This window comes from Hippocampus guttulatus, chromosome 3 (genome assembly GCF_054856545.1).
Source record: "Hippocampus guttulatus isolate MCC_2025c chromosome 3, RoL_Hgut_1.0, whole genome shotgun sequence".
Lineage (NCBI taxonomy): Eukaryota > Metazoa > Chordata > Actinopteri > Syngnathiformes > Syngnathidae > Hippocampus > Hippocampus guttulatus.
In genome coordinates this window covers 25767048-25882301 of record NC_141263.1, presented here as the reverse complement: position 1 = coordinate 25882301, position 115254 = coordinate 25767048, and the positions used below count along the sequence as shown (strand labels likewise).

At 44.6% G+C, this 115254-nt stretch overlaps 5 protein-coding genes across 8 annotated transcripts; 2 read left to right on the top strand and 3 right to left on the bottom strand.

Annotated features, from left to right (window-relative positions):
• Positions 1-16776: 16776 nt before the first annotated feature.
• Positions 16777-61165, top strand: mpped2a (metallophosphoesterase domain containing 2a). 2 transcript variants are annotated; one of them, XM_086107692.1, is made up of 7 exons: positions 16777-17200; positions 19076-19349; positions 33229-33410; positions 36024-36249; positions 57819-57934; positions 59268-59381; positions 59646-61165. In XM_086107692.1, the coding sequence occupies exons 2-7, from the start codon at positions 19237-19239 to the stop codon at positions 59762-59764; spliced, it is 870 nt and encodes a 289-aa protein (XP_085963818.1). In that variant the 5' UTR covers positions 16777-17200; positions 19076-19236; the 3' UTR covers positions 59765-61165. The 2 variants fall into 2 exon arrangements, with proteins under 2 accessions (XP_085963818.1, XP_085963817.1); XM_086107691.1 differs by having other exon boundaries at positions 16777-17342.
• Positions 61166-85992: 24827 nt separating this feature from the next.
• zdhhc13 (zDHHC palmitoyltransferase 13) lies at positions 85993-92948 on the top strand. Of its 2 annotated transcripts, none has more exons than XM_086107689.1 (17): positions 85993-86056; positions 86994-87217; positions 87883-88005; positions 88185-88262; positions 88391-88535; positions 88632-88696; positions 88811-88973; positions 89226-89351; positions 89436-89569; positions 89883-89985; positions 90637-90759; positions 90845-90907; positions 90999-91092; positions 91219-91302; positions 92005-92162; positions 92239-92336; positions 92430-92948. In XM_086107689.1, the coding sequence occupies exons 1-17, from the start codon at positions 86033-86035 to the stop codon at positions 92566-92568; spliced, it is 1944 nt and encodes a 647-aa protein (XP_085963815.1). In that variant the 5' UTR covers positions 85993-86032; the 3' UTR covers positions 92569-92948. The 2 variants fall into 2 exon arrangements, with proteins under 2 accessions (XP_085963815.1, XP_085963814.1); XM_086107688.1 differs by having other exon boundaries at positions 89880-89985.
• A 209-nt stretch (positions 92949-93157) lies between these two features.
• On the bottom strand, positions 93158-97726 carry csrp3 (cysteine and glycine-rich protein 3 (cardiac LIM protein)). Its single transcript, XM_086106614.1, has 6 exons — positions 97670-97726; positions 96391-96502; positions 93965-94139; positions 93741-93870; positions 93426-93519; positions 93158-93352 (listed from the first exon to the last, which is right to left on the bottom strand). The coding sequence occupies exons 2-6, from the start codon at positions 96500-96502 to the stop codon at positions 93285-93287; spliced, it is 579 nt and encodes a 192-aa protein (XP_085962740.1). The 5' UTR covers positions 97670-97726; the 3' UTR covers positions 93158-93284.
• A 1698-nt stretch (positions 97727-99424) lies between these two features.
• e2f8 (E2F transcription factor 8) lies at positions 99425-104750 on the bottom strand. Of its 2 annotated transcripts, none has more exons than XM_086106751.1 (13): positions 104564-104750; positions 103733-103979; positions 103485-103638; positions 103065-103379; positions 102814-102975; positions 102583-102720; positions 101977-102186; positions 101809-101881; positions 101236-101737; positions 100641-100907; positions 100449-100563; positions 99719-100038; positions 99425-99616 (listed from the first exon to the last, which is right to left on the bottom strand). In XM_086106751.1, exons 2-13 carry the CDS (start codon positions 103901-103903, stop codon positions 99443-99445), a joined length of 2601 nt encoding a protein of 866 aa, XP_085962877.1. In that variant the 5' UTR covers positions 103904-103979; positions 104564-104750; the 3' UTR covers positions 99425-99442. The 2 variants fall into 2 exon arrangements, with proteins under 2 accessions (XP_085962877.1, XP_085962878.1); XM_086106752.1 differs by having other exon boundaries at positions 101236-101734.
• A 1003-nt stretch (positions 104751-105753) lies between these two features.
• Positions 105754-108057, bottom strand: LOC147207979 (ileal sodium/bile acid cotransporter-like). The gene is made up of 6 exons (XM_086107252.1): positions 107660-108057; positions 107311-107429; positions 107017-107105; positions 106771-106946; positions 106405-106562; positions 105754-105851 (listed from the first exon to the last, which is right to left on the bottom strand). Exons 1-6 carry the CDS (start codon positions 108055-108057, stop codon positions 105754-105756), a joined length of 1038 nt encoding a protein of 345 aa, XP_085963378.1.
• Between the last annotated feature and the right edge of the window lie 7197 nt (positions 108058-115254).

Genomic DNA, 115254 nt, shown 5'->3' with positions numbered 1-115254 from the left:
AGCCAGTAGTTTGTCGTACAGCATTTTAGATGACTTTATTTCATTTTAGATTCACTGTAGATTGGACGAGAGATTAGCTCGCAGCCTCGCAGCTCTGAGGTTTGGGGTTCAAATCTCAACTCAGGCGTTCTTGTAATGTACGGCATTTGCATGTTCTTTCCCGTGCGCGCCCGGCACCACATTCCGAGAACATGTATGTTACATTGTTTACCGGCAGCGAGTCCACGGTTGCATGTGACCCAAATGAGAACGAGGAGTGTTGAAAACGGATGAATGGATGACAGTTTCTTATTTAGCTTCTGTTGAGTACATTTGGCTGTTTGCACTGTTCAGCCACTAAAACTTCATCTTGGTATTGCACTGGTCTTGCTGCCATTTAATGAAAGCACAAAATTAATTATTAAGATACTGTACTGCATCATCAAACGAATGTGCAATGATTGCTCATTCTCGCTGGTACCATTTGGGGGGTAAAAAGCAAGCAGCACAAAAATGAATCAATGAGCACAATTAAAAACAATATCTCAGTATGTTGACTGACGGGAGAAAACACATTTACACACCATTTCATATTTATTAGCTACATGCAGCACCCGTCAACCACAGTGGACATTATGAGGCACAGCAGCATTCCTCAATTGACTACGAAGCTCTCCGTCGTCTTCATTACCCGTCGTTACCTTCCAAATGATTAAAAAAAAAAAATATTGAGTCAGTCTGGTAAGATGATATACTGTAAACTCAGTGGTCTATTTAATCTCCCAAAGCAGAGACCTAAATGATTTGGAGCGCTGCTGTCCAGCGTGACCCCCAACTCCGCTGACTGGGCTGCCGGCGGCTCAGCAGCCGCAACCAGGGAAGGCTGCACAGCACCACAATGACAATTTGTCTCTGCGACTTGGATTATGTTTGTGCTTTGCCTCTTCTTAGCTCGCGTAACAGTCTCACGATATATCTTTATCTTCCCTTCCCGGCCATGGGATGCCACAACAGGCAACTAAAGAGTCTCACGGGTAAGAATGAGAATGTCCTAATGGCGCCCTCCTGGATTTTGAGCGAGCGGCCTCTGTGCATGGTCGTATAGGTTAAAAATAAAATAGTTTAGACTGCACTTTTTTTTTTCATAAAAATGCTGCCTACGTGATTCATAGGTCAATAGGAGCCCTCAAAGTCTTGAGCCAAAGTCTTGGTCCAAGACTGAACCTTTTGTTTTCTGAAATAAGTAAAACGGGTTTATTTTAAGTGAGATGCTCATTTCTTTGCGAGAAGAACTTTTCACCAAAATGTCACTTTCTCCTTGGCATGCAGTTCAGTGTTTCGAAGGACTTCTATGCTCCTACAACAATAACAATGAAGAGCCCGCACATCATTTAAAAATGTCTGCTGCTTCCCCACAACAGTGTCCACGGCAGGACAATCACATCCAAATGTCACCACATATACATTAACTAATCACTTTTTGTGTTTGCCCGAGGTCAAAGGTCGCAGTCTAGTGAAGTCCACTTCAAACAGTTGATTCTTCACAAATACAGTGACGCATCTTGGTGATGTCATCTGACCTACTGCCGGCCTTTTGACCTGCTCTGTGTTTTAGTGCTTTAATGAGCCGTTGACCTCAACTCCTCCCACATCACCCTTTACACCCATTTTGACCCCCCTGACCCTCTGTAGTGAGGTCATGAGCCTGTTGAAATCCGGTAACTGCTTTTCTGTTTTAATTGTATGTCTATGATTCGCTCACATCATTGACGGGACAAACTAATAAAGTGGACGCAGACTACATTGAGGGAACATCACTCTTGCTTTATTTATTGCCTCTCGTTTAGAACAAACGATCGTACGGGGGAATGGAGCAGCAAACACAAATTTCATGCTTAAATATTGCAACAACTTCTCTTCACAGCCCGTGCAATTAAACATATTGAACTAACTCAAAGATCACTTGTCAATCGTCGATTGCATTAACCAAATTAGGGAATGGGGGGTGGGGGGGGTGAGGTTGAAAACAGCTGGAAAGTTATTTAAAGAGACAAGGCGTTGAAATGCGGGTATTGATACTTAATTTTAAAAAAAATCATTGGAGTTTCTTTGAAGATTGGTCCAGTAAATTAGGGCCACTAAAATTAGGCTAATTGTAAAAGCAAGGAAGCACGTTTTGAAAAAAGCTATAGATATATACAGTATGTATATAGTTAGTTAGTTAGTTAGTTAGTTAATTAGTGAGTTAAACACAATGGTTGACCATATCTGCTCAAGAGTGAAAAGGATAGAGTGAAGAGAATAACTAGATGTCGTTTCTAAAAAGCAATTCATACAACGTCGTGCAGGTCTTTGTCACAGAGCGGTGGGTCGTAAGGTTTCACCGTTGAAAAAAACAGAAGCCCTGACAGATGTGCACTGCACACTCACCTCCTTTCCCTCTGTCACTCTTTTTTGTCTCAAATGAAGCACGTCCAGTACAGCTGTCCTGGGAATGCAGGCTTCAGTTACAACAGCTCCACAATAAAAAGAAATAAATACATAAATGGTGGATGCTTTGTAATTTATGTTGTAGTTTACAATGGTTTTGAACTGTAACTGCAATTTATATTAGTCCATATGAGGAGACAAATAATACATCCACAAATATTACGTTACAGAATGTGATATTGTGCAATTATACCACTGAAAACTACCAAGACAAGAATAAACATTGCTTCAATTATTTTCTTTGGATACAAATCAAATTTGGCCATGTATTAGCTTTGTAGATGTATAATAAAACAAATAATAATAAAACAAATAATGAAGTAAACATTTACTTTCTGTCAAAAGATTGTGCAGGTGTTTTAAATCGTGTTTTATGAGCCTTAATGCGCAAGCAAATCCAAGAACTATTCTTATAAACATTTTTTTGAAGAAGAAAAGAAAGGAAAAAGGAAACAAAAGAAAAAGAAGCAACCGCTAAAGTAGAAGGGACGTCGGGCTGTCTGCTAGGAAATGCTGACACATTTACTGGACAATTGCAGTCTGGTAGAATTACTCGAATACAGTCTGGAACATTCAGAAAAGATGATGTTCTTAAATTAGACCGTGGATCATGGAAAAAAATGTGTGTTTGATTGTTCAAAACATTTTCTGATTGGAGCACAACAAACCAAGACGTGATACACCGCAAGGGCCGAGTGGGAAAACGTTTACAGGAAATTGGTGACACATGGTAACAAAAACATTTCAAAGACACGGACAGGAGTCTCCCGTGAAGAGTGCAGTCTTAATGTTCTGGTTAATGTCTTCATTCATAATCATGAACTGGAGATGCAGTTGGCAACGCCTGCTTTGAAGAATCCATCCACTTTACATTCCAGTTATCACACAATCCATATGTGCAGTTTGCTAATTCTGACTTTTTAATTTAAAAAAAAAAAAAAAAAAAAAAAAAGAGGAAAAAAAAGCTGAAATTTGGATAGGCAAAATATTTGATAACAGCGGACACCCTCATTTGTAATGTTTACGTTCCAAAAAACTACAGCAAAGTGTGAAAAGCTACAAAAAGCAGACCTCCCGCCTTTAAAAATGTGCCTCGCCGGACTGTGGCGCTCCGTTACGTGACTGTGTGGCGTCTTATGTTGCTTCCCACATATCGCACATGCAGCAAAGCAAAACACTGGCAGCTCCTCAGAAGAACAAAGTTTGACAATTGAGGGGTCAAACCGATTGCCGTTAATGTTCATCCAATTAAAGAAACTGAGGTGAAATCGGGTGCACGATTACCCATGGAATGATCAACGACGGCAAGTTTTGCACAACGTACTGTACATGCAGCAACAAACTTTTCAGAAACTCTTCCCACCCCTCTAAGAAAATAATTTAGGGAGCGCTCGTTAACATTCAGCAAATGTGCCCATGTGAACGGAAGCCTTCATAGAGCGTCAAAGTTTGGGAACCACGGAGCGTGTGGGGGTGCGCGTGTGTTCTGGGGCAGGGAGCTTGCTGAGCAACACCGTCAGGGTCACCTCTGCAGTGTCTGGTGAACACCCGCACACAATACGCCACCTTGAGGTAACAATGGAGCTATTGTTGACCCGGACAATGCTGTCTGAAGGGCAGGGTTAAGGGGGGAGGTTTGAAGGAGTGGGGTGGGGGGGGGGGTGGCATGGCTTCAGCACCTAGTAACATTGCATGGATGTGAGGTGGTGGTGGGGGGTGGGGGGGGGGGGGGGGTTGCATGGTCACAGTCCGTCGGTTCCCAATGGTATCTGTAACCACAGAGAAACATGGGCAGAACCACTGACCGGAGGGGGCATTTATCATGTAGTCCAAGAACCTGCAGGTGTCCTTGGGGGTGTGCTTCCTGCATTTAAAAAAAAAAAAAAAAGACTTCTCGAATCTCTTTTTAACTCTGCAATGCAATCATGTGTGGCTGTCCAACCTCACATTTTCTGAGAGTAATTTTCTTCTCTTTGTGGCTGACCAGAGTCCTGCTTCAAATGTGCATAGAATCAGTACTGGAATGGAGCGCAGCCAAGAAAAATGCAACAAAATCATAGCAATAGACTGTTGGGAATACAGATATTAGAATTGAGGTTGCGAAAGTTGTGCTTCTGACGGTATTGAAGACAGAAGACAAGGCCTCTTTGCTGGCCCCAACAGTTCATCCCTGTCATTGACGTTGGTTGTGATGTCACTCAGTGTTTTGTAGATGTCGCTCCGTATGAAGGGGGCTGTACGTGGGAGGAAAAAAAGATGACCATTTCCGAGTTCTTTAAAATTGTATTTGCACGATTCAGCATTGATCATGTAGTGCTACCCTGGCCCGACTTTGGTGCAGACTGTGGTTTTTCTACCCTGCTTCATAGTTTTATTTTATTTTTTTTGTGTGTTTTACACCTGCCGGTATTAGTCACAAACTAAAAGCCCTGACAATGAACTTAAAGCAACTGTTCTTAAGTCATGGATTGATTTTTCACCCTCATGTGCATTGTGAGGACGCGCTGTGTATCCTTGGTGTTAGGGGAGCACTGGAGGGGGTGTTGGAGGTAGAACGAGCTCAAGTATGTTCCTGCTTTTATCCTGAGATAAAGAACTTCCACTTGTACACATGTACAGTATCTCAGCATTCACATACAAATGCACACAATGCCCCCCCCCCCCCCCTGACTGAACACAAGCCTGAGTGCTTAAAAGCTTGGTCTGAACATGAACCCAAGGCCAAACAACAAGTGCTGCTTTCCTCAGTGGAGTTCCTGTTCTCATTTTTGTTATCAGATAAATTCTCACATTCCAGATTTCTGCATTACTTTATCTGTTGGGGGCGGCAAGGTAAAATGTATGCGAATATGAAGATTACTATAGATGTCAGGATCTCTCTGTCACTTTCTCTCTCCCTCTCTCCCTTCGTCTTGTCAGCGGTCTTGTAAAAAAAAAAAAACGCCCTTTGTTGTGCACTGCAGTATAAATCATTTACAGGCTTTGCATAAATTTGTGTAATCTCCTTCTTGGGGGCTGGGCTGCCTATCTGATTCAGTGGACACCAGGGAGAAAGAGTTGCCTTTGTATGCCAAACATACATTGATGTTACGTGCGGGTGAGTGGAAACCCGGATGCAATTTGTATCACGTGAAATTGGCCCTCTCAGACCATACATGAAATATAGCTTTACGTGGAAGAAGTTTCACAATGTTTGAGCTACCATGTTTCAATACTCATCACACATGATGGCGCTCGGAGGCCGCTTTGCACCTCAATGCCAACTTCATCCCTGTTTTTAGGTCAAATTGGCTCAAATTCACAAAAGATTTGAGAACTCGAAATGTCACCAAAGAATTCACTATTGAAGGTTTTATTGCCAAATTATTTATTTTCATTCAAAGTATTTCCACACGACGATAGTCATTTTTTTTCTCACAGCGGTCGTGTTTTTAGGTTATTTTATTTTGAAATTTGTATCGAATTGTCATTTTCTGTTTAGCGCGGTTCACATAAAAGTTACTTGACCTCACAAGTACAGCCAGAGTTTGTTACGGAGCCATACCAATCGATCATAATAAAACTGTCAGACCCTCCGAAAAGATAAAAAGTGTGTTTTGTGTCACAATTTCATGTGTATGAGTAATCGTGTTTGTAAATATTTATTGAAGAACGTGAACTATGTTTGCTAAGCTTATCTATATCTGTGAATGCAAACACTTCTTATTTCTACCCACAATCTTGCTGCTGTAGACTGTAAATTTCCCCAGTGTGGAACAAATAAAGGCTATCTTATCTTATCTTATCTTAATTAGATGTGTGTGTGTGTGTGTGTGTGTGTGTGTGTGTGCGCGCGTGTGTGTGTGTTTCAGCTCTTACGGTGATCAGGCCACAGTTATGGATATATGTTGCTAACAAATAAACGACAAAATCATCAGTAAAGTGTCGTCCTTGTTGGCGGGAGCATGCTACACAACTGTTTGCTCCAGGTTGTGCTCCTCCTGTGGCCCAAAAAAAAGTCAGCTAGGATCGACTCTTTCTCGCCCATGACCGATTGAGGACAAGCGACGTTTGGAGCATCGCTTCTCCTGCCGTGATTCTCTGTGATACGCAGACACACACTTCCACAGAGCTGTGACGATGCTTCGGTAAGACAGTAAATCATTGGGAGGCGGAGTGCCCAGCTCATGTGACGTGACAGATAATAAAACATGCAGAGGCAGGCGGACTTTCCTCTCCGAGTACCTCCACCAGCTCTCTCCTGCTTCGTCTGAAAATATTCTGACAGTGATTATTCTTTAAGATCACTGTCTCCGTGGAGCTAACAACTTCATAAGATTTGCGGAATGGGGATACAAGAACACATGCAAACAAAGCAGAAGAGGGTGTGGTACTTGAAGAAAGCCGTTTTTCGCTTGGTGATATGTCTGTATGTGCCACGTACACGGCCGTGCACACTTATGATAAAATCATTGGTGTTGAACTGCTGACTATTAACCAATGCTGTCTTTTTGCAGTCCCCCCCCCCCCCCCCTCTACTCTACTCGGGGCATTGGTCCAGCAAGAGAGGCAATGGGGTGAGATGTACAAGAAACAGAACCAGCGCCTCATCCAACATTTTAAAAAGTTGAAATTTAATCTACTACAGACACGTGATTAAGTTAAGTGTGACGTTTCAATTGTGTGTGTGGGGCGGGGGGGGCGCAGGGGGTGCAACATATGTCTACTTTAAACAGTTTTTCTATTGGGACTCTTGTGTTGCTATGCAGACCACAATCTTTCCACTTTGGCAGAGGTCTAGCTCCACTGAGAGCCTTTCGAGCAGATTTTCAGAAAGTTTTGACACTATCCATCCATCCCTGATCCAAACCGCTCTATCCTGACGAGGGCTGCACGTGTGCTGAAGCCTATCCCAGCTGTCATCATTCAAACTCTATTCAGGGATGCCGGAACCCGGAATCGAACCTATGACCTCTGCACTGTAAAGCGGGCATGCTAATCGCTCGACCACTGTGCCGCCCTCATTGAGACGAATGTTACTCACTGTTCTTGCTCAAGGAAATGCTGCAGTAAGGTGACGGTAAACCACAGATTGCAGCGGTTGCCAGGATTTGACCGTTTTTACGTCGAATTGAAGCTGTGATTTTTTTTTTTTTTACTGCTGAAAGAGTGATTGCCAAAAATATGGCACGCTAAGCTTTGTGAGGGCCGGACTTGAACAACTTTTCCTTTATGCACCACAAAACGCAATCAGCACTTAAAATAAATTGAGCTGTTGTCAACGCGGCTGTCCACTAATGTTTGGCTTTGGGGTTTCCTGCATGAACCAAGAATTTGCACAACTGTGTATTTTGGGGACATCTTCACGGTGGTCAGGAATTTAAACAAGCTGTTTCTGATAACAATACACCAAAAAGTCACGAAAGGAAGTTTGCTGAATGTTTTGAGCTCAGAGGCCCACTTGTCCCTTCGCATGCAAATCTTGATGTGGCGTCGTCTGGTTTGAAGAAAATAAATCATGATAATGGTGTCATCAGACGATTTCTATCATCTGAAAATTCAGTAATGTGTTCGTTTCTCGCTTGTGTTGACACCGGCGCTACGTTTCAACAAGCGCCACCCTGATAAAAGTCCCAGTGAGGCAAAGGAATGGAAGATGTGACCGTTTCATTTTTCATGGGAATGTTTTCCGTGCCAAACGCTAACTTTGATTACTGCGTACGCAGGATCACCATGAATATTTAATGCCGGAGAAACACTTTACGTTCCAAAAACGGGCATTCAGACCCTTCCTCTCTGCGTTTATTATTTCTCTTCTGTCTCTACTTGCGGTCAAGTTGATGAGAACGAAACGATCGCATGATTTAATTTGGAACAAACAATAGTCATTGGAAAAGAAAAGTGATGTGCATTGCCTCATTTCTTCACGGTGACAATTCTTCCTTTCACTGAAAATTGCCCTGCTCTCTTCCGTACAAGGGAGGAAATAGTGTCGGGGAAATTGGAAGATATTAAAAAGGACTCGCACTGCCGCAGTGAAATGGGTTTGAAGGGAGTTTCGAGGCAAAACAACAGCCGCAGCGTGAGATCGTGTTGCCTGGGTTTTCAATCAGAATCACTTCCTCCCTCACCTGTTCAGGAGCCCCCCCCACCGTAACACACGCCCGAGAGACACACAATGTCAGATCACGCAGTCGATTCCGCTTCTACTTCATACACACACACTTGCAAATCACTTGCCGGGATCGTTTTGCACGTCCTCTGTGGGAAAGCCCATCAACTTTCACAGCAGGGAACGGAATAACGTAACGCATCCTAGATTGTGGTTCTACTGGCGATCACACACACACACACACACACACACACACACACACACACACACACACACACACACACACACACACACGCACACACGTATTTACTGTGAGAGGTAGTGGGTGATCATCAGCCAACATGGTGGCAAACACATACGTGCCACAGAAACATGTGAGGTGGTGTGGCAAAGCAGTTCTTAATGCATTGTTAAGATAAGATAAGATATCCTTTATTTGTCCCGTAATGGGGAAATTACAATCAGAATTCAGAAAGGAAAAACGCTGGGTAGGGAGAGGGAAAAAAAAAAAACACGCTCGAACTATCCTCTTCCGAGGATAATTTAAGTCCAGGATAAAAAAGACCCTAGCACATGAATAAGCATTAGACAGTTACAACAAGTCACAAGACATAACATGTATAAGGGGGGGATGAATGGGAAAGGGGGGGGAGGGGGGGTAGGGTAGGGTAACCGTGACCCGGCCAAAATGACCAGCTGCATTGTTGTCTCGCATTCTGATCGGTCGAGAGTATTATCCAGGCCATGTTGGCTACTGCAGTTTGAATGGCATTTTTTCGAACAGCAGTCATTAGGACACAGCAAATCATAGTACCGTATTTACCGCACTAAAAAGTCGCACCTAAAAGCCTTCCATTTTCTTCAAAGCTCACAGCGCGCCTTCAAATGCGATGCCTCTTGTGTATGGTCATTACGGTAATATTTCAACCCCAAAATGGCTCCTTGCTTACAACGCAGAGTTCAAACTTGAGTCGATCGGTTACGCGGTTAAATAGAGCAGTGGCAAGAGAGTTCACCGTCAATGCGGCATAGACAGCTCCGATGAAGGCTGAGGCGACAGCCGAAACTGTCAGCTCAGTAAGAGTTTTCTCTTCACTAAAAAGAAAAAAAAGAAACCTTAAATCAAATTCAACCATAAGCAGACAAGACGAACGTTGTAACGGTAAACAATGTACCGTATTTTCACGACTATAAGGCGCCATTAAAAGTCTTAAATTTTCTCCATAATGGACAGGACGCCTTATAATGCGGAGCGTCTAGTGTATGCGCCGAGTTCCAAAGTCTGACTGAAAGCACTTCTGGCTGACACGCTGTTTATCTGGAGAAAAGGCGACAGGCATGCGGAAGTCCGCCAATGAGTGAAGGGTGGGCGTGTAAGAGGACGCTAAAGGCACGCCCATAGCATGCCGTATGTTTAAGATGGCGTATGTTTTACCATGCCTGGCTGCGCCCAATAATACAGTGCGTTTTGTGTATGTGTCATATACAGAAATAGCACCCCTTACTGAGATTGCGCCCAACAATACGGTGCGCCGAATGGTCGTGAAAATACGGTACATGTTTGAATTAAGTCAATCCATTTTTTTTTCATTGTCTACCGTTACAGTACGAGGATTGCCAAGAGAAAACCCAAAGATTAACAAGGGAACATGTGAACATCCACAGAGAAAGCTCTGTTGAGCTCTCCTGTGAGGTCGAGTCATACTGGTGAACGATCATATGCAGCCTCCAAAATGCAGTAAAATCACTTGACACTATTTTGCTCTTTGCTTTTCCTTGGGTGAGGTAAAACAATTCTGTTTCTGTTCAATCCCGCCTCGGAAGCCTGAGACTTCTCCGCTTGCTTTCCACTGAGCGTCTCCCTCCTCTCACAGCTCCTGTCGAGTTCATTTGTTTTGATCCCGTGTCTGTGCCCTCTTTCTGTCACTCTCTTTCCTGAGTGTGTTTCAGTGATTGCGAGTTCACTCCTTGCCGCTCTGCCAGCTGACCCGCTGACATGCTTTTGTGCCATTGCTTGAACTTGTCTGTTGCTCCGTAGCCGCCGTCCGACATAACACGAGCGCCAAGGCACAAGCCGAGTCACGACAACTAAATACCGACTCGACTTAAATGCAGCGATCGACTTTTGCGGAAATGTTCACTTTGTCTTCCAGAGTGGCTGCAACGCACGCTGATGCTTATGCTGTTGAAGTATGCATGCGCTCCAAAACAATTCTACAAATTTATCATATCATGTAAGTAGAGCACATAAAACAGAATACGTAACAACTTGCACATTAGGAATCATCCAATCCATGTTTGTGCTATTTTTTTTTTTTGTAAATTGATATATAGAAATACGAATCGAGCCAATGCGGGTTTTATATTTATACCTGGCACATTGGGTAGAGGTTTTGACCCAGCACATTGGGTCAAGATTTGATCCAACAAGTGGTAAAAAAATACTCATACTGATCTGTTAAATCTACCCCCCCCCCCGCACCCCAAATAAAACTGTTTTCCAGGAGATGTAGCTGGAGTTAAAAATGATAATATCATTTGCAAGATTTTCGAAAGAAAAAACAACAACACGTTGCCATCTCATGGTACCCCACAGCAATTTGTTTGGCGCCATTTTTACACCAAATGCCTTTCCGGACACGAACTTCTTACAATGTTACAATAAATTGACTTTGCTTCAGCTTTTCACCCTGCTCAAAACCCTTGGAGAAATAACCAAGTCTGCTCAAAATCCACAGCGACCAACCAGTGGGTTAGAAAAATAACCCAGCATTTGTGTGTGTGTGTGTGTGTGTGTGTGTGTGTGTGCACGTGACAGTGAATTAATTACCATCCTAGGTGGCGAGGTCGCCACCAGTCGCGAGGAAGACTCACTGCAATTCCAGTGTTGTCCTCCTGTGAACTTCAGCGAATCAATGGGTGTGATTTAATACACAGTTCACTCCGTATGGAAACCAGCGGGTCTCGGTGTTCTTCTAATTTATACGCTATTGATCGTTTTGCGCAGATGCACAGAGAGAGAGAGGAGAGCAAGGCCAACCAGATTGTTTGTAATGTTTGGGGCAAAAATCTCCATCTCGAGGGTAATTATAAGGTGGATATACTGTTATCTTGATACACTGCTCCAGTTAAGAGGGCTGGAAAGCATGAAGAGGGGCGGCGGGGGGGCGGAGGAAAGCGTATCGGAGAGGGACTTGTCTCTTGTGAGCCTTGGTCTAGCCTTTGGCATAGAAAGTGAGCCTGCATATTAGTTTGTCTATCACAACACAGCAGGAGAATGGAAGGAGAAGTAATACTCTTGGCTATCAGTGGGCTCTCTCACTCTTCCCTTTTCTTCTCTCAAATGCTCTCTTTTCTTCTCTCCTCGGGCTCCACGAGACAAGAGCACTTTGTGTTGCTAATAAAACTTCTAAGCATTGATATTTTTTCCCCCCTCACTTTCCCATGACACGGAGTATATTGACCATTGAATTTTCAGCTCTTTTTTTGTTTTGTTTTAACCCACTCCTGATGCCAGCAGCAGTTTGGTCTTTAGAGTGCAACAAAAGCCGCGGGGCAAATATTTTAGCCGGTGTGCTTTGCAATGAAATAAACAGTATCTAGCTCCGCATACGCTCGGTGGCAATCGAGCCGGCTCCCATAAATCTGAATGGCATTAACATTTAAAAACCCAAACTCCTGCCCGTCTGTGAACGGCGCTCTCAGACAGACAGCCCGCCGTTCTATTTGTCGACATGGCAGACAGGGGGAAGACGTCAGCTACACAGACAGGCATAAATCTGTGAGGGTTGGTGCTGTTAAATGCCATTGCCGGTGGGTTAAGTGAATATCACCCTCTGCCTGCGAAAAATGCTCACCCTTCTATTCCCCTGCAACCTATTATATGTTGTGTTTCATTTCACCTTATTTGGATGGAAAGTCATTTTACTTTCTTTTATAAGAAGGTCATAAAATAGAGTGGATTTTTTTTTTTCCAACACTCGCCACATTTACATTTTGTATTGTATGAATGTGATCAAAGCGACACAGGACTGAATAAAACATTCACGGCCAAAGCCATTTCTTATGTGACATTTGGTCACCCTATCTATCATCATTTTTCTATAAGCAGCAGGGGAAGAGGGCAGGGGGGGCTCAAATGTTTAAATTTGGCCTCGCTTCATAAAATTTAAAACCCGTTTTCACATGAACACGCGCTGGCGAGTTGATGGAAATGCTTTTTTTTTTTTTGTGCATGTGCAGATAAGAGAAAAGTCAAATGGAAATGACTGGCGGGTCCGCTGTGGCAGCGTCGAGTGTGCAGACGGGCCTGGGAAATTGAAGCTTGTCAGTAAAATTACAAAAACGCAGCTCCGCTTGAACTGGCAGACATGTAAATGTGGCAGATGAGTCCATTATGGATTGTCCTGGGCAGCCTCTTTTCATCAAAGATCGCATCAGCGTATTACAAAAAAAAAAAAACAGTATGGCCTTGGCACTGACAAATTAATTCTTTCTTTTCTTTTTTTTTGTCCTTGCAGATGTGAATCTCTGTTGAACTCCGTGATGTCGAGCAATTCAATCGAACTGCCCCCACCCCAGAAGAAAACAGTTCAATTTGACACTTAATTGTGATTTTTGTATCATACACAACAGTCATTATTGTGACTAAGTGGTCTTCGGGGGGGGGGGGGGGGGGGGGTCAACTCAATAATACACCTGACAAGTTACAACCTCAAAAATACGCCACATTCGAAACATGATTTTATCACAGAAAAACAGCGACAGTGTGGACAAACTAAGAACTGGCCGAGCTTCATTCAAAAAAGATTCGGCGATCCGACAAACAAAATGAGGGCAGATCTCTGAGAATCGATATATAATTGAACGAATTGATAATTAACCATTTATACCCCCCAGAGCAGCCTTGCTGTTTCTACCCCAATCCTCGTGGCAGCGTTCTGTTGGCCCATTTCATGTTGTGTGAAGGACTCCCACAGGTGCTCATTAGTATTGTTTACTTGCGAACCCAATGGAGCCATGTTCTCTTCTAATCATAGATCTGATAACACCTTCTATGCTTTGGCACAATTTTCCGCACATACAGTGTCTGTGATCTCATGAAGAAATCTTCCACGTCCGCATTCGCACCGAGGGGAACGCGCAAGTCTCTCGGTGCCCAGTTGCGGTTGACAAATAAACGGTGCTTGCTAGCAACTTGCTGCCCCGCTGATTTGACTCTAATTAAATAGTGCGACACACTTTCAACACTCGGTTCAGTGTGATCGGCGCTTGCAAAAGAGATTAGAATATTGAAAAACAGCATCAAAGCTCTCATAGAGCACCGAGATATCTCACTGAGCTCATAGAACCAGTCCACAACTTGTCCACCGATTCGCCAAAAAGAAAAATGTCAAATAAAGCCTTGAGCTAACAGGTTCCGGAGGATTCCACGCAATGCCTCCAAATAATTTCTCCACTACTGCATCTTTATATCTTAAAATCCATAAGACTGCTATTAAGTCCAAAATCGGACGAACTTGTCCTCACCATCTCGCTCATAGTAAGCTGTGAAATGCGATATCGATTGTCGTACGATCGCTTGTCACACTTGTATGAAGGCAACATTGTGATCTTGGCTCGCCAGCATCCATGTGACTCCCACACACACAGTAATAGACGTTCTACTGTTATATATATTGTCGTCTCAACACACCATCGCTCCTTGTCTGACAGTGTGTTTTCTAATGTGTGAAGTCGGCTAATTTGACATTTTAGCATTTTGGCTCTAAACGTATAAAGTCTGATGGCAATACATGACTGAAAGTTCATTTAGCTATCGGTGTCTTCATTGACCATGAAGCCAAAAGAGATCGCCGTTGCTGCTGAGCCCAAATGTGTTTAAGCAACTAAAATAATTGGATACGGCACAAGATTAGATGCGATAAAAATCAATAGCCTGCTTAATAAGCCATGTCATAAAGTTTTACAACCTTGAGGAGGCCGATCACATTTAAACACCCCTTGTCACGACTCAAACAGAACCATACAGGGGCAAGAGTATTGGCCATTTTCCCTATTCAAGAAAAACAAAATTGTTGTGATGCATGAAAAGAATTCAAAACATTTCTGAAAAAGACCCCAGCGCAGACTACAGACAGAACACGCACACCAAAAACAACAAATATTCAAGCCATTTTTGTCCTCAAGCCAGCGCTCCCTTTCACGGCTGATTTGCATGATCTCTATCTCTATTGGCAGCTATGCGGAGTGGTAATGTGGTCTGAGACCAAAGTGCCCCAGGTTTGATTTCCCTGACTGGCATAGTGATATGAGCTGGGGGAGGGAATGTCCCTTCTCCTCCTGGATATCCACAATGTCACCGCTGAGTTGCCCTTGAGCAAGGCTTAACTTTTTTCTGGGGCACTGAAAAGCTTCTCGGTGTGTCACCAATAATGTGTGGCTTCTCACTACCGATATGGGTTAAATGCAAAGATGCTAGCATTGTGACGTTTATGGGGGCCCCCAATGTTGGTGCTGCGCCCCTGCTAATAGGAATGTAGTAATTGGTTAAACTGGCGGCCCGGTAGTCCAGTGGTTAGCACGTCGGCTTCACAGTGCAGTGGTACCGGGTTCAATTCCAGCTCCGGCCTCCCTGTGTGGAGTTTGCATGTTCTCCCCGGGCCTGCGTGGGTTTTCTCCGGGTGCTCCGGTTTCCTCCCACATTCCAAAAACATGCATGGCAGGCTGATTGGACGCTCTAAATTGTCCCTAGGTGTGAGTGTGGGCGTGAATGGTTGTTCGTCTCTGTGTGCCCTGCGATTGGCTGGCAACTGATTCAGGGTGTCCCCCGCCTACTGCCCGAAGACGGCTGGGATAGGCTCCAGCACCCCCCGCGACCCTAGTGAGGATCAAGCGGTTCTGAAAATGGATGGATGGATGATTGGTTAAACTAGGCTGCGATTGGCTGCCAACCTGCAATCCAGGGCGCACACCGATATTCGCCCGATGCAGCCAGGATAGGTACCAGGATAGCGTCTCGTGTGTCACTTTACAAAAATCCAGATCTTAGAAAATGGCAAAGGTAAAAAGATCAAACCGGTTTTGCTCAAAAGGTGAAACGTTCAAGTGTTCTTCTGCGGTGGTCTTGTCATGCCAATTGTTACATCACAATCAGTGTTTTTACTTTTTGCATAAAATGTGGTTTGTACTCATTTGAAACGTTATTTAGTGATGCTGCCGTTCACTGGAAAGGAGAAGTCATTTTGCGTCTTAGAGTTTAGAGTAAGAAAGAGTCGTGGACACATGTTTAGTGCAGCTTTCGGATAGAATTTACATCGAGTTTAGAGTAAGAAAGAGTCGTGGAAACATGTTTAGCGCAGCTTTCGGATAGAATTTTCAAATCATTTGGCAAGAAATGGAAACAGGGTGCTCGCATACTGAGCATTTGTCAAACATTTAATAAACCGTTAAATTCTTGGATTTCTCTGTTCAACTTTTTGCTTCAAAAACTCAACATCAATAGCTTTTAGGAAATATAGTGGGCGGTTATTTCTTCAACAGTTATTGATGTCACATAGAATGATGGTGGTGGTACCCAAAAAGCAGGCAGGAGAGAGGAGCAGGGTGTATTTGAAGAAGTGTATTGATAAAACACAGAGAAAACAAAATCCAAAAACAATCATAGTCCAAAGTAGCAAACAAAAATAGCAACTGAAGCCAAAACAGAACCGTGACCAAAACACGACCGAAACAAAAATGACAGCAACAAAGGAACAGCAAACAAACTAACATGACAGTAGCAAACAGCAACAATGACCCGACAATGAGTGGTCGGGCTGGGAGTCCTTTTAAAGCACTGATTACCTAATGACCAACAGGTGTGCAGCTGCAGGGGGAGCCCTACAGTGCCACCTGTTGGTCCCAAATCGAATCACGACAATTGAAATGTTTACATATTTTTTGTAGCGCTGAGGAAAAATCAAGTCCTTTCCAGCAATTAAGTTACCCATCCCAATATTAGATATACAGTATTTTGATCTGTTCCAAATGTCGCACATGGCACAGCTGAGGGCCGTTTGGCGTTTTTGTTTCGTGTTGTATAAAATCGCATTCTGTATTCTCTAATTGACTGTCTTCTTTTTCAGCGGGGGTTATCATTTCCGACTGCAAGTGAATGCAGCACGAAGGGAGCGCGGGACTCGCTCTCCCTCCTCCACGCTCTCCCTCCCTCCCGCGCAACTGCGCGCGTGTGCCCGCCGGTGAGGGCGCGCGCACGGGAGGTGGCTGGGGGTTGTGCTCGCTTCTGCTCTCTGACCCCAGTGGCAACTCGGATTCACTACACTCTGCACCGTCGGTGGGAGGCTGCTCTCTGCGCGACTCCCTCTCCCCTCCCGCTTGTCTGTCAGCGTCTCCCGTCCGCCTCCCCCTCGCTCTCTTGTCTGGTTTCTTTGCACAGAAGCCAGCCGAGGTCCCACCGGGTCGAAGGTTCTGCCCTACCTGCACCAGACCTCTGCCAGCCCGGACCGCCGCCGTGCTCGACAGCGCCTGCGCTCCTCTGCTGCCGCATGGACCCTTGTCTCTCCGCTGCGTAGAGGGCGACCCCGACCCGACGCTCTTCCTCCGGCTTGGCACAAAAAAAAAAAAACCCGCACGAATACGGTACAGGAGCCTTTCCGCTCGCCTTTGAAAGCAACGAAAGAAGGAGGAAGGGCAGAAAGGGGAGCGGAACGACACGATTTGCTGTTAGCGTTCCCAAGCCGTCGTTTTGAGGCGGCTTGTCATTTCCGCGGAGGAACAAGAGGTTAGCGTGGGGCTGCCTTGACACTGACCACCTTTGGGGGCTCTTTACCGGGGTGATTTCCAACCGGAAAGTTGGAGCCTATGCGGTTTGCCGTGCACACTACACGGACACTAAACGTGTGCGCACCGGCGTCACAGACAAGCGGTCTGACGGAGGAGCTGCGAGGCAAGACAAAAAAATCGGATTTTGGAAAAAAAGGGATTGTCGGAGGAGGTTTAGCACGCTAGGCTAGAGGGCTAGTCGCTGCTACCGTAGCCATCGAATGAATGTGGAGAGAGTTTGAGCAGCGAGGCGCGCACACAGGCACGTGCATCGATACACACGGTCAAGCACAATTACTTGGCTCGCCTTTGCAAAAAAATAAAATAAACAAAGAAGTGGAATAGTTATTTCTATGTGATAAAGAATGAAAAATAAGACGCGTAATTATCTTAATTGAAACGTTTCAAAGTCCAGCAAGGCTTGATGAAGTCTGCATTTGTTCTTGCCATAATGTCATTTAAGACGTCTGATTTAAAATAGCTTAAATTCCATTTTCACAGGCTATTCTCGCAAATTTATGATATACTCATGCGTCGATATGCCTGATGTTTTTATTGCAATTCCATTTTTATTTCAACGATAATTTGGACATTTTATTGGTTTTTGAAATGAAATGGCCGGTGGGAAAAATAAAACAAAAAATGTGTGGCTTTTGCTGTATTTACCCGAACTGAGTTGGCCTATATGCATAAGTCACAGTAACTTAAATTCATAACACACATCCTTGGCTGACCCTGAATTAATGGCGTACATTAATGTTTATTGTGGACTTGCGACCAGTTTTTTTGTTGTTGAAATTGGCATGCAGTTTGCCTTAGCAGATTCACTAACTGCACGCAACCATGAAATCAACCCTGGAGCTGTTGATTTCCCTCCAAAAAGATGACAGACTGTAAATTGAGGGCAATTCTCTTTTTATACTTTCCCAACCCTTCTAATACTGATGTGTATGCATCAGGGGCTGTGGTATAAAACACGTGTCAAAGCCCGAAGCGGGCACTTTACGACCAGTCAGGGAGGTCAGACAGGAGGGAGGCTCAGGGTCCAAGCAGACACAACTGTCGCAGTGAGTGAGTGCCGAAGATGCACGGACACGCTTCTTTTAGCTGCTTTTCTTCATGCACGTTAATAATTGATTTGGGATTCTTTAAAAGCAGTTACAGTTATGCAAGAAGATTTGAGAGGACCCCACATGTGATTCAATGCAACGGGATAATTTTAGAAGCAAGGGAAAACAAAAGTTTTATTTTTGTGTATCTCGTGCAAAATCAGCTGCTCCGTGTGGTTGTTTCTTGATTTCGTTTTTTTATTTTATTTTTTCTTCATGAAAAGGTTTCGCGTCCGCTCGACCAGGTGCAGTTGCTTCACGTTTCTTTCAGGTCAACAGGCGGAATCCTGAATATGAGACATCCTTATATCACCATCCTTTACTTCAAAAGCAGCCCAGTTACTGGCTGTCTGAATTTTTAAAAAAAGTGTTTTTATTGTTTTTGTTTAGTTTGAAAGTGTGTTAGTTTCACGTGCATTCGGACTGTCTTTTAATGTACTGTAACACGTGCATGAACAGAGATCTGTGAGTGAAAGAAATAATGTGCTCGTTTGGGTTTTTAGCTTCAGTTTAACAATGTATTTGTATTATTGTTTTCTCGGCCTGTGACATGTCGCTAAAGTCTCTTCTTTCTTTCGCGCAGCCGGCAGAGTGCTGGGTGGGCGTGTCGGGCGTTTGCTGTCGTCGCCGCTGCTGCGGGTGACTTCCTGGGCTTTCTCTGAGCCGCTCCAAAGGATGTCCGCTGCACGCATCGCTGCTGAATCCCGGTGAACGAACGGCGTCTCATGTCCACACGTCGGAAGGATGGCTCATGGCAAAGTGACCATCACGGTGGATGAGTACAGCTCCAACCCGACACAGGCCTTCACGCATTACAACATCAATCAGAGCCGCTTCCAACCGCCGCACGTCCACATGTAAGTGCAAGCGTGACACGCGCACACGTTCCTGCGGTCTGACACACCTGTCAGGAGCTTGAAGACAAATGAGTCGTGTTTACGTTAGCCCATGTTTGGAAAATAAATGCAAACACTGAAAGGCACGCGAGCTTTGATAGAAATAAAATGCATTTGGAAAATGTCTATTTTATAGAATAACTGCGGTCTGCTGCAATCATTTTAGTGACTGCTTCCAGTTTTAAAAGTTTGTCTAAATTAAAATGCGAAGAGAAGCAGGAGGCCACAGTTGAGCAAAATGTTGGGCTGGTTAAATCTTGATTCCGTTTTTTTTTTTAAATTTTCTAATTTTTCCTGTTTTCACCCAAAATATATTTATTTTCATCAAATTAAGTTGCAATTGATGTTCAATAGTATATTGCTTGCAGATTATTCATTTATTTAATTATTTAATTGTATTTTATTTTTACCAAGGTGTTTGACATTGAGTTGAAATTAAAACGAATGCATCGCAAAGCACGTAAGACATTCGAGGGTGGTAATCGCAGCATGATCACCCTGTTCAGATTTTAGCATTAAAAAGAGGCCCCTTCTGCTTCGCCTTGGCAGTGTTCGACAAACTGCTCCCACCGTATTGTTTTTGGAATTCCTGTGAGCTGCGAGAAAGGCTGGCGGCGCAGCGAGCGTTGGTCTCGCCGATGTGGGAAAAGGAGACAAGGTCACCTCGCAGTTTATGTTATGTCAGTTCATTTTAATGGCTGGCACAGGCGGCCATAAATCAGGCCAAATACCTCAATTTGAATTAAGGATAACCGCGCCGGACAGCGCGGGACACGTTCTGGTGGGGACGTCTGAGCTGGCTCACACAATTTATCTCCCTGGAGATTTCACTTTCAGACCTGCGTGATTCAAACGGACAGGTTTTGTCGCAGTTTTCTTTATGGTGTCGTGGCGTGTTTCATCTCAGCCTTTTAAATGGCGGCGTTGCACCGATCGAGCGCGCGTTTGACTCGATGCATCGAAAAGCGCTACGGTGCAGAGGAAAGACCTGAATGAAAGCAAAAGTGTGGAGAGCGTTTCCTTTGCGGATGGGAGGAAACGCAATTGATTCGTCGTGTCCAGCGTCCGTCTTTAATTACGTCGGCGCGCCTCAATGTTTTTGGAAATGCGTCTCAAACGCGAGTGGCGTTTCGATTACATTACATGTTTATTGCCGTTTCCCTGCTTTATTTTGTGAAGGCGAAACGTACCGTTGGAAAGGGGATGTGATGAGGCGAGGGGGCCTCTCTCTCTGTAGATATGTGTTTGGATAAATGCATTAGGCTGTTTCCTGGCTTCCACAGAGCCAGCAGTGTTTTACGCAGTCATTCTCAAACTCAGACTGGGAAACTCAGCATCACGTGCGCGCACACACACACACACACATGCGAAGTTAGAGCCCAGCACCCCCCCCCCAGCATAATTAAATGCTTATAGAATACACACTCTGCCCTGTAAACGTAAAGACTTGTTTATATTTCACAGATAACGCTCGGACTTGCACGAGGCTTCTCTCTCGGTGCATCCAAAGTATTTGTGGATAAAGTTGTGGCCAAAGGAGAAAAAGGAGGGAGAACAAAAACTCAAGCGAGTCGGTTGCTTCTCTTTTGAAATCCAATCTCCTCTTATGCCCCCCCCCCCCACTCCCTTACCTAGAGGGATTATTTAGATTTTGTGATGGAGTACAGCAGTGCCTTTTGTCCAATGCAGAAGGTATCGCTCTATGAGCTACATACGAGAACTTGAACGTCGCAGCGGCAATAACGCTTTGTAATGTGACCCCGAAGTCCATGGTCATGCCTGGCATCGTGGGACGTCTGCTTGTGTCTGGAAGTGAGCGACAGACTGAGTCCAGGTCTGGTTTATTTTTCTGTGCGGACCCGCTGTGTGTGTTGTGTGTGTGTGTGTGTGTGTGTGTGTGTCTGTGTGTGTGTGTGTCTGTGTGTGTGTGCGCGCGCGTGTGTGTTTTTTCGTCTTGCTTCAGCCCCCCTCGCCATCGTCTCGTGAAATGAAATGCTCAACAACTTGGAACATATGCTTCGAGTTGGGACACTAATGGCTTCCAATCCAATTTGAGTAGAATGTGGGCCAGACTGCAAGCCCAAAATATAAACAGACACAAAAGAGGGGGAGGGGGGGGGGGGTAAAGGACTTGATGTGTCACAATAAAATAGCAAAGAAAGACATCAAGTCTGATTGTCTTCCGCCCCCCACATCTTTAGAATTAATATTGAATAAAGTTAAGTCTTGTCAATTGTTGATCAGGTTAGCATGTTAGCCGTGAATCAACAAGATGACGGCCAATTGACAAAGCTTGACCTCAACTTATGGTGGTTGCGACATCTGGTGAGACCCAGTACACAGCCCGTCATTACAATCCTTTCATTTAAGAAGATATTGTGTCTAGATTCTTTTTTTAAACGGCGTCAACATGCTTTCCACAAAATACCCCACCCCAATATTTAAGCTTTCGGCAATGTCGCTGTTTTGTGGGGGGCTGTCCCGTCTGGTGAAAACGAGTCACAGCTCCTCTTGGATCGCTGCGCCCGGGTTTTTCGTTACCATGGTGACCGAGGCTAATGCTAGGAGTTTGAACGAGGCTAGCGGCTTCTGCTCCAGAAGCAAAGTGTCAAGTCAATCAAAGCCGTCAATCTTAACTTTTGGACTTTTCCATAATATTTTAGAACGTGTAATCCGCGCGAGGTTCGACTTAGTTGTTCAATTTCCCACGCGGCGGTTGGAGACCCAACTCTTTATTTGCCAGCAATGAAACTGCCACGTTTCCTTAATGCGTCTCCTACAACTACCCTTGTAAAACCAGAATTTCGCGCACGGCTTTTATCTTCGATCGTGCGGCTGGATCTAATTTTGTGACCACTTTACATGAAGGTCTCCCAGGTACCACAATGGCCGGCCGGGCATGTTCTTGACCCAGTTAAACAGTTCATTTTCGGATTTGCCTGGGAGAACGACGTACCCTGTGATTGTTCCACCGGTGGACGATCTCACTCTCGCCTCGCTCGCTTTGTGATTATCGACAGACCTTGGTACGGAAAAAGACAAAAGAAAAAAATCTAAAGGCAAAAAGTGGCAACGCGGCAATTATTTGTGCTCTTGGAGACAAAGTAACAGACACGGCAGAAATCTTGGAGGCAGCGATGCATCCCGCTGATTGATTCAATCAGCCAATCTGTGCCTCACTCGTATCGGAACAATCCCAACACGAGTTTATCAGCCCTGGTCAGCTTGTTAAAATATCGGCACGTCAACCGACATCCTAACACGCATTCTATACCACCATGCAGGGCCAGATTCCTTCCTAACTCTTGTATCATCCAGGCAATGCGCCGGTAGGACAGACTTGATCCACTTTAACATTTCTTTGTTTCTAATGCTGGAACGCGACTTTGTCGTTTATTTATTTATTCCCCCCCCCCACCCCCGCCCAATCTACGAACGTATAAGAGCGCACCTACAGGTATACGCAGGGGCGTCTTCACATTCCACACGTTTACAATGAATGGATCATGTTAACTTGAGTCCGTGCACATTTACAATGAACCTAAAAGGGCTGAAAAGAGCTGAGTTTTCGCTTGAGCGGTTGCCCGAATCATTTTTCTAATGGAAATATTCCCCTCGTGTGCATGACCGCCTCTGATAAGAAATGTACACTGTATTAAAAGTGTCATTGTTAATACCGCAGCACTCCGGTGCCTCCCTTTCCTGTAAATAGCTTTGAACCAATTTAATTTGGTCTTTTTCATTCCGAGCGTAAGGCGCTTGCGATAATATGTTGGAACGATAGCTCTTGAGCAAACTCTTGCTTGTGAAAAAAGTTCTTTTCACTCTTGGGGTTATCTTTACATCTCATCTTTCTTTTGCCCGCGGGTGAAGAGAAATGGAAATGATGTCATCTTATATTTCGTGCTATGCTTTTGATGCTTCTCCCCCCCCCCCCCCCTCTTCGCCTCCCCAGTGAGAGCCAAATGGTTGCATCACTTAGTGCACCTTATTTCAGAAAGGGAAAAAAAAATGCAGTATCATCTTTATATTTCCGTGCAGACATCATCATGGCACTTTGAGGATTTTGTCACGCGAGCGTCTCTTGACACGAAATGGCAACGTAAAAACGAACTTGTGCTATACAGTAAAATGAGAATTCACCGCTCAGTAAGTTTGTCAAAAAAATTGATCAACTCTTGCTGAGAAGGCGCTATTAATTAATAAGATGGATTACTTTCTGCTCAGCCGCTGTTCGGCGCGAATACGTTTGAAAACGCAACTCCTCCATTTTCAACAACTTCCTTCAGATGATGAGATGGTAGTCCCACGTCCGACGTGACTTTGTGCTCAACGCAGCCAACGGCAATCAAAGTGTCAGATGTCATCAAGGCTTTCTTGACTTTGCGTGAGCACGGAAGTGAGGACGTGAGCCCTCGCTGCAAGGGATACGTTTGATAAGCTCGTGGGCTCAGGGACCCATTCGATTGGACAAACTCGCAAACAATTGTGCCAAAAGTTTTAAAAAAAAAAGCTTCAGTTGATTCAGCAAGGATCGAACATAATATCGCAAAATCCCACACGGGCTTTTATATTTTCACATGGAAATATGAATTCGCTCCATTTTGTCATTGCATTAACTTGAAGGCTGAAGAAATAGCATTAAAAAAAATAAAGCTAAAATGGTGCGCTAGCTCTCTCAGAACAAGGCACAGCTGCACCGCAAGAAACTTTAAACCACGGGTGTCAAACTCGTTTTTGTAGAGGGCCACATTGTCGTTACGGTTTCCCTTAGCGGGCCATTGTGACTGAATTTTGTGAAACCGTATAAATGTTTGATCCACACCTTACATATACAGTGCACAACAAATTGGGGGATAACTAGTTTTGAAATCAGAAGTCAAGAATAACGTTTTAGTCAAGCCATTGTTGACGTTAATGTCATAAGTGCGTAATGACTAATGCATGCAATATCTCTATCTTATGATAGATTACATTTGAAATTTAGGTTCAGACTTGAGCAAGCAAGTAAGTGGAGAGGCTTTGATTAAGTGCCCCCCCCCCACCCCCACCCCCACACACATACACTTTACACCCGACCTGCTTTTGGTAGCGCAACGAAATGGTTGTGGAATTGGAGATGATGGTGTTGGTGGTGGGTGTGGATAAGTGACAGTTGACATTGTACAGGTCTGCGTTTTCCGAAAACGGAAAAACATTCAGAGAGTTCCGTTGGAGCCTGGCGTGACTGGGCACCATTTTCCGATCGAGTCACCTCTTGCTCGAAAGCGGCCCAAGGCAGCAACTTCTCCACATGGCATTTGCCCATCGTGGCTTTTACGTGTTTTGACGCGTGTTGATAATCTGTTCTTGTTTATTAGTAAGACATTTTTAGCGTTATGTCATGCACGGAAAGCACCATGCAACACGCAGTGTGACGAGTATTTGAAACCTGCCCCGTATTTTACCTTCATGAAAGAAACATACTTGAGTCAAAGCTTTCAATCAAACACGTCGGTTGACAAAGCGTTGTGACAACAACAATATGCCGCGGTGTTCTTAGATGTGTTTTAATCCTTAACAGTTTGCATGATTTTTATGTGCAGGTTAATTTCGGAGGAACGGTGCACAAGTAGGTTCTATTGTTATTTGCACCAATGAAAAATTAAACGTGACGTGAGAAATAGAGCTTTTTTTTTTTCTTTTTCACAAAATTGCTTAATTCTTCAATGTTTGGACAACAAATCAATTCCAAGCCTGTGACTCGTCCTCATAGTACGCCGACGTAGAGTACTAACAATTATTACAGTGAAGCACACCCATGTAAAATAAGACAAAACAAATATTGGTCTTATCTCGGGATGGGTACCGAGCCGTGGTCGTAGGTACCAAATTGAACCTGAGGTTAAATCATTAAAGACCGGCATATCAATAAACTCCACCCTGATCGGTTCACTTCGTTCATTAGTTTTGATTTATTCCGGCTGGACAAACATTATTTTGCACCTTTTTACCTCTCCGATCACATTTCGGACGAGCAGTCAAATTAAGATCATCGTCCAAGAACCATTGGAGGCACCTCGCCACGTAACCCAAAAAAACGTCCGCCGTGCCACGTAACCCGATAGTGTTACTTCCACCCGTGGACTGGCTTCGCTCTGTCGCTACATTCACGTTGCATCCGAGTTTTTAAACTTGTCTCAGCTCAACACAACAACATTCTCATTGTGTCTCATTTTACAGGCGCGGCTAATCAATTTACACTCAGTGCAGTTGTTAATGTCAAAGTTTGGTTGTTCTTGGTGTGATTGGTCATGCCTGGAGAGGGACGGAGGAATGACGAGACATCGTGTCTTTCCTTTTTCTTGCCAAAGCAGCCACAAGACTTTCCAGTGGGTGACAAAAACAAGTAGCTCACCCGCTAATTATTATAATTATAATTTTATTTTATTTTATTTTTGCATTTAGCACACCGCCGCTGACCGCGTCGTCGGTGCTCCGAGTGATTGACAATCACGGCGGAGAATGCAAATCGGTCAAAGTGCGGTTACATTTCTCAAAGTTTGATAGTGACCATGCACGTTGCCGCATGTGCAATCAAATATTTCAATGTATCTGACAACGCTTGCCGCACACGAGCAGCCGGAGGACACTCGCATTACAGAACTGCCGTGCTGGTTGCTCCATACTACTGATTTCTTTTGCACTTAAGAATAGTTTATGTCATGTTTAACGTTATGATAGTGATTAGTTGAAAACGGTTCTTTTGGGGGAAATCATTGTTTTTATTTAGTTGCGGCGGCCCGGTAGTCCAGTGGTTAGCACGTTGGCTTCACAGTGCAGAGGTACCGGGTTCGATTCCAGCTCCGGCCTCCCTGTGTGGAGTTTGCATGTTCTCCCCGGGCCTGCGTGGGTTTTCTCCGGGTGCTCCGGTTTCCTCCCACATTCCAAAAACATGCATAGCAGGTTGATTGGACGCTCTAAATTGTCCCTGGGTGTGATTGTGGGCTTGGATGGTTGTTCGTCTCTGTGTGCCCTGCGATTGGCTGGCAACTGATTCAGGGTGTCCCCGCCTACTGCCCGAAGACGGCTGGGATAGGCTCCAGCACCCCCCGCGACCCTAGTGAGGATCAAGCGGTTCGGAAAATGGATGGATGGATGGATATTTAGTTGCAAGTGAGGTTAATTTGTTCAAACCAAATAAAGCAGTGTCAATTATTTTTATTTATTTATTTATTTGGGTTTGTATTTTTCCCCAAACAAAAAATGTAACCATAAAAATATTGTTCAAGTACCGCATCGATATGCTCCGCCTACCTTGTCGTCACATGCTGGCATTTAATTAGCTTGGATGGGAGGTCCTACTTTGTCATAATGTCACTGTTATGCCTCACTTTTTGCATCACACGAAGGCTTGTGTCAAACTTGACCTAATTTTTTTTAACTTACTTTGTATTGAATTATTTGTTCTAGGTAAGATTGTACGGCTTTGTTGTTCGATATGTCGCCGGTTTCTTGGTGCTCAGCTGTGGCAATCAGGTCATGCTTGTCTTCACAACATTTCTCCCATCAGCCCCGCGGCCACGCAGACTGTCAGCAGCACAATTAAGGCCTGTGCCATAATGAAAGGAGCATTAGCAGAAGCAATTCATTCCCCAACGTCGTGCCGGAAGGTTTTCCCAGTGCCGATTTTCCAACGCGGGGCACTTTGTGCGCTACACTTGCCCGTAATGGCAGGAATAACGGGAGGCAAGAGGACCGGCTGAACAAATGAAGAATAGGATGGGCGCCTCAAGGCAGAGTGGCATCATGCTCTCCTTAAATCATCAGAATATTTTGACAATTTGCTTGTGTGTGTATCGTGCCATTTTTGTCATCATGCCGCACCGACGTGATGCTCCTTTCCTTTCCTTTCGGCTTTTCTTGTTTTGCTTGTTCTTGTTTGCCACCTTTGCAGGCCTGAGGATTTCAGAAATGAACAGAAAGCGTTTTTCGGTTCCGTTAGATTACCCAATGGGAAACCACTGTAACTAACCACTTAATAAAAAAACAAAACGAAAGGAGAATAGAAAGAAAAACACTCACACAACACACCACAAACACACATACATTCACAATGAAATCGCGTTGATAACACAGGAGTGATTCGATCGCGTACAGTCAACTAGTGCGCGGTGATTTTTTATGGGAAACAATTTTTCGCTACCGTACAAATGATTCCACGGAAACGACACGCTAGCGGAAACGACACGCTAGCGGAAACGATCGTTACCGCGAAATCCTCAGGCCTGCTTTGCCGCTTTCTGTTCCCTTGAGGACACCCCCCCCCCCCTCCAGCCCCCCTCCCTCTCCAATCCGTTGTTCCTGTGTTCATTTTGTTCCTCTGAAGTTTATTGAATTAGCCCAGACAGCTGAAACGCAGAAGATAAGAGAGGCGCGCTCCGCGCGTCTCTCTGAGAAATGGTATTGCACCGTGGATGAGTGAGCGGCGTGTTTGGGGCCGGTCTGTTGGAGGCGGGGGGGGGGGAACTGATGCAGAGGTTGGAGATGGGGAAATATTGGGATTTGGTGTTTCCACTGATTAAGTGGGAAGGTGTGAAATCAGTGAAAGACGAATATACATATGTACAGTGCACTCCCCCAAGCTCCATGCATACTCGCGGGATTCAACTATTTGCAGATTTTTTTGTGTGTGTGTGTGTGTGTGTGTGTGTGTGTGTGTGTGTGTGTGTGTGTGTGTGTGTGTGTGTGTGTGTGTGTGTGTGTGTTTATTTATTTATTTGCGGTTGGGGTGGGGTACAAAAAAATATAGCAATTTTTTTTCAAGGCATTTCAATGGCTGTCAGTTCTAAATGGATTTTCGCTGTTCGTGGGCTGGCCTCATCCACCGCATATCTTAAATGTATGGAATTTTGAGTGCTTTTGTGGACCGAGGCATTTTTCCCCGGTTGTAATTTCTTGACCGATTTTATACCTCGACGTCAAGATGCGTACCCTGAGCAGAAATCCCGCTTCTCTTTTTCATTCTCTTCCTCCTCATTGTCCTCCTCCAATTTTTTCGTAATCGCTTGTCCACCTACACCATTTCACGCGGAAGCGTACACAATCTTACCATTGCCCAAAACTTAAAAAATGTAATCGTGCGAGTCTCTTCGTAATGCACATTTTGATACAGTATCTTCTTCAAACCATTTTGCTGCCAACCCACGCGGGATACAAATTTCCCTTCACAATATATGCCGTAAACATAATCCGGTTAATCGTGACATCACCAAACGTGCATTCATTTAAGTTGCGGCACCAAGAGGGGAGGGGAGTACCGGTGGTCAAAGCGGACAATCGTGTTGCTCCATGCTTTGTTTCCGTGGTGGCGCTGTGACTCAGTCAGTCTCGATCCTGTTCATCATGTATGAAAGGGGTCAGCTTTGCTTGATGAGCAGTCTATTTTCACAACCCCCGTTGACCCCAAGAGGTTTTAAGGGTCTGGTTGGCTTATCGATGAGAAATCATTGGCAGGATTGACTCCATTAACATGGGCGGACCGTGCGTGTGAAGATCAGAGGTGCGAGAGGCAACTCTCAAAGCAGTGGAGGGACGGCAGCTGGATTGCGAGATGGAAAGGTGGATCGGATGGTGATTTTCAGGTGCTTCTTTTTGAGACAAGTTGACCTTGAGCAGTAAGTGGACAGTCGTTTTCCCCGTGAACTAGCAATAATTATGTCGACTAAAACCAGACACCAATTTGACTGATGAGAAAGTGCACGTAAATGCGCAGCCTCTGACATGACCATTTCACCTGTATTCGGTTTCGTGAATAGGAATGACACCTTCAATCTCTCTCTCTCTCACTATCGGACTAAAGGGGTAACCTGGAAGTTCTCGATGAAGCATACACGCACAATTTGCATTCAGTGAGCGAGCGGCCACTGTCTAGTCAGAGCCGCCCGAAGACTCTGAAGACTTATCCGCAAAACCGTGCGCATGGCAAAGCGGCGCAATCAATCATCGTGCTTATGCGGCTTCTTGTATTGAGCTCGGCGACTCCGAGAGTGACAGAGACCGGTGACCTCCTTATCTGCTGCCAGTTTAATGTCACATTTTAAGGAGCCGGCGCCTGCTGAACTTTCACCTTGTTTGCTTGTGTATTTTTCGAAAGGCCAGGAAGCCAAGTGTGCTCAGTCAAATTAAATATCCTCCTCCAGACAGCGGAGCGCTCGACTCCCGACCTCCTTTTCCTTGGCTTTCTGTCTGTATTACTTACTGGCTGATATATGGAAGCGAAACAATGGTCTCTTCAATTCACTTCTTTTCAATTTTCGAGGATTTTGTTTGAAATATTTGCGGTGCAGTTTTAAATTGTGCGCCTGTCCTGCTTTTAAATGTTGACCACGTCACAAAAGGACCTGTTCTTACTCATTGATGAAAGTGATATTTAACGGCAGGCTTTGAACATTTCTCACTTGCAAAATTTTAGCGGAGCATCCAATTATTTTTTATTTGTATAAATATCTGGAGTTGGAGTTGAAATGCTCATGTTGGCTTTTAATTGCTGCCACATCCTGATCAGATTTGGGAAATTTACCTGCAGGCCTGCCTACAAAACCTGACACTGTACACAGAGTTTTGACTTTAGAGTTGTTATAAACAAATATTTTGTGCACCTATTCGTTTTCATTTTAAATTGGTTGTAAATGTAACAAACGAGTGAAGTTTTGAGTGTCTATCAGCAATATTTTTTTTATTGGAAAAATTTTACTCCAAGTGAGCACCCGGAATTCTCGTTGCTGAAGGCTCACTGGGGTTTCTTCATTGTGTAGGCAATTGTGGAGCCGCAAACCTTTTGGGATTTTTGCCGGCTCCAATGTCATGCCGGATTTGAGGGTGTACGAATGCCCTCCTCCAAAGCATTTGCATTTATTTCTCCTCTTCCCTTCTCTTTCCCTTCTGCGGGCTTTTCTTTGGTGTCATGCTGAGGTACACGCAAGTTAACGCAAACCTTCATGCTGTCATACTTCCTTCCGTCTGTCGTGGGAGAATAGTCTCTTCCCTTCTGTTGCACAGCGGCAAGACTTGATTTTGTCTGTCTCGGGTTTATCTGGACCAGACCTTTGTGCTGCACCGTTCTGAAGTTGAACTAAACGTGGATAATCAACCTCTGGATTGGATGAGATGGCTCCCATTGTGAAACTGTGAAGCAACCGCAACACGATTCTGGAGCTTTCTCGGTTCAGACCCGATCTAAATGATAGGGGCTGTTTTGGTATTTACTTACATCTCGCGAGAGGTTGTTTGTCAAAGGGATGGGGAAATAGAAGGTGGCCTCTTTTTTTTTTTTTCTTGCAGGTTGTTTTTTTCTGTGCACATAAATGGAGGCATACGGTATGTGTGCGTTTCCTCATCCCCATGCTTCTTCTCCGCGCCGAGCACCGTTGAATCCTGTGAAACTGCCTGACGTTGAAGCACCACAGAGTAGCGAATCTAATCAGCGACTAACGCTCCAGTATGATTTGCTGCTCTGCTGGCTTGGCCTGTCTTTATGTGTATTTTTTTTTTTGTTTGTTTGTTTGGTTTTTTTGGAGTACACTAACTAATTTAATGCGCAAAGTCAAGAGAAAATGCCATTACCTTTTTCATGCTTTTTCTGGTCCTACACACTCAACATCAAACACACATGCTGACTTAATGCAATGTAGTGTTCCCATGTTTCAATGGCCAGGCCGTAGTGAAACTGTGGTGTGTGTGTGTGTGTGTGTGTGTGTGTGTGTGTGTGTGTGTGTGTGTGTGTGTGTGTGTGTGTGTGTGTGTGTGTGTGTGCGTGCGTGCGTGCGTGCGTGTGTGTTATTTAAGTATACACATTGTGTATACAAGCCTTTCGAATTCCCCTGTGCTATAGGGGAATTCAAACAGACAAAATTAGAATAGAAAAATGCAAAGAACCGATTTACTGTATTTTCCGCACTATAAGGCGCACCTAAAAGCATTCCATTTTCTCAAAAGCCGACAGTGCGCCTTATAATCCGGTGCGATTTATAATCCGGTGCGCCTTATATAAGGATCAATATTGTAATTTCTTGGGCCGTAGTATTTAAAATGTTCTGTAAAGAGCTTTGTTACAGCTACAGCGATTGTGAAAGCTCGATATAAATAAAGCTGTATTGTATTGTATTCCCTTTAGCGTTGCTCCATCTAATGGATGCATAACGTCACCGCAGCCAATATTGTAGCTTCTCTTCTATGCGCCTTATAACGCAGTGTGCCCTATAGTTTTAAAATAGGTCATTCATTGTAGGTGCACCTTATACTCCGAAGCGCCTTATAGTGCAGAAAATACGGTACATGTTTCTGCATGCAGCAATTTTACAATAAGTGTGATTTATTGTTATTATTAGTAGGCTGCACTACTAAGTAATATAGCATTCGTTTAGGATTAGTCTGACTCTTAAAATAATTTTCGTTTTCTGCAGGCATACTTAAACATGCAGGTGAGTGGACAGGGAGGCTCCGCCTCCCCTGCCTGCACTGGCTGCACATCCGTGTTTGGTGCGGATCTTGTGAAGCACTGAAACTGATCACTTAAAGCTCATTCCTTTTTATTCATTTTTTTTCACTAACAAACTATCTTATGCTAATGATGTAATGTAATGCTGCATATAAACACACCCTACGACCACAGATGGCGGCTCGAGACTGCACATTTGCTTGACACTGCAGACGGTGGCCAGTTTGTCCTCTGTTGTACTTCGATTAACATGACCTAGCAGGTGACTGTTCAAATGAAAAACAGAACAACAACAGATTCCGGGAAATTTGCGGCACCCTTCAACATGTCGTATTCTGCTCCACACAAAACGGGTTCTCTGATTAGACCCTTCCAAAAGGCTGTGGCTTCTTTCCGGCAAAAAAATTATTTTGTGCGGCCGTGTTTGCTTTCCATCGTCGCTAATCGCATCCACTCCAGCCTTTTGATTCCATCAGGCGCCGTCGCCTATTTCCATGCCGTGTTTGTGTTCGCGTGCATGTATGCACTGCCCGTATGCGCACACACGTGCGCTTGTCAGCTCGAAGATTGCAGCGTTGATTATGTGCCTGATGTTGTCTGCAGAGTGACATCCCTTCTAATGAAATAATGGTTTATAGTGGCAGAGTGCTGGAGCATTGCACATTGCAGACGTCATTTGCGCTCACTGTGATTTTCTTTCCATTAAATAAGAAATAAAATGTTTTTCCACCATCATGCTTCTTTTGAAAGGACGTGCCCACATTGAACAAAAAAAAAAAACTGAATAAAAGCGTTTTTTTCCCCCCCAAGTACACTTCAGGCTAAGTGGGGGCTTTTTTTTCTTAGAAAATGGATAGAAAGGACATTAACGCACCAGCACTTTAGCCGTCCTACCACAAAGCAGCCGCTGCCCTCCTTTTGTGCACCAATCAACGCAACAGTTAATTGTCTTCTGGGGCAAATGACACATTATTTTTCCTGTTGTAATGTCACCTTCCTATGAGATGCCTTTTACTTGGCTGCATGTATTATTCTATAGCCTATGTCGTTAGTGTGTGTGTGATGTTTTGTCCATTTGTCAATTTAAAGCTCCTTGTGTTCTACTTTTTTTTTAACGTGTGTATTTTTTAATTTAAAAAAAGGGTGTACACGATGATACAAGCGGCATGTTTTGCATCTTACAAAAAAATGTAACCACCAACAATTACATGAAGTGCTAAATACATTGAAAGGCATCGTTTCTGGTCTCAGGCGATACACCGAAGCAGCTACGCGACACCATAAAATTGTCTCGTTGGCCGGTTGGTTGCGGGAGCTTTTCAAGTGACATTCTTCGACATTCCACACTCTCTGTGCTTTCAGGGTGGATCCAATTCCCTATGACACTCCAAAGCCAGCCGGCCACACCAGATTTGTGTGCGTATCAGACACACACTCGCGTACAGACGGCATCCAGATGCCCTACGGCGATGTGCTGCTTCACATGGGGGACTTCACCGAGCTGGGCCTGCCCTCCGAGGTCAAGAAGTTCAACGACTGGCTAGGTACTAAAAACACATTGATTCGTGATAGGCATTGTTTGAGCTGTGATTGGCTGCTGTCATGCACGTTTTCTTTTTTGGGGTGGGGTGGGGAGGGTTGGGCGGGGGGGGGGGGGGGGTGATAGCTTTCGAAATGGGGTAGCGGCACAGGCACGAGACACGCTGCAGACATGAAACAAACATGGACCACACAATGAAGCTCCAGCCCTCTTGCGCGACCTCACAAATGCTCTGCTTAAGTGTCTCGTTTAACCTTTGCGACCTAACGCCCTGGATCAGTTAACATTTGACCTTTCTCTCAGACCACATGCCGCGGGAGGGAGCGTGTGTGTTCCAACGCCCTCCGTGTTCGATGGCGCACGCCAACGTCAATCATTTCTCAGAGGTTTCTTTTTAAATGAACACCAACATTTTAAAGTTTTCACCTCACTAGATGGAAGAATGAGCAAGTGCGCTGATGGGTTTTTTTTTTAATTCAAATGAAAATTGTTTCCCCCACCCCCACAATTTGCTGCAGAAATCCAAAACACATCTTGAAGGACTCAGATTTAGGATTTAAAAACGTACACACCCACCACAAAAAAAAAAAATGGAATTGAACTGTACATTCGCTAACTTTGCTACTTCAGCATTTTTAAGAATTTTTTCATACGTCTATTGTACTGTCTACTGAAATTATAGGTTTGAAAGACCAGACTGCAAAAAAAGCAGAAGCAGGATTTACAATGTGGATGCAATTCGCTCAAGCAAATGTTTCATGGAAGTGCTCTATCAATAATTCCATACCCTCATTCTGACAATATAAAAATATCAAAGCATCGTGAATCACAAACAGAAGTGGTACACCAAAAAAAAAAAACAACAATTCCACTTTTGAAAAATGATTATTACTTTAAGAAAGGCAACGAAACCCACATCTTCCGTACTGTGTATTGTACATTTTTTTCCTTCATAAATCTTACACTTTATTAGGGGAGGAATAAAAAATAAATCTAGTAAGATGTCTTTGGGTCGCAATAAAATGTAGAGCAAATTCCCAGTTGGGTTGAAGATTTCTTCGATGGCGGTTGTTCTTTCCCCACCTTTACTCGTGTGGTGGCTGCGGAATGTAGTGAGGAGACGAGATTTTGCTCATGTTCTTGTGTGTTTCGAAGTGTGTGAGACTTGGAAGGTCCAGCTCGCATCTAAGTTTTGGGAGGATTTATTTGGATTCTGAGATCCGAGAAGGGCTCATTAAGAGCAGCCGACATTGAACATTCAGCACAGGAAACCAGGATTCTTCAAATTTTACAAGGAGAGAACTCGTGTGCGGTTCATGTCAAGACAGCTTCAAAGTGGAATTAATTGGTTACTAATATTTGGATCGCGTCACGTGACAGACACGAGTTGATAATCTCTGAATCCTTTTGAAAAGCATTTTGTTCTTATTATTTATATGATTGATTTCTTTCTTTTCTTTTTTTTTTTTTTTTTTTACATATAAATCACAGCCGTAAAATTTGTACACACATGCAGGATAAGCTGAAAAAAAAAACATGAGGAAGGGTGTCAGGAAAGAAAAAAAAAAAGGGTGATAAAGGCCAGACCCTTTGGTTGAGTGCTCAATCGGGTAGAATAAAGTCGTAAGTTAGTTTTGCGCTGCCGAGAGGGAGCGGGGACAAATCACCCAGACAGAGAACCACAAAAAAGGTCACTGGAGACATTGAATGATGAGGGGATGAGAATAGTAATGGATGTTCATCGCTGCGAAGTTCAGGTTCACGTGTTTTCCAGCCGCCGAGTGTCTGCTGAGATGGATCGTGGGCCGCTGTGGTCAAGCAGAACTATCAGATGTGCTCGTAACCTCGATGACTCTGCGCAAGAGTTCACAGGGACACACCGATTATTCACAAGGAAATCACAAGGCCATGCCGACTGGCTTTCACCCCAGCTGTCGTTTCTCTTTTCAATCTGTGCTCGTATGAATAATAAGCACAGGACTATGTCGCGTTGAACTGCAGCCGATTTCGGCCCCAGAAACGGCGTGCGTTTGCACGTGCCAAAAATGCTGGTCATTAAATTCAAGAAGGTTTAATGTCATGGATTAAAATGCCATTTGTATTTAATTTGGACATGTTTTATTTTATTTATGTATTTATTAATTTTTTGGGGCAGGGGGTCAGATGTTAAAAAAATTGTCCACCTGAGCTCCGTATTTTTTTTTTTTTTTAGATCAGATGTTAAAAATGTTTCCTCTCATCTCCGTTTTTCTTTTGTACACCTTAATTCAGCGGTGTCAAACTCATTTTTTGTCGCGGGCCACTTCGGAGTTACGGCTTCCTTCGGAGGGCCGATTTAAAATTTCAACGTTATTTCTTTCCCATGACAATTTGACATTTTGGCACAGATTTCAGCAATGATCATGAAAGTTGACACACATGATTTGCTCCCGCGGGCCACATAAAATGATGTGGTGGGTCGGATCTGGCCCCCGGGCCTTGACTTTGACACCTATGCCTTAATTCAACAGTACCTTGCCATCTATGAGAATATGCTCGGCTGAAATGTTTTACTCTTAAACTGTGTTTAAGATTAGGGGCTGTAGCTCACCAATCTCCTTGTTTGTTCTTGTCCCAGGTGGCCTTCCTTATGAGTTCAAGGTGGTCATCGCCGGGAACCACGAGTTGACCTTTGATAAGGACTTTATGGCTGAGCTGGTCAAGCAGGATTACTACCGTTTCCCCTCAGTCTCCAAACTCAAACCGGAGGACTTTGACAATGTCCAGTCGCTCCTTACAAACTGTGTGTACCTGCAGGACTCGGACGTCACCATAAAGGGATTCCGGATATACGGCACACCATGGTAAGACCAAAGACTCTAAACCTTTTATTTGGGGCCCGAAGCCCTCCTCGCCGCTTCTTTCCTTTCATCTTCGCTGAGTCACATTTACTTCCCGGAGTGTTCTAAATCCCCCAAAGTGGAGGGGTGCCCTCCCTTCTGTCAGCGTTTGGCCGTGTCCCAGCTCCCCTCCCCTGCAGCTCGCTTCTGTACGCTCTGTCAGGGGCCTCGCTTACATGCACGATGCTATTCCCAGCTCGCGCATTCCTTTATGAGCGCAGGACCTTCGCCCGCACTCGGGGCTGACGTTTACACCTGTGTTTTGACACGGGGTTAAGTGATACGCACGGTCCCGGGACACGCTGTCGATCGGCTCTCATGTGGAAAGAACTTGTGGCGGGCAGGGAGATTGTTGGACGGCTCTTGGAGGCGGCATTCGGCAGACGGAGGCGTGTGAACACGAGACGTGTTTGTGAGGGGAAAGTGTTTACCGTCCGCATGGATGAGATCACTGCCACATTGAGGGAGGTATGGCAATATAACGAAAATACAAGCAGAGGCATCGCCCGGCGCAAACAAAATGCCATTGTGTTTGTGTTAATCAGCTCATTTCATTTTTTATTTTTTTTTAATGGGGTAAATCTTCCGATATCTCCCTTCTCCAGATGGCTATAAGTGGCAACTTTACAAACATGTCATGCCAACAAAAACAAAGACGACGCGACATCCAGAATGTTAACATGTAGACATTTTAAAATTTATGTTCAAGGGTGGATCTTAAATTGAATTGATGATGATTAAAAAATAAATAAATCTCATGAATGGAAAGCAGAGGCGCAACCCCACTGAAGTCATCCCGTTGCATGACGTGCGGTGCTCTGTGACTGGTTTTCTTGAGTACCAACAAAGACGTTATGGCCAGTCAGAAAGCATTTTTTTTTTTTTTGTCTTCGACAATTCCGCCATGTTGTTTGCGGTTCAGTAAAACAATATAGGCGGCGTTTCAAACCGAACGCCAGGGGTCACGTTACTTGTTTGCAGCAAGGTGGTATGCGTGCGAGGGCCGGCCCCCCCCCCCCCCCATACATTATGTTTCATCACTTTCCATGTTGCGTCGAATTCAACTTTGTCGTAATGTTCATGGCATTCCAAATGGGCCATTTCAAATCAAATGAAACAAGAAACATTTTTTTTAATGTACTCACATTATTATTAATGCCGGCGAGATGTCGGCATCCAATGTGTGTGATATGATGATATGCATGCGTTGTGTGTGATATGGTGAAAAGTTTCTTTCTCTTAATTGCTTTCTTCGAACATATGTTTACGTGCGATCCACTTCTTGTTGATTATCAAAATGAAAGAAATTCCAATCTGCACCTGGAGTGCCGCGATGTGTTTTGTTCAAGGCTTTGCCACTGTCTGCTCCGTGGTTCTCACCAGTCTGGTCCAGGCTTAAAATAATCATGTAGGTCATCCTTTTGCAGTTATAATTAGCAGGGTTGCAGCCTCGCCTGAGAAATAATGGAGTACTTAGTTGAGAAGCTGGTCGTATCCTCGTGTTCCACTAACATCACAGCAACAGGAAGAAGAGACTTAGACTCCGCTTGTCCCATCCTTCCTCCCACCTTTCTTTCCTTGCGTTGGAAAGGAAGGATGTTGCCTTTCCTCCCTGGTGGGTGTTTAGTGTGAGGGCTGGTAAGTGTCTGTTGTGACAGCTGGGGGTCTCGTGAGAGGCGTCGTGGACAGCTTGGCCACCCCCGGTTTCCCCCACCTCTGCCTCCACACCTCCTTCACACCCATATGCCTCCCTGGCCCGAGGTCTGGCGTGCTTGTCCGGTGTGAGGTCTCACTTAGCCGCGTCGTGACCCTTCACTTCATCAGCAGCTCACCATATCACCGCCTGGGTGGCCGAGCGCCACCGTGCCCTCTCGGGTCTTTTGCTTCGAGGCCGAGCTAATTCTCCACCGCTCGGGAAGTCAAGTGGCCAACTCGGCCGCTCCCGCTGCGACTTTTTTTTTTTTCTCTCTCTCTCTAATTGCATATTCCTTGTCAGTGGTGGATATAATCCTACATTTGATTGAAATAAAAATAACAACGGCTATCCTAAATACAAGATAGTGAGAACACTCCCAACATACCGTAACGTGCTTGTTTCCAGGCAATGGCTCTGTATGTGTGAGTGGGTGAGGGCCATTGGTTGTTGGGGCGATTCTTGGGGGCAGCGGAATACAGTGGTACCTCTACTTAGGAACGTCTCTTCATGCGAAAAAGTTACGAAACGCCTCAACGGGAAAATATCGCCTCTTGTTACGAAAGAAATTTCAAGATACAAAAGGGAAAAATACAGTATGGGCTGCTACTCGCAGGTCCGAGTTTCCTGAACGCAACATACTTGTAGCTGCTCTGCTATTGGCTATTACCCAGCATCTTCCTGGCATCCCATTGGCTAAGAGGGACCTCTACCGCATGTGTCTATGCGTGTAAATAGATAGATATGTGAATACCGAACAAAAGTGTAGCGTTTGCTCACCCTATTAGTTTCTTTTATTTTTATGAATGCAAATGACTAATCTACAGGTTCATAGAACAATGAATAGTATATTTTATGGCAAAAAACAATTTGCTATCGTAAACATTGAAGTCAGCCCTTGCTTTGCTTTGATTGTTTCCTCCGAAAATAGATGGGCTAATGTAGAAGCAGTCGTCCATGAAAGATACACGCACACACACACACACGCGTACGCACACACACACACACACACACACACACACACACACACACACAGTAGATGACCTTGTCAATCAAACTTCTTAAAGGGAAGCTGAAGGTCTGCTTCAGCTGGACGGCTGGTGGTTTTAGTCAATCAGAATTGTCTAATGATTAAAAAAAAACAAAAAAACGTCAGAGATGGGAATGAGTCACAAACAAGTCTCATGTAGGGACCTTCAAGTTTCAAGCAACTGTGGGGGGGGGGGGGGGCAAGTCAAGTCAATTGGTTCAAGCAAGTCGTAACTTAATGTAGTCATATATCCTTGTTCAGCCACATCATGTTAGCTAGGTTAGCTAACTTTAGCTTCACAAAACAAAGCTGTCTTACCCGTCCGTGTCTGACAGATGAAGAAGGTCAACGTAGATGTTGTGTCTCACTCATATGAATTGCAAACCTTGCATGTTGCTATTCTTTTGCTTTTGGGTTCCAAAATAGATATTCAAATGTCAACTGAATTATTGGTCAAGTCGGGGAGTTCAGTTCAAAGCTGAGTCGAGTTTTTCATCACTTTTTTGCCATGCTAGCCGCAAGTCATAAAATCTGCGACTTCAGTTCAAGTCATACGATTCGAATTCCCCACTTCTGGCAAACATGCAGAAAGAAAGAAAGAATTATTTTCTCAGCAGTTTCTCAATCCGGCGTAATTGCCGTGGTGCGTTTTAGGGCTTGGAAATGTGTACAAATCATTTAGAAAGATCAAAATTAACCAACACTCGCAGCAAACCGGAATGAAGGAATAATTTTTACAAAATATTAAAAATTATTTTGTAAAAATAATTTTTAATCTTTTTTTTAACAAGAGCAAAACAATTGCTCTTGTTAAAAAAAAATAAAAACATCAATCAATTGTTCAAATGAAATAAGTAATGGCAATCGCAACCCAATGTTTCCAAGATTGCACAGCAGGATGGTGACAGCTATGTGAGGAATCCTGCTCGTTCTGCTGACTGATTCATAATGCGGGTGTACAAGTATGGGACAGACCGCATCCTTTCTCTCTGGAGAGATTATCTATTGTCTGATTCTGGCCTTGACCACAATTTAACTCTCACATCCAATATCAGACCGTTTCTGGTGCCCCCCACGCGAGCTCCAAGGTCCTCGTCTTTCCTCGTTTGCATTATCCTTTGTCCACAGGAGACCCTCACATTTTCTTGCTTTTTGACTGCTTCTTTTAATAGGAGCATTCAAAATCAAATATGGGGGGAAAAAACCCACTTGGGAAGAAAAAGTAAGTAAGAAAGAAACGCCAAACTTTGAAAGGTACCGATTCATGGAGAACTCTTGTTGCACTTCCAAAACGCTAAAGATTGGAAGTTGCCCAACATCCTTGTAAAAATGGTCAACGTGCACACGTGTGCGTGCATGCATGCGTGGGTTTGTGTGTGTGTCCCAAAGGCAGCAGATTAAATCCAACAGCCCCCATTTGCTCTCTGGAGCTCACGTCGGGAGATACTGGAGGGCCAAATGCAGATTTGTCATTTGCAGATTTTACTGGTATTCATGTATTCATTTTTTGCTGTAAAGGTCAGCCGTGTGTATGTGTGAGAAAAAGAGAGTGAGAAATACCAGTAAAAGAGAAAACCAGTAATCCTAGTGTAGTGTTTAGACTTTATAGTCTTCATATATAGATATCATATTTATCTGTCTATACCATGTTGTCTATATCAATATTTTTCAACCTTTATGGAGCCATTGCAGGTTTATCATTGGAAAAAAATCCAATGGCACACCACCAAAGAAAAATGTCTCAAAAAAATGGATGCACATGATGTTTCCACACCCATAAGACACGCTTTAAAGTATTACATTTGCAAATGGACGGGGCGCCTAATAACGCGGGTCGTCTCGTGTATGCACAGAGTCCCAAAATCTGCGGATGCTGTTGTGTGACTTTGATGAGGGGTCCGCTTGATTGACTGACTGATGTGCCGACGCGCCGCTTATATCGAAGAAAAACGAACTGATGACCGCATGCGGTAAAGTGGGAAGGGCGGGCATGAAAGATGATGTTCAAGACACGCCAGTACGTGTCTATAGTATGCGGTACGTGCATTGTGCAAAACAGCATCCCGAAAACGGCACCCACAAAGAGACACGTTTACCGAGCACAGTTTATACTGCGAGCTATCATTTACACGGAGGCCCCGTAGGAATCGAGCAGCCGCGAGCGAATTCAAATTAACGAATGCCATAGTGCTTCATTCTGCCACTCTGCCAGCCTCACTTGGCTTCCATTGCCGACTGTTCTCTCAACCAATCTCCCACATTCCTACTTGGGCTACGGGAAATGATGAGGGACATTTTGAAAATTCAACAAAACACATTCAGCCCAACCACATCAACAACATGGACGAGGTGCGGCTCACTTTCGATATGCCACTGTAGAGAAGAAGTGGAGCCGCATCGTAGCGATACGCACGGGGGGGGCGCATGAAGTCATCTTTGACTGCTGTGCTTGGTTGCCGTGATAATTTTTTATTTTTTTTTTAGCTAGTGTATAATTGACCATGCCCACGTCCAATAATACAATGCGTCTTGTGTTCAATACAGAAATAGCAGCCGTAACCGACACTACCCCTTTCAATACGGTGCACCATACGCTCGTGAAAATACGACTGCCGCGCTGCAGCCGAGGTACTGTCGCTGCAGTTTCCTCAACTTTTCTGAAACGAGTTTTGCGCTGACAGCAGTGTCATGTTAATTGTCGTAGTATTTCAGAATTAATGAGATAATGATTTATTGACGTTGAATGTGAATTCATATTTAATGGAGCATAAAATTGTGAAACAACTGCTGACAAGGATGGATTGCCGTGGAAGTTGCTGCTGCCCCGATCTGGAAGAAAGCTTCTCTTTCTCTCCGTTGCTGTGTGCGCGCGCGCCCATGTGCGCTTCTTCTTTTGCCGTGGTGAAGCCTGTTCTGCTGCTCAAAGTGTGTGTGTGTGTGTGTGTGTGTAATCTTTTTCACCTCTGTGTCAGCTGAGTGAATGAGCGGGTTAAGTGATGGATTTGTGATGGCGCCCGCACTTTTTGCCGTATGACGACTTCGAGCATTCCATGCCGACTGACTCACCCTACACCCTCAGCTGCACATACCCGATCCGACCTGTTCCTCACTTGGCTGTTATGCCCCGCGCGGCCTGTTTCACATCTCACTGAGTGCTCACTGAATGCCCCCGCCGCCGCACCAAGGTAAAGCCCCAAATACGTCAAAGGGAGAGTGATGAGTCCTCGGCACCGCCTAATAAAGCTCTCCTCAGTGGCCTTGTGCACATCAGTCACCAAACGGCCAGCCAGGGGTCTGCCTCGCGACACGGACGGCAGCTCCATTACATATTTGAACGTGGAAAAAGGCTGATGGGGCCAAACTCTTCTGTTTGTCGGCTCGAAAAAGGTTTGCGTATGCATTGTATGTAACAGGGTTCCCACGGGTCCATAAAAAAAGTTGTAAAATGATGTTCCTAATTGGCCTTAATTTTCAGGGAGAGCTTCTAAAATCAATAAAAATCCATAAAAACATAATTTTTATTTGAAATATAAATTGAAGTTTTTACTTTCTAAATTTAAAATTTTCTTAGTGTACTTTATTTGAGAATGAATTGAAGTTTTTTTTTTTTCCTACCTGTAATACAGGTAGGAAAAAAACATGTAATACAGGTAGGAAAATGAAAATTGGACATACAGTATGTCAAATAAAGGGTTAGCTGATTCCCCCTAAAAATAAAGGTGTGCCCTTCCTTTGGCGGCAATGATTTGAACACCAGCTCAGCGATATGTGGCTTTCTGTTCAGCCTGCATATTGCTGAGCAGGCATTCAATCCACTGTGAATCCCCTGCTGAATGGAGAAAAAGGGCTTAAACATGGCTAAATTAGCCCTCAAAAGTCCTTAAAAGGTCCATAAATAAAAAGCAAGAGTGGGAACCCTGTATAAGAAACAGGCAATAATAACATTCAAAACACACTGGCTACCGGGGCTGCTTGACCCTCGCCGGTATCGATATTAATCAGCTTATGTCAACTTGGCAGCTTCTTTGAGTTTTCTGATGGTCTCTGAAAATTGCAGTCATGCGCAAGCCGCGATGTGGAAAAACAACGGTGGTTGAAAGAAGGATTTCTCCTCCCCTTTGCTGTGTAGCTGACTGCTCACCCCGATCTCAGGTGAGATCGCTATTTGTCTGGAACGGTGTGGACAGATTGCAGCAAAAACGCTCGCGTGCATGTTTGCCGGGCGACCTCGTTCAAGCCGCCAACTGGCTCGTGCCTTAGATTGGAACATGAGGAGCGAGATGATGAACTTTGTATCGTCAATGCGTTTGTGGCAAAACTTCGAAAGGAGCCCAAATAATGTTTTCACCTTCCACCCGTTCTCCCGTTGTCACAAACATCCATCAGTGGCAGTGACGCACAACGCAGCCGTTTGTAATTGCAGGACACCTCATCCTCGGCTAATTCAGAATGAGATGCTGACATGATTCATGATTCATGTTTTCTTGCCAGCTGGAGTCATCCAGTCCGATAGCAAACCTGTTTTGACCCCGATTGTTTCTTCATTACATTAAAAAAAAAAAAAAAGGGCCAAACGTACAATCACTAAGCAGACATTAATTTTTCTGACCTGCTTTGTTGGACAAACATTTATTGGAGTATTTTTAAGACAGCGTTCTGAAATTCTGAGCAAGTTACACTGCACGGATGTCAAAATAATACAAGTTCGTCATTTGAGGCTGCCCCAACAATTTCGAGCAACTACTCATGAAGGCTCTGTAGTATATAATTTTGTCATCTGTCACATCGTCGATAGTTTTCCATGATTCATATCTGTATGAAACAAGTTTCCAAGAGCAGCACTATACTTGTTTAAATCTAATCACTTCAAGAAACAACATCCCCCCCATTTCCCCCAAAGGAAATGACCATCGTGACATTTGCATAAAAGTGTGTTTTGCTTTTTCTTCAACAAATACAACAGCCTTCCTTGTAACATTTCCCCTTTTTGAGTGTACTGAGTTGCTTTCAGTGCAAGTTCTCCCTTTAGAACCAAACCATCGTCCTTGACGGCCTTTATTTCAACTGCAAAAAAAACGTCCAAGTGACCTTTGCTCGAAAACTCCAAAGGTCAACAATGTGCCTTTTGTCGTGGTGAACTGCAGATCATTCATGTGTCAGATGCAAAAGGAAGCCCACTTGTCCTTCCGCAGTGTTTATTTTTTTCCCGGGTCACCTTTTTGACCTCTCGCTGGCCTTAACCTTCGCAGTGACAATACGACTTTGTCACGGTGCTTCAAGCTCTCTGCGAGCTTTCTGTCGATGATGTGCTGCCAAGTTGTCCTGTGTGCATGTGATGAAGGGTTTGACTCCTTCAAATTGAGGGCGATCAACGCACGACATGCTTTCACCTTTTGTTCGCGCGGATGTTATTTCTTGTAGGGACTCGAATGAAGTCGAAGTGAACAGAAGCGACCGCCGATAAACGCGTTGTCCCGAAGTTTCAGGTCGAGGACCCCTGAAAAAGCAAAGAAACTGCTTTTGTTTTGTTTTTAAATAGATTTTAGTTGGCTGATTAAATGGTCTGTCATCATTTATGGCTAAGCAAACACTGACCCACTAAAGTTCCTGTCGTGTAAATTGGATTTCTGTTCCCTTTTTGGTTTTTTTTTCTCAACTCTTGCACTGTTGTGTTTCCTCCAGCGTCTTTACTTGCCCTTCTAAGTGCGCTGCATTTGCAAGAGGATTAATTTGACTCTAAACGGTTTGTTTCCTCCTGGAGGACAGTTTTTTTTTTTATTGTTGTTGTCATTTGAAGAATAAGAACCCTGGCTTGAAGGACCAATAAAAGAACTGGTACTGTTGACGGCTTTTGGGATGATCAAGACTGGGAAAAGGGGAGCAACTGATGAAGAATGGCAAAATATCAACGGGGACAAAGAAAAGTGGCTTTTGTGGAAATAAGAAGCAACCAGAGTCATATATTAAAAATCGTCATGAAGGCGTTTTAATACTGTACTTGTATTTTCGTTGTTTGGTCATTTCAGCAGCAAACGTTCTGCGATTTATTGCCGTTTTATATTCATGTCACGCCCGATTGAGTGTTGAAACCATTTCTTTTATCTTTCATTTATTTTGTTTCATTTCTTCACTTTGTACCACCGGCGACATTGTTTGTTCAAAGCGGGGGTGGAGTTACGCCCGAAAAGCTTTCAAGTCTTTCCAATTAACATCGCACAAGGCGCCACAGAAGCACGTTTGGCACCATCTGCATTCCGAAGAACAATACTCTTCAAATGTGCACTCTTACTTAAATGTTTCAGCAATCTTCCGCACGTCACCATCTGTCCAGGAATCGGATGAAAAATAACACCGGTGCCCGTGCGCCGCGCGAATTAAAAGCGTGCCGCAGACCTGGAACTGCTGCGGCAATTCTTTTAATTAAAATGGGAAATAATTATTGTCAGGCAAATGTACTGAGACGTGCGAGAGGGAGGCTAAGGGAGACACGAAAAGAAAAGCCAGCCGGAGGAATGCAGTGGGGGATTCAAGACAGTGAGCGAGTGTTACAGACTCCTGGCCAGCTTGCTGCTGTAATGAACATTAGGGCTGCGGCATAAATTTAATGACCTGTGAAACAAACAGCGTGGCTGAGACCAATGCCTCTGAATGCTAAGTGGCTCTATCATTAATACGAGTTCAGAGATGCCACTGTGTAAACACACTCTTCAGTCTCTTTTTGCCCGTAAGCCTGTAAAATGTAAGGTGAGCACCACCTCTGCGGCTCTTTGTAATCGGGTCACGCTTCTTTGTGTACCTGCACAATTAATGGCTTGCCGCCCGTTAACCGAAAACCCGCGCTCACGAAAAGGATACGGACAGCTTCACTGCCATGAGCATGCCGGTTATCCGCCTGAATAATGCACCGTTTATTCATGTGGTGCTTGAGATTTTGAGGAATGAACTCCTAAATGTGAAACTTGGACACGTCCTGAGGGGTGTCGTGGCTGATTTATTTACTTTGATCATTCCAATGGTGTAGCGCTATACCACTTCAATGACAGTTGCTACCGTTTGCCCTGATCGACTGGCTAATGAAAGTACTGTGAAAGCAATCAAAAATATCTCAGTAGACTCCACCGCCGTGCACATCTACAACGCCCAATCACACCAATAAACGTCCTTTAAACGATTCACCACTCAACTTTATTTATAGAGCACTTGAAAACAACAACAGCAGCTTACAAAGTGCTCTACATCAAGTAAGAAGCTGACATTTAAAAACAAAGACCGTTAAAACAATAAATTGAAGCTCTCTGGCAGTGTCAGTCCGAGTGCGTCTAAGTGTGCCTTTGCACTCGACAATATGGCAATGGCTTTGGCAAATCGAAGAAATGCTCGACTTACTAAAAACAATGCAGTCCATCCATCCATCCGTTTTCTAATCCACGAGGATCGCAGGCATGTTGAAGGCTATCCGAGCATGACTCTGAAACCATATGAAGAAGTCAAGAATAATAATTTATTCAACTGTAGTTTAAGTTGCTGTCATGAGGGTATTGGAAACAAGAAAATTCTCTTATATTACGGGCGAGAATTTGAAATTTTGGTACAGGTTTTAGCAAGCATGATAGAAGTCGACATGTTTGATTTGCTTTCGCGGGCCACGTCAAATGATGTGGTGGGCCAGATCTGGCCCCTGGGCCTTGAGTTTGACACCTGTGATTTCGAGTGTTCTGTCAAACTGCCATGCATGTTTTTGGAAAGTGGAAGGAAACCGGAGTACCCGGAGAACACCCACACAGGCATGGGGAGAACATGCAAACTCCACACAGGAAGGCCGGAGTCGGAATCAAACCCTGCGCCTCTGCACTGTAAGGCGGACTTGCCAACCAGTCGACCGCCGTGCCGCCCTTGTTTGCTCCATGAAGTTCGGGAACCTTCCACTTTGATGTGGATGTGAGTGAGATGGTCAAACAAGTCCATTCCCCATTTCCCCTTCTCTGTTTGGCTGAGTGTGTGGAGGTGAAAAATCTGGCAGAGGTTTCCGTTTCTCCCTCCTGACCTTTGAAATGATTTCTCCTACTCTCATATTTTAGCTACAGCCCTCCCAACCCCAGCTCTGCATATGGAACGCAGGTATTTGGGTTTGGAAAGAGAGCTCTGGTTGTGATTATGAGCAATGCCGGCTTAATCAAAGGGACGAAGCACTGCGGGGAACAGGGAGTAAACGAAACTACAGTAGCCCACAGCTAGCCAGATGTCTTCAACATGAGAACGGATACATGGCATGGGCAGGCTGCCCCAGGCGATAAAATGCAATCACAATCCTTTGGACGTGAGCCCAAGACGGCTCCGAAAGCAGCCGGATGAGTACATGGCAATGAGTCCCAGCTCTCACCCGGAACCCGATCTCAGGCTAGCGACTCGGTCCAGCGAGAAGATCCTAAAAACTCTTGCTCGTCGGCAGTGGGCTTCTCCGCTATCAATATGCGGTTCGAGGAGGAGGAGTGTTTATGTGTTCTGTTTGGTCGCGAAGTGCGCTGGCAAATCCTGGGCTTGACACGACGCCATCTTGTTTTATGCCCCACGCGGCGTCTCCTGCTTCGAGTGGATAAATATTTGAACAGCAGAGGAAGCCCCGTGTCCCTGCCTGTTGTGGCCTGAGGTGTGCTGGTCTTGCATAAACCTTTATTGTTTTGTTTTTTTTCTGTGCCGAAACATAGGTTTGATGTTAAGCGGCATCTCACTGTATAGGGGCATAATTCTCTTTGATGCTGGTGTGAAAAGTTACCAACCGAGAGCTGGCACCATTGTTTTTATGCACAAGTGAAAGCCTGAGATAAATAAGTTATGCATTCAATGACAACAAGGCTGAGCACAGGCGTAGAGGGTTTATTTTTTGTTTTTTTACCAGAGAAAGGAATTTGATGTCGCGCGGTGAAAGGTGGAGAACATTAACTTTTTAGATGCAAATATGGTCAGTCAGAATTGCAAAGCCGTTTTTATTTTTTTGGCTGACTTAAGAACATCTGGATTACTAGTTTACATTTTTGTCAAGAATGATTCATGTTACGTCTTCAATATGATTTTTTTTAAAATTGAAAATGGTTTCTTTTTTTTATTTTCAATGAACATATGCCCATCAATTATCCTTTCGTACGGTACATTTTGACAAATACTGCGCATGCGAGCAAGTATGCTAACATGCTAACCGGGTTGCAGACGGAATGCGTGCTGCAAACGGAAGAGCGACTCCCCCAACTTCCCTTCACGTTGTGTGGCCAAAAAGGTTAGATGTGGATCGTGTGTCGTGAGCTATCAATCACAGCAGTAACAAGAGCTTCATCAACACAGGGACACTCTACTTCCAGCTATCTGCTCAGTTGTGATACCATGAACATCATCCTGCTGCACTTCCCTTCCTTCCTGGTAGCCCCCCTGCGGCTCTCTGTGGCAAGCACAAGACATTGCTTATCTCAGTTTGCTTAGATTTGGACCCCCAGCATGGATGGCAGTCTCATCCGAGTGTGCGTTGGTCAGTTGTATGTTTCAAATGCTGACGCAAACATCTTCAGTCACTGCAGTACCCTTAAAAATGGAATACGGTAAACGTCTTCCAGCTAACCACGCGGATAGAATTTGTACGTACAGTGCCTGTACGTACAAGTCAACAATTATGATGAAAGTTCATGAATGGCTCTTGTGGTTCAGTCCAGTGTAAAACAATCAACCAAACATTTGACTGCACAGAAAAGCGAATTAGTGAGTTGCGTCCGTCCTCTCAACGCTCCTGGGGCGGTTTGTGTTGATGAAAAAGGTCATTTTCGCAGCCCAAGGTTGCATAGAATTGCCTCTGCTTCCCTGCCTACTGACTCAAAACTGGAAGCAACGCAATCTAGCGGCCATAGATGGGTTTGGCAAAGTTGTCCGTACCATGTCAGGAAATAGGGGGAAATGTGGATGATTTCCTCCAAGTAAAAGCAACCTTTTGTAAATTTCCTATACGGATTAAACATGAAGATAAACACTAATCGGGTATACATATAGTCTCGTATTCTAGTTAGAATGATGGCCAATTACCAAATGGAATGAAATGAAAAGTGTAAGTATAATAACAAGGCCAGACGACGAGTGCCGCCCATTCTGAAACTCTTTGCGGCCATCTGAGGTTTGAGCAGAACGAAGACAGATGCTAATGCTAATGTGAATCCTCTGCTAGCAGTGACCCTCGTTCTCATAGAAGCCGAAGCTAATGCAGTCAACCATGACTTGCTCAGTTCTCAAACGCTATTCATGAGGCTGACTTTTTTTGTCAACTCCAACACTTGTGTTATCAATACAGACCATACATCCTTGTTTGTTTGGTTGGTTGGGTTTTTTTTGTGTTTGTTTTTGTGACGCAAATGAACAGAACCCTGCGCAGGCGTGTCATAGGATCTCGCCACTCCGTCCCCAGAGTGCATTGCGTGGCGCAATACATTTAATTCACGAAGCCATAAGGACGTTAATCCTTGTGATATGTGCGTTTGTGTTACCACGCGACATTTTGCCGTGTGTAATCTTCGCTCCAGCTTGTCGTACACAAACCCTGGAGACCAACAATACTATTTTGTGTGCTTTCCTGTGCCTATTGTTGCCGCTGCGTCTCAGTGCCCTCGCTAACATCCACTCGTTGTGAGGTCAAGACAATAGCTGCACAGAGTGGCAAGTATCTGCACTACTTTGACCCGCCGGCCCTTCCTGTTGCCGTTAACACCCCCCCCCCCCCCCCCCCCCACTCCCCACACCGTCGCTCTTTGACCTCTACAGCAAAGACTGTCAGCCTGTTATGCTGGTACAAGGCGGGTTGTGCTCTCACGGCGCTTTGACAGGTCTCGGTTAAAAACTGCAGCTTCCGTTCCCTTTCTTTCTCAGGAGGAAAGTAACACACAATACAGAGAAGTGGTGAGGGGGGCGGGGGGGACAAACACTGTAGCTTCATTTGTCCTTGACAAAAAAGTTTTAGATATTTGGCGTGGCGGCTGACAAATCTCATTCGGTTCAAAATCTGGAAATGTAACGTCGCTTGTGTGCGTACGCTGCTGCATTCAAGTGCGGCATCGGAAATCGGCAACTCTTCTACTCACGCAAAGTTACAACTTTGAAAGACGCGCTTCTGAGCCAAAACCCAGCAGTTTGATTTCATGTCAGTTGGTGCTTGTTAGCGCAAAAAAAAAAAAAAGTACCGTCTTCGGTACCTAGCCCTACACAAGCTTTTGTAGCCGTGACTGACAGTGAACAAGGTCAGGCTTCAAACGTTGCTTTCTAATATGAGAACTAACAAGTGCATGATTGCATCTATCGTCATGACCTTCATGGATGAGCTTTGTTTGGCGCGCTGAAAGTCTCCACAAGCAGTGAAGTTCAATTGATTCTTTGTTTCACTGGTTGTAAACCCGCTAAGAGGGAAGTATAAACAAATAAGTCCAGTCGAAGGGCGTTACTGATGTGGATTGATTGGGGTCATCAAAGTTATTGGTATTATTTTTTTAACCTCAACCCGTTGTCTGTCTTTGATCACACGCATGGATTATGGAATTTTGAGTGGGACAAAGTGTATGTTTTGCTGATACAATTAATTGGAAGTTACAATTGAAGGTCAACGTAGAATAATTACATACGTTTCCTGGCTCCCCCCAGCCTCCGTCTGGGTCGAGTAGGCATGTAAATCATGTAGCCCAGATTATGGTAATTTGAATCTATATTATTAGAAGCTTTCAAACAAATATATGGCTGCAGCAAATGGGCACCGTTTTAAGTCCCATGCATGCCATCATTTAAAAAAAAAAAACACACAAAAAGAAATAGCTCTGAGGAAAAGGCTTCAGCGTGGTCCTTCGAGGCAAGCTGGCCATGAAACGTGGCCTGTCAGTTTTTGTCAGCGAATTTCCCAACTCCCTCATTTCCCAGATATACTATCCTCACTGCCTCCCTTCACTCCGCTTGCCCCCCGCCACCCTCCCCTATTCCGCATTGTTCTCCTGGATCAAGTTCACGGAGGTCGGGGCTGGAGAAGGGTAATGGGACCCATGGTCCTGTGTCTCGGGGCAGGTTGAATAGGTCTCTGCCCCTGCATCCCCCCCCCCATACGGGCTCCGTGAATAGGACCCAGATTCCTCTTCTTTTTATTCTTCTGGTTTCTAGTTTCCGTAGACCTGCCCAGCCGTCGTCTGGACTTCCATGTTCACGTCCGTGTTCCCACAATCCCTCACTGCCGCTTCCCGAGCTCCACATGCGACATTCGCCGGCAGACGCACACCAGGAACGCGGCAGCTTTGTGCTCCACACGCACAGGTTTTATGAGATCTCGCTCGCTTCACAAGCCACCAGACACAACGGTTTGGACCAACACCGAGTCCTCTGCTGAACACGCCGTTGCTTTCATCGATATTTTATGACCGCGCTGCTTTCTGTTATCGCTGCTCCTCGCTCTCTTGATTGCGGCACAATTCACCGTATAGTGCGTCTCGCTGCAGTCACATATTATATATATTTTTTATGTTGTTGTTGTCAATCAACACAGTGAGGAAATTGTGTTTTAATGGCATCCCATTAACTTTACCAGCTCATTGTTATATTGCCTGACAAAATCACGACAAATCAGACTTCATCAGAGATTGATGGCCGTCTTCTTAACTATCGAAAGATGCAAGCAAATGCTTCGAATTAGCCAGATGGCGTAGTTGTCAGATTTACAAGAGCTGGGCAATAATTTAAAATGCAATTTTTAAGATCAGTAACTTGCAATACTCGCCAAGGAGGCAAGAACAGAACAAACTGTGATTTTAAGGTGTTACGACAAAGTTTACCAGGCGCCATTTTCTCATGCATCAAGGGGTGAAACAAAGATGATTGCATTGTTCTACATTGAAGGCTTGATTTTTACCAGATATCGCAGTTGGCAGCAGGTGTAAAAAATGGCGGTTCATGGAATGTTTGGAAGAGAAGCGAGCACAAATGAAGTTTGAAGTGATGGAACCTTCAAGCGCTAGTCGACAAAAAACAATGCGAATACCGACTTACAGAAAATGAATCAATCGCTGGGATGATTTGGGAGAAGCCGTCATATCGTTTTGTTCGATCAAACTTGTCCCGCCTTGCTTGCCAATCGCATGTCCAATATGTCCCCGTTTGGCGGAACGTTGCTTTCAAGTGCGGTGAAATAACCCAGACGCAAGGAAATGCCGAGGTTTGTCGTCCACGTCTCCCACTGAGCCGCTCCGATATGAATATTCAATGTGAGGGCGGAGCCTCTCTCTAATTCCATTGGCGGCATGAGGCTCGTCAGTAAAAATTCACGAATGAACCGGGTGATGACATTTCAAGCCGCAGGGTTCAAAGCCTGTGAAAAAATTAGCCGCTCATTGTCGGGGAAAGTACGATAATCTCTTCGGTATATTGACCAGTGTGTTTATTTGACTTTTTCATAGTTGTACTGACCTTTTTTTAAAGGTTAATATTCCCGGTATTCAATTTTAATCACTTTGGCATTCCCCCCGCCCCCAACCCCATTTTTCTTCTCACACTGCAATAATACCATATCAATGGCCTTAATACTGTGAAGATATTGTACCGTGCGCTTTTGATATGATTGCATCCCGATCAGCTTACGCAATCAAGTTTGCACACACAAACTTTTACTTAATCACACCCTTGGTGTCGAATCCGGCTCAGTCGTCCACCAAAGCAGCTTCACTTTCTGAAGTCATGAACGGCTGTGATGTGCGGGAAATGCTCGTCGTCCTTTGTGCGCATCCGAACAATTCCCGACCACATCATTCTACCGCACGTAGCACTCTTGTTCTCTCCAACATAGCGACGCGTGCGCGCGCGCGCACACAGAACGGCAGACCTGTACGCTGTGAATAGCTGGAAGCCGCCAGGTCAGTGAGAGCGGCTGCGTTTGCTCCCAAGCATCTGCTGGCTCAGACGGCGCTTGTTTTACGTCGCCGCTCTGCAGGTCAAACTGCAGCCGCACGGAGACAAATCCCGGGGAGAGCGCTTGTGTATCCGTGCGTGCGCCAACATGCCCCTGTGCTCCTAGCCTTTTCCTAAGCGGGGCTGAGTCTGGTGGGCCAACCCGTGGCTGCGGCAAGATTAATCCTTTCCACACTCTATCAGTCACTAGGCACAGGTTATTAGTGCTGGGACAAAGTGCACACACACACACACACATTGTACACACACACACGCGTACACACAACCCCTTTCACCCCTCTGACTTCACTTTCCACCTTGTCCCCAAAGTTTGCAAAGGTGGCCTTGATGCTGAGAGGCCATTTGTCAAAAGCTTCCATTTGGCTCCTTTTAATAAGGCGACCTGGGCTCTGGGATTACACCCCCCCCACACACACACACACACATCAGACGGCTCTGCACATACTCATACAAGTGAGTGTCAGCTCGTGCACCCCAGGAGACTTATAAAAGTCTCATTAACATGGTCCTCCTCATTGGTTGTGACAGGTTGATCAATTAGACCCCACCCTTCTCTGACCTCAGGGCCTCACCGACTCAAGAGGACCGACACGATGGATCACTGGTCCTACACGCACAGACACACACACACACACACACACGTGCGCACACTCGCACAAGTCGCAGCTCACTTGTTATCTGGTCACAGTGCAGCTTTTTTGTGGCACCCTTTGTCCAGCACCACGGCGGTCGCCGATGTTGCTCGAGCTTTTAAAGGTGGTGGATCAAGAGTGTGACTGACACTTGTTTTGATCTTCTCTGCCTTTTGACCCAAGGACACGCACACACTCAGGTTTTGTCAACCGCATGTGTGTGAGAAACGGAGACAATGTGTGAGAGAAGCGAAACCAAAAGAGAAATGTTCATGGATTCCCTTTTGTGACTGGGTTTGAGAGTGGTCAGCGTACAGTTTTTTTTTTTTTTTTGTTTGTTTTTCCAGCCAGTCGACAGGTTTCGGAATAGGGGTTGAGGGTACTCATGCTCAGACTTCTGCGGCGGTCCGTGAACGCGGTCGTCGGCGGACTTGTGGATGCACCGTAGCTGTGCTCAGTCCCAACTCCAGTCAAGAAAAGCAGAGGTGAGGTGTGGTGTCCGGGACGGCTTCAGAGGCATTAGTCTTCTGTGATTTCGTCCTCTACGTACTCTGATAGTAGAAATTCTAATGAAGAAACTGACCAAAATTTGGGATACTACTGCACCTCAAAAGCAAAACAAACAAAAAAAAAAAATCGGATCTCATTCTGCCATTAAGCATGACGCCGGATGTTTGAAAGTGTTTTCTTTGACCCGCTAACGCTAGCAGCTAGATCTCGCGAGCTCTCGTGCAGCAATGAACTTGATTTTTAAATTCTTAACCTCCTCCAACTTTTATGACGCCACGTCAAACAGTCAACATGAAATTGTTGATTAGCCTCATCGTCGTGGGCACAAACATACACGCCGGCGAGATTTTCGGGGTCATTCCACAAGCTGCTTTCAACAAGAATGGGAGCGAAAAGAGTGCAGGTCCTTTTGGGAGCACCTGGGCTTTTTTTTTTTTTTTTTTTCCCTTAATGATTATTGCCGTTGTTATGATGGTTTTCAATTACAATTCATCGTGGCCTCGCCGCCTCGTTTTGATAAAACAATCGTCGGGAGCTCTTGTTGCCTGCCTCGGGACCCAGAAAGAGGTTAACAGCAGAGTCGTGCCCCGAGAGAGCGACGGCGTCCTAATGATGTCCAACAGCTTAATTGAATATTGGCGTTCTGCGCACGAGGGCTAAATTGCTTCTGTCTGCATCACCTCCGCTGCAGGCTGATTGTTAACCCATTTCCAACGTTTTTGATTCCCCGGGGGATCATTAAATGTGCCTGTTACCACGGTTACCAGCCTTTGTGCTTGCGATGCTTTTTGTGTGTCGGAGCCAAATACTGTGCTACTATTTCGGTTTTAGAAGCCCTTCCTTTATTTGTCTGTTACTTTGACTTTTTTATGGGGGGGGTGGGGGGGTAATTTTAAATCACTCTGTGCCTACAGACGCTTCTGCTTTGTTTCCACGGCAACAAGCTCCAGATGGCATGTGTCAATAAGACATGGCACAGCTCTAAAAATTCTCACTCTTTGACATAATTATTATTATAACGGTCTTCATTTTTTTTTTTTTTTTTTTTTTTTATGAAATACTCCACTTTGCTTCATAAATACAAATCTGCAGTACACACACACACACACACATACGCCGACAGCAGCGGATATATGATACTGGCTGTGTCCGCGCTGCTCAAGGAGCCATCTCCCCCTTTAACTGACTGTGATGTCATTAATCTTGGTGTGGGGGTTTCACAAACGCATTTGCACGGAAGGTGCATTTCACATGCGGACGTCTGACAACGGGGCCATTGTGGCGACGGCCGCGGCACCCTGCTCTGCATTCAGTCAGGACCTTTGGCTCAGCTCCGGATCCACGGCTCATGTCAGGGTTTTATGTTTCATCTCCCACTTGAATGCCTTTATACAGCGCCGAGCACGCGCGAGACCAAAATCATTCTCTTTGTGTGTGTTTTTTCTTTTTCTTTTTTTTTCTTTTTTCATAATAGGGAGTGCAAAAACATGCCTTTCGCCATTTTTCAAAGTTTGCCCTTGTTGCTATTACTCAAGACTAATGTTCCGCTGGTGTCTGGTGTGTGTAGCCAAGCGAGCACGCCAGCTTAGCTCTGATTCACGACTTTCCAAGATTCTTCCCGCCGCAGCAGCGGCCGCCCTATTTCCCTCGCAGAAGCGCTTAGTCCTCCCGGTAATCCATTAGCTCCGATTTGTGCGATTAGTTCTAATTAATCAGTGGAGTCTGTGGCTTCCGCTCCCCTTGCTCCTCGCGTTTAATTTTTAACCTCGTTGCTCCGGCTGTCCACCGAGCGAGCCACTGGAAGCGTGGGCTTCCCAGCTAGCTGCCTTTTGTCTCGCAGCGCACGCACGCTTCTTCCTAGCCAGAGCTGCGACACGCTCCTTTCTTAACCACATCGAAGACGTCTAAATAATTTAGGACGTTCTTTTGAATTTCGGAGCTGCATCGCGATCCCGCCGTCACGTTTTATAAACTTTTTGAGTTTGTCTGCTTGGGCCCTCCCTGTGCTGCAGTAATTATTGATCAGCCATGCGACCCATCCTTCTTTGTCACTGAACTTATTGATGCTGTCGAAGCCCTCGTTTCCCCTTGTGCTTCAGCTATGCATCAGGGCTGCAGCTATTAAATCAGTGGTTCTTAACCTTGTTCGAGGTACGGAACCCAACCAGTTCATATGCACATTCACCGAAACCTTCATTAGTGAAAAATAAAAATATGATTTAAAATGTTTTTTTTTTTTTTTTTTTTTACAAATTCAAGACATAAAAAAAACACATTTATTAAAAACAGAAAAAAAGTAAACACAATTAGTATAATGTATACGTGTTTCAACTGTGCACAAAACGAACCAGGCAATGATGGCCAAGCGGGCATGTCATCACACTTATGTATGCCTGGTTTATTAAAAAGTGATAACGAGGAACGGCCACTGTGTCGGGCTGTCAGCATCAAAGCGTGCAGAGCCATTTAGCTCTTAAGCTCGCGACCCTCATGAGGAGAAGCAGCTCGCATAATGGATGGATGAACTTCAGCACTGCTAGCGCGGAAAGCGCTAAACACTGGCAGCAGGCGCCGTACAATACAATGTCAACGTAATTTTTGTAGCACCTTTAATTGGCAACTGAAAATTATTTAAGGGCAATGTTGTGTTGTTGTCATTGGTAGCACCGGTTTGTGATGGCAATAAATGCTCCAATCACAATCTGGAGGATGTGTCAAGTCAGCCATTACGCCGCCGGGAAGAACTTTAAAATTGAAACATACCAAGGCGTTCATGTCCATGTATTATTGAGTAAGGAGTAAAGTTTATTTTGAAGTTGGCCAACTTACCGCCTTGGCGGCGTGATGCCCTAGCAAGAACAATTCTTGCTGCGGTGAGCTTGACTTCTTCTTCTTGACAGTGTACACGTAAATAAGAGGGCGCTTGAGGCAGGAAAAAAAAATACTGTACCTCAGGTACACAAATTGCTGGTGGACCCGTTTCAGCACGACTTTAAGTGGCTGTCCCAGACAAGTCAAAGAAGAGCAGAGTCCAAATCATGACGTCCTCAGCAAATATCCACTTCTGGTTTGTTGCTTTCATGCAGTCCCCCCCCCCCCCCCCCACCCGTAGTATTGCATGATCATCGATCTTCCTTTGCCTTCTTGTCAGCCCTCTATTGCCATTCCCACTATTGTGATAAATGAAGGCTCAATTTATCAAGCTTCCATCCACTCAGTGTTTCTCTGTCCTCCCGCAACGTTCGTCGAACCGCTGCACACTTTGGATGACTTCATCATTTTCCATCCATCCCGCATTCTCACTCAGCCACGCGGAGGCTCTCTTTGTGTCTGCCAGGGAAGACACAGCTTGTCGCCCCGGAGCTCGCACACTCTGATCCAAGCCGCCGGAGGTGGCCCGGCTGCTGTCAATCAATCCGAGAGCGGGTTGCTGAAGGCCCGGTGAGGATGTGATGTTGACGCTTGACAAGAGCTCCCGACTGTTTAGATATTCCCTCTTTTATTTTGGGAACGTGCCCTTGAATTGTCAGCGCCTTGTGGGATGGAAGCGCGCTCCCTATTCAGTCTGCCGAAACATCATCAACATTAATTTGCTTCTTATCGTGTCTCCGACGCATTTCCACGTATTTGAATTATAATGAATCGACAATGACTCCGGTGTTTGCTGTCGTGATATTGATGCCGACGCTCTCCGTGCGCCTCTTTGCAGGTCTCCGTGGTTCAACGGCTGGGGTTTCAATCTGCCCCGGGGTCAGTCTCTGCTGGATAAATGGAACCTCGTTCCAGAAGGCATCGACATCCTGATGACCCACGGCCCTCCGCTGGGTGAGTCCAATTAACCAATCAGAGCAGCCCCCCTGCCACACACACACACCCCCACACACACACACAAAACACCGTATGTAATGGGTTTGTACCTCATTGCGTGGATGTAAAGCGAAGGCGCCGCAGCTGGGGAAACAGTAGCAGAGCAGTGAACCCTGAACACACTTCATGATTCAATATTTGTGTTGACTTTATGAAAGGAACAAACATGCAGTGTTGATTTTATCACCGCAGACTGATTGTGTTTTCTCTCTGGGTGTTTAGCCCCGCCCCCCACCCCACCCCACCCCCATCCTTTTTTTTTTTTTTTTTCTTGTGTTCTCCATCTGGTTTTATTGAGTGATTTCCTCCCCCCCCCCCCCCCCCTCGCCTATGGAGGGGCTGCGGCAGCCGCCGCCTCTGGGTTTGATTGCGTGGAAACTCCATTTTGTACCACTGTGACAGATGCCACAAGCAAGCAACTGGGTCCGATTTTGGGCGAGGCTCACTAACGAAATAGAAACATCCATGCTCTAAATCATTTAATGGCATATAGAAGTCGTTAAAATGGGGTTTGAGTAACCGCAGAAAGAGAACAAGATGAACACCAAAAACATCAATCGAAACGACAAGAAGGGAAAGGGTGGGGGGCTGGCGGCGGGGGGGGGGGGGGGGTCCTCACTCGGCGATAGTACGAACATGCGAGTTTTCCAAACACCCAAATGTGCATGATCAACTAGTTTTGCGCATCGGGGGAAGAAAACTGCCGTCTTGGCTCTGTCTTAGTTGTTTTGTATTCATGGCCTGCAAATGGTTTGCATGATGACTTTACTCCTGCGTTAGCCTTGACTAATGATAGCCTAGGATCCCTTTCAATTTGCGGACAAATTAAGGAACAACCCTGCACATAACATAAAGTGGAAGGTGACGGTATTGCGCTCCCTTTTAGCTCAAAAATCCGTTTCGTGACTTCTGTTAGTTTTTTTTTGCCTATCCTTATTGTACTTGTGTTTTTTTCCAGATATCATCATCATCGCAAAAAACAAATTGCCATGCCATATCAGAAAGTTGCAAAAATTACTTTATTGAAAACATGTATGCATGGATGGCAGCTTGCGCGATCACCCACATAAAATGATCACTTGTAAGGAAAACGCCAACGTTTGCGTCTGGCAGTGCCTTCTCCATCGCTTTAAAAGCAAGTTTCTCAACAACATCAAAATCGGTCCTCCTCGTATGCTTTGGCCGTGCCCTTTTTATATTCTTCTCATTTGGCCAAATCATTTCATTTCAGACCAAATCAGAACCTTCATGTATGAATAACCATATAATCCAAATTGCCGTGCGTCTGCAGGTTTCCGAGACTGGGTTCCGAAGGAGCTGCAGAGGGTTGGCTGTGTGGAGCTGCTCAACACGGTGCAGAAAAGGGTGCGACCCAAACTCCACGCCTTCGGAGGCATACATGAAGGTAGGCTGCTGCCGGTTTAGCTTCTCGCATAACATGCGGCGACTACCGGCCGCTGTTTCATAAAGTTGTAGCATGAAGAAAGGTGCGCCGTAGCGAGGCGTGAAACGGTTGTGCCCTGGGACAGATTTAACCCTTTCATGCACCCTGTAACCCGGATAACATGATAAGCTGTCCACTGTAGTAGCCGCCGTCCCCGAGAGGGTTCATATTGATTTGGGAAATTCCATGAGGACATTTGACATTGGCTGTGTTTTCGTTTTCCAGGCTACGGCATCATGACGGACGGTTACACAACGTTCATCAACGCCTCCACTTGCACCGTCAGCTTCCAGCCCACCAACCCTCCCATTGTGTTCGATCTGCCCAACCCTTCTAGCTCCTGAGACCTCAGCAAAGTGGGGGCATTCGGCGGGGTATTTGGAAATAACAGTTTGTTTGTTTTTTTTTACTACAAATATTTCAATATAAAAAAAAAGGAAAGAATGTGTCTTTGCAAACTGGTGTTCCTCTCCAAGATGTTGAGAATGTTTGGAGATGTATTGGGATTGACTTAAAGGAGAATATCGGTGTCCTTTTTTTTTAATATTATTTTTGGTGATTGTATTTGCCACCCACAATCAACATGTTTGGCAGATTTTACATCAAGACTTTACCTTCCATTATTATTTTCGGCAATTATAATCCACTTTTTCTTTTTTTCTTTTTTTTTTAAATTGCCCCAACGTCATCCTACAGACTGAACGTTTCATCTCAGAGCTGCAATTTGTTGCTTTTTAATCCCGGGGAGAAAATCCATTTTTGATAAGGGGGGACTCCGCTATTCTCCTTTGCTGGGGGCTTTTGTGATTAAACAATCTTGCTCTTGATAAATATTGGTCAGATCTTGTAAGATAAACGATGCTTTGTGAATTTGTACAATTTCTTTGTTTGGTTTGCCTTGGCCAGACAACGGATGCCATCTATGTTTAACTGTTGTATCATCTATTTTGTGTTTAGTTTTTATTTTTCTTCCGTTTTTCTCGTCAGTTGCGCTTTTCTTATTGGCTGACAGGGACGCTGCCTTAAACTAGCTTTAATGTTCTCAGCTAGAGCTCCACTCTTTCTCTCTGCGAGATCAGAGAGAAGGAGAAAAAAAAAAGAAGAAGAAAAAAAAAGTCCTTATTTATTGTCCAACTCTCCCGCTAGACAACACCGAACGCACGCAGGGACCGAAAGCAATTGAATTACAGCCCAAACGTTGACTTTATATTCCATCCTGTTCAATGACTCCTGTTCTAATTCGGAAAGTTTATGTATTAAAAAAAAGTATTATATATATTCCTGTTGTAAAATTTCTGTACTAAAAGTTGTGTTTAACGGAGGGGAAAAAACATTTTCTTAGTTGGTCTTCTTTGATAGCCCCCCCCCCATCTTGTTCATTTTAGATGAGAGGAAAAGTACAAGTTTCAAAATCGCAATCCATCAGGTGCTTTTTATCTTCAGCAACGCGCCTGCCTAAACATGCTTAAGTTGTCCTTTCAAGTGTCAATCTTTTTTCTTCTTTTTTTGAGTGTGTTTTGTTTTCTTTCTATTTTTGCACTGTGTGTAAATGCAATCTTGCTAGCACAAAAAAATAAATGTTGCCAATAGTAGTTTCGACTTTGCTGCTGTAAATGCTCTCTTCGTGCTCTCTTCCCCTCTCGCTCTCTCTGATTGTATGGAAATGTTAGTCCTCTCTTTTCGGTTCATTGTGATATATTTAGCTGCCTTTATATGCAAATAAAATTGCAGATTTTTACTTATGATACCGTCTGGACTTGAAATGGTACGCAGCCCTTTCTTTCAAATGGCGCCCGCTGACGTGCTGTGCTGGCGTCATGTAGGTCTCAAAGAAGAGAGATTTCTAAATGCCGTTCCCGTTGCACTGTGGAGGGCGGTGCCGTACTTGGGGGGGAAAAAAAAGCACTTTGCGTTTAAAAAGTTAGTTTTGCAAAATGCCACCATTCTGACTGATTTAAATTATTCACTATATTATTAGCATTTAACAGATGCTTTAGTCGTAGATTTGGTTAGAACTTTTGAGACATTTTTTCCTGGAAAAAAAGAACTCATGGAGGTTTCACTCGATGACCCAATGGTGCTTGCAATGTTGCATTTCACGTCGCCTCTGGAGTTATTCTTTTTTTTTTGGGAGGGGGGGGGGGGGGGGAAGACAGCAACAACAACAGAACCAGAGCGGAGCAATAAGGCCTAGATAAAAATCCTCGGAGCTCATTTCTCACATGATTTCATCAGGTTTCCTTCCTTCCCACCTCTCGCCAACATATCTCGTGTCGTCCAAAAATAAAACAGGCTTGACTTGTAAGGCGCCTCTGCCAGCCTTTTTTCCCACCAACCCCCCCCCCCCCCCTCTCTCGTCACCACAACATCAAAGCAGCCCGACCAATTAGCTATTCCCCGAAACAAGAGCGGCAAAGCATGGCCCCGCACCCACCAGACCCCCCGCCCCCCTTCCTCCCCTCATACATTACCATAATCCAGTCTAATCATATTAACACGGGCCGCAGATGAGCAAGGGGGGGGGACATGACTGCATACAGGCACCTCTAGTCTGCATCGAGAGGCTGTCTCTGTAGGCTTGGGGATGTAATAAATACTCGCGTGCGTGCCGTGATCCTTTCGCGGAACTCTTTTCGATCTGTCAACTCAACGCTATGCTGTAGTGTCTGTGTGCGCAGATTAGCGTGAGTGTGAAAATAACGGCGTTGGGAACTCTCTCTTTAAGTAGCTTGAGAATCATTGGGAAGGTCGACTCACTGGGTTCGAGTAAGGAGAACAGGGGCCGGCATTGACAAGACTACAGCCTGCAAAACTTGAGAACCTAGAATAATATGACCGGTGGTAGCAGTGAGAAGGGTTCTTGGTGGCACAGGTCGCTGGCACATCTGACGCACAGTTCTGAAATTTGAGGTTCGAATCTGAGGGTTTTGGGTCTTATGTGAATTTGCCGCGCTGCTATTTCAAAATTCAGAATGGCTCCATCGCAGACACATTTCCCGAAATAGGCAGCTCACAATACTCAGTTGCGTAATTTCTCATTTGATAAGTGGGGTGGCGCTTGTCCTTATCAGGGAAGTCGTTTGGCTTTTTTCGCTGCATTCATATGACAACAAAATAAAATACTGACTTTACATAAGCTTGCATGCTCATTTGTACATCCTCATGACAAGTGTGTCTTCTCTTGAGATTTAAAACCATTTGCCCTAAAACAACCTCAGTTAGATGTTTTGGAAAAACAATGACTTGAGTCACTGAAGGTCACTTCTGTTTGGTAATTAAGTCACACACGCAATTTTAAGCAGGGGAGGAGAAAGCACAATTATTTTCTGTGCAGTCCTCACTAGCGTATTTTCTGGAGGGCTTCATAGTCCAAGGCTTTGTGGCCAGCAGACCGAACAGAAATCATCAAGTTGCTCCACAGACTTCCCGTTTGTTGTAACTGAAGAAGCCCACCACTGTTTTCTAAACCTCACGCTTCAAGATTGAGTTCTGACTGGATCTGACCTGACAGTCGTAGGTCATCAAGCTAAACAGTAGCGGGCATCGGGCGCATCCTTGAGGAGTGCCGGTTCTCAGGGAGACTGTGACGGAGTTGTTCTCGACTCACCCACACTGCCATCTGTTCATGAGGAAATCTAACAGCTAGCCCCAGAGGGGGACGCTAATACCTAAGAAGGATAGGTTGCTCACCAGTCTTGGGGGGATGATCATATTAAAAGCTGGGCTGAAGTCCACACACAGCATTCACGGTTCTTTCGTTTCCAGATGAAGCAGGCTCATGCAGATGAGGGAAGAGACGGCCTACTCTGCGGAGCGGTCGGACCATTAAGCCAACTGAAAGGTATTAAAATGAATGCGAAGGGCTGGGTGACCTTTACTAGCTCCTCATCATGATATGAGTCTGTGCTACTGGGCATTATTGAACCCGGTGATGGTGGGCTTTTTCTAAACTGGTATTATAGTAGCTGTCTGAAAACATACTGGATGAATGGCCCGGTCTTAAAAATGTGTTAAAAATGTCGATTAGTTACCCGGGTCAGATGACCTGCACGTTCCTTTCGCAGTCGCGCAGGAATTGTGACCTACTGCTTTTTGGATGTTGATCCTATGGAGTCGGCCAGACGTCAGCTCCGTTTTATGCCTGAGGGCCTTCTCATCAGAGCAGTGTGTGGACTTCCTTCCCTGAGTGTTGTACGGTGCCTCAAACCACGCAAAAGGATTGTTCGGTTTTTCTCAAAAATCTGTTTCCACTTTACAGGTCGGTAAACCGCTTTGTAATTCATAATGGACTGGGTTCCTTACCACATCCACCTGATGTTTGTGACGTTGTGGAAGAAGCTCTGGACTTTTGGGTTATGGGCTAAGTCGACAGTGCTTGCATTGTTATTTTTCTCAAATAGAATCCACTTTGTCTGCATCTCCAGATTGAAACATAGCATTCCTCGCCCTCAGCATGCTACACGTGTCGCTGTCCATCCGGGGACCTCCATACATGAATTGAAATATGCAGACAGACACGCGGCCCAGTCAGTGCATACAAGGCAGTCCTGTGGAGCTGACATACTCCCCTCAGGCCAGGCTCTCACCTGCTTCATTGTTGGTCTGTCTGTAATCAGCAGGGCTCGGCTCTGTGTGCTGCTATTGCCATCGCACGGATGTGATCTGACGAGCCAAAAGAAGGAAGTTAAGGGCACAATGAACTCTTTTGCTTTGGCCCACATCAGTTCAGTGTCTTTAGTGACTTCTGCAGGCATTTCACAGCTGCAAATTGCATCTGTAACTGTGGCTCTCCTTTCTCCATATACAAGGGTATTACAGTAGCTAATTAATTAAGTATAAACATGTTTAAAAAGTATCACAAAAAAAAACACACACAGCAGTGGTGGCAGCCGGTTAACACGTCGGCCTCACATTGCAGAGGGCATAGGGTGCGATTCTGCCTTCCTGTGTGGTGTTTGCATGTTCTCCCCGTCCGTGGGTTTTCTCCAGGTACTCCGGTTTCCTCCCACATTCCAAAAACATGCAGGGCAGGTTAATGGAACACTGGAAATTGTCCCTGGGTTTGATTAGGAGCGCAAATAGTTGTTGGTCTATGTGTGCCCCGAGATTGGCTGCCAACCAGTTCAGGGTGTACCTCGCCTACTTCCCGGAGACAGTTGGGATAGGCTCCAGCACGCCCACGACCCTCGTGAGGATAAAAGCGGGTCAGAAAACGGATGGAAGGCTACAGCAGCGGTGCCAATGATGAACAAGTATGACACGGGAGTAGTGCAGCAGCATTGACATGGCATTTTTCGACACTGACTGCCCTTCCGTTAGAGATGTCATGTCTCAATCTCAAAGTGAGGATGTTCGCGACTCAGCCAAAAAGCTGTCGGTATTAATTACATTTGGACACTGTTGGAATTCTGCGCCTGATGTTGAGTGTTTGTCAGGTTGGCCTTCACCTGCTGCTCATGAATACTGATCAACACACACCTCTTAGCGGGCACTGTGTGTGCATGTGTGTGCGTGCGTGTGGGTGTGTTGCCAGGTCACCGCATGTAGCATTTAATTGGACTCCATCACACAGCACTTGGATGGCGTCGCTGTAATCTGGAGATCCTTTGGCCCACGCGCTTTCGGTATGGAATAATTGCGCCAAAGACAAGCGCGCAGCGTCGTTCTTCCCACGCTACATCCTTCCTGTGTGATCCTGGCGAATATTAATTTGTTTCATTGTTCTGGATCCATTACGTGGCACGCAAAAGAAATTAACGTTGTCAAATGGAATGCCTGCCCGCACACATAAATGGGGATTTACAGCGCACGTAAAGACATGTGCAAATCAGTCAGCCGTTCGGGTTTAATGTAGTCACTTGCCAGCGTAAAACTTAATTTAATTAAATGGAAAGTTCACCGGCTAACGATGCGGCTTTGCTAATTATTTTTCCGAATTCATTATTCCCGCCGCCGAATGAGTTGACGCCGTCACCTCTCATCGCGTTACGACTTCTAAAGGAGCGCTGATTGTACTTGGAGTGAGTTGACCCCTCGCCCCTCCAACAATATGTGATTATCACGAGTGGATCGGTTGAATTGTGGCAAAGGAGGAGGACTTCCCTCGTGCCTTCACGGCGCCGCCGACAAAGGCGTCGCTTTGACGTTGACTTCCTTCCTCTCTATTTGCTCGCCATTTAGAAAATAGACGTAGTCGCAATCAATGGGCCCCACTCGCTTATGATTCACTCATTTGGAACGTTGTTTTACATGACAGTTTCAATTCCAAAGTAAAATGAGTCTGTTTCTGTTTGGTTTTCCTCTGTCTTTAATTAACTTCGATGTCGTGTTGTAATAGAAGAAAAGGGGTGAAAGGGTAAATGCATTTCACCCTTCAACAATACTTGCCTGTTGAAGCCCGCGGTGGTCGACTATTATTTACTTTTTTTTTTTAATTAATCTGAGATGTGAATCAATTCTCCAGATGATTTTATTTGATTTTTTTCAAAATCCTTCCCAGTTTTTTTCTCTCACACGTCAAATTTTCAAAGCAATCATCAGAGAATGCTAAAAGTGTTCCTTCAAAATGGCACGTATAAGATTTTATGATGGTGACAGTTTGATCCTGGAACAAATTATTCCCACAAAAGCAGTCTCGGTCTTTTATTCTCGCAGCCTCGTGTCGTAAACATGTGAACGTTGGAGATATTTTGATGTTCCTGTGAGATTCTATGATCCAGGTTGTCGCTGTAAATCCTCAACAGGCTCATTGTGGCACAAATAAAAGCTTATGTGATTCTCCTCTTTTGTATTGTCCAGGCATTTTCTATGAAAAAGAAAAAAAATTACATTCCACATGCCACTATATACTGACGGGAATGAAATGGATTTATTGACTAAATGGCTGTTAGCCTATACAGTAGTTTCTGTCTCTTGATTTTGGACTGTCTCCTTTTGGCCAGTTAAAGTTTGCGGGAGAAGTATCTCAGGCCAGACCAGATTACCGTATTTTCCGCACTATAGGGCACACTATATTTTCTGAAAAGGCGACAGCGCGCCTTATAATCCGGTGCGCCTTATATATGAATGAATATGCTGATTTCTTGGACGAAGTATTTTAAATGTTTGTTACAGCTGCAGCGGTTGTGACGGCTCTATATAAATAAAGCTGTATTGTATTGTCTTGCATTCCCTTTAGCGTCGCTCCATCTAGTGGATGCGTAACGCAACTGCAGCCACGATTGTAACTTCTATTCTATGCGCTTTATAATGTGGTGTGCCCGATATGTGAAAACAGTTTTAAAATAGGCCATTCATTATAGGTGCGCCTGATACTCCGAAACGCCTTATAGTGCGGAAAATGCGGTACATTAGATTAGCCGCAATACATTTAATATCATGATCAGAAAATAGTCCGCAACAGTCTTAGACGCCGATAAGTGTAGCAGTCGTTCCAGTAGTAACATTGCCAAAAACATTGCAGTAGCTTTAGATGCGCGTGTCAATCAACGGCTGAATTTTAAGAATGGGCGGAGAAGCAAGAAACGAAGCCGCCCGTTGAGCAGCGCCTGTACACGAGCGGGCAAACAGACTGAGCGAACAGCAGTGCGGCTCAGAGGTCAATACTTCATTAATGTCTGATTAATGTCTTCAAGCGGATTCATTCAGTGGAGCCCTTTCTAACACAGCGCGTGTATTCATAGGACGGAAGGAGGGAGTCCCTCAGCGGGACGTGCTGAGTGCCAGATGGTGGACGCATCATGGCTCCGTCGGCTTGGTGCAGCTCAGCCACCGCCGGTGATGACAACGAACACACGGGATTGGGCAAGAGGTCAGTGGAAGAGGCGCACAGTTTGGGAAATTTCGCTGACAACAAGGTTCCATCATGAGCCGGGGCCTGGAAGATGATCTGGAAATGTTGTACGTCCGTGACAGATGTTGTTCCATACTGCTAGGTTGTTTTCATTGTTTATTTACAGGCGGTCCTCAAGGCGGCAGCGTAATTCAAATTAGTTCATGAGTCACTCAGTAAAGTTGATGACATGAAATATTTGTTAAGACAATCGGTGACATGACAGTAAGTGCAGTGACAGATGGGCAGACCTTCTTGCCACCCAGCAATAAGTTAGGTATGTGAATTATTTTTAATAAAATTTGAATATTTGAAATTTTTTTTGGAAAGAGTACTAAGTGTTGATATGTGCATACATATGTTACAGTTTATTACAGTATGTGGATGGATATATGCATACATAAGTATGTGTATGCAAGTACAAAAACCCTTTCATGCACCCTGTGACCCGAAAATATGATAAGCTGTCCACTGAAGTAACTGCTGTCCCGGAAAGGGTTAAAAGGGTAGAAAATATGAGCTTCGGCTACAGTTTACACCTTTTGGTCTTTGTTTAAATTACATGTGGATTTGGTTTTGGTTTGACCAAAACAACTGAACTAAAAGAAAAAAACAAACTGAAAGTTGCTTTGTCAAGATGAACTCATTCACTCCCAAAGACGTTTTTAAACGTCTTTTCAGACTTGGTCCAGAATATGCTGGTACTGAATGAGTTAATTTAAGTTTGCATGTTCTCCCCGGGCCTGCGTGGGTTTTCTCCGGGTACTCCGGTTTCCTCCCACATTCCAAAAACATGCATGGCAGGCTGATTGAACGCTCTAAATTGTCCCTAGGTGTGAATGTGAGCGTGGATGGTTGTTCGTCTCTGTGTGCCCTGCGATTGGCTGGCAACCGATTCAGGGTGTCCCCCGCCTACTGCCCGAAGACAGCTGGGATGGGCTCCAGCACCCCCCGCGACCCTAGTGAGGATCAAGCGGTTCGGAAAATGGATGGATGGATGGACTAATTTACTGACTTTCAAGAGGTAGAGTTTTGGATGTAATTATTGAGCAAACACTCGTAATCTTGCGGCTGCTTGGTGTCCCATTTGTCGACCGACTCCAACTCAGCACACGTAAAACAGTTCCACAAAAGCCACAACTCGCTTTTCTAGAAAATGTGCATTCCTCCATATCATTAATGGCAACTGGATACACACAGGCTAAAGTATCACACAGAGCAGCCGCTGCAGAGATCTAACAGTGAAAGAGTATCTGTAGAGGCCTTTGCATTTAATCCTGAGGAATTCCTGTGAAACGGTCATTCGGCGCCAGTCTTTCGGACCGGAGCCCAGTGACTCAAAGCCGCTCTGGCGCGCACACACAGTCAGAGGCTCACCCCCCGGACACACTCCACCTGTTGGAGCTGGCACACACGTCACAGTGTTTGCACTCTGAGTTTCGGAGCAGTCACCCGACGTGAAGGGTGGCTTCTCGCTCGCCACCTCTGCCTTCCAGTGACAGACGATGCGCTTCCATCTCATCTCTTAATTGAGTTTGATAACCCCCGTGTTCCTCTTGTTTATCCAGACCGCTTTCTGCTCTCCTCTCCGTGCAGTGAATTGCAATGTGAGTGTCCTTCCAGTGAATAAAGATCATTGCATTACATGCAAAAAAAATTATTCTTCGGAAAGTTTTCCTTCTTCGTACCCATGGTAGCTAAAGCTACTGTGGTATCTTAGGCGGCGTTGGATGCTGCGTTGTCTTGAATAAGAATCTTTGTGTGTGTGTGTGTGTAAACTGTGAAGATTTAACTAAAATCTCAAAATGCGTAATAATTTGGAACACAGCGTACACTGTTGCTCACATGCTGCTCATTCAAATTGCCCGATGGTGTAAATATGTGCGCAGATATTTTTCATGCGAGCGTGTTTCTTTTCACGTTTCTGCGGTAAAAGCAAAATTTTCCCTTTGCGGGACTAATAAAGGTTTCATTTCATTTATGTTCAGGCCCTTGCTTCTCACGCCACATGTTGGGGTTAATCGTCGTCAGCATTTGTGGCTGATTCTTTAAATATTATCCCTTTCCCTCTGCAAACCTTGACACCGAATTAGAATGTGTTGACACGAAAGTCCTCGTGTTGTCAAAAGAAAATATTTACATGCCCTGACATGGCCTTCATTGGGAAAACACTTCTTTTCATAATCATATTAATATCTCCCGGCAGTCCGCTAGGTCATTTGGCTCCTCAAATGCGCACGAATTAGGTTTATTTAAAAAGATCTATTCTCTAAACACAAACCAAGAACATGTTTTATTAATTGGCTTCTCAGTTATATTTACCTGCGAGATGGTGCTCACCCGCGGCGTTTCCTCCCTCTGGGTCCAACTGCGCCGTGGCCTTGAGACCCCAGTTGAATCATTTAATCAACCGTGCTTCCTCATTCTTTTTTTTTTTTTTGTGACAAGCCACGTAGGTGCACGGCCTCTTTTAATTGAATGTCCGTCTTTGTAATTATTGTCTCTCTTTGCACAAAGTGGATATCGGCGGCAGCGCCAATCCCGTTTGAGCAAAGCCGCAGTGCTCATCGGACACGCGCATTGTTGCAGACTTCTCTCGAGCCAAACGTGCGAGACATATCGTGGCTTTGTATTCAGGTAGGTAATTATCATGTCTGCGGTGAATTTGCTCGTTGCAAGATGGGACAAACAGAGGGAAAATATGAATAATTTGTAGCCGTTCTGAATGTGCAGCAAAGGTCAAGTTGCCTTTGCTCGCTGGATAATTAAATATCTGATCATTGGCGGCAGTCTTATCTCCGTCTGAGGAATTTAAAGCATATTTGGGGGAAACGCAAACGGTCAAAGCGGCACTTGTTCCCGTTGCTGTGCAACGCTCTCAATCGTGTGACCACGGTGAGTTGGAGGAAGTCAACTAATTGCTCCGCCTGCTTGCCAACAACAGGTTGCCGCTCTCGCGCTGCCCTCGAAGGACTCGGGTTATAGTTGGCATTCATAACCACGATCTTATTTTTGTGGCTCGTGCTGTTCACAACCATACCTATCATTTAACCCTTTCATGCACCGTGCAACCCGATAACATGATAAACTGTCCGCTATAGTCACCGCGGTTCCCGAAGGGGTTAAACACTGCGATTCCTCAAACATGAAAACTGTTGAGCGGGAATGGTGAGTTGAAGATTTTGAATCCTTCAACTACCCCTTCAAAAATCCACACAGCTGGGCAGCCAGGAGTTTCTAACCCTGAAAAAAATAAAAGTGTGCCTCATCAAACATAATCTACTTACTTCATATTTTCTGCAGCTTATTTCCCAAGCTCAAGAGAGAAAAATCAATCAAGCACTAAGTGTCTGTAAGAGTCATACAAGAACCTGCAATACTGCCCCAAAAATGTGAAGCCTACAACTTGGCTTAAGTGCAATCACAAAAGGTCCCGAGCAAACGTTCATAAACTCGTAAGAAGTGACACAGTTACTCCATAAAAGAGCAAAACCGTATTGCCCAAAAGTGCTATTAATATAATAATAATCATAAAAAATTGAGAATTTCCGTCCACAAGCGTGGCAGGGCTTTTCCGCTGCTTGCCAGAATGTGTACGAGTGTGTGTCCGCGTTCGCGCGCGTGCGTGTCGAGGGACCGCCGTGATAAAACCAGCACATGGTACAACAATCGCAATTACCGCAACGCTGTTCCAACAAAACATCAAGATGAGGCTTATTCGTGCCACCACCTGATCTCAATCATCAGCAACGCCGGCGCAGTTACCCCCATTTTGCTTTTCGTGTCAAAGCCGCACACGATCGCAATCGTTAAGTGTCAAAACAAAAAAGTTATACACAAAAAAAGGGCAATATATTCTTATCCTGCATAAGAAATGATTGAGATGAATCAGCCTGTGATTTAAAAAAAAAAAAAAACATAAAATGGCCAACACTTCCTGCTTAAAGGTTTCTAATCAATGCTCCTTGAAGATTAAAATATGTCAAATCCAGGAAAGATCTTCTAATATGTGATGTTAAAGTGGCTAATGCAGGACAACGTTAAACAGATTAGCGAACGCTCTGAAGGACATTCATCGCTGCCAAATGCCATTAATGGGCCATTTTTGAAAATGTGATTTATGGACGGGGCTTTTGCATGCAAGAAAATATTCAGATTGGCTGGCAATCTTTTTCAACTCTCTTCCAACATCAGAAATATTTGCCCTTCAAGGACTCACTCAAATAAGTGCATCTCGGTAAATTGGAATCTCACAGAAAAGCTTATTTGAGTCATTAAAAAGGTGAACCTCATCAATTATATTGATTCGTTACGCACGGGAAATATTTCTAAATGACCAATTGCCACCCACTTTCGACAATAAAAATAATTTTGCTTTATACTCATGGATAACTACAACTGCATAAATTGCAATACCATTTTAGTTATTTATTCAATAGTTTGATTATTTGGCGGTTGGGAATATGAAGCCTCACATTTGCTCCATGAACCTTTCATGTCCTGTTCATGTGTATGTCCAGCAGGTGGCAGATGAGGGCCTCTCCTCCGGGTCGCACACGTGTCGCTCGAGTTTAAGCAGTTTTCTGTCTTCATATCTCTGTCGGAAAAGACGCAAATTCTTCAAGACGTACCAAGCTTTCATGTCCTCCATTTTCTGATTCCGCCGAGTTGTCGTCGCTTCCCTTCGTAAGTTGTTTTTTGTTGTTAATGTTAAGGTTTCGTGTGGTACATGTTTTGGATTTTTCTTGTCTATTTTATGACAAGCTCTTTCCATTCGTATTTTGTTCCTTGCCTTAGCAAACGTTTTTTTGGTTCACTCATTGTCCAAATCCTTATACTTTGTCGGACTTGCGACCTGTTTTTTTCTGTAAGTAAATATTTTTGTTCATTTTTCCGAATTCACGTTTCTGGAGTCCAATTCTATTCTGTCCATTTTTGTATTTTTTGACTCCACTAGATGGCACTCTCTGTTCAACATTGGGCTAAACGTACACTGGCTTGCTATTTCTTTTCTGTAACATTAAAGCATCAGTGCCATCTAGAGGAATACAAAAATAAATAAATAAAAGGTTCGTGAAGCAAATTTGAAGCTTCATTCTCCTATCACTGGGCGGAACGATCACTCTTGTAGTAGGCCCAGGAAGGAACATTGGGGCTGACGCTACACTGACTTGCCATTTCTTTTCCCTGTAATTAAAGCTTCAGTGCCATCTAGAGGAATTTTTTAAAAAACTGGTTCATCAAGCAAATTTGAAGCTTCATTCTCTTATCACTGGGCGCAACGATCACTCTTGTTGTAGGCCTGGGAGCTCTTGGGGCAGTTTCTGAACCATCTGAATAGATCTCACTCTAACTTTTTTTGCACGTAGAACTACTGTGCATGCTAACTATAATGACGTAAGTGATGAAGGAAGAACAGCAAGAAGATATAAGTTCAAGAATGGTAGTTTGTCGCATTGATGAGAAGGATGGCGGATGTGAGGAGGAATTTCTGGTGCGCCCGCGGCCCTCCAACTGGTTGGTCTTTTCAACGTCTCCTTCGTGTGTTTATCAGTTTGAATAATTTGCACCAACGGGAAGGTGCACTCACGTACAGACGGCAGCTCCTCTTCGATAATTTGACACATGCTTTCATTGAAGTGAACAGCTGCTCGATAACGCTAAGGAGGAATGGGGATTGACTCTGGCATAATTACACAAACCCCTGCATGAATTTGGTCCCAATTAAAGCTAAACATTTAACCCGATGCTAAAGCTAAACGCAGAAGGGCAGATCGATGCTGCGAGGCTTCCCCCCCCCACCCCTCCCTTGAGCAGCCGCCAGTCTTCTCCGAAACAGGGCTACTGCACACGCGATGCAGCTCCTTGAAGATAATTACAGTGAGAGGGGAGCCTCTGCGCTACGGGACTAGTCAGGTGGTGGTGCTGTACCTCAAAGCTCTCCAGAGAAACGTATCGTCGACATTCATTGACTGAGGCATACATGCATACAAACACAGTGTACTATTGTGAAAGTGCTATATAAATCAGCATGTATTGTATTGTATTGTATTGTATTTATCGTCGATGATGTTTATGTCGATTACTCTTTCTCTGGTTAAGATGATGTGCTGCAACCTGAAAACATGCATCTCATTATATAGACATATTGTGAGGTCGACGCGCTAACCACTGGACCACCTGGCCGCCCGATAGATCAATCAAATTACTTATATTGAAATACAGTATATGGGTGCTTTTTACATGTATTTTGTATAAAGTTCAGCTGTTCGGATAAAAACTTGCAGAGCTGGTGTCAGTAAGCCCATTTGTTTATTGGCCGGCTCAAATCCCTCCGACATGAAATTTGTGTGCGTGTGTATGTGTGTGTGTGTGTGTGTGTGTGTGTGTGTGTGAATAAGACGCACCGTTCTTCCCATCTGTCGACACTGCTCTGCAAGAAAAAGCAAGTGCAACTAAAAGGGTGCAAGCCTTCATTTGTTTTTCCCCTGTCACCACCGTACCTCTGAAAGGCAGAATGTGTACATTTGGCTGCAGGAAACTCAATCCTCAACGTGGAGGCACACAGAAAGGCCAGAGAATAAAAGCATCAAGAATGACAGGCTAGAATTACGTTTTCCAAAGAGTGCGAGAACATCTTTGTTCATGAGAACCATTGTTGAAAGCAATTTTCCAATGTTTTTTTTTCGACTCTTGCAACGCTTTCGGATTGAAGTGGCATTCTGAAATGTATCTTTTTGTGATTTGCCGACATCGCTGGCGCATCGATCCACAAATGGAGTAGTCACAAACAAGTCCTGTTGCGGCACCGCCAGCCTATTTTAATAAGGCGTTGACTCATCTGTAGAGCGGACACAGAAAGGATTCTCATCACCAGTCAAGCCATAAATTTGGAGTTACAGTCAGTGTCTTAAGGACATGGAGATGGGCGCACTCGGCCTCCCTTTTGTCTGCCCCATTGACATGTAAATGTCCTCCTGCTATAAGGCATCAGCAGAGCGCAGTGGGAGGAGAAAAAAAAAAGTCCGCTGAATTGAAATGTCAATAGTAATTTTTGGCATGCGAGGGACATCTGAGAGTCAGGGGCTGCCTCCCGGGAGAAATGTAAAAAAGGAGAGAGTGGGGGGGGGGGTGCGCTGGGAGGAAAGAACGTGTGAAGGGGAGGGGCGGAAAATGGAGAGATGGAAGATGTAGTCAAGGGGCAGATAATGCGGCGGAGTGGGGTGGGTGGGGGGGGCTGTGTGATGGAAGAGAGGTGGGAGGGGGTAATAGCAGTCAGAAGGTGAGCTGTCAGAAGAAAAATGGGGGCAGGGGCATTTGATGGGGGGGAGGAAGATGAGGTGGGGAACAGATGAAGGAAGATGGAAGGAGGGAAGCTTGTGTCCTCCTCTGGGAACGTCTCCCCCATCCTCCCCTTTGCTGATGGACAGGCAGAAATACCACGAGAGCCACCTCCCGTAATGACTTGATGAATGGGTCCCCATCCAGCCCCGCTGCCTTCGCACCTCCTCACCCACTTCCACACTTCGCCCTCTCGCCACCCCCCCCCCCCCCCGGTACAAAAATCACACAGCGGGACTCTGGCGCAGTCGTTGCTTTTACACCAGCACATCTGTTTGCGTAAAGCAAAGCCGTAATCCTGCTCGCTATCACATCCAACGCGGTGAGAAGACACGCGGCTAATTTGATAGCTTCTTCGAATGACACATCGGTGTTGGAACTCTCTGAGGTCCGGCCGGGATTTGAGCGTGTTTATTCTTCTTCCTCTTGTGACTCTGGAAGTGAAAACATTGCGCGCTCGGCTCGGCAAAGTCATTAATAGTGGATTTTGCAATCAATGGCTGCGGTTCTGTTTTGTTTGTCCAATCAATGTAAAGATTGCGGCCATCTGTGGTGCGGTCGGCGCCGTACTAAAACAAGCCTTTGGAAAACAAAATGGGGAAGATTTTTAGAAGCCTTTAGAAACGCTATGACCACACGACACATTGTTGAATACTAAAGACATTTTTTATTTTTCAGGAAAAAAACAATAACAAAAATGGGCCTTTACATTGTGTGAGAACAATCTTAACAAAGACCTATCATGGAAATTGTACTTTTTATTTGCTTCTATGCAAATGCTCGTATCTCCAGGGGCTGCCATCCCATCAAGTGTGAAATTAAACAACCGAGTAAATTTTTTTGTTTGCGGGCTTTTTCTGTGAGCGAGTCATTCTGAGTTTCAAGCCACTGTGTTATAACCAAAAAAGCGAACGATAAAGTGTGGCAGTAGCTTTAAATTGCCAATTAGTGAGCCAACACTTTTTTTTTTCCTACTGCACTTTGTGAGCAGTAGTTGAGTTGGGTCACTTTACTGAAATATAAATGGAACCACAGAAATCTTGAAAAACCTTGCCCTAAAGTCAGAATGAGAGCCGCTAACAAATACAAATCGTGTTTAAGCAAACATGCCATGAAAATAGTGACGATGTGTGATGTTTCATATTTATCGCAAAAGGATCAAGATCACAATGAATGATCCCCCCCCCCCCTTTACTTGTTGCCATCAGGCTGGTTGTCCTTCAGGAAGGCACACAAAAACACGCAGGCACACACAGACACACACACACACACATTTTCGTGACTAAGAGGTTTTTCAGCTCGACAGAGGCCAGAGTAATCTACAGGACAGGTCACTTGAAGACAAATAGCGCAAGCTCATGATAACAGAGGTGGCAGTGTGTGTGTGTGTGTGTGTGTGTGTGTGTGTGTGTGTGTGTGTGTGTGTGTGTGTGTGTGTGTGTGTGTGTGTGTGTGTGTGTGCGTGTGTGTGTGTGTGTGTGTGTGCGTGTGTGTGTGTGCTCTGGCAGATTGTAAGATATGAGAAAGGAAAACAGAAAGGTAGAACACATCGTCTGGATAGAGGTCATGATTTTATCATGAGGGACTTACAGAAAAAGACAAACCAATGGTGTACATGTGAGTTAAGATGTGGACATGATGCATAAGATATGTTTTATTAGCCTGGAATCAAATGAATGATTATTCAAAGTGAAGTCTCAGTCATTATGTTAGTTTCAGTTCCAGTGAGTAATCTTTGAAGCAAAGGGTTCAATTGTGTTTTTGTGCCCAGTGGCAGTATGGCACAAAGCTTGGTTGAAATATGCGCAGGGACTGGCTAGACTGAGTTTTTGTATTAAAAAAATAAAGCATATTGTACCAATGTGGGTGTGAACACAGCTGAAAACGGCTCCTCTCATTCTCTATAAATGTGTCATGCGAGACCTGGCAAAAGACTCAAAAAATAAATACGATGACATCCACCACACATGTGGGCAGAGCTCAGAATCTGTCTATCAAATCACTAAAAATGCATCACACCACCTGCACCAATTGTTCAACGTGATTCCAGCAGACGGAAAGTATAGACCGATAGCAAATGTCACCCTAAAAAAATAAGAATAAGACATATAGCAACAATACAGTTCCAAAAAGTAGTACAAAGCTTTAAGCTGTACAACAATGACACAAACTTACATAAAAGCATGCAAACATTTTACTAAAAAAGATGCCAGCAAGGTTGCGCAAGACCAAGTCTTGTTAGTGTTGTCAGTTCTGATTAGTAATGAACCATTCCTTTCATCAGATATTAAATATATGTGTTGCGATTTCTGATGGGGATTGGAGTGAGGTTCCACAAAAGCCACCAAATTGTCGGGTGCGCCGGCCCGAGCACACGTCAAAGGAAACGGGAAAGCCCAGCAGGGTGAACCAAATTCTCAAGCGAGCGCATCGAGGCTTGCGTCGGCATAAAAATCAAGATGCGCTAGTTTTTACATTCCGGCTCCAAATAGAGAGCCTGTCGTCTTTCCACAAATACATACACATGCATACACATCTTCTGTGCGACGTAAACTTCTTTCACCTGACAGACTTCACGTCTATTCTCTTTTTCTTTTGTCTGACTGTCCCTGCAGGCCACTGTTGGCAGCAGTGCAAAGCAGAGAGAGACAATCTCCGTGATGCAAGGCGGTAGATTTGTCATTTTAAAGCGCGGGGTCAAACGGCCTCTCTGGCTATTGATTGGCTTGTCCTCCTCTATTACTCTGTGTTATGTATGGCTCCCTTTGTCGGCGGTGCGACGGCCACAAACACACATTCACCTCAAGCACTTTCGATCTGACGTAACGAGAGGCAGGATGCTGCTAGCGTAGGGCTAGCGTAGCTGGAGAGGAGCTAGCCAACAAGAACTCAGCAGCCACGCTCAGGATGTACAATCCCGTGTACATCCTGAGCCGGGAAGGCACTTTTAATTTGTTGCTGACCGAATGTTTCCTTCATACTATATAGACGTATTTGTAATTGACATGAATATGATTACATGTTCATGTTTTTACACCTCTAAATTCTGTATTCTACATCGTAGTTGGCGGCCATTTGATCGGAAATGTTTTCAACGTACTAGCATTATAACGTAGAGATTCGTTATGTCCCTCGAGTTACGTTGTAACGAGGTTGAACTGTAAAATGTTCTCCCTGTATGAAATGAAACGCAACTCTGCATGCCTACTACATCAACTAATTACTTGTACTTATGCAGTAAATTGCAATTCAAGAATATCTTCAAATTATCCTCAAACTCAGCTCACTAAGTGAATTGTGCTGGGAAAAAAAAAAAATCCAAAGCAATGGTGTTAATGAGCCCCACAACATCTCTATCAAGGATTTTGTGTGTTTTGACAGAACATTGCAGTCAAAGTTCATCTTCAGCTGCTTTATGAGCTCTCTGAACGCGTTGCTTTCTCGAGTGGGAGCGTGGCTGCTTAAGATTGTATTGACAGATAAATGGAAGAGTGTTGGCCTCGTCGCAAAAATCGCGTAATTAGATTTGAATTAGTCATTTGAAGGACTCGTATTTATTTTACCGTTGCCTCCGTGAAACACGAAAATTGTGACTGCAGGTACTCAGGTCATGTGTGAGGCAGGAAACAAATGACAGTAAATGAAGTAGCGGGATACTTTGAACTAACCATTCATCAGTTCATGCATCCGTCATGTTCCGCAGCGCTTGTCCTCGATAGACTCATAGGTGAGTCGTAGCTGATGCCGGCTGACTTTGGGCCACAGGCAACGTACAGGTTGGCAGCCAGTCGCAAGGCACCACACACATAAAACCACAATCCCGCACGTGTAGAACCAAGTACATAGAACGTACCGGAACCAGTCTCTCTGTTTTTCACGACAACACCTCATGACTATCCCAACTCGGATGAGGTTGCCTGTAAAAATTTTATAAATGCACATGCGTGTTAAGTGCTTTCTGGATAAGACCCGAGTGGACCTGGATATCTTGTTCCTTTCCAACACTGCTGACTACTCGCCTTGGGATGCGTAACGCTTGCAGGTCTTTTGAGAGCAACTTGATGAGTATGATGTCAACGTAAAGCCGGTGAATAGTTTTGAAAAGTTGACGCCGTTCCCCAACATGTCACCGGTTTCACCTCTGACCGAGCTCTCCGTGTTCCCTTCTTTTTTTTTGAGCGCAACAGTGTATGACGAGACAGTTGCGGGACCTTGAGCGCCGACGACACGCAGGGGGCCCGCCTCTGCTGAATCAGCTGCTGTGGAACATCAGCGCCTCTGCTGATCCTGCGCCGACGACGGCCCGCCGAGGCCACCGATGACATGTGGCCCAAGACGCCCGACCCCCCCGACGAGAGCACTTGATGGCCCAAGTAACCTTTTGCATGAGTGCACTCAATCTGGCACCGCAGACATGGTGCAGACAGGGGGCATTAGGTGGGATTATCACCCCCACTGCCCTTTGTTGTTGGGATGTCCATCCCTCGCCAACTCGCCCTGACCCCTCCCCTAACCGCCCCCCCCCCCTCTTTCCGCCCTGGCACTGCTACACAGAGAGGTCGTTCTCTGGAAGAGTGAGAGCGCAGTGCCTCACCTCTGTAGCGGACTTTCATGGCCACACGCGAGGACACTCTCACGCAAATCAAACCAGGCGCACAAAGAGACACAGCGTGGGTGAAGGTCCGCGGATGCTTTTCTCCGTAATGACGCCAAGCGCGGCTTTGGATTCGGCGCATCGTAGCCTTTGCTGAAATGTAAATTAGATCAAATGAATCTCTAACTTGGCCGGTTTCTGAAAAAATGTTACTATCCTCCAAGAAATGTGTCGAGGCTTCCAACTCGGCGCTGAGACTGATTACTCGAATTTGAAAACTCGATATCCTCACAGGATTTGCAATGAAGCCACACTATCCTACCATCGTTCGTAGTCACCGGAGAAATCACAAGTCCAGAACTAATCAATTTTCCATTAGCAGGAGGCCGATCTGCCGGCTGAATTTCACATGCTTGGAATACTTTGCTAAGCTTGACGATGAGGAAGTCGAGAGAAGATTTTCATGCATTTCATGTGACAGAACAAGGATGAGACGTGACCCAAATGGCCGAGGTCCACTGAGTAATGCGACAGTGAAATGCCCAGAGGCTAAAGGGGAGCACATTTAAACCGGTATGGAAGGCTCGGCCAAGGCTTTGGAGGATGGAAGCACCGGTTCCATCTGCTGTGTGAAGGCTGAGCGTCAAACTCATCAAACCAAAATGTCTTTCACATGCAAAGACAGGTCGAATATTACATTGTGTAAAAAAAACAAAAAAAAGAGCCTTGCCTTGAGGCTCAACCATAGTCTGATCTGATAAATAAAACGAGGTTTGCTCACTGTTCCTCTAGAGAAGCTTTCCAGCAACCGGAAAAATTTTGGTTTCGGGCCCCAAGGTCACATGAAAGTGTTCTCCTGCATGATGTCGAAGTCCCTTCATCCAGGTTGCAAATGATTCAATGACTTCCAAGGCAGCATCGTTCAACATCAGTGCTTCCATGAAGGGGCTTTGGAAAATGCCTTTGGAGTATCTCAAGGTTGGAAGACGCTGTCGTGATGTGTATTGATTTGATCAGTCCGCTTGTATTTTGCTCCTTGGTTTCTTTGTCTTCGTCAGTTCATTGTTGTTTCTTCCTGTCACTCGTCATGTACCTTTTTTCATTTTATGGTTGGTTACTTTAAATCTTGTTTTGGGGGGATTTGTGTGAGTCGTGTATTTTTGGTAATTTGTTTTGACTTTTTGTTCTTTGGAAAAAAAAAAAATATATATATATATATATATCCATCCATCCATCCATCCATTTTCCGAACCGCTTGATCCTCACTAGGGTCGCGGGGGGTGCTGGAGCCTATCCCAGCCATCTCCGGGCAGTAGGCGGGGGACACCCTGAAACAGTTGCCAGCCAATCGCAGGGCACACAGAGACGAACAACCATCCACGCCCACACTCACACCTAGGGACAATTTTAGAGCGTCCAATCAGCCTGACATGCATGTTTTTGGAATGTGGGAGGAAACCGGAGCACCCGGAGAAAACCCACGCAGGCCCGGGGAGAACATGCAAACTCCACACAGGGAGGCCGGAGCTGGAATCGAACCCGGTACCTCTGCACTGTGAAGCCGACGTGCTAACCACTGGACTACCGGGCCGCCTATATATATATATATATATATATATATATATATATTTTTTTTTTTTTTTTTTTTTTTTAGATGACTCCTGCAACCCAGTCTTGCCTCTCTGCTTCCCAACGCAAATACCATCAAAACCAGAAACCAAATGCTGTTTTCATTTTAGAAGTCTCTGAATGGCGAGATAAAATAGGATGAGGGCAGAAATTCGTGGTCCTGTTGGTATCACCACTGCCTCACCAAAGGAAATACCGTATTTTCCGCATTATAAGGCGAAACCTTATAATTATAATTATAATTATATTATAATTATATACATATATATAGAATTATAATTATAAGGCGCACCTTCAATGAATGGCCTATTTTCAAACTGTTTTCAAATATAGCATTATAAGGCACATAGAATAGAAGGCAAAATAGTTGGTTATGTTATGCATCCACTAGATGGAGCTATGCTAAAGGGAATACAATACAATACAGCTTTATTTGTATCGAGCCTTCACAATCGCTGCCACTGTAAAAAAGGGCTTTACAGAACATTCAAAATACTACGTCCAAGGAATCCGAATATTGATCCAAATATAAGGCACATCGGATTACAAGACGCACTGTCGGCTTTTGAGAAATTTGAATGCTTTTAAGGTGCACCTTATAGTGCGGAAAATACGGTCACTAAATCAAATTGTCTGCTCGGCTGGTTCTTGCATAAAATGGATGCGTTGTGTACATACTTTTCTTTAAGCCGAGTGAAAACAGTCACCGTCGTAAAACCGTGAACTCTATGGGTACTCTAATTGTTGATTAACATTTTGACATGCTGCCATACAAGTAAAAGAGAGGTCAACCACACGTTAAAACAAGTGAAGTAATTTAAAAGTATTTGAAGTCTTTGAAGATGGCTGGCATGACGAAGAGGGAACAGGAAGGGGATGGCATGACAAAACTTTCACCAAGTATTGTTGCGATTGCTTTTTGTCGACAGATTTGCGGTTGATTTGTTGATATCGACAGTATTGTATTGTGTGGATCTCAACATTTTATACTTAACAATTGTGAACTGTGTAATTGTGAGTTGTTGGCAAGCTTATTAGCTTTCTGTGGTAATAAACAAAAAGATACACGACTGGGATTAATCCCGATTCGAATTGATTTGATGACTAGCGTAATGTCACTTTTGAGGCGCGTTGTTCCAACGCAACCCCAGATTGTTTCCTTATTGAGGCAATTTGGAAGTTCCACTGTACTCGATCATGTTATCCCAGATTGTGACAATATTAAGCGCACACGGGCAAGAGGAAGCGGTATAAAATTGCATTCACCTTTTTCATTCCTTTGGCCAAGCTCAACTGATTTTACTGCAGCCGGCCGGATTCCAAATCAGCCGGGGGTCACGATGTAATGCCTCCCCGCAGATCCTCTCTCTTTTGACCATCCTGCGGAGCCACAAAATAATCCTCTCTTGTCATTTGGCTCCGTCCCTGAACCCCGAAGATGAAGCTCTTGTCCTCCCTGAACTCTGACAGACAATCTGAGTGTCTTCGCCCGGGACGTAATTTAGCTGCCTTTATCTGGCGCCATTCGTCAACTCCGCCCTTGCAGGTCCTCTCTTTCACTCGGGCGTAACTGCTCATATTCACGCTGATCTACTTAACTGTCTTCAAAGACAGACTCATTCCACTTGATTGCAACCCCCCCGACCATCACCACCTTCACGCGTCAATTAGTGTCATCGTGCAGGAAGCTAAAGGAGTCAAGCAGGTTATTTACTCATAGGCGCTTGTGTTTAGCGTTGACCTTCAACCAAGAAATGCAGACTGCGACCCTGTCATTGAACTCCTAATGGGCGGCAGCCACGAAGAAGTGTGGGGAACTATTAAATGTGGGGAAAGATCCAGGCTAACAACAATTTGATGAAGGCCTTTACTCCATCAATGGTCTTCAAGTGTTTGGGCGTGACATTTCCAAGAGGCAGGGTTGTATGAGAACAAGTTCAACAAACGAAAGTTCATGAACTTGGTTGCCATGTTGGCTCAGTTTGAAAGATTAGGCCAGCGTGTTGAGCAGTGGGGCACCCAAAGGCCGGAAGTCGGGTCTTAGACTATTTTCAGGGTCGGCAATTCGTTGCCGATGAATCGATTGTTTTCCACATTTTGGCCACCGACAGTGGATTCCAGGACTGTTTTGATTAAGTTTCGGCTCCAGCTGGAGGGAAGGGTGTTTCCCTCCAGCAGGTGCACATGTTCCGCGTTGCTTCATCAAGCCTTGCCAAGTATTTAAGGACTGCCAAGCTGCCTCGTCTCTTGTCGGATTATTGACCTTGCTCGTCATAGTGCTTCAAGTGTTGTTTTCTAGACCTTCGCGGTACTCTGCGTAGTCGCTCTCGTTATTCATAGATTATAGTTTGTAAGTACAGTCATACCTCGGTTTTTGACCATAATCCGTTCCAGAAGGCTGTTCGAAAACCGATTTGTTCGAAAACCGAAACCACGCTCTTTTAAAAAAAATAATAATAATTATTGAACACGTCTGCTCACAATGGAATGCTACAAGAGGAAGCGTCACTTCCTCATGTAAGTAAAGCGGGAGAAGTCAAGTGGCGTATTCAAATGCGCTCAGTTTGGTCGAGAACCAATTTTCAGTCGTAATGCGAAGCATAAAAAACTCAATTTTTGGCCAAAAACCGATTTGGTCAAGAACAGAGACGTTCGAAAACCGAGGTTTGACTGTACTTTTATTTTCTCTTATTGCGCTTGATCTTTGGCTTCGCGTAATTGACTTCTTGACATTTTGTTGGTTTATTCTCGGTGTTCTCTCGTAGCTTGCCTTGTGCCTGTCATGATTCGGTTTGGGACCAAACAGGTGACACATTAGGGCTCCCCCTGCAGCTGCACACCTGTTGGTCGTTAGGTAATTAGTTCTATAAAAGGACTCCCGCCCGACCACTCATTGTTGGGTCATTGTTGCTGTTGGCTACTGTCATGTTTGTTTGGTGCTCTTTGCTACTGTCATGTTTGTTGCTGTTTCCTTGCTGCTGTCATTTTTGTTTGTTCAGTCATGTTTTGGTCATGTTTTTGTTATAAAGAGTTTTTAGTTTCTGCCATGGTTTTTGTTTGTTACTTTGGATTTGTTTTGTTCTTAGGACTTTGTTTTGGATTTAGTTTTCTCTGTTTTAATACAATTTGTCAAGTACACCCTGCTCCTCCCTCTTGCCTGCTTTTTGGGGTCCACCACCACCTTGCTATGTGACAGTGCCTTTTGTTTATGCATTGTTTCTCCTGGCTCCTTGTGAGCAGCGATTTTCTGGTTGTCCTTTGTCTGTGCGCTTTTCTGTAAATAAATATTTTTGTTGTCGCACTTTGTCTGAGGCTGCATTTCTGGAATCCAAAAACATTTTTCGGTTCGGTCCAGAACCTGACATCAGCTCTGCAGCATTCAGCCCTATAAACAGGCACGCACACACACACACACACAGGACAGGATAAGCAGTCAGAGGCAATTGAAAATAGAGGAAGCAGGGTCATCCAGTAAAAACATGTACAAGGGGATATTGGACAATGGAGAGAAGCTCCCGTTTAAGACTGTGTGATTTAATGTTTATGAAGCCTCATTCACACTTCCGACGGAGCACATTTGTACACTTACTGAACTGAGCTGAAGTATGTTTCTAATGTATTTCAGAAAAAGCGTCCCGAATTGGGGAAATTGACAGCAAATGCAAAAGACTGCAACTTGGTCAAAGTTATACCTGCTTCATCTTGGTGGGAGTGTTTTTTTTTTTTTAAAGCTTTCGGCAGCACAAAATTCCAAGGAAGTGGATTTAAAAGGCGAGACAAGGATTTGAAAGAGGTGTACTGTGAGGAGAAATTCATTTGAAAAATCGATGATCAGAAACTCCATTACAGTTAGTGATCACAATCATTGTAAACACAGCGGCTGTGACAGAACAAAAAACAATCCTCAGTTGTTTTGAGGCACAGCTTGGAAGAATTTAAAAAGCGTTTACATATCTTACTGAACCCGACAGCTGACTGTTTGATCCTATTGATAATTGGGGGGAAGATTGGGGGGGGCACTGATATGCACTATTCACAGAACATTCAACTCACATTCTCCTGAGATTTATGTGAAAGTGAAAAGACCAGGGATGATGCAAGTTAATTATGATTGGCGTGTGTGTGCACGTGCATCTCATGTCAAATGAAAAATGCAATATTGGGATATATCGGGTTCTGAAATTATATATAACATAATTTCCATATTTGCATTATTTCCTACCTTCACCCAATGACAGTCAATAAAATAAATGATAAGAAATCAGATCAATGAGCCACATCGATAATGGAATATGAATGAATTCAGTAAATTCTTGGCGATTGGCTGAACACCAGTCCAAGGTGTACTTTGCCTCCTCCCCGCCCCAAAGTCAACTGGGATGGAAATGAGTACGATTTTTATTTTTGGTTGTTTGTTTTTACAATTCCCACCCTATAAATTAAATCCCAGTGCATCTAAAATATGAGAGCATTCATTTACTTTCTTACTTACTGTAGTTATTGAGTTTATTTACTGTATTTATTTATTTACTGCGTGCTTATTAAATAAGCTACAAATGTAGGACAACCACACAATACTCGTTTGAAACATCCACACAGTATTTTAAAAACAAAGCGACAGTCTCCCCGCTTCAAAAATGGTTTTGAACCACCGAATCCCCCAACTCACCTGTCTCCAAATGGGCCCTGAGCACACGATCTGCACGGAGCGACATATAGTTGCGTTAGTTTAGGTTTGTGAAAAGCTGGTCCCATTGCAAAATGATTAGTTGATGCATTCGTCTTCATTCATTGAATTATGGCGCCATCTGCTTTTCACCTATGTGCGTAGCATATCGAATGCTTTTTTTTTTTTTTCACCTGTACAATCTTCACTCAGACACGTTTTGGGAGTCCGGCGGAAAAAGCCCGAAACAGCAAAAACCAATGTTTCCTACTTTCAAAATAAAGTGTATTAAAACCATTTAAAAAACTGAATTCGATTGTATTTAATTTAATACATATTGTATTAGTAATAGTTTTACGTTTTCGAAAATGTGACCGCAAAAATAAAAACAAAAATTTCCATTGAATTCATATGGGTGCATGATTAGTCAGAGGTTTCTTCGGCTTTGACGGAGTTTTATTGTTTTTATTCCGAAAGACGCGTAGCGGAAATGGAATTTTCACTCACGCCTTTCCATTTGCAGGAACTTTCTCTGATTCCTTCACAACAAAATGGACTGGAGCAAAGGTGGTGATGTACGTCTGTTTTTATATTAAATGCGAATCACCAATCACTTGCTTTGCGGACTCACTCTTTTGACACGTTTTAACTAATTGTCAGTTTGCTCGCATCGACGCAGCTCGTCTGTCAGCAAGTTGCTCGAATGCGGAATAACCTGTCCTTCCCTACGTTCAACTGTCAGACTGTTAGCTTCAGCTCGCTAGCCTCATGCTAGTGGTAAACAGTGTGTTTGCTAGCCGGCTGATAATTCTCCCTTTTGTGGTCGGATGTGCATCATTGCTTCTTTTGCCACCCGGTTTACAGATTGGATACACGGGTATGGTTGGGGTATTAGAGGGGACTGGCAGTGGAAAGCGTGCAATCGGTACAGGAGGCGTCTTCCTCATACTAACCGATCTGATAGTGCAAGTGTTTCCTGCTAGTGTGACTTGTCAAAGCCACATGTCACATTCTTGCAGAGTGTCAGTGGCATATGTTATTTTGAAAACAAGCTCATTATCACATTGTTTTGAAATGTGGTTAAAGTTAACTAGACAATCATCATTTTTTTTAAGTTAAAAAAATAATAAATGGTGTATTGGACTAATATATTTATTCGATTCCCGACACTAAATGAACTACCTGTTTATTTCATCCGAGGAATTCATTTTATTTATTTATTTTGTAATTAACGTGTTTTAGAAAAAGAGAAAAAAAAAAGCAACATTAATGCAACTCATATTATAGGACTCTTGAGAATGTAACTGTTGAGTGGACAGATAAATAAAGTGGCCCACTTTGCCCGCCTTTGAGTCATCTGTTTTGTTCAGGGCGTCAAGTTACAACACCTACCCCAACTGTACGGTTGACCCTGGGGCAAAGTCATTTGGAAATAACGTCTTTCTTTGGTTCTTGCAAAAAAGCAGATTGCATAACAATTGTCCCATCTCGTTTGTGTTTGGATTGTTGCAGAGTCACAGTCACGCACATGAGAACTGTCACCATGGACATTCAGGTCATTCTCACAGTCATGGGCCGAGAGCGGCGGCGTTTGGCGGGATGGGACTCCCGTTCGTGCCCTCTTTTCATGGACAGTTTGGCAAGAATGCAGAAGAAGTGTTGGACCTCAGTCTACAGCCAAAAAAACGGTCACACCTGGATGACAGCAGCAGCTGGGACATCGTGAAGGCATCACAGTAAGACTTTGGATTCAATCATTTTTAACTTGTGTATATTTTGTTTTAGTTTCAATTTTAAACCATATGTGGCCATGAGAATTAACACTGAATACATGCAGGAAACACCCCCCCCCCCCTTCCCCCCAACACACATATTCCTCCACCAAATCTTCGGTTCAGTTGTTAGGAGTAGTGCAGTAAATTGTAACTATGGGATTTTTATTTCAGGGCTTGGTCTAATTCACATGGGTAAATATTTAATGGCACAGAAAAAAAAGTCAACTCTTGCATTCAAGCTAAATGGCTGCCTCTCGTTGGAATCAGGAAGTCTGAGAGAAATTCTCTGCTAAGCCACACCTTTCTGCGTGCTAATCCAACGGTCCTCTCCCGTTTCTCCCTGTAGCATAAAATGCTTTGATGGTGCCGTTGTTCCCATCACACGCACGTATATTAACAAATAACTTGCTTCAATCATTTGAACCCCTTTGCCAGCCAAAACAGCAGCACCCACAGAAGCACATCAAGGTGATTTTTAGATTAGTTAAAAGCTAAAGACTTTGCATATGAAGTAATACAGAAGGTGACCGGCTCCCCACTGTTGTATGTTGATGTTCTGGAGAGCGAGCGGCGATTTATTTTTTTTTGGCATGCTGTTGATGACTACTCCTGTGTACTTCACGCAGATTTGGCATCTTGGATCGCTGTAAAGAGTTGGTGGAAGCCGGATACGATGTCAAGCAGCTGGACAAAGAGAACGTGTCGCTTTTGCACTGGGCGGCCATCAACAATCGCTTGGAGTTGGTCAAGTATGAAGATGTCCAATCGACTTTTTTTGGGGGGGGGGGTGACTACTCTGTTGAGCTGGCATGTTGTTTGTAAGGTGTTCATCACAGGTACAAAATCATTGAGCACATTAACATATAGCTTGTAGCAGATGGAGTTGAAACATGTTTTTTCTTCTGGGTTTTTTTTTTTTTTTTTGTAGGTATTACATTTCCAAAGGGGCAATAGTTGATCAGCTTGGAGGAGACCTGAACTCCACACCTCTTCATTGGGCCATAAGGTGACATCATCACTCCAATCTATTACTGTTGATCAGTATTAGCAAATACGCTAATCGTAGCATGCTGTCCAGTTTGGAGACCTCTCAGTCTTTCTTCACTAAAGCCCAGTTTGTGTTTGGATGACCAGGCAGGGCCACCTGCCCATGGTCATTCAGCTGATAAGGTACGGAGCCGATCCCTCCATTGCAGACGGGGAAGGTTATCGCGCTCTTCACCTCGCCATCCTCTTCCAGCACATGGCCATTGCGGCTTACCTCATGGCCAAGGGACAGGTCGGCGCACCCACACGCTGGAGATGTCGTACTTGGCTCAACGGCACCCTTTTGTTTTCCTTTCTTATGTTTTGACTTTTGTCCTTCGCCTTCCAGGAAGTCGACAGCCCTGACTGCAACGGACAGACGCCTCTGATGCTAGCGGCCCAGAAGATTATCGGGTACGCTCTTTGATTTCCGTAGTTTCTGTAACACATGCCCTGCGATTGGCTGACGGCCAATCCTGCTGAGACGAGGAGTTGGAAAAATCAAGCGCTCTTGCTTTTATATCGCAGGCATGAGCCCACTAACTTCTTAATCAAAAACAACGCGTCCGTGAGCGCCGTGGACAAGGTGAACCGGAACACTCCGCTTCACTGTGCCGTGCTGGCGGGCAACATCGACGCCGCGTACGTCCTGCTGGAGGCCGGAGCCAGCTTGGATCTGGAGAACATCAACGTGAGCCTCGCGCAGACGTCACCTACTGTACAGTAAATCCTCTCCGACGGCGGAGGTTCGAGACTAAGCCTCGATGAGAATAGCAAAAATTAGTCAATAAAGGAGAGAGAAAAAAATGATACGCTGTAGTAAAATGAACAAACTCATCTTCCCCCTTGCGCCTTTCTGACCTTTCTCTGCATCGTCTTGAGAAGTTGACCCCAAAGCTCAATGTAGGTTTGACAGAACGGTTCCTCTTGTAACCGCTCTCAGGGCCACACACCCGTCGAGGTGGCCCACCAGGTGCACAGCCCCCTGCTCATCCACGTGCTCAACCAAGTCCAACGGGAGAGGATCCGCGCCAACTCGCGCTGTTTACGAATCGTCACCAAATACAAAGTAGGCAGACGCTTGGAAAAAAAAAGAAACAAACTCGTTTTCAAAACAACCTGCTGACGTGATGGCTTTCTCATGTCTTTCCAGGTGTTTCTTCAGTTTGTGCTCTCCGCTGCCATGTTTGGCTGCCTGGCTGCCATTTTGGATATGAATTCCGACTCCTGGTTGCTCAAAGGGGTCCTGATAGTTTGCGTGGTTGGTGCAGTCAGTTTGGCCACAAGGTTCGGACTTATTTGCTCTTGTAAAATATTTGGCATGCCCGTAAAGTCTCTCGACAATTTAACAACAAGAACAAATGAATCGAGAAATATGCGAGTGGATATTGAAGTCATTTTTGGGTCGTATTTATTCCGTCTGTATATGGGCACTATTAGTCACATGAACCGCATAACCAAACGATTTTTTTTACATGTACAAAATGAGGACATGGCAAAGGATGTGCCGTACTTAATCCTGTAGTTTTGTTGAGTTTTTATATCCGATGTCTTCAACGCGGTACGTGAAATACACAAATGTAATGTGATGTCTCAGCAGGAACATCCCCGGCGCGGTGTTTCAGTCAATTCTACCAGCGACAGCCCTCATGGCCTCCATCTTCTGGATGCTTGTCACTTGGTGCCTCTGGTTCCTACCAGATATCCTTTGGCCGAAGGAGCCTTCGCAGATGCCTCAGAATTTATGACGGCTTCGCCGTTATGTCGAGTGTTATCTTAGCAGCCTTCGAATCGAAACGAGATTTTCAGTCATATCCCGCGTACCAGCCGGTAGGCTCTTGATCAGGGGTGGGCAATTATTTTTTGCATAGGGCCACATGAGAACCAGAAAATATTATGGAGGGCCGGATCAAAAGGGTGAACTAAATTCGACATAATATTAATTGGATTTCTTTGTTTAAAAAGCAGTATTTTGCATTTTTTGGCACGTTTTTCAGACTTTAAGAGTACATTATTCCGTCGTATCGAACGGGATTTGCTTGACTTGGCGCTACTGCGGGCTTTCGTATCGTCTCCCCCTTCCTCCCAATGCTCTGCAACTTCAAGTAACTGTGCCAACTGGCGTTGGAATGCCTGTCATTACAAGTCCAAATGAAATGAATGCAGTCGTTGACATCGAACCGTAATTGTGTACCAACCTTCGGCGGGCCGGATTAAAAAGACCAACGGGCCGGGTTTGGCCCGCGGGCCGTAGTTTGCCCACATCTGCTCTTGATTCTCTCCCCAGTTGTGCGATGGAGATTTTAGCCTTTCGGGGGCTGATTGAGTGTTTTCTTAACATCAAGCGCTCACATGGCCACAGCGCCACAGTCCAGGTTCTTTTCACACTCAACGCCACCGCCCTGCTCTACTACTACCTCCGTGCCTGCAGGACTGACCCTGGTTTTGTGAAGTCAACTGAAGAGGAGAAGAAAATGGTCGTCGTCTTATTATTTTTTGGATGATGCTATCGTTAGATAAATATGTTCGTAACTACAGTGTTGTTTTTGTTTGCCTCTATAGAATGTGTTGCTGTTGGCTGAGGCCGGCTGTCTCGAGCCGAGCATATTCTGCACTTCCTGCATGGTCAGATTTGCAGCAAAGGAGCTCGATCGCAGAAGCAGTGTATCGCGGCGACGGCCCGTAACCGTTGTCAATGTTTTGAATCTCTTGTCAGATCAAGAAACCAGTTCGAGCCAGCCACTGCCCGAGATGTGACGCGTGCGTAGCCAAGCAGGACCATCACTCCGTCTGGACCAACAGCTGCATCGGTACTGCACACGCCTGCATTATGTCAGTTAGAGAAGAAGTCCGTCATTGAAACGTCGCAGCCTTTGTTGTCTTGGAGTGCACTCGAGTGAAATTCCCTTGCACTGAAACATTTTGCGTTGTTGCAGGCGCCAGGAACCATCTTTACTTTGTCCTCTTCCTGCTCTCGCTCTCGCTCATGGGCGCCTGGATGTTCTACGGTTGTGTCGTGTGTGAGTCATGCCACTACACAGTCACACTGAAGCCATCTTGTTTCCACTAAGCAAATACGGTTCACTTTTTCTGTCCCCCTTGCCAAATTTGGCACCGCATTTACTGCTCTTTTTTTGCAAACTTTGGGTACCAACCACCTAAAAAAAACAACAACCAAAAAAAACCCAGTAAATCTAACACTAAATCTAAATAATCGGCAATGGGGCCGAATCAATTGAGACCAACTAATTGCTTTGTAAATTAATATTTGCAGGGGTTTTTTTTCATGTATTATTGTGTACTCGTGTGTTGTCACTGCCTGCTGTTGACGCTCGTAGAAGCAACGGTTTACAGATGCTTTGATCGTTGATAAAAATACAATGGAAGTGCACGTGTACGTAGATATCGCTTCAACATCCTCCTCCAACGCCGATTTACTACTCTGCTGTTCGGTCTCGGCGCCGCCTAGTGGCCACACAGCATTACTGCAAGTCTTCAAACAAGAGTTTTGCTCGTCAGTCACTTCATTTGAGTAGCGACCTTGTAATTTGAAGTCAGAGTAGCACCGACTGAGCTCGCCTCGACTTCCCCAACTGGCTGTGCGTAGGCAAATATAAACGCCGTTACGTACGTACATCCAGACCGGTGAAGCTTACGGGACCAGCCCCTGACATCTCGAGCCTTGTTCCTGACTTATGAGCCTTTGTCGCTTTTGTTTCCAGACTGGTCGACACATTGCCTGCCACGCCATGAGGAGCGGGGTCTGGTGGCAGTGGCCTTTGCCGTGGTCGATTGCTCGCCGTGGTTGCTGTGCGTCTTCTCGTTGGCCTTGTACCACACCTGCTGGTCCAGCTTCATCCTGCTCCTGCAGCTCTACCAGGTGAGCCGCTCGTCAGCGCCCCGAACGTGTCGTCGCAGAAATCCGTCCCATCTCATTTGACGTCCGCGCATCCCAGATCGCTTTCCTCGGACTGACCACTGCCGAGAGGATGAGCCTGATGATTCACGCAAGAAAACTCAGACAATCCTTGTCCTTGTCCCAAAATCCATACAAGTGAGTTGTCACGATTCTTTTTTTTTTTTTTTTTTGACCCCATGTTGCTCTTGGTTTTGTATCCACGAATAAACGCCGTACTACTCTGTGTAGTTTGGGTGTCATGAGGAACCTGGCGTCCTTCTTCCACCTGCGCTGCTGCGGCCTCTGCAAACCGGCCATCATCGATTGGACGCAGCAGTTCCCGCCAGGCCAGGACCAGCGCTTGTTTCGACACACGGACATGGTGTAATGCTCAGGGGAGACCTGAGCAGTGGCTTTGAACCAAAAAAAAGCAGAGTGTAATTATTTATTTTTCTAATTCATCGAAAGGCTCGTCGTGAATTGAAATCACTACAGTGTGGATAAAATGCAACATGTTGCAAATTTTTGCTTTTTTTTATGTATAGCCTGCTGCTGCCTTTTTGACCTGTGGAAGTCAAACAAATCACTTGCAAATGTATTGCAGAATTGTAAAAAAAAAAAACAATTATTGACATTTGAGTTTCACACATCTCAAGCTTATTTTTTAAACGTGCTCTCGGAAAGCGAAATCTCTTTCTACCTGCTACGTCTGTTTTATAAGACTCGCATGTGTTTCATAATAAAAGACCACTATGATACTTCACTAAAGCAACTTGTGAATTCTTTGTCAGGTGTGAGCTCTCTGTGTGGAATTCCACTGTTCTGAAAGTTTACTATAAATGTGTACGCGTATGTACGTGTGCCCAATTTAAACGGCATCCTTTCCTCTTTCCTAAATCTAAACCACTGCAATCCTCCACAAACTCCATTTCCAGCTCCAGCTCACCCACAACCTCAGAAAATCAAAAGATTGGAAATGTTGGTACCAATATGGTTTATTAGAAACATAAACGAGAGCAAAGGCAGAGTCTCCGTTGCCATAGTTTTGGTGAAACAATGTTCATTGAAGGTACGGCCATCCTTCCTGACTTCCGCTGTTCACGCTCATTCATCCAACATGGCGGCATTGCCCAGTCCAAATCCTTTTGGCCCAAAGTTTTTGGCATAGCAAACTGGGGAGAAAAACCAAAAGTTAAAAGTTCTATTCCGACCTCTTTTAGAGTGAAGCCTTTTGAACCTTTGTACCTTTACAGTAGATCTCTCCATCCTTGTCGGTCACTGTGGTCGACTCCAGACTTTTACCACACTTAGCACAGCGGAAGCACGTTTTATGCCAAGGCTGCGGACACAGATAAGTTATTAAGAAACAGTACATAGCCGATAAATTCATGACTTCTTAATTTTGGAGTAGAAAATACAGAGCGATGGCAGTCGTCCCAGAAGTCATTCAAATCAATGTGTGTAAAAAAACGTCATCAAATGAAACTCAAGTGCTGATAAGCGGATCAAGTCAGAGAGATATGACAGTATATGTTTGAAACAGCTGCACTCCCCCTTTACCTTTCCTCCTCCCATCACCTTCTCTGCTGCGTAGACAGATTTGGAGCAGCGAGAGCAGTGGTCGGAGCTTCCGAACTTCTGGGAAAACTTGCTGGAGGTGGAGTTTGTGGAAGCTTGCCGTGGTTTAGGGCTAGAAAAGAGGAAATGTGACTCTTTTTCTTTCTTTTTTTTTTCACGCTTTGTTGTGTTTAATTTTTATTGGATTTACAATAATGTGATCATACTCATTGCTGGGTTGCAGGTGGCCGCGGTGTCCAACAGGGTCCGAGCTCAGAGCGCCAGCCCCTTGGCCGTATCCGTAACCTTTTGGCCCATATTTTTTGCCGTAGCAAGATTTGCAGTAGATTTCAGATTCGTGCGCGGCGACCGTGTGGCTGTCCAGTCCTTTCTTGCAGCTCACTGTGCAAAGCGAACAGAAACGTTAGCTATGTATGCAGGGGCGGTTCTGGATCAATTTCACTGAGGGGGCCGGGCTGGGGCCAGGGGTTTTGATGGGAGGGCGGGGGGCACATTCAACCCAGGGCTAAAAAGACAGATTCGAAATCTTATTTGACTTTTTATTTCTTCAGACTTTGAAATTGTAGTCATAACATTACGGTGATGAGAAAAAAGCAGTATTAGGAGGGCTAAAATGTCTGCAAGCGTAGCAATACGTCTGTTGAGAATATTCAAGCCAGGGGATGATATGGTACCAGCCTGCCGGGGACAAATGTTGCAAATACACTGAAGCTAGATGTTTTACATGCATATAACTATCCAAATTTTAAAAGGCAATGTCTTATATATTGATCCTGTTTAATAAAAATTAAAATAAAAAGGGAGACTAAAAAAGTTACACGCACACACACACACGCGCGCGCGCACACACACGCACACGCACGCGCACACACACGCACGCACACACAAACACGCGCGCACACACACACACACACACTCACTCACACACACGCGCGCACACACGCGCGCACACACACGCAAATAGCACTCGTGTCGTGGTAATTTCCTTCTCTGCGGACTGCTTCTCATTTTCCCGCTCATTTTTAAATGGCGCAGCGCACTAAAGGGTCCGACTAGAATGTTAAATCACGCACTTTAATTCCACCTTTCGCGTCGGCGACTCGGCACGACTGCGTAATCTGCGCTCGGAGGGGGGGCCACAGGGGGGGGCCAGAATCGGTGCTACAGGGGCACTGGCCCCCGTTGAACCCCCCTCCCCAGAACCGCCACTGTATGTATGTCCAAATTCAAAGACTTACGAAAACCGCATTTTTCGCCAGTGACGTCACTTCCGGCGCAAGTGGACCACACGTGATTTCGCGAATAACAAACAATTCTGGAAAGACGATTGACGATGCAAGAACGAAACTGAAAATTCTATTTCGATCGGCTTACATAAGTATCGATCCGATATTGGTACTGATTTGGTCTTGAAACGACTCGCCCACCACTGTTAGGACAGAAGTAGTATTGTGATAAAACGAAGAATTCAAATCCAGGAAGAAATTAACAATGAAAGAATATTGCGTATTGGGCTCATTTGTTTTCTTCGGGCTGCGTGACGGGATCTGACTGTGGTGTCAAATTGGGGTGACGGTTAAACAAAAGCCAGCACCGAGCAAGTTTTATCAGTCAGCAGAGCCATTACGCATACTTCGATGTGTCGCTTTTCTATTCATAGCGAGAAATGCGAGTGCGAGCTGAAGCTTGGAGAAAAGAGACGAACACTGAGCAGAGGGACGGGCGGGCTTATCTCGGAGGCCTTTCAGACATCCCAGAGGAACAAACTAGTCATCGCACCGTCTGTGGTCGCAACTGAATCTCGGGCAGACAAACAACCACGGTCAAGTCGATGAAGACTGAACAGCTGCAGATGGGAATGGGACCTCCAAATACGGCGCCGTCATTACATCGAACCAATTCCATTTCATTCTGTATTCCTTTTCTTTCATGCTCATTTGGTTTGATGGACATCTTTGCTGTGATTGGCTGTGCTCGTTTTTGGGGGGTTTTTGCCCGGTAACACGTCAAGTCCTAAAATGGCAGAAGCCATAATAATAATAATAATAATAATATAGAGATATTTATGAATTAAGGTTTAGCTTCAGCAAGGAGGTGGATTTTTTCCCCCTGAAATGTCATCGTTATAAATGACAACAACAAAAAAGAAAATATCTCAAACACCTGATGTGATGGAAAAAAGTAAAGATTTATTTTTTAAATCAGTGTCAAAAAATACATTCTGAACTTTTGGTGAAAATATGTTTAATTTTTAATATGTACACATTTTTTGGAATCTTTGAATTTTCCTTTGTATGATGGCTGAAATCCATTTTTATTTTCTTGCTCTGGAATTTAAAACAACATTCTGTCCAAGACTTTACAAATCTGAAAATGTGTTCAATAAACACATGCTTAAGGACATCTCAAGTTAAGAGTTGGAGATTGTGATTTTTAAATTTTTGATGCCAATGTATGTGCTTTTACTGAAAATAAGATTTGGGTTACGCCCTCTCGAATGCACTCGTTTTCTTTCCTGGTCTCTGAAGTTTCTTTTGTTCTTTTATTTTTCATATTTCCTCCTGTCATTAATATATCCTTGACATTCAGACGATAAAGTGAGTGAGTGAATGGAAAGACAAAGTGTTCCTACTGCATATGAAGCAGGTTTTATGGAAGCTCCTCCCATTACACTGGATTTCCTCTGCATGATAGACAGTCTTCTCACAGGCTGCACACTTTGCACCGCCTCCCCAGTTTGGCATCTAAGTTTAAAAGAAAACACACACACACACACACACACATGCAGAAACATGATCAATGTCATTGGACTGTTTTGGATTGCCGGGGGTTCAAATGTGATTCAAGGCGAAATGGGACTCTGTGAACGTATGTGTAAACAGCATGGTCAAAAAGTGGTATTAGGGGGGGGGGAGTCTGTCGGCTGCTTTGAGAAAACAAGAATTTGGTGTGTGGCTGGCAAGTCAGCCTTGGCTCAGAATCCAATTCTGAATGGGTTTGATGGGCTTGAGGTCAGGGCTCTCGTCCAACCGGGATTTTATGAACCTTTTAGGATTTGTGAGGACTCTGGAACAGAAAAGGGCCTTGCGCAAAACTGTTCGCACAAAGTTAGAAGCATAGAAAAGGTCAATCGGGGCTTCATTGCGCCCCAGCCTTTTACTTATTCAGAAGTAGCGAAACATACCGATTCTATCACCAATCACAATATTTTTGAACAACTTTAAATCCAGTAATACAGGGGTGTCAAACTCATTTTTGTCGCGGGCCACATTGTAGTTACGGTTTCCAAACCGGGGATTTAAAATGTTTAATCCCCTCCACATATTACTTACACAGGACACAACAAACTGATGAATAACTAGTTTTCAAATCACAAGTCAAGAATAATGACTGTTATTGCCGATTACATTTGACAATTTGAAATTTGGGTTCAGACTTTAGCAAGCATCGTGGAACTTGATATGCTTGATTTGTTTTCGCAGGCCACATGCAATGATGTGACGGGCCAGACCTGGCCCCCGGGCCTTGACTTTGACACATGTGCAATAATATGTCACTGAATATATAAGTAAGTAGTTCGTGCCTGTAATCCCGGCATGGCAGAAAACATTGATATTGACATTTAATGGGCAGAGAGAACACCAATCAATTTAGTTTCTTAGTTTTATTGACTTATTCCTTTCAGTTCGGATTGATATCTAACACACTGACTGAAATGTCCCCTGAAGTTCTTTTCACACTGAACACTAGTGTCTGCCCAAATCAGTGCATGTCTGACACCTCACAGCCACGGCATGTGAAGTTTCATGAAGAAAAACTTGAATAAGATATTATGCTGAAATTACTTTTTTTTTTTTTTTTAAACGTAAAACAATAAGCGAGTGCTGTGTATAAAGTCAATCAGAGCTTACCTTGATCCACGTCTGTGCGCTTCTGTCCCGCAGTGGCGTTCGTATGCTCCGGGCTGGTTTAAATAATGCCCATCAGCAGTGACGCCCCGCCAACCAAAGTATCCTCCTAAAATAACTTGTGACCGAGCCAAGCCCCCTGACCCTTCATCACAGGCTGAGTGAGGCCTTGACCGTCAGCCACACAAATATTTGTTGCGGATTTACAGAGTGACCCCGGAGCCAGGACTCACAGCTGCACGCAGGGTTTTGGGATTACCCACACACAATAAACTGTGGACACTCACCGAGTGCCCGAATATGATCGCCGAGGATGAGCGCGGGTTACCGCACTGCTATTTTAACACCAGAAGCTTCTAATGAATTTATGCGTATTCATCCAAGCGGGAAAAACTGATAAATTATATTTTTTGGCCCCCTAGTTGACATTAAAGTGGAATGTGATGCAGCACCCACCTTTTATAAAGTGCCCTGGGTGGGTTTTTTTTTGGGGTGGTTGTGAAGAGAAAGGTTGGAGATGACAACAGCCAATTTCAAGAAAAACAGGCAACAGAATGTTTTTTGGAATGAGCACAAGGGCGACCTCCGACATGTTTTGAATACCCCTAAAAAGTTGCGGTGCTCAAGAAATCAGACGAGCAGCCGCCACATAAGTTGCCTAAACTCCACTGAGCACAATAGAACCAGACCCCTCTGCTTCCGGTCCCAAATGTGATGTCAATGCGTGTTCCATCTCTCAATTCGAAAACAATGCGCTGTATTTCCAAATGCTTCCCGCACAGCCTCATAACTTATATATATTTGGTACATATTGAATGAAGATAAAACTGATGTAAACCCCAATACATTCATCCATCCATTTTCCGATCCGCTTATCCTCACAAGGGTCACGGGGGTAGCTGGAGCCTATCCCAGCCGTCTACGGGCAGTAAGCAGGGGACACCTTGAACCGGTTGCCAGCCAATCGCAGGGCACACATAGACGAACAACCGTCCGCGCTCACACTCTCACCTCGAGACAATCAATTGTGAGCGTTCAATCAGCCTGCCATGCATGTTTTTGGAATGTGGGAGGAAACCAGAGTACCCAGAGAAAACCCACGCAGGCACGAACATGTAAACTCCACACAGGGAGGCCGGAGCTGGAATTGAACCCGGCACCGCTGCACTGTGAGGTCGACGCGCTAACCACTGGACCACCCCCAATTCATACAGTACGTACAATAAAAATAACAACGACAAGTCACATGATCTTAAATGTTTTAGGTGTTATTTAGAATTTCTTGTCAAGCAGGATGTCACAATTTTTATTTTTTTTATAAATTAAGCAAGTAATCAAAATATCAGATTAAGTTTACGTTGAATTCAACAGAAATATTCACTGACGTATTAATTCCATTTGTAAACATGTACAGTACGCGTGTGCAAAGGTTTTTTCTCTTTTTTTTTTACATTCCCTGAAGATAAAACAGCAATCAACAAGGTTTCCTTTAACACTTTCAGTCAAAACAACAAACAGGCATCTATCTGATTTTGGCGGGAGTTAGACGGGTGGGCTGTACTGACGTCAGCTTCTCGCATCTTTAACATTAAAAAAAAAAATAACAAAAACAACCAAATCACACACAAGAGCACGACTGAAAAAACAAAAATGAGGAGAAAAATGACCGTACTGGCATGTGCTGAATGGCTTTAAAATCTCATTTGCGATCCTGCACCCCCCCCCCCCCAACCCCCCCACCCAGAAGTAACTCTCGTCCACACACCCATACAAACATCAGAGCGTTTCTTCACTGTTGACATCCAGTTTCCTTTGCGGGATGTAAGCAGTTTTTGGGGCAGACTGTCCACTGGGTGAGACCACTGCAGTAGCCTGAGGGGTGAGGGGGACCGGTGTGTGGAAGAAGCTGTGCTGGGGGAATCCCGTTCCTTTGGGAGTGCTCATTAAAGGCTAGAACAAGGAGAAAAGAAACAATGGTCATGTTAGCTTGTCTTCGTTAGAACCTTTTCGATCGGGGGAATCAATCCGTCCTTGTCGAGCGGTTGTGTCTACCTGGTGAACACTGATCAGAGCCACCGGATGCGAGGACTGCTGAACCGTCATCGGCTTGATGAAAACCATCCCTCGTTGCTGCAGGGCCAGAGGGCTTAACACGGCGTTTGACCGCTCGGGGGTCTGCGGTGAGGCGAACGCGTTTCCCGAGCTGGAGCCCGAGATCAGACCGAGGTTCTGCAGGGTGAAGTTGAGGATAGCGGGACTGGGGCTATGGAGGCGTTGGGCCTGCTGGGTCAGGTGTGGAGATGTGGCCGCGGTGGGTCCGTGAAGACGGAAGCCGGTGGGAGTCACTTCCTGGACCGGGGCTGGTCTGGATCCTGTTTGAGGTACAACAGTCAGTATCTTACGCCTTATTTGACGAAATCTAAGGCGCTACTGCCTTACAAGTGACCGGATCGATTTTGTTGTGTTCACATATAAGTGCATTCATTGCTATGGTAACAACATCGGAATCCGTACCTATGATGGCGATGGCATATATAAAATACAAAATGAATGAATGAACATGAAAGAAAAAAAAAAGGGGGGGGGGGGGAGTCTGGTGGCATTAATTTTGGTTGCCAGCAGAGGGGGATATTGCCCAACATGGCGGCACTCTGAGCGGGATCAATTTTTCTCTTTAATTCTTGTTCCACTTCACCCAATCTTTATCAGAATGCCATACACAGAATGCAAATAATGGGATGTTGTCTCAAAGTTGATAAAAGTAGCGTGTTCGGACATTGACCTGCAGTAGGTGTTTGGTAGACGTAAGTAGGAGTAGATGGCTTGTTGCTTTCTGATGCTGAGCCGACAACAGGCTGCTGGGTGAGTGGGATCAGGTATCCTGCCGGCACTAAAGTCTGACACGGAAAAATCAATGATCCGCATTCAAATTGCTTTTACTTTGTGGCTTTTGTGCGCGCGTGTGGCGGGTTACCTCAGTGTTAACTTGTCTGGGTGTGAGCGGGGCGGCTCTGACGGGCGTTAAACCCGCCTCGCAGTCAGAAGTCATCGCCTTGTCATCCTTGTCCAGGAAGCTCTCCAAGCTCTGCTCCAGCGTCTGCGCAACCACGGCGCTGCCGGGAGTGTTGATGAACTCGGGGTCCAGGTGGAGGGCGCGGGGGGAGGGCCTGCTGGACAGCTGGCAGCTGCGGAGGGTCTTCAGACGAGCTTGAGGGGCGTGGCACCGCTTTGGGGAGGCGTCCTGCGGGTGAGCCGCGGGAGATGGGGGAGGCATGAATATCGATAGTCGTCAACGTTAATGTGAGAAAATGCGGAAGAGTGAAAACTAGCCCGCGTGGGTTAACTGTGAGCGTGAATGGTCGTTTGTCTTGGTGTGCCCTGTGATTGGCTGGCAAACAGTTCTCGATGTGGATTGGTTCAGCAGAAGTTTTAGATGTGTTCTTATCAACAGATTTTACTGTAATTCAAATTGAATACACGTGTTCTGACTTGCCATAAATACAGAAAATAAACCAAGGACCACCTGTATTTGTATCGATACATACTGTATATGCAGGTATGTTCTTTACCTTGAGGATGGAGTCAGCGCGTTTGGCTTTGGGAGGACTGCTCTCCGCAGCCGAGTCCGAGCACAACCGTTTGACCACCGAGGGGCTCCCGTCAGGTTCCCTCGAAGCGGGTTGGCCCTTAGCAGCTAACGGGGCAGTCGGGCTGCGCCCGATCTTTTCCTCAAAGGTCATCGAGCGTACGGCGCAACTGGTCGGCGGCGGTCCGGTCAGAGGGTTGGGCCTGAGAGACGACGTGTGCAAATAGACGGCGTACGGTCCGCCGCCCGGCCGCTGAGGCAAAATGACGGGGATGAGTGGGGAGCACCGCGCCGGGATGTACGCGACGCCGGCCGAAGGCCGGGAGGCCAGCGGGGTGCCGTGCGCATTTGCTTTCCCTGCAGCCTCCTCGTTTGGAGCGAGGCGCGATGCCGGCGGCGGCGCCACTGAGATGGCGGTTGGCGGGAGCCTCGCGACCGTTGCGTTTGCCTCGGTGGCAACCGTCTTCGGATCGCCGCCTCTGCTACTGGAACATTAAGCGCAAAAGTGTTGAACGCCCATGCTGCGTCGACATTACGTTCCCTCCACCAAACTTACGCTGACTCCTGGTCAAGCTGAATCTTGCAAATAGCAGCGAGTTGAGCCATTTTGCTGGGGATATCACTCTCATCTGAGGAGGGGAAAACACAGTTAACACAAAACACCATGGTTGTTACCCCCCCCCCCCCCCCAAAAAAAGAGAGAGAGTGAGAGAGAGCGTCTCACTTTTGGCAGGACTAGTGGGGGCTGAGCTGATCTTCCGCCGGTCATCCTGAATGCTCTTGGCCAGCTTCATGAGCGAGGGGTGTCGCGTGAAGCTTCGCTTGGCGCCAGGCGGTGACGAAAAGAGGTTTTTGGCACAGTTTTCGACAGAGGGGCGGCACTCCAGTACCTTTGTCTTACTGGGCGGACACATGGAGGTGCCGCTTGTCACGTCTGAAACAGTCGAATGGTGAACAAATTGTGACACAGTCGTAAAGTACGGAACCTTGAGCGACAACGGGTCCTGATGGACAAACGGCTAGCATTGAAGTAGTTTGCGGAAGGATACGTCATGGCACACCAAGCTCGGTTATCAACATGCCGTGTTTCATTTGATTGTTTCACGGCGGCGTTTACTTGTTCGCTAGGAACGGGCCAATTTGTTTTTCTTCATACAAATATATCTGTAATAACGCAACTCCACCAGATACTGAGGTCCTCCGTTCCCAATAATGTTTTAAGTTGGACTGTGTTATATTTGAACGATTATGCTAAAAATGTACATATGCATGTATATTTGCATAAAATCGCCCCACACACCAAAGATGAGCAATGAAGTTTTTTTTATACCTTTCACTTGAGGGGGTCCATTTGGGCCCACCCATTTGAATGCCGGTTTCTTGCCCCGGTCTTCCGTTACGTGGACTTTTTCAATGAGTTTGAGGCTCCGCAGCACGTTAGCGATGTCGTAAAGTCGCCGCACTTTCGCTGTAAACGTAACGCAGACACATGCCGGCTACTTAATGACCAATTTGCGCATCTAGAATGCCGTCAACTGCGGGACAGTCACACGACACTCACTTTTGAATTTGTTCTTATCCTGATCAGCACTCGGGTCTTCTCCAATCAGGATTTTGGCAGCCACATCCAGGCTGACAACTGGTGGATTGGAAACCAGGAAGAGCATGATAAACTTCTGGCTCATCACTCTCAGAGATTTGTCCTTCCGACTATTAACAGAGGCTGGGCACAAAGGTCAACAGATTGTATAGTCTTGTAAGAATTGGCAGAAAAAAAAAAATCAAAAAAGAATATCTGTGCTCGAATCTCACCTGCTTTGAACTCCACTCCAGGAAGCTCCACAAAAAAGAGCTCCTTTTGTCCGTGTTCGCTGCTCTCCGAGTGCATCGACTCCTGGTTCTCCTTCTCGTCGCCATCAAAGTCAAATTCTTGATCTGGGAAGCGCTGTCTGATCTGCTGCATCTGCTGGCAGTACCTTTGCTCCCCACCCACCTGCTTGAGTATGGCCAGAGTCTGGGCCAGATTGGTCCGACCGTGCCACGTGTAGCGGTTCTTTGCAGAACGGCTCACCATGTGCAGGCTTTCGAGCACGTTCATTATGTCATAAATGCGGCGGCGCTCCACATCTGTGCCAGGGGAAGAAAAAAAAAAAAGTCAGAAACCATGACAGCTGAAAAGTGGCAACGTAGAATGATAATATGTGTTCACTGGTCAGATATGAACACACGTACTGAGTTCAGTGGCTACATCATCCAGGCAAATGTCATTGTTGCCAGCCGGGTCTGGCCAATCTGGACAGCGGGCGAGGAATTTATGGCAGAGCAAACCCAGACTTTTTTCTTTTCTGCTTAACATTTTCTCAGACTCATCTCCATTTTCAACATCCTACAAGAGAATAACAGCAAACACATTAGATGTAAGCACACGAATCTCTGTCAAAGAGTATGGTATATAATTTGGATATGACAAAATTCTAGACCTGAGTAGAATCAAGAACTTCATGTAACTCGGGAGGCAGACATAGCTCCTTTTCCCGGTTCCTAATCTCCGGACTTGCAGCACTGATGAGGATTTTGAGGTTGGAAGTTGGCGTCCATGGATCGGCAGACCCCGCTTGGCTTGCTTTTTTAGGTGTTGTGAGCGGGCCCATGATGAACTGTGTGCACTTCTCACTGGGTTTTCCAATGACTTAACAAAATCAGTGGGGCTATAAAGCCATCATACAACTTGGAATAAAAGAGAAAAGCAAATGTCATATTTTAATACAGCTTCATTCTACATTCTTCCATAAGTTAAAAAAAAAAAAAAAAAAGTGAAGCACTAGCTTGAAGTTGGCTGAAAGCGACGTATATCCGTCGAATCAACTAGCTGCTCCCGCCCTTTTCGTCCAAACGAGCCAATGAGAGCGCGCCAAACAGGAAGTGAGCTGGGCGTCCCGCGCAGGTAAACATTTTTTGAAATCCTTGGCGCGGAATGAGTCTCCAGCGTTAACAGGCAGACACGTTTGCATTATTACACCGAATATAACTCAAGCTGTTACTACAATGTCAAGACTGCGTCGTTGACATGATGGATGTTGCAGAAGACGATTGTAGTGCTCACGACGTCTAAGTCTGTCGTTTCCGAACGCGCGCTGACGTGTAGTTTTTGGCCCCCGCCATGAAACGAGTGAAACCCGCTTAATTTTAAAAAGCAAAGCGCCGTGTTATTACGTCGATTAGTATGCTGGTAAAATGCCCGGACCAGCTGAAAAACAAACCAGCAAGTGGCGTATGTTCCATTACATAAAATGTAAAAAAACAAGTCTTACCAAGTACACCACCCTGGTCAGAAGAAAGTTCCCATGTTGGACTCAGAATATTTGCGTATCGGTACTTCTGAGATAAATCCAAAGGTTTCAAAGACTATTTGTACATTAAAAAAAAAGATGTACGGTAAATATTAACGATTGGATAAACCAAATATGTTTAAGCTCTCAAATCAGCCCGCGCTCGTCGGTCAAGTGTCTCAGAAAAATAAAGTTGAGTGAATGACTTGTTTGGCCCTGCCGGATCGCGCATGCGCAGTAACGAAAACTCCGCCCCTGTGAGGACAAGGGCGGGTTTCGATACTGAATACGTTTTTTCCCCATAAAACTTGAAAGTATTCTACTTCTTTGTAATCGCTTAAAGAATAATAATCTTTTAAACATTTTTATGGGCTGCATAAAAGGAAGAACATAATTTAAAACGGAAATGATGCTCAAGATACCATTGCGAAAAGTGACCAGAGGGTGTCGCTTTGATCCAAGAAATACGACTGCCGGTCATAATACTGTATTAAGCATGTGAAAGGGAAAGACACCATCCAATGTATTAAACTGTGAACAACAGAAGAAGCTGAGGTATAACTGTGATGGTCATGGATATTCCACTTCATTCGAAATTATGTTTTGTATAACTGTGATGGTCATGGATATTCCACTTAATTCGAAATTATGTTTTACCTTTTACTACACATTAGTTCTTCAATAACAACAACGCTGCAGTGGCAAAGACATGCAAACTTAATGACACACTTCAGCCATCCAACTAATGACTGGCTCAGTTGTACTCTTAAGATATCCATCTTCGCTGAAGCCAATTCTTCACTTACTGTTGTTTTTAGTACATTTCTAAATGTTAATAGAGAGCAAATGTTGCTCACAACATACACTATAAGTTTGGGGTTAGTTTTTAGTTCAGGCAAATTAGTAAAAACCACAACCTTAATGCTAAATCAACATTCCCCAGGAAAATCAAAATAAGGAAGCCTGAGGTCAGCGCTGATTTTTTTTAAAAACAAATATGAGGCACAACCAAGTCAAGGAGCTGAAAAAAAAAAAGGTAAATATCAAAGTCAGCAGAGCCGTAATCTCCAATCTGGGTGTGGTGTTGATTGTGTTGTCAACATGCTCTTCTTTTCTTTTAGTATTCAGTCATTATTCCATTCAAAGGCACTAGTTTCCACATGGCAGTTTGCCTATTTTGCTTGTTCTACGTAGCCATCTCCCAGTGATGGCGATTCACTGTTTGTTTCATCTGATCCCAGACCTCTGTACTTTTTATAGGCTTGGTATCCTGTGGAGTAAAATGCAAGAATTTTGAATCCGTCCCCATCTTGACGTCTTTTCAATCAACTGACATTTATCCACTGGGTCAATTCAAACTTGAAAGACAAAAGTTGTATAAGGTGCAATGAAAAGCACCCAAAAAAAGGCGCCTGTTTTGTGAATCTCATGTTAACGGTCATTTTCCTTTGAATACAAGTTTTTCAATAAAATTATGTGACGAGTACCTAATTCCTTTCTCGACATGAAGTGGAATTGCTTTGGCAATGCTCCACCTTTGATTTATACAGCTTTTGATTACACATTGAATTGTCATGAACATTGAACATTGTCCCTGGGCTCACTGCAGTTGAGTGGCCTCTTATATTCTCCGCGTATTTTATTATACAACTACAGAGCTGACTCAGCTGACTGATGGCATAATATAAAGATGTCCCTTTGTCACGCTCAGACAAATCACAGACAGATTCACTTCAAGTCAGGGGGTTAATCATGTTTCTGAGAAAAAACAATAGTGCATCACAAAATTGCTAGCTTTCACATGGGCACCGTTTGTCGCTCACCTCCAACAAACAGGATGGACAGCGCTAGCTGAACGACGCTATAGATAACAGGGAAGGCATACATGAGCTCCAGTTCGGCTGGGCTGAAGGACAGCTGGATAATGGTGTTACACAATTGGCCGTTCTGAAAGCCAGTCTCCACAGCGATTGTTCGACACCTAACCTCCCAGAAAAACATCATGTAACAACAAAAAGATAACAGAAACATTGTGTGTATGGCTCGGAGAACTGAAGATTTGGAGATCACAACAAATTATTATTTAAATTTACTAAAGCAGCTATTTGTCGCGTAGGCATGCTTTGAACAGGTTTGCATGTTGCTGTGGCAAAATTTGGCAAATGTTATGCCATCGACTGTCGCATTACCTGTGCCACGGTTGACCGACCAAGCGAGCCAGAAGGAAACCCATCCCAAAACCCAAACAGGGGTAGATGATTCCGATTATCCAAATGGAAAGGTCAATGTCCCAGGAGGTCTGGTAAAGAACTCTCCCAACCACAATAATGATGATGATAGTACTAAAACCTGTAATGGTCCCAATCTGTACAGAACACATGCAGTAAATATCTGTTTGTCGAATGTTTTTGGGCAAGAACAATGCACATTCCTACCTTGAGGATTTTGTTTGCCAAGTGGGGCCACCTATGTTGAATATACATTCCTCCCGTGATTGGGACAAGGATGGCCACAAGAGTGATACCTGTGGAAACCCAAATTCGATGTTTTTAAAAGTGTCTCAATTTCTGGAGGACCAAAATACAACCTAAACCTGACATAGCATTAATGAGTGCATGAAATTAAGATAATCCCATGTCTCATCTTGCGCACATTAAAAAAAAAACCCTAGAAAGTACTTTGTGTTTTGATATGTGTCTACCAGCAATAAATATGGGTTGTATATTTACCAATGTTTCCATATGGGATTTGGATCTGGTCTGAAGAAGTCCAGATGGAGGTATATATGAGCAGACTTAGTGGCATCATTCCCAAGGCCATTGTGGTGGAACAGGCTGTCATACTGATACTGAAGAGAAAGAAATTTACTGATCCACATTTTTCTGATGACACTTTGCTTTAGAAGCCAAAAAGGGCAAATGTGATTCATTTTTGGCCCAATCGTCGATGATAATGGGCTCACATGTCTGCACATTGCCGTGCAGGATTGTGCATAACGGTGATATGATCAGTTACCTTGATTCACACAACATACCATTAACTCACTTTAGATTATCCAATGAACCAGACACTTCTTACCTTAAGTCCATATCTCCATCCAGAAAGTAGGAGATAATATTGGAAGCGGAGCCTCCAGGACAGCAACCGAGAATAATGATGACAAGCGCCTGAGCAGGCATCACATCGAAGGCGGCGGATAAAGCAAAGGCGATGAAAGGCATGATGCCAAATTGGCAAAGGAAACCAATAGCAATGCCCCAGGGTCTCTTCAGGTGCCCCCAAAGTTTTTGGACCTCCACAGCACATCCCATGGTAAACATAATCAAAGCCAGCATGAAGGTGAGCACAATGCTCAACGCAAGACTCAGTTTTGCATTAAAGTCACTCGTTGGAACAAGGCAGTTGGCCCCGGAGCAGATTGTCGCCTCGGAGGAGCAGGAGGCAAATTCTGCAGTTCTTTCTATAAATATAGACATATTAGAAATTCGAGAATGATCCGGGTTGCCAACTTTGAAAGACTGGTTGCGTGTCCTCGTCAGCCTGTACTTTTTAGATTTTACTGGGCAGAATCTTTTACTGTTCATTCGGTTATCCAATAAGGTGATGGTGAGCATACAGTCCAGCCCACTGCTCTTTGTGCCTTGCGGCTACTGCCAAATCGTACTGGCAGGGAACCATTGTTATGTTTTATAGGGTCAATGTTCGCAACACCTGGCCTTGAAATAATAATTTGTAATATTTGAATGCGACATCATTTTTTAAAATGCTCTTTGGACTTTTTAAATTTTATGGACAGTCAAACTAATATAAATCAATGTGTTGCTGAGTTTAAAATAGACTATGCTTGTCCCCATTTAATTTTGAATTGCCCTTCACCTTTCTACATTTTGGACGCTAAGTGGCGGCAAAAGCCTGCCGACGTAGTGTCGCCATGGAAACGAAGGAGCGTCTTGAGAATGTTGGGAGAGACAAACGCAATACGTGACGTCATTTCGCACGCACGAGAGGAAATGTGTGGGACTCTGATGGGTACTTTAGGGATGCATGGTAAATTAGAAGACTCACTTTGGCTGCAGACGTACCGTAGCGTGGACGTAGCATCCTCATGCATCGGATGAGAAACGGGTGGTTTTGTTTCGGCACAATATTCGAATTTCTCATTCTCACCACGGACTTTCAATCTGTATTCATTCCATTTAAAAAATATAAATATATTATTATTATTTGTAATTGTGACACACCCCACGCAGCTTCAGTTTAGACTCCAGCTCCCGAACACAAGTGGATTAGAACATTTATTGATGACTTCATTAAAGAAACAAAAAAACCCAGCAATCGAACTAAAGAGACAGTCACAATCGTCTATTAAGTGTGTGTACAAAATGTGAATCAAAGTAACACTGTAAGTTTTTGCAGCCCTGCCCACACAAAATCTCCGACGGCACCTGAATGTATCAATTGCTCCGTTCACAGACCAGAGGAAGGAACAGCATCAAGGCAATCAGGAGACACCTTCTGCACGAAGGGACCAAACAAACCGAGAAGTTCAGGGTAAGAGTGATTTTTATGAAAAAAATATGATGTTGTCCAGCGTTACTTTATCTCCGTAATTTATACAATGTGGTTTTATTCCTCTAGCAGTTTCTCGAAACCTCAGTTCAGACTATATGCGGCGCAGAATGTTCTGCAGGGATGCTGCAGTGTAGCTCTAACCTTTGACAGATCGCAATACTGCACTTAAATACCTTCTTTAATTCCCCCCCCCCCCCCCTGTATTTTAAGGAGAAGGTTGTCACATGCCCCCGCGCGTGAAATTGTTGAAAGATTGGACCCGACAAAAGTCATCAAATTTATTTTACATGCGTACGGGCAGGTGGAAACGCGTTTCACCTGAGGTACTCGGGCACTTTCTCATTTAATATTCATTCCGAGTGGGCACTCATGAAAAATACGTGTAATTTGTATGGACATTATTAGGATGGAAGCCTACATATAGCACACAATGTAAACGTTTTATTAGTGTCAACAATGCAATCAGTAGTTTGGCAAAATCGGCCTGCCCTATAGTAAATGCTTTAGCTTTGTATGTTTACTTTGTTTCCTAAAATAGGAATCAAAATGGACGGATGCAAAGAAGAATTACATTAATTTACATCGGGGGATGAAAGACCAGGAGGCTACCTATACTGATACATTAACATATCAGCATGCTGATGTAGAAGTTACTATTCAACATTTAAATATTAGATACAGTTGCCTCACTAGGTGATTTAAAAATCGAGTAGTTAGAGTTCAGTTAGAAGACCATCACAATAATCAAGTCTACTGGAAATAAAAGTATGGATAAGCATCTCCTGGTTTGCTAGGAGATGCAACCACTGCATTTTTGTTTTGAGCAAGTAAAATGCTTTTTTAGTGATTGATTTGCTATGACTGCTGAAAGTCAGATCCGAATCAATCAGCATCCCAAGGTTTCCGACTTGGTTTTTGATGTGAAAAATGGACCATGTTTCTTTTCGTGACTCATTTCATTGAACCAGAAAAACAAAAACAAAAACAAATCAAGTGGTTCATTGGAACTAATGATCCTTGATCAAGGTGGTGTTTAGTTATGTAATTGTTTTGCTTTGCCTATTTTCTTCCTCTCCACAAGCAGCTGTTCACGGACTTATTCATAAATACGCGGATGCCACTTGGAGGACCAAGCGGTGCGTGTAATCCGAGGCCTGCCCATGAGTTCCTCACTGGATGATGAACTGACTGTTGTCCAAAAGCAAGGATTATGATAATAACGCCCTCCAAAATCTCCATGGCTGTGGTGGTGGTTTTGGGAGCGAGGAGGACCCCGCTGGTATCTGATTTCCATCGTCTGCCGTGACGCTCACTTCAGGCCAGGCCAAAGACTGCAACGAGAAACCTCGAAGAAACGCAATGCGTGTGTCACGGCTTGTGACTGAGGCGGGACCCTTTCCGAGATTGGCTGTCACCTGTTTGATGAAGCAAAGTTGATGGACAGACATTTTTTCCACTTTTTGGATAGATGCTCACGCCTCACCGCAACAAACCAAGCGGGGAAGCGGACTGAAATACTTGGGAGTGGTTATTTCACTTCAATCCCTGTTGTAATATTCCACTGTGCACCACAGCGTGAATATTTGCCCACCTATGGGAAGATGGAGGCTGGGGCGGAGGTTTGTGCAAAACAGCAGCCCAGGAAGAGACCCGTCCAGCATGGCTTGGAGGACCAAAAAAGGGTGAGTTCTCCTTTCATACACTCAAGTGTGGTATAAAAAAAAAAGGAAAAAAAATCGGATTTTTGTGCAAAGTAGTGTGACTTACACACTGTGAATAATTTTGTAAAGAAATATCTTCGATTAGTCGAACATGAACCAGTAAGCCAAATGAGGAGAAAGACACATTCAAAGGCAAAGAGGTGGTGAAAGCATGAGGAAGCTACGAGGTCGTCTTCTGACGCTTTGTGGTTGTGTAGAATTACGCTGGCGGTCTGCCGCCAAGATGGATGGAGCGGCTCCTTTTCTCCCTTTCAGCTTTGCTCTGCATTTTCCACATGCCTGGGTTCGACCCTTATTGCTGCTGCTAAACGTGATGTTCATGGTTTCAACTCAGACAAAATATATGTCTGTAATTTGGATACATCATTTTTAATATCTACTCAGAATTTTTGTTGTTGTTGCATTTACTCAATTTTATTTGGTCAAGTGATTTCACAAAATAAAATCATCTGGATCGAAAGACCGTCTTTAAATGTATACGATTTCTTTTTTCTCGCAGTTTCTAGAAAGCTCATCTTAGAATATACCGTATGCTCTTCTTACATTTTTTTAAGTACACTCTAGATCGACTTAAGCAACGTATCCGGATTTAGTTGATTTTATTTTGTGCAACCACTTGATGAAATAAATGAGACTAAATTCAAAGAATAAAAATCAGTGGACTCGAGGCATTATTTTTTTTAAAGTAGACTAGATATCTACTTAAAAATGTACCTGGATCCAGTTAATTTTGTTTTGTGCAGCCAATTGCCGAAATAAAATTGAGTAAGTTCAACAAAAATATTACAGACATACTTTTAAAGTAGCTATCTAGTCGACTTACAAATGTATCTGGATCCAGATGATTTTATTTTGTCGCACCACTTGACAAAATGAAATTGGGTAAATTCAACCCAGCTTTTTTTTCATTCCGCGTGACCGTTTTATTTAGTCCTTGGTGGAGTTTTGACAGATTTCGAATAACAACCCTGTGCCCAATTGATATTTCTCTTTTTCTTTTTTTTTTTTACCTCTTTTGTGCAGTCAGAATGTGTTTGTCCTTCTTTCAAGGTGGATGCTCAAGTTTGGGTGTGGCCTCTATGCGTTAACGTTGTTGGTACTTAAAAGGCCATTGAAGTCATTTTGCAGATGTCATCACGACAGTATGTGCTGAATTTTCATCGTGATCCTTCTTGCTGTAGGTACTGAAATAGGGTCTCCAGTGAAAATAGGTTTATTTAGATTCCTCCTTTGAAATTATCGACTCGATCAGGTGTGTTAAATTAGTCACCTGGGATTACGTAGAACATGAATATTAATTGGTGCCACCAAAGTCCCAGCTGCTGTGCCTCGGTGGATGCTAAGTGACACATGCATAGCGCTACACAAGGACTTGGCATTTCTGTCTAGTGCTCTATACGAGGCTTGATATTTATGTAATCCCACCCAAACTGCTTTGTTGTTGCTATGGCGACCAACCCTCATACCATTCACAAATTGAGTTTTTTTGCCCCCCTTGCATGCTCAATGGGTTATCCGCAGCGACACGTGTCGATTCTTTTTGAAGCCTCGTGGCTGCCTCAAAGTGTCAGCATCATGAATCAGACACAAGATGAGGGCAGCCACTCTCCAGGGGATTAGACTGCGCCAATACTCACCTTCCCTCTTGATGGACATTAGCCGAATCCAGTCAATCCAAATAGCCAATCTTGTCGCACTAGATACTATATTGTTGGAGTGTCACCAACGGATGTCGGTGCTGTAAGGTTTCATATCCGTTGACAATTACCTTGGCCGTATGAGTTCAAGATCCTATATGTGATACTGGCCCCGGCACATGGTAATTGGATTTTGTTCACTTTGTAGTTTTATGTTCTCACATCGCCACGGCGCCACCTATTCAATTTCTTTAAGTAGCAATCATGGGTTGTACATGGGCGGCAGAGACTGTTAAAAAAAAAAAAATCTCACTGGATGACATCAAGGCTGGAGATATTATCCAATATTCTCACTTCATCGTCCATTTGACTCTTAAAACCTCTTCAGATCACCTCAACGTTGAAACGGTTCCTCATTTGACAAACGAACCATATACTGTAGTGCACAGGTGTCAAACCAAAGGCCCGGGGCCAGATCTGGCTCGCCACATCATTTTATGTGGCCCGCGAAAGCAAATAAAAAAGGGCAACTTTCATGATGCTTGCTAAAATCGTGACCATATTTTCAAATTCTCATTTGCAATAAATAAGAATGATACTGTAAGCATTTTCTTGTTACCGAACCCCTCATTACAGTAACTTAAACAATAGGCGACTAAATATTTATTCTTGACTTCTTTATATGGTTTCAGCCATAACGGCATTGCAAGGAAAACGGTAACTAAAATGTGGCCCGCGACAAAAATGAGTTTGACACCTCTGATAGTACGTAGCCGTCATTTTAAATAGTTACTGTACATTATGTGATGAGTAACAAAGACGCCAGAGGCTGTATGACACTGAAATAAATACGTTTGAGTCAGTTTTAATGCAAAGCTTTAGTGCACTCCTCAACTGGAATCCAGTTTGTAAAATAAACGTCATTGCCCCCAAACTCAATATTTCAATTGAATGGCATACGAGTTCATTTAGAGGGGGAGAATCTTTGACACTAATTGTTCAATCAGAACCGCTGGAAATGTATTATTTCCTCGTGTCATTCCTGACGGCTCATTAAGTGCCGTTTGATATGGTTGGGTGAGGTTTTTCAGCATAATGAGATGTACAGTGAATGTGCATGCTGCTGCCTGCTTGGATACAGTACTGTACTTCTGAGAGACGGTATTTACTCACACGTCTAAGCCATCAACATCTACATATCAATTTCATCTGAATGACTTTAACGAAGCTGCGCCCGTGAGCAATTGTGCACTGCTCTCACCCTCTCAGGGCTCATGCTAACGTGTACCAGGCTCGCACAATCGATTTGTATTCCTTCATTTCCACCCCAGTTTAATCTACAAACGGGACACCACACCATTCCCACTTCCCTTGCTGTACTACAGTTTGAAGCATACTGTACGTTGACACACGTACACTCACACACCTTCACCGCTGACGAGACGCGAAAGGCACCACGCGGACTTCTCCATTCAGGAAGTCCAAACATGGACGTAGTTTACGAGCCCCTTAAATGGGCCTCTTTTGTGCGTTTCAAGAGTAGTTCGGAAACATTTGTGTTTTCTCACAGGACGTTGAATGATGATGTTCTATTGTGATACACAGGTGGATTGAAATGTTTTGTAAGGTGCCCACATCTTGTAACTTGTTATGATGTCAAGTTTCTGGACTAGTGTAAGACTGCTTTGACTGCCGTGTGCATATATGTCCTATATTGCTCACCGTGGTCCAAGTCATGCTCAGGGAAATTGTGTCGATGCTCAGAGAGTGAGGGTGGAAAATTCGAGGGAACATCGGCGCCTACCATCTCTTTGTCTTTTCTGAGGGCCATCTCATGTCTTCATTCATCTTCCTGCTTGCTCCTTGAACCGATTTGGTTGATACATTTTCAGCAAGAATTGGCACTCGCGATGCTCGGCCAAATTTGGACATCGATCAACTTCAGCGTTTCATTGGCTTGTGGCCTAGATGGAGAGAGCGGCGAGGGGGCTCACAGTTTGTCATTGAGAAGGGGTTGATTGATTGCATTTCTAGAAGGATGTCTCGGTTGCTATATGAAACAATTTGAAGCAAACGGATAAGATTCACTTACCTGTGAGTGGCTTTAGCCTTTCTAAAACTGACCTTATCGTACATTATGGCTGGTTTACAATAAATGCACTAGATCTAAACATGACGACTGCTCACATTTGTCAATTTATCCTCATAAAATCAACTACTGGACGCGACAATGCGAGTTCTTGGCCATTTGTGTTCAAATCCCAATTGCATGGTTCTCCCGGGGAAACAAGGGTTCCTGGCTAAGCATTCCTTGCAAAGCAGGCAGCTGCAAAGAGAAGAGACCAGGGGATTTGTTTCGCCCAAAGACTATGTTTGCCCACTCATGCAGCACTGACAAGTGCTGGGGGGGGGGGGGGGGCTCAGGGGCTTGGATTGGGGACTAGGGTCAGTGGGTGGAGGTGGGACCCCGGTTGGAGTGCTGAAGTTGGGGGTGGGGAGGATGCTGCAGTCAGGATGCTGCTTGGCCCTCAAAAGCCATCTGGCCATCACCATCTCCCTGTACCCTGGGGGGGGGGGGGGGGGGAGAGATGAAGGGCAGGTGGTTGGGACTACTCGGATGCTTTTGGATATTGAGATTTAGTTTCTCAAACCAAAATGATTGGTTTTACCAATTGCAGCCCCACCCCCGAATAAATAAAATAAATGCACTGATGTTTGACATTTGACCAGAATCAGTTCATTT

Coding starts and splice junctions, on each gene's coding strand:
- mpped2a (XM_086107692.1), top strand. CDS start 19,237: ATGGCTCATGGCAAAGTGACCATCACGGTGGATGAGTACAGCTCCAAC. Junction 19,350..33,228: donor CAACCGCCGCACGTCCACAT/GTAAGTGCAAGC, acceptor CTGTGCTTTCAG/GGTGGATCCAATTCCCTATG. Junction 59,382..59,645: donor CTTCGGAGGCATACATGAAG/GTAGGCTGCTGC, acceptor TTCGTTTTCCAG/GCTACGGCATCATGACGGAC.
- zdhhc13 (XM_086107688.1), top strand. CDS start 86,033: ATGGACTGGAGCAAAGGTGGTGAT. Junction 88,006..88,184: donor AATCGCTTGGAGTTGGTCAA/GTATGAAGATGT, acceptor TTTTTTTTGTAG/GTATTACATTTCCAAAGGGG. Junction 89,986..90,636: donor GCCTCTGGTTCCTACCAGAT/ATCCTTTGGCCG, acceptor AAGCGCTCACAT/GGCCACAGCGCCACAGTCCA.
- csrp3 (XM_086106614.1), bottom strand. CDS start 96,502: ATGCCAAACTGGGGAGGCGGTGCAAAGTGTGCAGCCTGTGAGAAGACT. Junction 94,140..96,390: donor TAAAACCTGCTTCATATGCA/GTAGGAACACTT, acceptor CGCTTTGCACAG/TGAGCTGCAAGAAAGGACTG. Junction 93,871..93,964: donor CACCTGCAACCCAGCAATGA/GTATGATCACAT, acceptor CCTCTTTTCTAG/CCCTAAACCACGGCAAGCTT.
- e2f8 (XM_086106751.1), bottom strand. CDS start 103,903: ATGGGCCCGCTCACAACACCTAAAAAAGCAAGCCAAGCGGGGTCTGCC. Junction 101,882..101,976: donor CCCCACTAGTCCTGCCAAAA/GTGAGACGCTCT, acceptor TCCCCTCCTCAG/ATGAGAGTGATATCCCCAGC. Junction 101,738..101,808: donor CAGCTTGACCAGGAGTCAGC/GTAAGTTTGGTG, acceptor TTAATGTTCCAG/TAGCAGAGGCGGCGATCCGA.
- LOC147207979 (XM_086107252.1), bottom strand. CDS start 108,057: ATGTCTATATTTATAGAAAGAACTGCAGAATTTGCCTCCTGCTCCTCC. Junction 107,430..107,659: donor GATGGAGATATGGACTTAAG/GTAAGAAGTGTC, acceptor CTTTCTCTTCAG/TATCAGTATGACAGCCTGTT. Junction 105,852..106,404: donor GTCCATCCTGTTTGTTGGAG/GTGAGCGACAAA, acceptor TTTACTCCACAG/GATACCAAGCCTATAAAAAG.